General features: G+C 34.7%; 8 protein-coding genes, 2 long non-coding RNA genes, 1 other non-coding gene and 3 pseudogenes across 17 annotated transcripts; 7 read left to right on the top strand and 7 right to left on the bottom strand.

Moving 5' to 3' along the window:
* Positions 1 to 3,877: 3,877 nt before the first annotated feature.
* On the top strand, positions 3,878 to 3,984 carry LOC146900584 (small nucleolar RNA R71). Its single transcript, XR_015024379.1, has one exon. It is a non-coding gene; the product is annotated as a small nucleolar RNA R71 (small nucleolar RNA).
* Positions 3,985 to 7,180: 3,196 nt separating this feature from the next.
* On the top strand, positions 7,181 to 10,407 carry LOC146900583 (protein STRICTOSIDINE SYNTHASE-LIKE 6-like; annotated as a pseudogene).
* Positions 10,408 to 11,291: 884 nt separating this feature from the next.
* On the bottom strand, positions 11,292 to 18,209 carry LOC146900582 (isovalerate--CoA ligase CCL2-like). The gene is made up of 3 exons (XM_085739149.1): positions 17,975 to 18,209; positions 14,578 to 14,802; positions 11,292 to 12,990 (listed from the first exon to the last, which is right to left on the bottom strand). Exons 1-3 carry the CDS (start codon positions 18,182 to 18,184, stop codon positions 11,515 to 11,517), a joined length of 1,911 nt encoding a protein of 636 aa, XP_085595275.1. The 5' UTR covers positions 18,185 to 18,209; the 3' UTR covers positions 11,292 to 11,514.
* A 5,452-nt stretch (positions 18,210 to 23,661) lies between these two features.
* LOC146900581 (isovalerate--CoA ligase AAE2 pseudogene) lies at positions 23,662 to 27,062 on the bottom strand (annotated as a pseudogene). The gene is made up of 3 exons (XR_015023228.1): positions 26,847 to 27,062; positions 25,797 to 26,024; positions 23,662 to 24,843 (listed from the first exon to the last, which is right to left on the bottom strand). The product of XR_015023228.1 is annotated as an isovalerate--CoA ligase AAE2 pseudogene (transcript).
* A 6,321-nt stretch (positions 27,063 to 33,383) lies between these two features.
* LOC146900579 (protein STRICTOSIDINE SYNTHASE-LIKE 6-like) lies at positions 33,384 to 38,966 on the top strand. Its single transcript, XM_085735692.1, has 4 exons — positions 33,384 to 33,729; positions 34,170 to 34,477; positions 34,628 to 34,760; positions 37,944 to 38,966. The coding sequence occupies exons 1-4, from the start codon at positions 33,391 to 33,393 to the stop codon at positions 38,217 to 38,219; spliced, it is 1,056 nt and encodes a 351-aa protein (XP_085591818.1). The 5' UTR covers positions 33,384 to 33,390; the 3' UTR covers positions 38,220 to 38,966.
* LOC146900580 (uncharacterized) lies at positions 35,247 to 37,304 on the top strand. Its single transcript, XR_015022827.1, has 2 exons — positions 35,247 to 35,719; positions 36,772 to 37,304. It is a non-coding gene; the product is annotated as an uncharacterized LOC146900580 (long non-coding RNA).
* A 1,114-nt stretch (positions 38,967 to 40,080) lies between the features above and the next one.
* Positions 40,081 to 43,657, top strand: LOC146900578 (protein LATERAL BRANCHING OXIDOREDUCTASE 1-like). Its single transcript, XM_085737688.1, has 3 exons — positions 40,081 to 40,313; positions 40,905 to 41,235; positions 43,265 to 43,657. Exons 1-3 carry the CDS (start codon positions 40,081 to 40,083, stop codon positions 43,499 to 43,501), a joined length of 801 nt encoding a protein of 266 aa, XP_085593814.1. The 3' UTR covers positions 43,502 to 43,657.
* A 2,403-nt stretch (positions 43,658 to 46,060) lies between these two features.
* Positions 46,061 to 46,796, bottom strand: LOC146900577 (uncharacterized). Its single transcript, XR_015023477.1, has 2 exons — positions 46,409 to 46,796; positions 46,061 to 46,272 (listed from the first exon to the last, which is right to left on the bottom strand). It is a non-coding gene; the product is annotated as an uncharacterized LOC146900577 (long non-coding RNA).
* Positions 46,797 to 53,420: 6,624 nt separating this feature from the next.
* Positions 53,421 to 58,893, top strand: LOC146900576 (protein LATERAL BRANCHING OXIDOREDUCTASE 1-like; annotated as a pseudogene). Its single transcript, XR_015023476.1, has 4 exons — positions 53,421 to 53,690; positions 54,069 to 54,316; positions 54,850 to 55,177; positions 58,494 to 58,893. The product of XR_015023476.1 is annotated as a protein LATERAL BRANCHING OXIDOREDUCTASE 1-like (transcript).
* A 1,288-nt stretch (positions 58,894 to 60,181) lies between these two features.
* Positions 60,182 to 64,115, bottom strand: LOC146900575 (isovalerate--CoA ligase CCL2-like). 3 transcript variants are annotated; one of them, XR_015023475.1, is made up of 4 exons: positions 63,745 to 64,115; positions 61,226 to 62,708; positions 60,756 to 60,937; positions 60,182 to 60,572 (listed from the first exon to the last, which is right to left on the bottom strand). XR_015023475.1 is itself a non-coding variant. In XM_085737685.1 (3 exons), exons 1-3 carry the CDS (start codon positions 64,066 to 64,068, stop codon positions 60,876 to 60,878), a joined length of 1,869 nt encoding a protein of 622 aa, XP_085593811.1. In that variant the 5' UTR covers positions 64,069 to 64,115; the 3' UTR covers positions 60,182 to 60,875. The 3 variants fall into 3 exon arrangements, 2 of the variants coding, with proteins under 2 accessions (XP_085593811.1, XP_085593812.1); XM_085737685.1 differs by having other exon boundaries at positions 60,182 to 60,937; XM_085737686.1 differs by lacking the exons at positions 60,182 to 60,572; positions 60,756 to 60,937 and having other exon boundaries at positions 61,071 to 62,708.
* Positions 64,116 to 64,676: 561 nt separating this feature from the next.
* On the bottom strand, positions 64,677 to 69,943 carry LOC146900574 (isocitrate dehydrogenase [NAD] regulatory subunit 1, mitochondrial-like). Its single transcript, XM_085737687.1, has 4 exons — positions 69,278 to 69,943; positions 67,796 to 68,035; positions 66,503 to 66,581; positions 64,677 to 65,175 (listed from the first exon to the last, which is right to left on the bottom strand). The coding sequence occupies exons 1-4, from the start codon at positions 69,797 to 69,799 to the stop codon at positions 64,901 to 64,903; spliced, it is 1,116 nt and encodes a 371-aa protein (XP_085593813.1). The 5' UTR covers positions 69,800 to 69,943; the 3' UTR covers positions 64,677 to 64,900.
* A 16,930-nt stretch (positions 69,944 to 86,873) lies between these two features.
* Positions 86,874 to 88,537, bottom strand: LOC146900573 (phosphoserine aminotransferase 1, chloroplastic-like). Its single transcript, XM_085739148.1, has one exon. The coding sequence runs from the start codon at positions 88,441 to 88,443 to the stop codon at positions 87,157 to 87,159; it is 1,287 nt and encodes a 428-aa protein (XP_085595274.1). The 5' UTR covers positions 88,444 to 88,537; the 3' UTR covers positions 86,874 to 87,156.
* A 3,949-nt stretch (positions 88,538 to 92,486) lies between these two features.
* On the bottom strand, positions 92,487 to 96,586 carry LOC146900572 (G2/mitotic-specific cyclin-2). 2 transcript variants are annotated; one of them, XM_085739146.1, is made up of 11 exons: positions 96,364 to 96,586; positions 96,084 to 96,216; positions 95,893 to 95,949; positions 95,274 to 95,322; positions 95,037 to 95,177; positions 94,823 to 94,948; positions 93,986 to 94,075; positions 93,672 to 93,893; positions 93,476 to 93,574; positions 93,202 to 93,380; positions 92,487 to 93,002 (listed from the first exon to the last, which is right to left on the bottom strand). In XM_085739146.1, the coding sequence occupies exons 1-11, from the start codon at positions 96,419 to 96,421 to the stop codon at positions 92,852 to 92,854; spliced, it is 1,305 nt and encodes a 434-aa protein (XP_085595272.1). In that variant the 5' UTR covers positions 96,422 to 96,586; the 3' UTR covers positions 92,487 to 92,851. The 2 variants fall into 2 exon arrangements, with proteins under 2 accessions (XP_085595272.1, XP_085595273.1); XM_085739147.1 differs by having other exon boundaries at positions 95,277 to 95,322.
* Positions 96,587 to 125,332: 28,746 nt separating this feature from the next.
* Positions 125,333 to 127,775, top strand: LOC146900571 (isoleucine N-monooxygenase 2-like). Of its 2 annotated transcripts, XM_085735867.1 has the most exons (3): positions 125,333 to 125,859; positions 125,992 to 126,563; positions 126,906 to 127,775. In XM_085735867.1, exons 1-3 carry the CDS (start codon positions 125,601 to 125,603, stop codon positions 127,536 to 127,538), a joined length of 1,464 nt encoding a protein of 487 aa, XP_085591993.1. In that variant the 5' UTR covers positions 125,333 to 125,600; the 3' UTR covers positions 127,539 to 127,775. The 2 variants fall into 2 exon arrangements, with proteins under 2 accessions (XP_085591993.1, XP_085591992.1); XM_085735866.1 differs by having other exon boundaries at positions 125,333 to 126,563.
* The last annotated feature ends 16,404 nt before the right edge of the window (positions 127,776 to 144,179 follow it).

Here is a 144,179-nt window from a genome sequence, read left to right as displayed (position 1 = left end):
GAAAGATGCCCAAGCTCTGTAGATTGGTAACAAGTGTGCTGTGTTGATCCTTTGAGGATTGCTGGTTGGGGTATTTCTCCTCCACCCTTGTCCTTCTTTCATTATCCCGACAAGCAGATTATCCCACTCTTCATAGGTCTTGGGCCAATTTGCAGTTGCTACTCGCCGTACCACATCACAATTTGCCGGAGCCGACAATCCCAAAACAGCATTGATGATACCTGCGTCATACACCACCTTTTTCCCCCTCACAATTGCAAAAATTCTATTCTCTTCTTTCGCATAGGCATTTGCGAAGAATTCCAAAGCAATGGACTTATTGCTCGTCTTTGTCACCATACCATTCAAGCCTTCCTAACCTTTTTCCCTCAGTGTAGCTTCAAAAGTGGGATGTCCGGTGAGCTTGGTAATATCAAATGCTCTTTCTCCAACAAATTCCCTCTCCTTAATCTCTTGGTATCTTTCCTCTGCCTTTTCCGTTTTGAACCGTTGGTAAGTGGTGGGTTGTGTGGGTGGTGTTTGAGTTGGGGGTTGATTTGGTGGTGGAGGGTTTGATGAGGATGCTTTTGATTGGTTTCGGGTACGTTTTCGTGGTTGAATGTCGGTGTTTTCTGAAGTTCTAGCCATGTGTGTGGTGGTTTAGGGAAGAATTAGAGTTGTAGGAAAGGTGTTTGATGAAATGGGTAAGAGAAGTTTAGAGATTTTGTGGGTTGATGATGGTTTGTTTGGTTTAAGATTAGGGTTTGTTGATGGATTATGGAGAAAAGATGAAGAAATGGTGTAAATTGAGTTTGGTGAAGTGTTTACGAGTTTTTGGGACAAAAATTTGGCAGAGCTTCACTGGGAAAGAGAGGAATGGGATTTTTGAGGTCAGTTTCAGGTTTTATAGGCAAGGACGATCGTAGTACGATGGCACATATCGTACTGCGATATTGACTGTAACGGTCGAGGAAGTTTCAAAAACTTTAATATCGTAGTACGATTACCTCGCATCGTAGTACGATATTTCCAGAACTGACACAACTTTGGAGGGCCAAGCATCGTAGTGACATGGATTCATCGTAGTATGATATTTGGCACGTGACAATTTTTCAAGATATCGTAGTACGATTTGTGGCCATCGTACTACGATTTTTCCAGAAGGTAACACTTATGTTCGCTTATTCCATCGTACTGCGAATCTTACTATCGTAGTACGATGCTATACTTGAAAAAAAAAATTCTTAAGCCTCTTTGAAAACATTTGTAGTTGTTCCTTCTGTAACACTTTGGAAACAATTTTTTTTATTTTTTTTTTATTTTTTTTATTGTATATATACACAAAAAATGAAAAATTACCTGAAACATAAATCAGTGGGTTGCCTCCCACTTAGCGCTCGTTTTCCGTCATTAGCTTGATTGCTGACGACCTTTTAAAGGTCGGTGAGTACCAGGCCCACTCTTTCCTTGGGCAAGTCACCTCCATGATAGGGCTTCAGCCTTTGCCCGTTCACCTTAAAGCTTCTTTCACCATCCAGTGTCATCACCTCCACAGCTCCATTTTGGGACACGTTCTTCACAATAAACGGTCCGGACCACTTGGACTTCAACTTTCCTGGAAACAACTTTAACCTGGAATTGAACAACAACACTGGTTGCCCAGCATAAAACTCCCTAGAAACAAGGTTGCGATCATGATATTTTTTTGTTCTTTCTTTATAAATCGACGCATTCTCATACGCCTGCAACCTCATTTCTTCCAATGCATTTAGTTTAAGAAGTCTTTCCTTACCAGCCAATGTGTGATCAAAGTTTAAAAATTTAATCGCCCAATAGGCCTTGTGTTCCAATTCAACTGGTAAATGACAAGACTTCCCATAAACTAACTGAAATGGTGAGAAACCAATGGAAGTTTTAAACGCAGTTCTGTAAGCCCACAATGCATCATCAAGTTTCTTAGACCAATCTTTTCTAGATGATGCAACTGTTTTCTCTAGGATTTGTTTCAATTGTCTATTAGACACTTCTACCTGTCCACTAGTTTGAGGATGATAGGGAGTAGCAACTTTATGCTTCACATTATATTTCGCAAGAACACTTTCTAAGTATTTATTGCAAAAGTGCTTCCCCCCATCACTGATCAAAACTCTAGGGGTCCCAAACCTAGGAAAAATGTTTTTCTTAAGAAAATTAACGACCGTATGGGCATCATTAGCTATGCATGCCACAGCTTCTACCCACTTGGTCACATAATCCACACAAACAAGGATATAGAGATTAGAGTAGGAGGACGGGAATGGACCCATGAAATCGATGCCCCAACAGTCAAATGGTTCAATCTCAAGGATTCCCTTGAGGGGCATCTCATTCCTCCTAGAAATGTTACCTGTTCTCTGACACTTATCGCATTGCTTGACAAACTCGTGGCAATCCTTAAATAAGGTTGGCCACCAAAACCCGCTTTACAATATCTTGGCTGCAGTCCTTTCACCGCTGTGGTGGCCTGCATAAGCTGAGCTATGGCAGTGCCACATGATACTGTTCACCTCATCACCTGCAACACATCTATGCAACAAACCATCAGCATTAGTTCTAAATAATTATGGGTCATCCCACACATAAAAATTTGCCTCCTTGAAGAATTTCTTCTTCTGCTGATATGTAAAATCCTCGGGAATCAAATTCCCTGCTTTGAAATTTGCCATGTCTGCAAACCATGGCCTTTCAGCTACCACAAATAACTGTTCATCAGGAAACACGGCCTGAATGGCCTTCTCTTTCTTAGTAACCGCCTCATTTTCCAAACGGGAGAGGTGGTCAGCCACCACATTCTCCACTCCCTTCTTATCACGGATTTCCAAATCAAACTCTTGTAATAAAAGTATCCATCTCAGCAACCGGGGTTTAGAGTCCCCCTTTGTAAGCAAAAATTTCAGGGCTGCATGATCTGTGAAAATAACAACTTTGGATCCAATGAGATACGAGCGAAATTTTTCCAAAGCAAAAATTATAGCAAACAGTTCTTTTTCAGTAGTTGCATAATTGACTTGATTTTCATTCAGAACTTTACTTGCATAATAGATGGCATGGAAAAATTTCTCATGGCGTTGGCCAATCACTGCTCCAACCGCGTAATCACTTGCATCACACATGAGTTCAAATGGGAGGTCCCAATTTGGTGCAATGATTACCGGCGCAGTGACCAACTTTTTCTTAATTAATGAAAATGACTCCAAACATTCAGCATCAAAAACAAAATCATTTTCCTTAACAAGGAGGTTACAGAGGGGCTTAGCAATTTTTAAAAAGTCTTTTAATGAATTTGGTCATGGCCTCTTCCCAAGCTGCTGGGGGTCTTTGTTGTTGCTGTGGTTATTGGCGTTGAGGATTTGGAAGAAGAGGGTTAAGAGTGTTTGTGTTGGAGTAACTCAGGTTAGGATGTTTGGCATATCCAGGATTGTAAGTGTTAGAGTAGGGATTATTTTTTCGATAATTGCCCATGTAATTGGCTTCCTCACTGGATCCCTCTAAGGTACACTCACCATTTGGATGATCTCCTTGGCAAAAATCACACCTTTGTTGCACTTGTTGTACTTGGGCATGTTGGGCTTGTGTTTGTCCCAAGGTCATGGCTTGGACTTGTTTAGACAAGGTTTCAAGGTGTTTGTTCATGGCTGCTTGATTGGCCAAGATAGCAGTGTTGTCACTCACCTCAAACATTCCCCTCTTCTTTTTCTCAGCATCAGCTCGATGCTCATTTTGGGTCATGTTCTCTATCAGGTCTCGGACTTCGTGATCAGTTTTGGTTCTCATACTTCCACCTGAAGATGCATCTAAAAACATTCTATGGTTAGCGGTTAACCCTTCAGTAAAGACTTGGAGATAAGATTTTTCATCTAAGCCATGTGCAGGACATCTCTTGAGCAAAAGGTTAAAACGCTCCCAAGCATCATACAAGGTCTCACCCTCCCCTTGTTTAAAGTTGGTGATCTCATGTTTCTTCTCCCAGTATTTTGACATAGGAAAAAATCTCTTAAGGAATTTAAGCTCAAGCTCATCCCAAGTTTGAATGGTTCCACTAGGTATGGACAGCAACCAATCCTTGACTCTACCGGTTAGAGTGAAAGGGAATAGTCTATGCTTCTTTTGGCTCTCGGTGACATTAGCGGGTGGTACACAAAACTGACAGGTTTCATGAAAATGGCTAAGGTGCTCATGAGGGCTTCTGTCATCGCGCCCGTCATATTGGTTTTCCTTAAGGTTTTGTTGGACAGAACTCTTAATGTCAAAAGCTACCGGATTGGCTGGTTGGAAGACATGAGTTAGATGACCACGGTTGGCATCCAATCCATAATCCCCCATCATAGGTCTTTGTGGTGGTGGTTCTCCCATGACTGTGACTTCAGGTTCAGATTCAGTGGCCTGAATTTCTGTTGATGAAGAACCTTGGCTTATATTCTCAGCTAATCTAGCTAACCGAACTGCTTTTCGATTAGCTCTTGCGGTCTTTTCGATCTCTGGATTGAACTGCAAGTCCTCAGGTCGGACTCTACCTCGCATACACAGCAAAAGAATACCTTAGTAGCACTGCACCACAACAATAAATAGATTTTCTTTTAAAAAATACATACAAAAATTAAATAACAAAAATCTTCACAATTAACGTTGTTGCCTCGTTGAAATTAATCAACAGCCCCCGACAACGGCGCCAAAAACTTGATAATAAATTAGCAAGTGTACTAATCAATATCGAAGTAATAAATAATTCGTATCCTCAGGGACTGTTTTGATTTCCACTAAACAAGAACATCTATGTTAAGATGTGATTAAATAAGGGGGTTGCCCTAGGCAGTTGGATTTTTAAGTGCAATTTGTAATTTAAAACGAAAGAATATAAAATTGGTTCTTGAAATGTTTAAAGAGATGACTAGGTCAATCGAATCATCTATACATCACCCATTAAGTAACCTGTAATCTTTACTTTACGAATTTCACAAAGTCAACGACAAATTAACAATTTAACTTAGGTCAATCCCTTGATCATAAGTCCTCTTATCTAATTATAATTCCCTAATCCCTTAGGTGAACCTATAATCATCAAAGGCTAATCGATTCGTTAATTCAATGATCACGATCTAACAACGCTCTATCCCTAGATTGTCCGTTCGAAAGAACAACATAAATATTTCCGAGATAAACGCTATTGTCAGTAGTCATAAATTCTCTTAGATCAATTATATCTGGTCAGGATCATAAAAGCAAGGAGAACAAAATATGCTGAATAAACTAGATTGAAATTCATAAACGTAAATGTTTCAGGTTACATCAAATGAGCTAGTACAGAATCATCTCTTGACCTAATCACAATAGATCTAGCTACTCATAGCTAAAGCACAAATAACAAATGAAAAAGAAGAATTCATTACATTCAATTGATGACTGACTATGAGTTTTGATGGTTTCCCACCGTTGGCTCAATGCTTCAGAACCCTTTGCAATTGTGAATTTTCTCTGTAAAAATTCCGAACCCTTTGCAAAGAGAACATTCTGGCTTTTATAGAAAAAATTGTAACACGCCAAAATCATACTACGATGCTGGTAGATCGTAGTACGATGCCTCATTAAACCCAGATCATCAATCAACGCTCCTTGATATCGTAGTACGATGAAAACACATCACACTACGATTTTTCCAATAACTTCAGCTTTCCAAAACGCCTTCAAATCGTAGTACGATGCTACAGATCGTAGTACGATGGTTTATGTACTTGTGCACTTAAATTTTCACCTCTCTGTGGCTCATAACTCATGCAAATCACCTGAACTTAACTGAAAGTACATAGAAATCAAAGCAAAAGTGCTATATGACCTAGTGTCATCATTTCACATTCTTTTTTACAGTTAATTTGGCTAGCTTGTGTGTGGACAATTTGGAAGGAGAGGAACAACCGCATTTTTAAGCAGAAGGCTACTTCAATTAGCATTATATCTGACAGAGTGAAAGTACTTTCATTTCAGTGGCTTAAAGCTAGGTTGCATATGTTTGCTTTCAGTTACCATGACTGGTGGCAACACCCTATGTCTTGTATGGGTATTTTTATGTAATCTTCTTTGTTTTTGTTTTGAAAACATGGTCCCTGTGTTTAAGGCACCGGTGAACTGACATTTGTATCTGTTTGAAGTGATTCTCTTTTGCACATCTTGTGTGAGACGAATCACTTTTGGTTATTAATTCCATTTTGGCTTGTTCAAAAAAAAATTATATTCTTTGTCAATTACTCTTATCTTTTTCAATAAAACTAATTAATGTTATCTATTTGGAAAACTAAAGTTTGTTTTTTTTTTTTTTAAATAAAGTTTGTTTCTTGTTATCTTCAAATTTAAACAAAATTTAGTTACAAACAATGGTTTCAAGAAGAGTTAAAATTCTATAAATAAGATGAGTAACAACTATTAAAAATTTTAAGTGCAAAGTAAAAGAACAAATTTGAAGAATAGAATTGAACAAATTTGCAAAGTAAAAGAACAACTGTTAATTTTTTCATAGCTTTTGATTAATGTGAAGTTGGAATAATTTTTATATTAACTTAAAATAATTAAAAAGATGTGCCTAATATTTAGAAAAGAGAGAGAATGTGTCCTCCTGAGCTTAGCTCAGTTGATAGGGACAATGCATAATATATGCAAGGTCCGAGGTTCAAACCCGGCCACCACAAAAAAAAAAGTGTGCAAAAAAAATAAGAATTTGTTGGAGAAAAATATAATAAATGACAATTGTTTGTTACGAGAGAAGGAAAAATAACATATTAAATTTATTGAAAAGATAAAATATGTGTCAAAAAAGTATGAATTTATTGGTGGATTAAAATGAAGGTATAATAGGAAAAAAAAAAGTGCAAAAATACATGCACATCGCCAATTTAGCGTTAATTTTTTAGAAAGACACTTAAGTACTTGTGAAAAAAGGATAATGACTATAAGTATTGGTCTGATTGGTCAAAATAAGATTATGACTATTCCATATATACACAATTCTTACTAGTACATTACTTTTTTTCTTTTTTTTTTTACACAATTCAGATTCATCATATGCCCTACTAGTACACTACTTTATTACTTGTACCACATGCCATTTCTTTTCATTTGCATTGTTATCATTAACGTCAAAAAAATAATCAAACAACGTTGTAGTTATATACACTTCAACTCTATTGAAACATAACAAATCACCACCTCCACTAAACCTTAACAGTTCAAAGATGTCTCAGTCAAACACTAACACAAAAACTCAAACAAGAACATCTCTTTTCACACCGTTCATAGCTATAATTCTCCCAGTTATTATAGCCTCAACGGTTCTCTACCGGCTCGACACATTCAAACCGATTCATTTCCCTCTCGACAAACTAACCCGATCCACTATAACCGCTCCTTTACATAACAAGAACATGCGATTAGGATCTGAAAACGTTGCAAAGGGACAAGTTCTTGGCCCTGAAGATTTGCTATATGATGCTGCTTTGGGTGTGGTTTATACTGGTTGTGAAGATGGGTGGATTAAGAGAATAACGGTGAATGAATCGGTGGTCGAAGATTGGATTAACACAGGGGGAAGACCACTTGGTTTGGCTTTTGATCCCAATGGTGCACTTATTGTTGCAGACGCACGGTTTTGAAATAAATGTTGGATTTGAATGTTTTTTCTGCAAATGCAAATCAACTATTTTTTTTTTTAAGGTAAAAAAAATTAAGGGTTTCGATTTTTCTTAATAAAAACAATTATTTTTTTTTTAAGAATAGATTAAAATGAAACAAACATATTAAAATAAGAAATCAATTTCAAAGAATATAAAATATTTTTACAAATGAATCCAATTGAAACAATTTTTTTTTTTGAGAATGAATCCTATTAAAACATGTTATATAGGTATTTGTAGATATATTAACTATCTTTTTTTTGTTTGCTCAAAAAACTATCTTTTTTAACGTCTTGACTTCATTCAAAAAACAAAGTCTTGAAATAACTTTTAAGTATTTTTTTTTAAATTTATTGTGAATATTTTTACAAATGCATTCAATTAAAACATGTTATATAGGTATTTGTAGATATATTAACTATGTTTTTTTAAGTCTTGAAAGAACTTCCTTAAAAAAAAAAAGTCTTGAATTAACTTTTAAGTATTTTTAAAATTTTCTTTTATAAAAATTATTTTATAAAATTATTGTGAATATTGTAACTAAAGACAAATAGTTTTTTTCGGTTATACAAATATATATATATATATATATATATATATATATATATATATATATTAGAGTGCAATGGACATGCACAGTATAAGTTATTATTTGCACAGTATACCAATCAAATTTTGTTATTGTGTCACATAAAAAATTATATTAGTTAAATTAGAATAAAGAAACCCACATTTTCCCACATAAATTAAATTAAAATGTTAAAAATCCTTGGATTAAGGGCCCGCTTGTTTTGGATTTTTTTGAAAAAAAATATATTTTTTAACTAAAAAAAATTTTATTTTATTTTTGTAGTGTTTGTTTTAGATTTTTAAAAAATCATTTTTAACCTCAAAATGAAAAGCTATTTCAAGTAGCTTTTTCAAAATCTAATTTTTTTTTTCTTTCTAAATACAAAGAACTCAAGTGTAAGAGCTTCAAATCTTAAAAAAAAAAAATGATTTTTATGATAGTAAACAAACAGAAATGACTTTAGATTTTTTTAAAAATCAATAAAAAAAAAACTTTATCAAAAAAAAAAAATTAGATTCTTGTAACTCAAAATCTTGTAACTCAAAAAAAAAAAAATAGATTTTGAGTTTTGAGTTTAGATTCTTGTAACTCAAAATCTATTTTTTTTTTTATTTTTAAAGCTGAAACAAACGCACCTTAAATTGTGACAAGTTACGTTATCATACACTCATTTAATTAATTAATGATATGATGCAGGGACTGCTGAGCGTAACAAGAGAAAAAAAGATTGAAGTACTTGTGACAGAGATTGATGGCTTAAAATTCTAATTAACAGATGGGGTTGATGTAGCACATGATGGTACTATTTATTTCACCGTAGCCTCATTAAAATAATCGTATAAGGATTATCTGCTATGTATTTGAAGGCAACCCTAATGGTAGGTTTTTGAGTTATAATCCATCAACAAAAAAGACAACCCTACTAGTGAGTGACCTCTACTTTCCTAATGTAGTTGCAGTCTCACCAGATCAAAATTTTGTGGTCTTTTTTTTTTTAAGAAACTGTCCTGTAAGTTGTTTATTGATTTGTTTACTATATACAAGTATAAAATTCTTTAAAATTATAAATCATTGTCTTCATGAACTTCAAAAAAGAAATAAAAACATTGTAAAATCAAAGTGTCAAAATGATTTGAAAAATTAAAATAGCATATATATTCTCAAATAAATTTCCATCAAACTGAGGGGTGTGCTTTATTGAAAATTAGGCTGAAGCCTTGTTACTTGCATATTTCTAGATGTTGTTGGACTTTTTTATTTCACTACAACAAAGTTGAGATCTAGTAACATTTGAAAAATGAAACTAAATCACAAAAAATGTTACTCATTAAATTTAGTAACATTTAAACAATTGTTAGGTAAAGCTTATGTTACTAAAGAGTTTTAGTTACAATTTATAGCATTATCATTAACATAGAAAAATGTAACTGATTTAAATTTTATGGGCTAATGTTGCAGGATGAATTGCAAGAAATATTACATACATGGCCCAAAAAAAGGAAGCACAGAAAAGTTTTGTGACCTCCCTGGCATGCCTGATAACATTCATTATGATGGACATGGGCAGTACTTGATCGGAATCGCAACGGTATCATTTGAAGTCACTATTTTATTTTTATTAGATATTTATTGATGTGTTAAATCTATTGAAGCAAAGTTTTGTTGTTCCTTGTGGTTATATTCAACTCGAGAGATTAATCTCTGCAGTTGTGGACAGAAGATAAGGGATAAAGATCGATTTTAATTCAACAAAAAAAAAACATAACATCCAATTTAGGTGTTTTTGAAGGCCATAAATAGTCTCTATACAAGGAAAAGAAAAGTGCTAAATATATGTATCGGTAACTCATTAGATTAATGTTGTTGTTTGTGTATTTCTGGCAGGCCTTTTCTCTTGAACTGGACATAATGCTCAAATACCCTTTCATTAGGAAGGCTCTGGCAATGATCACAAAACAAGTTCCAAGTCTGAATTTGTACAAGAACGGAGGAGTTATCACTGTGGACTTGGAAGGAAAACCTACTACACACTACTATGATCCAAAATTATCACTGACTGGTGGGATAAAGATTGGGAATCACTTATACTGTGGTTCCATTTTATACCCTTTTGTAATACGTCTTGATATTGAGAACTATTCTGCTCTACCTACAATTTAAACAACGAAAATTCTCATAAAATTGTGATGTAGAAGCAAATTCTTAGTTTCTTCATATAGGTGGGTGGCATGAATATAGGTTCTTGTGGAACTTCAGCATCATTTACTTATACTCATTATAGTTGAAATAAAATTTTATGGAGAATATATATCTTATTTTTTATTCTTCGCTTTGACTCGAGCAATCAACTACACATGGTTAGAATTTGATATTTAAGGTGATCAAATGAGGAATTGGAGATCTAAAATTCGGCCTTGCATATATAATGTTCTACCATCCTACAAACTATCTAAAATAACGAAATATCATTTTTATTTTCTACTCAATAAATATCATCTCTCTTATCCCAACTCTCTCTCATCTCTTCTATATCTACCATCTTTCTTCCTCTCTTCCCTTTTATGTTGTATCCCACAATTTAAAGATTTATTGGTACTACTACTTATTCCTTTGCAAATAAAAAAATCTTAGGCTCAAGAAATGTTGTCCAAGGCCTTAGCTTTCTCTTTTAAAACAAACTTTTGTATCTTAATTACATGTTGAAGTTTTTGGCATGTCTAGAACAATGATTGTTTTAGGAGTCACTTCATGAGCCAAACATTCCTGCAAAAGTTGGTTATTTCTTTAGTAACCACTCTTTGAACTTCAAATATGCACAAGGAGTTTCATTTCACCCTTATTTGCCTGAGTTAAAAATGCCTCACTTACTTACTCCTAAATTGTACATAACATAATTGTTACAAAACATGTACCAAGTCTACTTTCAAACAAGAATATAAGATTCATAATCATGTATTTTGAAGATCCCAAATATGATGCAGAACTATCATTGATTAGTGGGACTAAGATTGAGAATCGAATAGATTAAGGTTCCATTATCTACCTTTTTGAAATATGACTTATTATTGAGCAGTGTTCTTTTCTCAACATAACTCGATCAACCAATAAATTCTCATAAGAATGTGATATACATCCAATTTGTTAGTTCTCGGGGGGCATAAATATAGATTCATATGAAAATTCTACTCATCATCCAAACTATATATTATAATAAAAGTGAAATTTCATGCATATTAAGTTTCAAATTGATTATTCTTCATACTGACTTCAGCACTTAAAAAAATTTCTTTTACAATCCAGGGGTCCAGAAATGCTTCCCAAGGCCTTGGCTTTCTCCCTCAAAACAAACTTTTGTATCTTACCTGTTGAAGTTTTCGGCATATCTTGAAAAATGACTGTTTTAGGAGCCATGAAATGCGGCAAATGATCTCTACAAAAGTTTATTATTTCTTGAACATCTGCATCAAACCCATCTTTCAATTTCAAATATGCACAAGGAGTTTGGCCCCATAGATCATCAGGTCTAGCAACAACCGCAGCCTCTAAGACCGCTGGATGGCTATACAAAACCGTCTCTACCTCGATTGAGCTGATGTTTTCTCCCCCGGATACTATTATGTCCTTCAACCGGTCTTTGATTTCGATGTAACCATCAGAATGTTTCACAGCAAGATCGCCACTATGAAACCAACCATCTTTGAATGCTTCTTCTGTTGCTTTGAGGTCTTGAAAATAACCACTCATCATTGTATTCCCTCTAAACATTACCTCACCAACCGTTTTTCCATCAGCCGGAACACTATCCATTGTTGAAGTATCTTTGACATCAAGTTCCTCCAACCCTACATGTGGTACACCTTGCCTAGCTTTTATCTTTGATTTTTCTTTAGGAGGTAACATGTCCCACTCAGGTCTCCAAGCACAAAAAGTCCCTGCACCACATGTTTCTGTGAGGCCATACATGTGAGTAATATTAAAACCATTTTCTTCCATCATCGAAAGTATTTGTGGCGGTGGAGGAGAACCTCCGGTTATCACTGATACCTTGTGATTGAGCAGTTTTCTATCGGCCAATGTAGAATTCGCAATCATATTCAAAACGGTAGGAGCTCCTCCCATGTATGTTACTTTATGCTTAATTATATTGTCAAATATGTTCTTTGGAGAGACTTTCCTTAGACAAATATTGGTTCCAAACTGTGCTGCCACTCCCCAAGCTAAGCACCAACCATTAGCATGAAATAATGGAACATTCCAAAGATAAACAGGAAAGAGGGTCATTTGTAAGAGTAGAACCGTTGCGAGAGAGTTTAGATAAGCACCTCTGTGACTGAAGACAACTCCTTTAGGCCTAGATGTAGTGCCAGAGGTGTAATTTATACTTATAGGATCTAATTCACTGCGTGGCCTCACAATATCAAAATCATTATGTCCAATAGCTATAAGTTTTTCATATTCATAACTAATTGAAGTAATGTCGATATTAGATGTGCAATCAGAGTCAATGATCATGACTAAAATAGGCTTTCTTTTCGCTCTTTTGGCTAGGAGGTCCAATGCTCCTCGAGCAACTTCGAGTAGTTGATAGTCTACGAATAGAATCTTTGCTTGTGAATGCTCCAATAGGACTGAAACCATATTTGCATCAAGGCGTGAATTAAGAGTACAGAGAATGGCTCCAGCCATTGGTACTGCGAAATGCAGCTCATACATTGCAGGGACATTAGGTGCTAGTGTGGCAACCTGTTTACAATCAACATGAAACAGCATCAGTGATTGTTCATTCACCTTGCTGAGCATCAAAGCCAACAAGCACAGTTCACAGTGCAGTGCAACACATTTTATAGAAACATCAATGCAAGATAGTACAAAAGAAAAATAGTGGCATCTCGAAACTGAGCGGTGATAGCCAATTTCTGAAAACTTAACACCCTAGCAAAATCAATCACCACCACCTAATTAGACAAATGACCTTAAATGATAACTTGATCAATTATGGCTACATGAGTCTCTATTTATACATAGGATTCTAAATGAAAATGAAGAAGATAACCAAGGTTATCAAAATCGGGACTTTACTTCAAGTCGAGAGGGAGTAGCAAAATCGGGACTCGTAAAATCGCAATCAAAATCGAAGGATTTTACTCAAGGACTTTTGTAGAATCGATGTAGGATAGCAAAGTCGGGACTCGTAAAATCGCAAACAAAATCGAGGATTCTACCAAAACAAAAATAATGTTAAATATATGTTATAAATTGCATATGGTCATAAATGTCTAAAGTTCAAAGTCCACAAAATACATATACATAGTGAAGGAATGAAAATTTTTGGCCTTTCGGGTATTTATAGAACGGGTCATGGATTCAAATCGGGTCAATTTACGAACCAGGTCAAAAATTGACCCTTATCAAAAAAATGAACAAAATCCTTCAAAATCCATCAAAATCCTGCGATTTTGAATGGATTTCACGATTTTGTGCGATTTTGTGCGATTTTGATAGGATTTTGCCAGTTTTTGGGACTTTGCTATGGATTTGAGTCGTTGAAGCTACGCAAAGTCGTAAAAACCAGGATTTTGAGACTTAAGTCGGGTTTTTGATAACAATGAAGATAACAAGGATAGTAGGCGACATTTACTTTGTGATAGTATTTTCTATTTTCATTTTCTAAAATTTGTGTTAATTTTACTTGCTGACAAAGAGATAACAGACTCTTGAAGTGAACAATTATGCACATATTTTTGGAAACAATGGAAATGCCAGTGAAAATCTTTTCATTATTTCATGAAAGTATCCCTAAGACCCTAACTATCATTTTATCTCTCTTCATGACAATGGTTCATTTCAATAGTCTCACATCTTCTTATTAGCAAGTTAAAATGAACTCATATTTTAACAAATGAAATTAGAAAATTCGCAAAGTAAACTTAACATAACGAACTAATAACAAGATTTATCTCTAATAAGAATCATTCCAACTTTAGGAATTGCATGAACCATGTATAGATATGATTTTAACAAAATTTCTAAGAGCACTAACTGTAGTATTGAAAAAACTAAGTCCCACATAAATTAAAGATAAAGTATGACTAGAGTTTATAAACAAACGTACCTCTCACTTACAAACTGATTTTGTAAATAATTTGACACAATAAAAAAAATTAATATGGTATCAGAGCCTATCGATTCGGACCACCAAACACAATAGTGAAAAAAGAAACAAGAAAAATGTAACATAAATAAGAAGGAAAAAAATCCTAAAACATTACTATCACCCTAAAGTGAGAACAGTGATAGATAGATAGATAGATAGATAGAGAGAAAACTGACCATATCTCCACGAGAAATCCCTAACTGGGAGAGAGAAGAAGCAAGTTTGAGACAACGTTGTTGAGTTTGACCCCAATTATACTTCAAAGAACCATAAACAAGTGATGTTCTGTCTCTACAAACCTTTGCTGCTCTCTCCAAGAAGTTGATAGGTGACAAAGGAACAGAATTTGCATGGCAATGAACTAGCCCTTCCATTGATTCCCATGATCCTGGAACAGCGTCCTGAAAAAAGTAACAAGCTTTAAATGAATAGAGAATAAGTTTAGGGCATGCTGAAAAATAAAAGAAAAACGAAACCAGTTTTAACAAAATTTGTTTTAATTGTTCATTGTTCGAAAATTTGTTTTAAACCACTTTCTTTTATAAAAAAATAAATAAATAAAAATTGAGATGGGAATTGAAATTTTAATTTCCAAGTGTATGACAATTTGGCATTTCAAATTTACAAATATTGAATTGCTCCCTGAAATTGACACCTCTTGTCAAAATAATTTTTACCATGTTAGTTTAGTTAGATGTCTTAGTGTGCCCTAGTGAGTTTAGCTTAGTTAGTAGGGACAATGCATAATATATGCACGGTTCAGGGTTCAAACCCCGACCACCAAAAACAAAAAAAAAGATGTGTTAGTGTGTCATGTTATTGTAACTTGTGCGTTGATGTTAGGTCACAACATCATAAACACAAATTTTACAGCGGTTAACAAACTTAAATTTTATGTGTGTTGGACGCCTCAACAATGTTAATTGGTTTAAGGTTTCCGACGAAAGTCCAATATGCATAAAAGATTAAATTTTCAATTAATGTGAAATTTGTATTTATGGTTACATGTGACATGACATCAACTTAGATAAACCACCATTTCACTTAATGTGATACATCGCTAGCTTTAACAATTATTTAACGGGAGGGAAGAGTATTTTGACTCATGTTAGACAATTTTTTTGGTGGTGACCGGGATTTGAACCGCGAACTTTGCATATATTATGCATTGTCCAAACCAACTGAGCTGAACTCACGAGGACTCATATTAGACAATTTGAATAAGTGATTCAAGACTTGAAATATTGGTTTACTTATAAAAAAAAAACAGCTTATTTTCTTCCATTAATTATATAAGTAGATTTAATTAAAAAAATTAATAAAAAATATATTTAGTCGGTTTAAACTTGTTTTATATCTTGACAAAAAAAAACTAGTTTTATATTAATGCTCAATAAAAGAAATACTTTCTTATTTAAAGGATATTTGTGCCTTTTGAATGTGTACTTCTAAATTTGGTGAGAGAAGTTGAACACTATTTTTTTCCTTCTAAATATAGACAACCAAAAATACTTGAAGGCTTGAATTTGAGAGCCAAAATGAAAAATGGCAGCGGGAAGTTCTTGTTTTGATGTCAATCAAGATCAAGATGGGTGTAGATATTAGAGATTTCATAGCTCATAAGACTATAAGTTTACAACCAAAAATACTTGAAGGCTTGAATTTGAGAGCCAAAATGAAAAATGGCAGCGGGAAGTTCTTGTTTTGATGTCAATCAAGATCAAGATGGGTGTAGATATTAGAGATTTCATAGCTCATAAGACTATAAGTTTAAACCCAGCTAATGATATAAAGATTTCATTTGTGGATAATATATAAGTATTGTTTTAAGCATAATTTGAGTCTTGAATCTTTCTTTTAATGCCTTCACATAAAGGTGCCAGGTGGCTCCTAACTGACCACGTCCAAACACCATTAAGCTTTTTCTTCATTTTCTGTATACGTACTAGTTCAGGACTTTAATATAAACAAAATAATGCATATGCATTTGTCTCAGACCTTACGTACTCTTTTTCAGAACTTTAATATAAGCAAAATAATGCATGCACTTGTCTCATTGAGAACAAATACGTTTACAATTTTACTGACATTTGACTCAATAAGTAATAATAACCGGACGAAGTACATTTACTTAGTTAGGGTACAATTTTTTTTTTTTTTTTGAGTAAGGTTAGGGTAAAATATTTTGCCTTGTAAGGTGAAAACAACTTGCGTTTTAAAAAAAACGGCTGTATCTTTTTTTGGTTAATCTTTCAATGTTCCCTCTTCTTAACACAAATGATAGTTAATTCACATCATTTTTAAATATTACATCTCTGTGCTGATCTTTCTTTGTTTGAAGATAGAGTTAAATAATTTTTTTTGTCCTTGAAAAGTTATAAAATTTCATTATTTTGTTCTTATAAAAAAGTGATTTTTTTTTTGTCTTTGCAAAATTTTCCTGCATACAGTTCTGATCTATATTACTTTTTTTAAAATTATTTTCTAATCCTTAAAATTTTAAATTTTAGAAGAAAAAAATTTGTGACATGTTTAGGAAAATACAAAATATTTCTTTTCAAAATTTTCGTCCGTCTGTGTTTGAAATCAAGACTTCCAATCCTTTTCTCTTAGGTCAAACCAGTTGACCTCCAATTCGAACATGTTTTCATACTCATTAATTGACGTGACAATACATTATTAGATGCATTTTAACATAATTATACATTGGTTTAAACTCTTTTGTCAAAAAAATTAAATAATTGCTCTTTTTCAAGATAATAAATAGTAGAAAAATAAAGAAATTAAATATAGTTTCACAACCGAATCCAAAAAAAAAATGTCTTGAAAATCCAATAAATTGAATAAAAAAATAATAACCAAAAAATTAAATTGTATGAGAAGAACTGAAAAATTTGTTTGAATTCTATTTAATTTGTTGTTTATAGCATAAGTGTTTATCATGATAATTGCTTATGTATAAGCTATTTTTTATGTTAACCATCAAGTTTATTGGGGAATGGGCCCTAGCATGTAACCTGAAGTTCATCGATAAGTGAAATTTTATCAAGAAACATTTCAACCAGACAATTTCTCCGAAACAAAATATAAAATAAAGTTAATTTATTTTTGTATAAACTATAAGCTATTTTTATGTATAAGATATATATCTCAGAGAGCATATGAATATGAACATGTCATAAACTTACAATGTTTTCATGAGTTCTTTCAAACGGTCTTGCAAACACTTATATCACTAGATAAACTTAAATAAATCAATTTAAATTGATTCATTATGTTTTAGGAAAAAAAAATCGCATGTGATGAACTTGAGATGTCTTTAATAGCATTGTATGATCAACTTTTTTGTTTTATAATGCATTGTAAATTTTGTATATATGATATTTTTTTTGAAGTCATTTGTATATAGTAGGGCTCCTTGGGGGAAAATTATGAACTACAAAAATAATACTTGCTAGTAATATTGATTTTCAGATTATTATTATCACCATTATTATTGTTATTATTATTATTTTTACAATAATAGTAATATAAATTCTTTCGGCAAAAAAATAGTAAGATAAAAACACTTACATTAATTTCTTGACGTCTTATTTTTCCATTTTGGGTCTGCCTATGTGAATGTGGCTCTCCCTTTTGATCTGAGTTTGTGCAAGTAATTATCTTTGTTTCCACTCTTTGTTGTCTACATGCTGAATGTTTGGATAAATTGACTTGTGCATGATATTTGTGATGAAACGGTGCATTTCCAAGAGCATTTGAGAATGGCAAAATGGATGCCATATGATTAATTTGAGTAAGAATCGGTGAGGAAGTATTTTACCTTATGGGGAAATATTGGTGTCATATGGAAGTACTTCGTGTTTTCCTTATTTGTGAACAATAAATATAGTTTACCAGCAAACAGGGAAAACTGAATTTCGTACTAAATTGTCTTTAATTACCATAAATGTCTGACCACACATATATTTGAAATATCTAACCTAACTAGCGTATCACTGTAGTATTACTATTATTTGTATTTTGTTTTACCGGAATATTGCTTGTACAATGGGGCTTAATTTCTTTCTAAGTAGAAATAAGAGAAAGTTGAATACGGCATGAGTTAGCTTAAGTAAAAACTAAACTAAACTTTCAGGTGGTATTTTGACTTTATGGAATACTTTGGAGGTCGAGGTTTGTGTTACTAGCAGTTTGGTTAATGTTCTCATAATTCAAGGTCGTTTTGTCAAAAATGGTTGTAAGTTTTCAATGCTAATGTTTATGCTCCGTATGATTTAAATGGTAACCATATACATTTGGGTGATGTTCTTAATAATAACAGGGGTCATCAAACGTGCATAAGAGTAGTGCCTCCACATTCATTTTGATTTTCTCTATACCATAATACCACATGTATATGTTTCTTCTGAGCCATAATGTTTTGGTCCTTTATTCTTGACATATATGATATTATAACTTCATAAGTATAATACAAGATATAACAATATACATAACCCATGAAAGCCATTCATTTCGTCACCAACGGAAGGAAAAAAAAAAAAAAAACATTCATTTATCACCTTTGTTTTTGTTTTATTTTAATTTTAGAGAACCAGAAAGAATATATATGTTTCCGTAGTTTATAATTCATGGTAATGTAATTTTTAAAACACTTATTTATTTTCTTAATTTTAGGGTGTCTATTCTCGTGAGCTTGGCTCAGTTGGTATGGACAATGCATAATATATGCAAGGTACCGGGTTCAAATCCCGGCCACCACCAAAAAAAAAATTTAGGGTGTCTAACATAAATTTGGGTTCAGGGTTCAAAGTGAATCTTACAGTTCTTAATGAATTTAAATAAAATATTATTTATGTTTTCTATTTTTTATTATTATAAAAATTACTTTTTACTAAAAATAGTAAAGATCCCCCCTTGATATTTGTAAATGGGTCTCAAGTTGAAGGTGTTAAGGGTGTCTGAGGCACAATTTTCAACCATTTTGCTGCTCATTTTCGAGCAGGTTCAGTGGATAGGCCTGAAGCTGATAATCTTACTTTTAAATCTCTTAATTTGGCTCAATGCAATGATTTAACCAAACCTTTGAGGAGGTAAAAGATGCGGTGTGGGATTGCGACAATTATAAAAGTTTTGGACCGGATGGTGTCAATTTCGGATTTATGGGAGGATCTTAAAGGTGATTTATATGCTATATTTCTGAATTCCATATAAATTGAAAGTTAACAAAAGGTATCAATAGTACTTTTATAGATCTTGTCCCTAAGATAGAATGCCCTCAACGTCTGACATATTTTAGGCCAATATTTTTATTTTTTTTTTGTGGGGAGTTTCTATAAGGTGTTGGCCAACAAATTGCATATCGTTATGGAATGTGTTATATCAGAACCTCAGTCCGCTTTTGTTCATGGTAGACAGATCCTTGATGGGATTCTGATAGTAAATGAGTTGGTTGACGATGCTAGGTGTCTAAAAAAAGAATTGTTATTATTTAAAGTTGATTTTGAGAAGGCTTGACCCTGTCGATTGGAGATATCTTGAAGTTGTTATGATAAAAATGAATTTCCCTTTGTGGCGTAAGTGGATTATGTAATGTGTCAATACTGCTTCAGCTCTATTGAATGGGAGCCAGACTAATGAGTTCATATTTGAAAGAGGGCTCCGTCAAGGCGACCCTCTTTTGCCTTTCATGTTTTTAATCGGTGTTGAAGGTCTTAATTTTATGATGAACGCTTTAATGGATGGTGATCTTTATTCGGGTTACAAAGTTGGTCGAACAAATGATGTTTTGATTTATTGCTTACAATTTGTTGATGATACATTGTTATTGTGAGTCAAAGGGTGGGCGAACATTAGATCTTTAAAAGCTTCATATATCCTTTTTAGGCAACATTATGTCTTAAGGTCAATCTCCATAAGAGTATATTTGTTGGTGTTAATGTTCCTAATTCATAGTTGACAGAGGTAGCCTCGATTTTGAACTGCAAAATGGGTTGTTTACCTCTCCTTTACATGGGGTTACCTATTGGGGGAGACTCCCGCAAATTGAATTTCTAGCATCCCTTGCTTGATCGAATAAAAACAAGATGGTCTGGACGAAGAGTAGAAACCTTTATTTGGGTTGCCGATTGGTTCTTCTAAAGCTTGACATATCCTATCTACCGGTCTATTTTCTTTACTTCTTCAAGTCTTCTGCAAGTATCATTTCCTCTATATACTCTATTTTAAATTGTTTTTTGGGGGGAAAAGTGAGGAAATTAGGAAAATCTCTTGAATTAATTGGGATAATGTTTGCTTTAAAAAGGAGAATGGCATGTTAGGGGTAAAGAGGATTAGGGAGTTTAATTTGGCATTACTTGGTAAATGGTACTGAAGGTTAAAGGAGGAATGTGGGAGTTTATGGGTTAGAGATTCAGTCGTGAGGTACATAAAGGAAGGAGGTTGTTTTTGTGATTGTGGAAGAGGAGATTCAGTTTGGTGAAATAATTTGAATAGTATTAGAGTTGGGGGTAGTGTGAGAGTTGGAAGATGGTTTGACGATAATTTATGGTGCAAAGTTGGGTAGAGTAGATTTAGTCGTCTTTTTGATCTTGCCAACAATAAGATGGCGACAGTGGGTAATGTGAACACTTTAGGTTGGAGTGAGGACAGTGGTGCGTTGAATTGGCGGTGTAATTTTTTTCTATTTGAGTCATGTAATTCTAGTTTTTCCCGAAACATAGCAATTCTACAGTGTTTTGATGTAATTCAAGATGAATTCACACAAATCAGCAAAGCAAAACACTTAAAGACTTGTGAATATCTTGGGAAGACCATGATTCAAGAGGCCTCAGAAGACATTACAAGAGGAGGCATTATGTTCCTAAATCTCAAGACATCTTATATGGAAGGAAACACACAAAACGAAGAAACATGTGATTATGCGCAGAAAAATGCACTGGTGCAACCCGAGCATGCTGGCATGCGCCCCGGCCATCTGCCATGCGCACTGAGCATTGCTCTCTCGACCTAGGCCTGCATTTTTTGCCTATGTGTCACGGGTATTCCGGGAGCGGGTTAGAACTGCTTTTTTCCACTTTTTAGTGAGAAAAAAACTAGTTTTTCAACCCAAATCCAATTTGAAAATTGCCTATAAATACCAAACCTCTCATTCATTATTTCTCATTCATAACGAAGCGGTTCAAGAGGATGGCAAGCATTATGAGTTTCAAGGGAGGAGTCTCTTTTCACTCTATGTCTCTAGGGTATGTTTTATTTCTTTTGTAATTTGTCTTTGGTTACCATGAGTAACTAAACCCTATTAGGGTAGAGTTCTAAGATGAACCTCTATTTTGTTTGTTGGATTATTTTGATTTAAGTTCTTTATCCATTTATTTTATGAATCCTGTTTAATTTTACTATAGCGTAAGACTTTGCTTCTCTTGAAGTGAACCAACCCTAATATAATGGTACTTAGGAAGGTGACATACCTAATATTGGTGCAAACCTAGGAAGTAACTAATAGTGGGCCACGTAATTAGTGAAACGTAGTAACTCGGGGATTTATATCAGCATAGTAACTTTATTCTTCTTACATCCTTGGTAAGGTATAGGAGATAAGGATGCCCATTTGTAGAACTACCGAGAGGGATAGTATGTTGATGTCCTTCTAAGATTCAGTTGACAAGGGAACATTTGGACATGGTGAATTTAGGAAACCTATTGTTCGTCATTGATTCAAATACCTTTGAGAGAGTAAGAACCCACACGTACATCTACGCACGAAAGTGTATCTCCCTATAGGATTGACAGGGTCGTCCCTAAGAATTCGGAGGCTCGGCTCTGGGAATGAAAAGAGGTCAGTGATAAAATCAACACGTATTTTTTTTTTAAAGAGCAATGTTCTATTTATATTTTTTAAAAGATAAATATAAGGTGCTGTATATATGCGGTACACCCAAAAGTGAAAATGACTACTGTATACATGAGGAACCCCTACCTAACACCAAAAGCAAGAGGACCTAATTCTAATAGGCCTAAAAGGCTAAAACAAGGGGACAAAAAATGGCTGGGGGTATTAAAAAAAAATTGGAGGGTAGTAGTACTAGTGGGTATTAATTTTTTTTTTTAGGCCCATGGCTGAGGGAGGCTCAGCTCTGTTGAGCTGTTTGCACCCCCTCAGGGCCGGGCCTGAGGATTGACGACCCAAAACACTAACACGTGTAGTACCTCTGGTGTAAGGTTGCAACTCGACAGCTGGAAGGGAATAAACCCAGACCTCTGAGAGAGTAAGACCCCACACGTGCAAACCTGTGTGATCAGTAGGTGCAACATGACAGATAGTAGAATAATAAAATCCCATGAACTCATCACTTAGATAGAAGACGTAAAATCTGAATAATGTTTGAATGTTAATTAAATCCAACAAATGAGTACAGGGGATTCGAAGAATCCTAACCGCAATTAACATTCTGCAATCAAAAACATGTTAACTTCGTAACTCTAGCTCTGCTCAAACAGAATAAATTGCAAAAACCCCATTTATCTCATATTTTATTGTTATTGTTCTCAAATAAGTAACGTGAATTTCCTAGTTGGAACAACAATCCATGTGGATACGATACTCTAGTTACACTTTATTACTTGGTAAACGATTTGGTACACTTGCATAAATTTGACCATTAAAATGTATCAAAGCATAGAAAGAATCAAGACATATTTTTGAACTTAGAGTACAACCACTTTTGATAACCCCTTTGAGCCAAAATTGCATAATATACATCAACTCTGTACAACCAGATTCACTAGGCATTCTTTATGTGCCTATAAAAAATGCCGTGATTTCCAAATGCAGTTGCAGAACTGAATAATCAAGTAAATTTTGATTTTTCTTGAACATAAAACCCTGAAGAGTAATGATATTTTGACATCCATTTGATGACAACTTTGTTGACAACCTTGTTTTTCTCACTTCTTATTGGTCAAAAACAATGGAGAGAGAAAAAGGAAGAGAGAGGATAACAACATCATGTGAGTATGAGAGAGAAAGTTGTTCAAAAGTTGTCAAAAAGTGGTTGTCAAAATATCATTTCTTAACCCTGAACCTTCATTATATTGTGTCCATTTATATTGTTGAGAACAGTTATGTCAACAGTTTTGTTGAGAACAGTTGTGTCCATTTAAGAACAGTTTCTACATCATGTGAGTATTGAACATCATGTGAGTATTGAACATCATGTGAGTATTTGAAAACTTCATTATATTGTTGAGAAAGTTTTTTTTTACAAAACAGTTTCTACCTCGACCGAGCTAATGTTTTCTCCCCCAGATACTATTATATCCTTCAATCTATCCTTAACTTCTATGTATCCATCAGCGTGTTTCACAGCTAGATCCCCACTATGAAACCAACCGTCTTTGAAAGCTTCTTCTGTTGCTTTCAAATCTCTAAAATATCCACTCATCACTGTATTCCCTCTAAACATTATCCCGCCAACTGTTTTTCCATCAGCTGGAACACTTTCCATAGTAGCAGAATCTTTAACATCAATTTCCTCCAATGCCACATGTGGAACACCTTGCCTAGCTTTCATCTTCGATCTATCTTCAGGAGGCAATGTGTCCCATTCAGGTCTCCACGCACAAAAACTCCCTGGACCGTACGTTTCTGTCAAGCCGTAGAGGTGTGAAACACTAAAACCGATGTCTTCCATCTTGGAAAGAATCTGCGGCGGTGGAGGTGAACCACCTGTCATCACTAAAACCTTCTGATTGAGTGGCTTTCTATGAGTCGAGGCAGAATTCAGAATCATGTTAAGCACTGTAGGAGCTCCTCCCATGTGTGTCACCTTATGCTGAATTATATTGTCAAATATGTTCTGTGGAGACACTTTCCTTAGACAAATATTTGTTCCAAATTGTGCTGCCACTCCCCAAGGGAGACACCAACCGTTGCAATGGAACAACGGAACATTCCAAAGATAAACAGGAAAGATGTCCATTTGAAAGAGTAAAACTGTTGCTAAAGAGTTTAGATAAGCACCTCTATGGCTGTAGACAACTCCTTTAGGTCTAGATGTGGTTCCTGAGGTGTAATTTATACTTATAGGATCCCATTCACTTTGCGGTTTTACAATATTGAAACCATTATGACCAACTTCCATTAGCTTCTCATACTCGTAGCTCGTTGACATAATGCGGATCGGAGATGAGAAATCGGAATCATTTACTAAGACTATAATTGGCAATTTTGTTCCTCTTTCGCGAAGCAAGTCTAATGCTCCTTGAGCAATCTCAAGTAGTTGATAGTCTGCAAAAAGGATCTTTGCTTGTGAATGCTCAAGCTGGACTGAAACCATAGCTGCATCTAAACGCGAATTAAGGGTACAAAGAATGGCTCCAGCCATAGGTACTGCGAAATGCAGCTCATACATTGCAGGGACATTAGGTGCTAGTGTGGCAACCTGTTTGCAAACAGCATGCAATAGCATCAATGAAACATCTATGCTGTAAGTGCAGGAGAAAACTAAACTAAATTCAGTAATCTAAGAAACTGAATCACTTGCAACCTTAGAATGTAATAGTAGCAGTCCCAAGAAGCTATCCCTTCACCTAAAGTTCATAAGCAATATTTTCTGTTTCATACATTTGTTTTTCTGTTATGGAACATTTTTTTTTTCTCTGCACAATAGGTAAATTACAATACATAGAAACTGTATGTTGTGACAACAAATTTACCTCTCTTCGATAGGGTTAAAAGTGCAGCACATTTTATAGAAACATCCTATAATCCTAATTACAATACATGTACTACGATTTGGATTTCCTGCTGTTATAGCAGGATGTTGTAACAGATCTTGACCGTCGGATCTCAAATTGATGGCTGAGATTGTTTTTAATTACTTTTACTAATTTATATTATAATCTGAATTGTCCGATCTCAAATCAACGGCCAAGATCCCCTATTGCGTCAAACTGTGAACCTAATACTGCAAGCAATCCGGACCCCATGGTCGGACCATTTAATAAGTTTACATTACCAAAACTTTAAAACATGCACCAATGTCCTGTTTGGATTAAATGTTAATTATGTGATGAACACTTATAGTTTAAACGTTTATCATAAAGTGTTTGTGTATAAACTATTTTTATAATAAAAGATAAAATAAAGTCAAACTATTTTTATGTAAGTGCCATAAGGTGTTAATAATAAGCTATTATGGCGAGAGCTTATGGTAACAAGTTGAAAACATGCAAACACGTCATAAATTATTTCTATAAGCTCTCTCAAACAGTTCACAAGTGCTTATATAGTAGATAAACTCAAAGAAGTCAATTCAAAAACGCCACAAATCCGAAACATTGTCAAAGTAAAATTAAAATAGAGACATGCATGTAGCAAAGTAACACAGCTCACCACATCTCCACGGGAAATCCCTAACTGGGTAAGAGAAGAAGCAAGTTTGAGACAACGTTGATGAGTTTGACCCCAATTATTATGCTTCAAAGAACCATATACAAGTGATGTTCTGTCTCTACAAACCTTTGCTGCTCTCTCCAAGAAGTTGATAGGTGACAAAGGAACAGAATTTGCATGGCAATGAACTAGCCCTTCCATTGATTCCCATGATCCTGGAACAACGTCCTGTAAATGTAACAAGTTTTAAATAAATAGAGAATAAGTTTAGAGCATGCTGAAAAACAAAAGAAAAACGAAACCTGTTTTTAGGTCTCAACCAATTAAATTCCAGAAAAAATTCCAGAAGAAAATCTAATGTTTTTGAATTAAAACTAATGGAAAGGACTAAAATATGTAACGGAGAGAAGTTAAGGGACCAAAATAAATCAAATTTTAATTAAAGGACCAAAGTGATACTACCTAAATAGTTAAGAGACCAAATATGCAATTTAGCCTTGTTTAAATATATACGTGTCTATATTTTCTGACTTGGGTGATAATTTGATCAAGAATTTGTAGTATGGGGCATTGAACTTGAAAGCTAACTTTGTCATATAAGTTTTATTTTATAGAAACTGCTAAGTTGTATAGCATTGGCAATTTTTTATTCTTATGCCCTTAGAACAAGTATACCTCTATAAAACATGTGTACCAGTGGAAACATTGAGGCTTCAATTTTGTTACTGAGAATATTCATAATTTTAAACAAGTATTTCTTCCAAAAAATTTAATGATTTGAAAGAGATCGCGAAAAGGGCATTTACCTCGTAATTTTATTTAGCACGCTATTGGCAGATTATATTTCATCTCTCTTAATTAAAATTGTATTTCTGGCTCGCCACTAATTATCACCATTATTATTGTTATTATTATTATTATTATTATTATTATTATTATTATTATTATTATTATTATTATTATTATTATTATTATTATTATTATTATTATTACTATAATAATAGTATATAAATTCTTTCAGCAAATAAATAGTAAGATAAAAACACTTACATTAATCTCTTGACGTCTTCTTTTTCCATTTTGGCTCTGCCTATGTGAATGTGGCTCTCCCTTTTGATCTGAGTTTATGCAAGTAATTATCTTTGTTTCCACTCTTTGTTGTCTACATGCTGAATGTTTGCATAAATTGACTTGTGCATGATATTTGTGATGAAACGGTGCATTTCCAAGTGCATTTGAGAATGGCAAAATGGATGCCATATGATTTTGAGTAAGAAAGTATTTTAGCTTATGGAAGTACTTGGCGTTTTTCTCGTTTGTGACTAATAAATAAATATTCCATCTGTTCTTATTAGATGATCTAATTGACTCTGCATACATATTTTTTATCTTTAATATCTTTAATTGTCTATTTTAAAAAATTACTACCTCCGTTCCTTTTTAATTGTCACTTTTTGACATTTTACATAAACCAAGACAATCAATAATTGTTACTACTTTTGATGCAATAAGTTATACTTTTACTATAATGACCTTATTAATTTAACATCTCATTGCATATATTTCTCTCTCCGCAATAAATAACCAAGGATAATATCCGTAAAACAACATTTAATGTTGCATTGAACTTTGAAAGTGACAGTTAAATAGGAACAAAAAATTTCTCCAAAAGAGACACTTAAAAAGGAACGGAGGAAGTATGAAAATTTAATATTTTGAAAATATTCATCGAGACGAATCCAACATCTTATATGATATTATTTATCTTTGTATATTAGTATAAAAATACGGTCAAAACACGTCAGATCAAAAGTATATATTATCAAACAGTTCTTATAATAAAGGACGGATGGAGCATAGTTTACCAACAAACAGGGTAAACTTAATTTCGTATTAAATTGACATTAATTATCATAAATGTCTGACCACACCTATACTTGAAATATCGAACCTAACTAGTATTACTGTAGGCAAGTGCACTTCCATTTTGATTTTCTTTCTACCACAATACCACATGTAAATGTTTCTTAGCTATAAAGTTTCTTTCGATGAATTACTTTTTTTTTTATTATTTTTTATGATTAAAGACATATTGTTTCGGTCATTTATTTTTGACATATATAATATTGTAACTTTATAAGTATAATACACATGGTCGTTCTGAGCGTTTTATGAGCATTATGCATAGCATGAAAATAGTGTCCCTTATATAATATATATTATAATTTTTTTTCTTTTTTTATAAATGATATATGCATTAGTTATGGTGGTTGACATCGTGGCTATGTTGGCACTCCATAAGTAGAAGAATGAAACAATTTACAACAAAAACAATATACTTTGTCATCATATTTGCAATAAACTAGCCATTTTTTCATCTCTAATCACACCATTGCTTAATTTTTTTGAATAATTTGCATATGAGAAATGCGTAAAATATTTGTCATTAGAAAATAAAGATTCATTTCTTTAGTAGCTCCTTTTCAACTAAAATATCCCTTGAAGCGTTATGAAGGCTTTCCCAATTTCTTGGATCGTAAATATCAAAATGAAGAATTTCTTGTTTACAATCATTACCAAAACTTTCAACATTAATTAGATGCATTTTACAGATCATTAGGAACGTTTGAATTATCATCAATTTTCTCATTATCATTTTCAAGATCCAAATTTTCATTGCCGTTGTTTTCCAAATTTGGCACATCATTAGAACATTTTTTGGGTATCTACCTTTTTGAAAATAAATTTATCAAGAGCTCTTTGTTGTGATTTTATCATATCTTCATTTCGTTTTTTTTTTTTTTTTTGCTTTTAACTACCAGATAAATGGTTTTTAATATTAGAAAACATCTTAATGATTTCCTTGCAATTTTCTGGGTTTTGGACTTTTTATTTTTCTTTCTGGGTTTTTATCATATGTCTTTCCAATTGCACAAAAAGGAGTTTTTTTCTTTCTTTTTTGAGAGTTGGACCTTTCAAATGCTCAAAAGGCTTACTTTTCCCACTCTATGACCTTCTCCCGCGCCCTGTAAAATTTTCAAAAATGGTCTTGTGCATTCCGGATTTTAAAATACGGATTCATGTTTACTATTTCGGATTTTATAATCCGGACAATTCTTATGTATAATCAGCCATCAGACTCTCTCACATTTCAGCAGTTTTGAGTTTTGCTTTTAAAAACAACAAAAAAACTAAGTAAAAAATGCTAAAAACCTATCAAATAAAATCATAAAAATATAAAAATAGCACCAAAAATTTCTAAAAATCAAATAAAACTAATGCAAATTTTTTCCGATTTTTCTGAGAATATGAAAAATTAAAAAAAATGAAAAATGGGTCTAAACGATGGAATTTTGGATTTTGAGGGGCGGAGTCCCGTACTCTACGGGAGTCATGGTCCTTGAATTTTTTCTGATTTTCTGGGAAAGTTTCGGAGCAATCCAATCAAGTAGCCCGAAAATCCAATTTTTGACTAAGAACGGGTAACAATGACCCAAAAATAGAAGAATGAGAGTTGAGAAGATCAATATTGTCCCTAAAATGACTATCCATTTTACAAACATGTTTAGAATTTGTGCTGATACAGTTCGGATTATATAATCCGAACTGTTTTACCTTGAAAAATGGTGTTTAGGGGGTTTCCGGATTATGTAATCCGGAAACATCATGTAACGCGCCCTATTTTTTGAAGTTTCCGGATTACAAAATCCGGAAAAATCCGTTACTCATTTTTTCACCCTTTAACAAAAGAAAACACCATTCTGGATTATAAAATCCAGAAACTCAAGGGCATTTTTGGAAAAAATAGGGCGTGCGAGGAAACCCACAGGGTGGGAAACGTAAATCCCATATTTTTTTTTCTGGTTTTAAGAGATGGGCCAAGATAAGGATTTTGATTTCGGCCCTCTAATATGATTTGCTATATACACCCCACCTATAACCTTAACTTTTCTATATACACCCCCAGAGATAATAAAAATCAAGGCCCCCTATGTGTAGGGCCGGCTCTGATAGTACAAGATATAATAATATGAATTCTGGTCTCCCCCAGCACAAAACACTCGCGCCCTGCAGTGTTGCCAAAAATGCCTCTGCGTTAGTTAACTAACGCAAGTGTAAAACTATGTGTTAGTTAACTAACGTTGCGTTACTTAATTAACGCATGTGTAAAACACTGCGTGAGTTAACTCACGCGGCCATTAACACATGTGTGAGTTAACTCACGCTGGAATTAACACATGCGTGAGTCAACTCACGCTGGTTACAAAGTTTCAAAAGTTTATAAGTGTTTTCATAGAACATTGAACAGTGCGTGTATGCATCAACCATGTCCATAATATGCATTTCAAGGGAATCTTAATTTTCCCTGATAAGTGTGCCCGTCACATTAATTCTATTCGACATTTCCTCCACGTCCTTATCCACCACGTGAAAGGAAATCATTTCATAATTTCATGTAACAAATTCACCATTGGATTAAGGCTTAAAGGCTCTCAAATATAATTAAATACTAGTAATTCAAATGTGTGACCAATGTATGTATGATGTTGTAGTAGTTAACTATCCACTTTTGAATTTTGAAAATGAGCGTGAGTTAACTCACGTAGATGTTAATTTCAGCATGAGTTAACTCACGCAGCGTGACTGTCACGCAAGTGTAAAAACTAAGTCACGTTTTTTTACACTTGCGTCAGTTAAGTAATGCAGAGGTATTTTCGGAAATTCGGCTGGGCGCGAGCGAAAAGTGTAAGGGGTAGAGCAGTAATCTAACAATATATATAACCCATGAAAGCCATTCATTTCATTCACCGACAAAAAAAACCATTCATTTCTCACCATTGTTTTGGTTTTATTTTAATTTTAGAGAAAACATACCAGAAAGATTATATATGTTTTCCTAGTTAATATAGAATTCCAAGTAATGTAATTTATAAAACACTTATTTTATTTTATTTTAATTTTGGTAGTTAATATAGAATTCCAAGTATGTTTTCCCATAGGATCTTTCAATTCTATTTTGGTAACAAAATAATTAGGAAGGAGTTGTAAATTATACCTTAACCAAACTCAAGCTTTTAGTAGTAAGTAGGAGTGGGAGGAATTGGTAATTAAGTTGGTAAAAATCTAATTCGGCTGATGTAGAGTTATCAGAGCAAAGACTATTGGTTGGTATCTTAAGAGTTGTCATTGATAAGGTAATGGAAAGGGCGTTCCATATTTTTCATTTTATATATGTATGCACTTGTTAAAATAATAATGCTTTGAACATGTTTATGTGTTGTACTATATGTATGTATCATATGTCCTTTGATTTTGTATGGCTTGTTGTGAGTATAATTTCACATGCTTCAATTACTACATTGCATATTTTTGAGTGCTCATAATTGGTTGAGACTCGTTGTTTTCTTTTTATGCCCATAATTGGTTGGGACCCGGAGGTATGCGATGTCCATAATTGGTTATGTTATGTTGGAGTTTCGGTGGAGTGCTCATTATTGGTTGAAGCACACAAATATCTACAAAGAACTTTATGTTGCCCTAAAAGGGAGGTGATATCGGGATCTTTTGTAGTCACATATAGGTCAATCTTTAAGGGGTCACACATGTGTTGAATTGACTTTGTATTTTGGGTGTCGACATTTTGTGTACTTCATTTTAATATTTGTACTATTCACGTGCCTTCAAATACATGTTAAATATATGTGTAAGCTATATATTTGTTGTTGTTTGGGACTAGACCCTTTTTCCGTATTTTGGAATCAGATAATGATCACGACTTATAGATGGAGGCTCTGAGATATTCAGACTTTCGGTGTGCCTTGGCAATAGTTCTCACAAGTGTCCAAAGTTATGACCAGCTAGGGTGTGTTCTTGGGTAATGAAATGTCAAGAGCCGTGTCATTAGGAATTTTATATTTTGATGTAAAATAAATATTATTTATTATTTTGAAAAATTCATAGAGAAACTTATTTATTTGTTCATTTCAAAGTCTATGAGTTTTAAGTTAATGTTATTATTTAAAAAGGAAAAAAAATATTCACCATTTCCCTAAAAATTTCATAAGTTAATGTCTCAAATAAATCTGGGTGATGATGATGATGACGACGACGACGATGATGATGTTGATGATGATGATGACGACGACGACGACGACAATGACGACAACGAAGATATGATGAATAAATGCTTGAATTGGACATTTTCCTTAATGTATAAAGCATAAAAAAAAAAAAAAAAAGAGTAAGAAAAGCCCGCATTTTGTTTGAAGAGGTGGACCTTATTCTTGTTGGATTGCTTCATCTTCTTTCGTTCAAGGCTCATAACTTGTCTTTCTTTCCTTCTCAGTACATATGAAGCTTTGCATGGATGGTTTAGGTGAGCGGGAAGGAAAATTTTGAAGTTATAAGGGGTTATAGGGGTATTACAAATGTAGCATGGGGTTATGGTTGGCCGTAATCCCCTCTGAATTTTGTATGGTGCTAACCTTTTGAGAAAATATGGTGTGTTGGGGGCGTTAAGGTCGTAGCTTAGGGTCACAAGTTCACAATTTGCTGTAATGTTTCCTATTGTATTGGTCATGACTCATGATCCTCTTGTGGTTTTGGTGTTTTGGCCTCTATTTCTCCGGCTTCCCTTTTGAGTTCGTCTTTATGACAACTTGAAAAAGCTACAAAAATAGATTTATTAGCATACAAACATTGAGGTTTGCCTCCCAAAATTTAGTACACTTGCTAAATAATCATCAAGTTTTTGACGTTGTTGTCAGAAATTGTTGATAATTTTAACAAGACAATGTCAGAATTGAATTATAATTCCTTTTTACCAATTTTATTTCTTTTTACGCTAGAACATCTCAAATCTATAATCTTTGTATGTATTGCTACTAAGGCATTGACTGCTCATTGTGCAGGGTGAAGGTGTTGTCTAATTGGGAGAACGTCCAGATAGAAAGTTGGGAGTTTTTGGGAAGCAACATCAACAAGGATAGGCCACACAATAACAACAATTGTTTACAGCACAAGCAATCTAGTTAGAGAGCTTTTAGGACATTTTACTTTTCTATTTTCAGTTCGTTTATGCTAGTTGATTCACTCTTGTATAAATACCCAATGTATACATTGAATCAATAATGAGAATTTACCCTCTTTTATTCACTTCATATAACATGGGTTTCAACTTTCACCCAATAAACCATGTTGCATTTAAAATAAAAATATTCGTGTGACAAACCCTAAGGAAGATTCATTGCGACGTATACTCACAGGACCCCACAACCATTTGAGCAGGTTTTTTTGAAACTTGTCTGTCAGTTATGTAAATCTGATCATTTTTTGAAACTTGGTCGGTGTGATGCATAATAATAATAGCAGTTTCACGTTCTTTCGAAAAAATAATAGTAAATATAGCTATTTCACCAGTAAAACTTGTCATAAAAAATCCACTACCTTACTAAAACATTATCATCAAAATCCACAGCAGCTAAAACCTTATCATCAATAGGACAATAATGTTACAATGATTATGTTTTACTTATAAAGCAACGTCTTAGTCCATGAATCATGAAACAACCATCACTAAAACCTTACCAGTAACATGTTAAAGTCAAACTCAAACACAAGAACTCAAACATGCACATGGCTTTTTACAATGTTCTTAGCTTTAATTCACTCGGTTATTGTAACATCAGCAGTTCCTCTCCAGGTTCCTTCCGAGTTCGTTGGAGAGGGACAAGTTTTAGGACCTGAAGAGTTGTTATACGATGCTGCTGCGGGTATCCTTTATACAGGAACTGTAGATGGGTGGATCAAACGAGTTACGGCGAATGAATCGGTTGCTGACTCGGTAGTTGAAGATTGGGTCTACACCGGTGGAAGACCACTTGGTCTGGCTTTTGACTCCAATGGTGAACTCATAGTTGCAGATGCTGATTTGGTAACTACTTTCGATATAAATGTTAGATTTCAATATAGTATTTCTTTATGAGAAAGGAAAGAAACTAAATTATTTCATTTTTAAAGGGATAAAGTTAATTAATAGGGTAGCGCTAACTTGTGCCCTTAGGGCACGTGTTAATAAACCTAAAATAATAAATATTCTCTAAAATTCTGTTAATTCAATTCATTAAAAAGTTAAAGATTAAATATAATGTACACATTTCAATAAATTATTTTTATATTTGACTCATTAACTTGTGTCTTAAGGGCACAAATTAGCATTTCCTTAATATATTGTTTAATAAAAATAATAGGACTTGATGTTTCTCTTAAAAAGAGTCTATATGGAGCTTCAGATGATCGATTACTTCAAACATTAAAGTTTTTAGTGGGAAAATCATGGCTTCTAAGCACTTGCTCATCTAACTAATGATACAGGGACTGCTAAAAATAACAAGGGAAAAGGAGATTGAAGTGCTTGTTAATGAGGTTGATGGCTTAAAATTCAAATTAACAGATGGTGTTGATGTAGCACATGATGGCACTATTTATTTCACCGACGCTTCATACAAATACTCATACAAAGATTATAGCAAAGATATATTAGAAGGAAACCCTAATGGTAGGTTTTTGAGTTATAATCCATCAACAAAAAAGACAACCCTACTAGTCAGTGACCTCTACTTTCCTAATGGAGTTGAAGTCTCACCAGATCAACATTTCGTCGTCTTTTGTGAAACTCCCATGTAAGTTGTTTATTAGCTTTTTTTTTCTAGAATTTTTATTTTCCTTGTCAAAAGTCTAAGAAATATTTTAGAGAGGCTAAAATTAAATATTGGTATATTTAAGGGGATCATTTACTTATCTAACTTTTTATTGTATGGCTTATGTTGTAGAATGAACTGCAAGAAATATTACATACACAGTTCAAAGAAAGGAAGCATAGAAATGTTTTGTGATGACCTCCCTGGCAGCCCTGATAACATTCATTATGTTGGAAATGGGCAATATTTGATTGCAATAGCCTCGGTATCATTCAAGTCATTATTTATTTTTATTACTAAAAATTCATTTATTTTTTAAGGACTGAATATTCATATTAAATTACTCTTAAAAAAAAACGTGACACCTAATTTAGGCTTTTAAAAATTTATTCAAAAGTACATGTTGATTCAACAAACGAGGTTAAAATTATGTGCAGAAAATTCTTGTGGAGATTAAAAAAAACTATAAAAATAAATCGGAGTTAAGCGTCACTTAGAAGGTCTCCTATTTATAGAAATTAAAAACATATTTAATCTTCTTTTTTTTTTGTATATAGTATCCAATCAAATCAATATATATACATGCTCCCATATATTTGTGAAAATATTTAAAAAACTAACCTATAAAAGCGATACCATGCGTGATTTGATTGCATAGAAATTAATTTCTACAACCAAACCATAAATTGCAAGATTTCTAATGAAACAACCATAATTCTAAACAAAATAAATCACGTATATATACGTTCGTATATAGTTGTTAACACCAAAAATGAAATATTTGGTCGAACTCATGATTATGTTTTCGATAAGGCAAATGGGTTATTTCGACATGCTGCAAAGTGCAAAGGGATTTCGACCAATAACAGACAGACTTCGACACACCGCAATTTCGACCAAAGACAATGAGAAATAATTCGAAGTTTCAATTGGAGCGCATGGCGGGAAACAAGGCTGAAGTGCATTGAAGATTATTTCCTAGTGTCTTAGTGCATGAAAGTTATTTTCTAGTGTCTTGTAATTATGCCAAGTGTAGGGCTCTAAGTATAGGAAGTTATTGGTAGTTTTTCATGCAAGGTCTATATATATCAGTTTGTAATAATAACAAAGGGTTGGTTTCTTGATTTCTAAAAACTCTGCAACACCCACGCCATGGGAGCAAACGAGTTCAGGAGTGTATGGATTGATAGATTCCAACCACCCTCTACATTCCTGCAATTTAATGTAATTGTTCTTGTTTTACTTTCCTTTTTCTTTTGCATTTCTTTTCATCTTTATTCTATTTCCTTTTCTTTTTAACATGCTCACTTGAGCAATTTTCTATAATGTTGTCATGAGACAACTTGTTATTACAATATGTTGGAAGCAATTCTGACATTAATGTTCTTAAAAGAATGTATGAAGTGTTGATTGTCTTAAACTGCGAGGCTTGAACGATCCCCCTTTAAAAATACATTTGTTGCCATCGATGGCAAATGAAGTTTACGTTACCAAAAATCGGTGTAAACAAATTGGCACGCTCAGTGGGACCATTTCAAGTTTTGCGCGACCCGACACTTTATATGCATAAACAAATGGTTTTTTAGCCATATTAAAAAAAAAACAATTTGAAGCCATTAAAGGAGGACACCAATTGAATTGGAGAATCTTATTAAAATGGTTTTGAAATGTTTTACAAAGATTGAAACTGAAAAGTTTATGACCATAAAGACGGTTTTGAAACCGTAAATAAAATAGTTTGTGAAAACCATAATCACGTTAAAATGGTCTGAATTTTCTAAAAGGCAAGTATATATGCTCAAATAAAAAATATGGTACTTGGCCATCATTCCAAATTTAATTGAGTGGATATAAAAGATTGTCCTCTGTTACGTGATATTGTTCCATAAAATGGTACTTTTTATGCCCATTAATTGTTAAAATGGTATTGTTACGTGATATTGCCATTAATTGCTAAAAAACTTTCGACCCATTTCATTTGTGTTGGTTATGATTATAAACAATCGAAAGTCTTTTGATTGGTCTAGATACAATTAAAGTCACGTATCCATGAATGTTATATGCACATACTGCCAATTGATCTTTGAATGATTTATTCAAAGTTCATTAAAGCCAATATATATTTTTGAGATCGATTCACATGATAAATCCATTTTGGATTTGTTCGAAGGATTACTAAATTCGAATTTGGCTTGAAGAGATGAAAAATAACTTCTTATGAAGTGGTCGAAGAGGACCATACACATACAATGCTCATTTTTGGTATTATGTTTCAGAATGTTATTCCTCTCATGTCTTTCGAGAAACAACATTCTGGGGGGCCTCTGTTAACACCAAAAATGAAATATTTGGTCGAACTCATGATTATGTTTTCGATAAGGCAAATGGGTTATTTCGACATGCTGCAAAGTGCAAAGGGATTTCGACCAATAACAGACAGACTTCGACACACCGCAATTTCGACCAAAGACAATGAGAAATAATTCGAAGTTTCAATTGGAGCGCATGGCGGGAAACAAGGCTGAAGTGCATTGAAGATTATTTCCTAGTGTCTTAGTGCATGAAAGTTATTTTCTAGTGTCTTGTAATTATGCCAAGTGTAGGGCTCTAAGTATAGGAAGTTATTGGTAGTTTTTCATGCAAGGTCTATATATATCAGTTTGTAATAATAACAAAGGGTTGGTTTCTTGATTTCTAAAAACTCTGCAACACCCACGCCATGGGAGCAAACGGGTTCAGGAGTGTATGGATTGATAGATTCCAACCACCCTCTACATTCCTGCAATTTAATGTAATTGTTCTTGTTTTACTTTCCTTTTTCTTTTGCATTTCTTTTCATCTTTATTCTATTTCCTTTTCTTTTTAACATGCTCACTTGAGCAATTTTCTATAATGTTGTCATGAGACAACTTGTTATTACAATATGTTGGAAGCAATTCTGACATTAATGTTCTTAAAAGAATGTATGAAGTGTTGATTGTCTTAAATTGCGAGGCTTGAACGATCCCCCTTTAAAAATACATTTGTTGCCATCGATGGCAAATGAAGTTTACGTTACCAAAAATCGGTGTAAACAATAGTATACAAAATTTAGCTGATCATATAAATAAGGATAAAGCTACATATAGCGAAAATATTGTCCCGAAACTATCCCGATACCGTACATGTGTACTGTGGCAAGTCTTGCATTTAAATCCAATCACCCATGGATTGTGTGCCATGAAGATCCAATGGTAATGCAACTTTCGCTATGCAGTCGTGAGCATTGTGTTCGCTATATATAGCAACACTCTATAAATAATAACAGTGGAAGATAATATGTTTTATAAATTGATGCTGATGACCAAACATCAATTCTCCTAAGTAAATTCGCAAAACAAAATGCGAGAGTTTTATGTCTTGCTTTCTGATTTTTTTTCTTTTTTGAGTGTGTATATTTTAATGGCAGCTGATAACTCAACGGGATTTATCACTTGGATATCCTTTCCTTCGAAAAAAAGCAACAATGGTTACAAAGTATTTGAGAAGACCAAATAAAGAGACGAATGGAGGAGTTCTTGTTGTGGATTTGGAAGGGAAGTTGACAAATCACTATTATGATCCCCAATTTTTATTGATTACAAGTGCGATCAAAGTGGATAATTATATATACGGTGGGTCCCTTCATTATCCCTTTATATTACGTCTTGATGTGAAGCAGTATCCTGCACTTTCCTCAGCATGAACAACATGGAACATCTCCCCTCCCAATAAGGTTTTGGGTGGTTTTTTTTTAATCCCAAAATCACCCCCTACATGCATCTTTTATTTTTCTCTTTCAATCTAAATAAATGGTTTTTACATGTATCGGTTTTTTCTTTCGTGTTCTTTTGATAATATCTTCGTTTCAATGCGGCGGTGTTTTGTTCGTCGTCTTGGTGCAACATTGTTTGATTTTCCATCTTGGTACAATGTTTGTTTGGTTTTGATTGTGTTTACATCTAAAAATAATTATTATGTTAGTCAACATTGGTAGATAAATGATTAAGATTGAGGCGCGGAACATGGAAGGTTAGGTGAAAGCTAGGACAACCAAGTTAGGAAAAGTTGATTCATTCCCAAGTCTGCTAACTAAGTACGTTTATCTTGAAGATCTTAGACTGATTAAAAACTTAGTAAAACTAGACAATGATGTTTAAAGGCCACGCTCCATGTTTATAGCGTCGCTAACCGCAAAGGGAGGTGAGGAAGGAAGCACGTTCGTGGGAGAACTGCGCACCAAGGTCCTTGTCAACAAATCATGTCACAAAATAGGAAGATGATAGCCGGACGTGGGGTGCCATGAACCCCCCTCAATGGAGGAAAACTAACAGACTACACACAAATTTAGTCATGCAAAGCCTATACATTGTAGGTTACGTCATCTGGCTATAGTAGAAATAGTTTTTTTTATAAATATTTGTTATGTACATTGTAAAAGAGACATACAATCAAACACAAAGCTATCTTTAATGTTTTTATCAATATGCCTTTATCTTGCATTTTTAAGTATTTCATAGCAGCAATGATAGGTTGACACCTTTAATGTGTACACCCCTTTGTACCGTTATGGAAAATTTAAGTTAACCAAATATATGGTCTGTGTGACCACATTTTTTTTAGTTGCGTGACCACTATTTATTTGGTTAACTAAGTGGAAAAATAGTGGTCATGCGCATTTTAGTTGCGTGACCACATTTTTTAACTTCTAAATTCTGCAAAAATAGTGGTCACGCAACTGAAAAAATGTGGTCACACATACCATATATTTGGTTAACTGAAATTTTTCAGAGTGGTACAAAAGGGTGTACACGTCAAGGGTGTCAACCTATCTTTATTCGTATAGAAGCAACAAACCCAAACAATCATACTTAAGGCTATACTAGAGCAGTTAAGGAACTCACAATTGAGAAACAAAGTTTTCTTTCTAAGCGTTGATTGCTTGAAGAAAAAGGAATCGCAGTTGATTACTTCAGCCGACACGTCATCTAAATTCTTGCTCCATCAACAAATTCTTAAATAAACTTTAACGAATTACAGATTCAAACAATAATTGTAGACATTAATATTATGTTCACTTAGATTTTTTTCATTATATGCTATTAACTTGGTGAGTTTATTCGCATAATCATCCATTTCGTTTTAGTGATATTTAAATTTATGTTTGTTTCTTTTTGGTGTAAACCGTGTATCCTCCGCGCGTGCAACTGCGGAGACTAATCACTTGAGCACTGTGGGACCCAAATGGACGTCAAGTTCTCCCTAAGAGTTTTAACACTGCTGCATGCCTAAGGCTGGATTCGAACTCTGGACATTGGTTAAGCTAAAAGAGACATGTGTCATCTCATCTAAGCGCTCGTGGGTAAATTTGTGTTTGTTTCTGATATCCTCTCCCAATTTGAGTCAATAAAGTAAAAAAATATATACATATATGAATTAATGCATTTGAAGCTCTTAATCGATCTCTCTCATTAATCTTCAAAATATATACTTTTATTTTAGTTATGTATTCCTCCTTAGCTCCAAAATTATTCGCAACTGTTTTCCGCTATTCAGGTTATAAAGGGATGACAAGCGCGCTTCTTGACAAAGTGAGGGAAGTTTCAAAGCAATTCTTTGAACTACCAAATGAAGAAAAGCAAAAATATGAAAGGGAACCAAACAATGTTGAAGGATATGGTAATGATATAACATTTTCAGAAAATCAAAGGCTTGATTGGTGTGACAGATTATATTTAAAGGTACATCCTGAAGATCAAAGGAATTTTAAACTTTGGCCCCAAAACCCCAATGATTTCAGGTATAAATTCTTATCCCCACTAAGTTCTCAATTGATAAAATTGTTTTCCTTGAATTTTTCATTATGCTGTAATGTGTATTTATACAATGATATCGTTTTGATCCTTAAGTATCTCTTGGCATGAAGTAACTAATACTTGTTTTTTTGGTACATGAAGTAATTAATACTTTAATATAGATCCACATTTTGTGGTATGGGGGGTATTTTTATACTTTAAGCGTAAACTATTTAGATTTAAATATATTTTTAGTCTCTATAGAACTTTACCTTGTAGCTGTAAAGTATAGAATTCAAATCTCATTGTGTATGTTGTAAAATGGCCGTGTCATTTTAATTAATAAAAAAATTCTTCCCCCATATTTTTTGAAGTATGTACTATTTTTTGTTTTTAGTCTAAATAAAAAATATTTTATTTTTAGTCTTTTGTAAATATACAACTTCTTATTTATGATTTTTTACCTTTTTCTAATTCTACGTTCAAACTCAAAGAAATTTAAAAGGAGATTGTAAACCATCACAATGACACAATTATTTGCTCTATTAATATGTAAATGGACAATATATGTTATGTCGGCGGATTTTTAAATGCAGGAATACTATACAACAATATAGTGAATGTGTATGGCAGTTATATGAAGAAATTTTAAGGGCCATGGCGAAGTCACTGAACTTGGAAGAGGATTGTTTCTTGAAGGAATGTGGAGAGAGAGCTGCAATGTTTATGAGAACCAATTACTACCCTCCATGTCCTATGGCTGATCATGTTATGGGTGTGAAGCCACATTCTGATGGATCTTCTATAACTTTTTTACTGCAAGATAAAAAGGTAGAAGGCCTCCAAGTCCTCAAAGATAATCACTGGTTTAAAGTTCCAATAATCCATGATGCCCTTGTGATGATTAATGTTGGTGATCAAATAGAGGTACTTAATAACTTTCGTTATGTTTTGAAGTATTATTCCGGTCTTAAATATAAATAAAAAAATTAGTTTTTTTTTTCGACAGAAAAAAAAAATTAGTTAAAATTGTATGCGTCTTGTTAACAAGCATCCACATGACATTTTTTAGGCATTTTAAAATAAACAATGAGTTAGATGTTTCAATTATCAATCAATTGAATACACGCATTTTTAGAAATGATTCAAGAGCGCTCCGGGACACTTAGAGCATCTCCATTCATGTCATTCTATTTGGTTGCTTAAATAGACCTTATATAATTTTTTATATTATTTTGCAATTTTTAACTCTAAACAACTCATCTACTTTTTTTAAATATCAATATCACCCATCAAAAAAATTTAAATTACGTTTCACTAACCATATGATATATTATTTTAAAGAGTAAATTACACTCCCCTCCCCTCAAAGATGCTTGAATTACACTCCCCTCCCCTCAAAGATGCTTGAATTACACTCTCCTCCCCTCTTATGTTAAAATATACACTCCCCTCCCCTCATATTCAAAACATATTTATTAAAAAACATTTCACTCCCCTCCCCTAAGAGAAGTTTGAATTACATTCCCCTCCCCTCTTATGTTAAAATATACAATTTACTCCCTTAATTTTTTTTATTTCTAATAATCTAGCAAAAAAAATAAAATTTAACACACTTCGAAAAAAATAGTATTACGGATCTATTTTAATATAATAAAATATTGAATACATATTTTTCATTATTTTTTATTCACAATTTCATTAACATGTAGTTTTAGACCCTATTATAAAATATGAAACAATCCAAAATAAAATTAAAATATATGAAAAATTATTAAAGACTATAAAACATGGTTATTTAAAAGTTAATTTTATACTCATAAATATAAAATCAATAGAAAATATTTAAATTTAATTATCATTAAAATTTAAATTATAAAAGAATGAATTAATTTTTCTTAAATGGTGGTTCAAAATTAATATATATCATAAAAATATTTATTTATGTTAAAATATATTAAAGCGTAGTGCATATTTGATTATCAACGGAGAGGGTTGCAATTCAAGCATCTTATAAGGGAGGGGAGTATAAATTTTACTTTTCAAGGGCAGTGTATGTTTTAACATAAAAGGGAGTGTAGTGTAATTCAAGCATCTTGGGGGGGGGGGGGGGCGTAATTTACTCTATTTTAAATCTAAGTTTTTTTTTTTTTGTCAAGCAGCCTAGCGGCTAGAATTCACCTTTTCCAAGGAGAATAAGTGGCGTGTTCGGGGTTCTAACCCCGACCCCTGCATATAATAATGCATGTCCCTGCCAAGAGACTCAATCCTAAGAGTGTTTCCCAAGGTGAATCAACCCTCAAACCCTAGTGTTTGTTCCAAAGAGACAAACTCTATACAAACCCTAGCTTTGTTGTTGCCTTTCTAAACCCTTGTTTCAGCCCCCTCTATCTCAAGGTTTACACTGATACAATGCCTATATTTATAGTAAAATTAACTCCCATAAAATTGGAACAAATCTGGCCCATAAAAATACGTTTCTGAAAAATACTGCACGCAAAATCGGGCGCCGATTTTTCCAGAACAGGAAGCCTCCCAAAGGCAGCCAAAATCGGGCCTCGAACTCCACAAATCAAGCACCGATTTTGGGTCTTCCAGCAAACATGATTTTGCACTCCAAACTCTAATTTTGAGTCACTTCTACAACATTATTCTTACACCCACTAATTAAACTTTTTGGGTCCATCCTTAATTATATACGTAAGAGTTGGAGTTTTTACCTTGAATTTTTCATTTATTCATCTAAAAAGTGAAATTCTAACCATTAAACTTCTTAATAAAATAAATAAATAATAATGTAAGTATGTTCCTTTTTTTTTGGAAATGATATAAGCATGTTACTTGTACATAGCAAATAGAGAGCTTGAATATAGATTTACCAGTTACTACAGCACCAAAGTCTCTCCATAGAGAAAGAGGACTAACACAACCTGTTTAAATTGAATGTGATACACAGATAATGAGCAATGGAATTTTTCAGAGTCCAATACACAGAGCAGTGGTAAATCCAGAAAAGGAAAGGCTCACGGTAGCTATGTTCTGCCGCCCAGATTTAGAGAAAGAGATTAAACCGGTTGACAAATTAGTGAACGAGTCAAAACCAATATTATACAAACCGGTAAAAGATTATTCTAAGAAGTTTTTCCAGTACTACCAACAAGGGAAAAGGCCAATTGAAGCTTTCAAAATCTAATCAAATGCTTCTTGGAATTTTGTGGGAAGAGAATGCAAACAAAATAAAATGTGTGTTGTGAAAATTCTAAGTTGTGGCTGGCTGCAATTATAATGAAATAGATGATTATTTGTACTTGATTATTTCCTTTCAATTACACACTTTAGTTAATAACAATTTCATCACCCTCAATTTTATATCTTATAGTTAGCATTTATAATATTGATAAATACACCAATACTTTTTTTGAGGAAAAATACACCAATACTTGACAATGACATTTAAATTCATTTTTCTTTCTCTTTCACTTATACAATTTTATTAATATATGTGAAATGATCAAATTACTCAATTATTTTGTGAATGAGAGAATACCTTTTGGTTTCCTTTATTTTCCTAAAACTAAAATAAAAATTCCTTTATTTATTTTTAAGAAAATGCTAATGAGTGCCCTAAGGGCACTATTTAAGGGTCTAAAACAGTAAGTTAATGATTTTATAACTTTAGAACTAGTGTATTGAATGCATTGAAAATTAACGTGACTTTTTAGTAAATAATTTCCTTAATTGGGAATCCTTAAATAGTGCCCTTAGAGCATTCATTAGCTAGACCCTGAAGGCGAGAAAAACACAAGAATGGGGGTGTGGGGGGAATTGTGTTGACTTTTTCTAAAAAAATTCAAGGGTTTCACTAGTCAAAGTCTGAGGAGAGTTCAATTCAAAATCTGAGTGCAGCGGATAGAATCAAACACAAAGATGAGAGAGAGAGAGAGAGAGAGATCAGAGGGAGAGAGAGAGAGAGAGAGAGAGAGAGAGAGAGAGAGAGAACAATTATACTTGTTCCTCCTACAATCCAGGAGTAGTCCAGTCCCGTTGCACTTCCAAGGGATTTTCTATGCTCATGCACACAAGCAAGAGACTTACAAACGTTCAATCACAACTAAAAGAGACTTCTAAGAGTTTTCTTACACTTGATATACAATCAAAGGTGTCAACAATTACAAAACAGTTCAGAGTCTGGTCTTCACTAACTTTTGAGTGACTTCCATTCTCCTGATCCAAAGTGTTGACTTCTGGTTGGCCTTACTTCAGATCTTCTATCAAGTCTTTTAGATTCTCTTGTGCTTCTGATGCTCTTATACATGTTCGGATCTTGTTAAATTTTAGTTTATGATCCTACATACTTGAACATATATTAGCATATCCAATTGTTCTTTTAGTACTTTGTTATCATCAAAACTTTAAAAGCATTGTACAAAACCAATTTTTTTCCAACATACCCATAGTTTTATTATTATATTTTGAAAAATAATCATGTAAAATTCAAAATGAACATCTTACGTAAGACAGACCTCTAAAAAATTGTTTTTTTATGATTTGGAAATCAAAAAAACAAACAAACAGAAAATCAAACTAATAATAATAATAATTTAGAACTTTAAAAAGGGGAGTGTGTGTTGACTATTTTTCTACTCAAACCCCAAAGGTGAACTTCTCAGGATTCAACCGCATGTTGAACTTTCATAAATCATAAAACAAAGAAACATTACAAGAAAACTATAAAATCTCCAACACAAATAATAGATCTCAACCCAATCGGTGATGGAGTGACATAAACACAAAGCTTCCATTATGACTTTCTAGGAGGGAGTTTGGAGATCCTTTCTCTAATTTTGGTTGAAATAAAATCTTATCAATCAAATAATTGTTTATAATCGTGGAAAAGGTAAATCATTTAAAGTAAAACTAGAAGCCCAATTGTGTGTCCTCGTGAGCTTAGCTCACTTGTTATGGACAATGCATAAAAATATGCAAGGTCTGGGGTTCAAACCCTGACCACCACAAAAAAAGAAGTCCGATTGTAAATTTGCATTGTATGTTTACAATGTAAAAAGACCTTTGAAAAAGCTTAGCAAGAGTTTAGAATTTTACAGCATATAATTATAAAATTCTAAGCCTTAGACTCTTGACACGATCTGATCCTGACTCGACACATTGAATGGATGACAAGTAGCTTACTCCGCAGTCATCTAGTGTAGATTGACACCTAAAAGAAAAATTAATAACATAGGATAGGATGAGGTTTACTATCTCCCTAGTCGAGATACCCGTGCTACTGCACGGGTAGCGCGGCTTCGCGCGTCGTAGCGCGGGTGCTCTGGGAATAGTGATTTTTTTATCCATAGTGAAAATATCTGAAGTATTTTAAGCATAATATATATATATATATATATATATATATATATATATATATATATATATATATACTTACTCCCTCCGTTTTTAAATATAAGCAAAAATCACTTTTTAGATTCATTCATTTAATGATGTTTGTGGTTCATAATATGGACCACATACAAAAAAATCAACTTTCCAATAATCATTTAAGCATAAAGAAAATAAAAAAAATCAACTTTCCAATCACACTTCCTAAAAATCAAACTCTAAAAGCATCTTAGACTCGTAGCTTGTTGTAATCCTATTTGTTTTAGTTAAGAATAAAATCAAACACCTAGCATGCATTATTTGTTACAACAAAAAACAAAAAACAAAAAAATTGTTGATAAACATACAATGCAAATCATCCAAAAATCACTTAATTTCATATCCTTCAAGCAAAAAAAAAACATAAAAAAACCAGCAGTCCAATATGTATTGTTTAATTTTTATACACAAAACTCATCAATAACAACTTACTAAATTGTAGCAAAATAACAATTTCTCCTTGATCTTCTTCATCTATACCTTAACATGGACTCACAACTGTCCAACACCTCCAATGCAAGCTTTTCCCTATCAAAATAAAATTAAATAACTAATTTTCACAAAAAAAAAAGATCCCATCTTTGAATCAAAAACAAAGGTCAGACGAAATCCAAATATACAATGAAAAATGTAACACACAACAACAGCAGCAAAAACAACATACCATCTTTGAATCATGAAGTTACGATTTTTGTTTCCACTTTAAAGTTTGTCATTTTTCCAAAGAAAAGCTCTGATCTTGTGACTCTGTCACCATTTCTGAAAAAGTTAAAAAAAAAAAGTAAAAAGGCAAGATAAAATAAAGTTGTAAAGATTTTTTTTTGGTTGATACACAACTTTTTTGGGATAGAGATGAAGAAGATGTGAAAAAAAAAAAAAAAAAAGAAGAAGATCAGTGAAATGAAAAGTTAGGAAAGAAAGAGTATGAATAGAGAGAGAAGGAGAAAAAGTAGGAGAAAAGAGAGAAAATAGGAGAGTGATAGAGAGAGAATCTATGAGTGAGAAAAAGAGAATCTTGAAGTTCAATACATTTAGATTTGAATTTTGAAAGTGTAGGAAATCTTTAGATCTTAAAAAATCTAAAAAGTGAATAAAGTAAAAATATAATATAATAAGTTAAAGTTATTAAGAAGTTGCCATGTGTTCAAATTCTGTACAAAATTATCAAAATAGCCTTGAGTTGTGAGTAATAAAAAAAGTTGGGATAGGGGCAGTTAGATAATTTTGGTAGCAATTTGTTTTCTTATTATGTTAGGAGATAGATTAAGTTTCTAAACAGAAAACATCATCCTTGCCTTTGGGTGAGGATATCGATAAAACCTTATTTGATCCAAACTTACCATACTCATGGGAGAATAGTGTAATATTTGAATGGAAAATGCTAGTTATCCCGATAGAATACATAGAGACAATTCCACGAATGGTTTTTTACACTAAATATAATTATCTTAATTGCATCAAGGAAAATGCTAGATATCAAGAATGGATTTTCTTGATGGATTCAAGAATGACATGGCAGAATAATCACCCTTAGATTTCAATCTTATTTATTAAAGTTTCATAAAAAAAAAATACATAACACCCACCACCCCATGATTTCCGACCAGACTGAGATTTTATTGGCTAACATTAATTTCGGGACAATTTCTTGATAAAATCTTTCTTGATATCTAGCATTGCTCTTGCATCAACACCCTCCCATGTTTCCGCCAAAACATCATTACCTGGCTATAAGCATGTTGTCGTGTTGCTTTCGGGAAAATTCTCTCGCTATCAACAATAGTACGTAATATAACTCCAGTCTTGTAAACATTAGTCTTATTTATATCGGATAAGTCATAATAGTCTTAATTCAACTAAGTCTTTATCCGTGGATAGATTAAGAACTTAGGTGTAACAAACAATCGATCATAAATACCCTAACGGATATCGTGTTAGCCTTCCATGTCGATAAACAACCATTTGGTCATAAAAACCTAACAGATATCGTCGGCATCCTACCATGATGATATTGAAGTGTGGATATTATGGGCATAATTAAGTCCAAAAATTGGTACCCCACTTCCATGTGTCATACCAGTTTCTTCCTGACAATTCACGTAGCTAAGATGAATTTCAAGTTATCTCACTATTATTATATCAATTCCTTAGTCAAGAATTTAACATTACAGTTTCATAACAATCGAGTAAGATTCAATATAAAATAGGATCTAATTCACTTGATTAAGTATTCTATAAAGTATTCATGAACTACCAGGTTAATCTTGGTAATAAATCATGATTTAATTAGGTCTAAGTACTAGGACTTTGGGGTGATTTAGATTGAAAGAATTGACTAATTAATAAATCATTATGCAGTTTATGTGAACCTATTTTGCTTGTTAACAATCTAAGTTAGGTCATTGTTCCTCCCAAAAAAAAATATATAGGTCATTGTTCCCTCAAAAGAGAATATTAACAAATGTATTAAACAGAAGATTGGATGGAATCAAGAGAAAGAAGGAGTAGGAATAGGGATTTGAAATTGATAGAGGATAATTTAGATTCGGATTCTAGGGATTTAGAAAGAACTCACATACGTGTTTCTATCGTTTTAGTCCTTGGCTAACTGATTTTGGAGTCGGTTTGGTTTTTTTTTAAGTTAGGGACAAAGTTTCACAGCGAGTTAACAAGTATTCTAAAGACATTTGTTTAGAAGTTTAAATGGGGAATTTTATATTGAAAATGATGTATTCAACACATTAAAACTTTAAAAAGTATCCTTCAAAAAAAACTTTAAAAAGTAAATTTTTTTTAGGGAAAATTACCCTGACCTCCCCAGAGGTTTTGTTAAATGTCACATACCTCCCATGTAGTTTCAAAAAATACATAATCTCCCCTCAACTTAACCCTGTTAACCATCTGTTGAGTTGAGGAAAAAACTTATCAAAATAGGGATACTATGAATTACCAATTAACCCTGTACAACCATTTAATTTTAACAACATCAATCTAAATTCTTTAGCGAATCGATACAAGCAGTTTTGCTGTGGCAGTGTGTTCATGTAGATAAATTTCTCTTGGGAGAGTCGCTCACTCTTGGGTTCTGATCCGAAAGTTGATTTCAGAAAAATCTAACATGAGCTAATTTTGTGTGTATGTTAAGGAAAACTTAAAAGAGAAAAGGTTAAACTACAGTTTTGGCCCCCTAAGTTTGTCAATGTTGCGATTTTGGCCCCCTAATAAAAAAATGACAATTTTGGTCCCCTAAGATTTAGCCCCTTTGCAATATTGACCTTTTGATCAATTTTGACCAAGTCAACGCCTAAGTGGCATGCCATGTGTGTAATTACTAAATTAAAAAAATAAAAAAATCTACATAATCATTTTTGAAATAAAATAAATTAAAAAAAATAGAAAAGGAAAAAGAAAAAGAAAAAAAACGTGAATTATCCAATTAACAGTAACAGTAGCTTTACTTGAATTTCCTATATCCAATTCAACATTCTTTTCCTTAATTCCTTCTTTGTTTCCGGTGTACGAATTTCTAAGCATATCTTTCATCAAATCAAAAGCAGGTTCAACTTTCATCTTCTTCAGAGGATGATTCAACCCTCGTGTTCATCCTCTTTTCAATGTGACGAGCTTCCAATCTTTGCAATTTTTCTTCAGATTCATCGATCATAGCATCCTTACGTCTCTTCCGAGAAGAATTACGAACCTGATCGTCGGAGTCGGAATCGCCGTCATCCACGACGGTGTTTTTAGGATTAGGTTTCCGTGTGGAAGATTGAAGAGCGTCGTGAACGAATCGAATGAGTTGTTGGTGTTTGGTTCATTGATAATCAAGGTAATTTGAACGAAGATGGTCGACGATTTCTTCGGCGGTAGTGTCCTTGCTTGTTGCCGTTAAGCGTGAATTTTCGCAGGTTTATGATTTGAAGAAATCGAATCCGGCAGTTGTAGGTGGGACTAGGAAACAGCAGGTGACATGGAAGGGAGATGGATCTGATGGGAAGAAGAATGACAGTGGTGGTGGCGGTGGTTTGAAGAATGATGGTGATGGGAAAAACGGGAAGAAGAATTTTGAAAAGAAATTTTTAGTTTTGATGATTTTTCTGGGTTTGGATGAATTTTTTGGGTTTTGTGGATGAATTCTGGATTTTGTGGGTGTTGGAGATGAACTCACGTTTTTATTTTTCTTTCCTTTTTTTTATTTTTTTATTTTTCAATTTATTTTTTAATTTATTTTATTTCGAAAATGATTATGTAGATTTTTTTATTTTTTTAATTTAGTAATTACACACGTGGCATGCCACTTAGGCGTTGACTCAGTCAAAATTGACCAAAAGGTCAATATTGCAAAGGGGCTAAATCTTAGGGGACCAAAATTGTCATTTTTTTTATTAGGGGGCCAAAATCGCAACATTGACAAACTTAGGGGGTCAAAACTGTAGTTTAGCCAAGAGAAAATGATACTATTAGCAAAAAATAGAAGAGAAAATGACACTTTAAAACTAATAAATTGATGGTTTATTCAAATGTTAAACAAAGCATTTTCACATGCCCAACTGTTTTCAGCTATTCAGGTGATAAACCATATGCGATGACAAGCTCGTTTCTTGACAAAGTGAGGGAAGTTTCAAAGCAATTTTTTGAACTTCCAAAGGAAGAAAAGCAAAAATATGCAAGGGAACAAAACAATATTGAAGGATATGGAAATGATACAATATATTTAGAAAATCAAATGCTTGATTGGTGTGACAGAATATTTTTGAATGTACATCCTGAAGATCAAAGAAATTTCAAACTTTGGCCCCAAAAACCCATTGATTACAGGTATAAATTCTTATCGTCACTAACATTTAATAGTATTGTGGATCAACTTTAATATAATCTAGAATCAACACAAATTTTAGGGTTAACGGCCAAATCTAATTCTAGAGACCAAAGTGGCTAACTAATTTTGGAGTCGGTTTGTGTTTTTTTCTAAGTTATGGATAAGTTTGACAACCATGCGCACATCCAGAGACCAAATAGTTATTTGCCCAAAAAAAAAAACTTCGAAAATCCACTACCATAGTTGGAGGGTTATATATTAAAAGAAATGCTAACACATGTTCTAAAAACATTTGTTTATAAGTTTAAAAAGGGAATTTTATTTATCAGAGTCTGACTCAGATACTCTAATGAAAGCTCTATCGTCTCCGGGCCATGGTGATTCAGAGTTTTATGCTATTGTTTCTAGTATTATTTATCAGTTATCATTACATTCCAACTTCGAGGTGAAGCTTGTTAGGAAACAAGCGAACATGGTTGCTCATACTTTAGCTAGGGCGACATGCTTTTGGGCTAGTCACCGTATTTTTGATTCTCATCCTTCTTGTATTGAACATTGGTTGATTAATGATAATAATTAACTTTGTTTTGGTCAAAAAAAAGGGAATTTTATATTGAAAATGATTGCATTCAACACATTGAAACTTTAAAAAGTATTTTTTTTTTTTACAAAACGTATCAATTATTTTTTCTTTTAAATCATCAATAATTTTTTCAAAAAATAAAAAATAAACTAGCCTACCAAAATTGACAAAATAAGAATCGAATATAAGACTTTTAAGATTAGTAAATTTTAAGGTCTCAAGCAAACGTCACAAGTGAGACTCAATTGCTTTAAGACCTATGAAGCCTCGATACGCCAAAACGGAAACGCACCCGTATCGGATACCGATACTCCACAAATACTCATGGATACGTACCCATGAAGTATCGGAATTAATTATTTTAGTTTTTTAAAATATTTACTAGATACATATAGGATAGTCCACATATACACAAAGATAGTTATAAGATACTTCACAGATACGTATCCTAAAAATTTAGTAGAAATAGTTATAAGATAGTTACAAGTGAGACAATGTTGTAAAAATTTAGTAGAGATGTGTATGGTTCAATTTTAGATATGCGTCATTAGAATTGTTTCTCAATGAACCACTTAATGAGAGAGAGGTGATTTTTTTATAGTCATAAAGGAAGCAAATGGAAGACCATTTGCTAACCCATAGATAGATTAAACATAAAAAGTTACAAGCAACTGGGGGAATGAAAACTGACCCACTAAACAAACAAAAAAAACATAACAACAACCTCAAAGATATTACAGTCCAGCCCAAACAGGGTTCCAAAAACAGCAAGTGCACAAACACGCAACATTGGTACAATCTAGCGAGTCCGCGTACGGACCCGAAACCAAATTGCAAAAAAATAGTGATGCACAAATGTACACGAGCATAAATAACGAAATCAAGCAAACTTGAACTTGTTACTTATGGTGGTGAACCTTATCGCAAACACGATAACGAATTCACAACCAACAACCCATTATGATCAAGGACAACAAGTTAACAATGCCATTTCTGGCCAAACCATCTGTATTCTTCGACACGTGAACAATGCTTGAAACAAACATATACCACATGCTTATACACCCTACTCCAACACGAAAGAGGCCAAGAGAGACAGCGAAGGACAAAACGAATCTGCAAACGAAACTGAAATCGGATCTGAACAAACCGAACTTTGATGAACCTACCTGAAAGGGTTTGAGAAGGTAGCGACGAACTCAAAGAACACCGTTTTAGCATTCGACGGTGACGGTGACCATTAAAATAAAATCATACAGCTTCAAACAAAACAGAATCCACGGCCACCGGAGAGATCACCACGGAGCCATGAAGTAGAAGCTCAAAAGGACGGACCTGTAGATCAGAGAAACAAAACCATCTTCAATCTAAATGACGAGCAAGAACTCAACAAGCAGATCGATCTAAAATGAACCAAACCCCTCTTCGCGACAGAGGTGAAAGGAGTCTTCAACAATAGAACGACGGCAACGCCGCCGGACTAACCACCCCCACGAGGGCGTGTTGATGGTGCGGACGTGAGGTCCCAAAGCACCACCATGAACCTGAAGGCTACATCTTTTGGGAAATGTTTGGATTCAAGGGATAAGGAAGGCGGTTATTGTATCTGTTTTGTCTCAAGAGAGAAAGAGAGAGTATTTTTTTCCTATTATTAGCTTATCTTTTTCAAAAGTGAGGTGATTCAATTAATCAACATTAGATAAAATTTGTGTTGAGTTCTTTTAATGATGTTTCTCTCCATAACATATAAAAAAATAATATGGTTTATAAGAAAACTTTACATTTGTTAATTTTGATCACATATATAATTTTTTTTAAATTGTGACTTTTATAATATTATATAATAATAAATAGTAATTAAGGCTTATTTTCTTCAATTATTTTATGCACATATGAGTTTTTTGTTATTAAATTATGTTGATGTATTTTAACTGTATCGTATCCTAAATTTTAAAAATTTGCGTATCTGCATGCCCAAATCGTATTGTACCCGCGTACTTGTATCGTATCGTACCTACACTCATATCTGTATCCTGTATCCTGACTTCTTAGTTTAACTTAAGACATTGTTTAGCACGTGGGTTTTCATCACAAGTGAGACTCACGAGATTTTAAAACAACACTTAAAAGGATTGGTATATGGATCGTGTAGATAAGATGAGGGTAAGATATATGTGAAATTTCCAAAGGACCACATAAGATGAGTATCTGCATTCAAACACGTGGGTTTTTGTCTAGTTTGATTATTATTGCTTCTTGTGTAGTAGTTTCATCACAATAACAATAACAAAAATGGAAGTGTCGGCAGAGGTAGAGATTGTCAGTAGTAGGTCGGTTCAAGAACTTGCATTGAATTCTGAAAATCTGCTACCAAATAATTATATATACGATGAAGGTGGTGTTGGATTTCGTGATGCTCTTCTTCCTTCAGAATCTGATTTTCATATTCCAATCATTGACATTGCCAACCTCACTTCTCCATCTACATCACAACATGAGCTTCTTAAACTCCAAGCTGCACTTCATTCATGTGGCTTCTTTCTGGTCTCATTTTCATTATTTATTTATTTGTACCTGCTGCAAACATTTTATTTATACTTACTTTTATTTTAGTTATGTATTCCTCTTTAAAATTCAAGCTTTAATTTAGAATTTCATAAATCAAACAAAATTAGAAAAACAAAATGAAAATAACTACTCCTTCTCACTCAAAATAATACTAGTTTAAGAATTGTGCACGATTTTTAAAGAAATAATTAATTGTGTTGATTTTAATTATAAAATTAGTACTCCTTCCGATCACATTTATAAGTAAAAATTTACTTTTTAGGTTCATTGAATATAATATCTCTCTTTCTATTGCATCACTAATATACCGTATCAGACACTATTTTTTTCACTCAACTGTTTTCCGCTATTCAGGTGATAAACCATGGGATGACAAGCTCGTTTCTTGACAAAGTGAGGGAAGTTTCAAAGGAATTTTTTGAACTTCCAAAGGAAGAAAAGCAAAAATATGCAAGGGAACAAAACAATGTTGAAGGATATGGAAATGATACAATATATTCAGAAAATCAAAGGCTTGATTGGTGTGACAGATTATTTTTGAAGGTACATCCTCAAGATCAAAGGAATTTCAAACTTTGGCCCCAAAACCCCATTGATTTCAGGTATAAATTCTTATCGCCACTAAGTTCTTAAACTTTTTTTTTGGTACAAGAAGTTACTGATACTTTACTAGCTTTACATTTTGCTGTAGGGGATATTTTTATACTTTAAGCATAAACTATTTAGATTTAAACGTATTTTCGATCTCTGTAGAGCATAATCTTGTAACTGTAAGTATAGTTCAAATCTCATAGAAGACGTTGTAAAATGATTGTCACTTTAATTAACAAACAATTTCCTTCCAAACCCACTTATATTGATTTGGGGGTGTTGGTTTGGGTTTTTTGAAATGTGCTCATTCTCAAGTTTGATTCTCTCCTGTACCAATTTCCGTGGGATAGTTTAGTTTATTAAAAAATATTTTTTTTCCTTTTTTTTAATGTACTATTTTTTGTTTTTAGCCTCAGTAAAAAAAATAGTCTTTATAAATATACAACTTTCTTTTTATGATTTTTACCTTTTTCTGATTCTAAGTTCGAGCTCAAAGATATTTAAATGGAGATTGTAAATCGTAACAATGAATATGTCAATGCAGGAATACTATACAGCAATATACCGAATGTGTATGGCAGTTATATGAAGAAATTTTTAGGGCCATGGCGAAGTTACTGAACTTGGAAGAGGATTGTTTCCTAAAGGAATGTGGAGAGAGAGCTGCAATGTTTATGAGAACCAATTACTATCCTCCATGTCCTATGGCTGATCATGCTCTGGGCCTGAAGCCACATTCTGATTCATCATCTATAACTTTTTTGCTGCAAGATAAAAAGGTAGAAGGCCTCCAAGTTCTCAAAGATAACCAGTGGTTTAAAGTTCCAATAATCCATGATGCTCTTGTGATTAATGTTGGTGATCTAATGGAGGTAGGTACTAACTTTCGTTGTTAAAATTATGTTTTGATGGAGTTAAGATCCTCTTCATTTTTTGCCAAATGGAGAGGATGTTGTTTTGAAGTACTACTCTCTTCTTTAATATAAATAAAAATAAAGTCAAACATTATATGTCTGGTTAAACATTTGAACGTACATCAATTTTGTTTGACTTTTTTTTCTTCTTATATTTAAAATTTAAACTAGATACATCAACTTTGTTTGAGTGTTTATATTGTTTTTGTACTAATAATAAACTAATTGCTCAATATAATGTCAACCACGTCGATGATTTAAAAATTAAGAGAAAGATTGATTATTTGAAACAGATAGAAATGAGTAAAATTAATTACAATAAGTATAAGATACTGATATGATCATATCGACATCTGGTGTGGTGAGCTTGTTGTTCTTGAGTGCTTGAAACGGCTGGAGGTGGTGTACCTGTAGACACTCTAATGCTCAAGTCAATATATTGAGCTGGGGGGATATTGAAATCAATTGTACCTTGAGGAGATTCTTTAAGTCTCCTTGTACAGGGAGGTGCAGGTTACCAGTATTTCGACGTGCGTTGCCATTGTTCGATGATTATGGATGACAGGCTCCGTAATTGTAAAGCAGTACTCATTGGCAGTGATGGATACAGTTACGAATCATTGTTTTGAATTGTTGCCCCAAATTTCTGCGAGCACCCCCCTCGTGGAGAGGGGGTGTGAGAATGGTTATGTGTCTAATGCATAATTAAGCCTATTTATTGGGCCTTAGACTGTGAGCATATGTTTTTCAGTCGTCTAGAACAATAGCCCCCCAAGTTGTCATTCTTGGATTAAAGAGTGATGACTTCGAGCAGTTTGATATTCCATGCTAAGGAAAAGATCATGCCCGTGGGAAGCTTTAAGTTGTAACCAAATATGAGGAATCTTTAGTTCACATGGAAGTAAGTTATATGCTCGTAATGAGCTTATGGTTCACAAGAAACCTTGAGCATTTAAGGATGCGTGAGAGCATAATGCTTGTATGACGATTGTATTTTGTATGAAAACCTGGCGTTAGTGATGGATAAATTGCAGTTTGCAAGGTGCTTTGAGGATATGTTGCTCAGAGAGGATTTTTAATTCGTAAAGAACTTCGCTGGCGAAGGGACTCTTAGTCTATGAAGGACTTGTTAGTTTGGGAGAAACTTTTCTCGCGGGGAGCTAATGAAATTACTTTGAGAATGGTGCTCACGAAGATCTTTCTTTTTTGTTTGTCAACTTATCATGTTCATATGATAGAATGACTGGGTGATATCCTTGCAAGTGACTTGGTCATCGATCAAACTCAGCATTAAATGCAACTATTTCAAAGATGAGATTGAGGAGACATGACATTTGGTTAATGGATACCATGTGTAAATGCTAGTAATGTACTTGACTACATAGACCCATAAGTGAATTTTTAGCGTTGTTTTTCAAGGGAATGCCTCACATGTTGGATTGATCTCAATGTTTGGGTATATGATGGATCCCTCCTTGAACCGTTAGAATGGTCAAATGCCATGATCTTGATTGTTGCTTTGTTTTGAGATTGTAGTATCTCTATGCGAACGGTTACACCGAATGAATTGGGTGTTCAAACATTTTAGAGGGAGTATAAAGGTTTTTGTAATTCTTCCATCTTTCAAACTTCTTCTTCTCAACAGGTTGGTACTCTACTGCATTGATTTGTTTCTTTCTTGTTCTTATGCCATAAGTTCATAATTGTTTAAGCATAATTTAGAATTGTGGGTAGTGGTTAGTGACCGCCCCTTTTTGGTTGTTGTTTACACCATGGGTTGTGTTTCTGAATGGGTAAATAAACTTAGTTTTTAATGTTTCTTATGTTTTCTTCGCTTTTGTCGATGTTAGGCGATGGTTTGTGTTTTAGACTTAAACCAGGTGCCACCGTAAGAGGTGGTCACCGTCATAACCATTCATATTTCTTGGTTTTGGGGTTTATCTCTGATGTGGTGGTTTTATCCCTTTAGAAAGGTTCCATTGTTACATCATTGTTTGCGAGGAACGTTTAGAACTCTTCCTCTCCATGTCGATATGGTCAATGAAGGAAAGGTGGGTTTTATTTGGATGTCGAATTCATTTTTTTCCCTCTATCACTTTCATGTTTGACATGGCTAGATGACAACAAACACTAATCTCGGGTGAACAGCCCTCTAATGATTGGATAGGGGACAAGCCGTTAACATTTCCACTGATGACCAAGTTTGGCAAGTGCACCAAACATTTTCAAGTAATAAAGTGGTAAGTAAAATCGTATCCACAGAGATTGTTGTTTCAACTAACTAAACTTATTAAAAATATTAAATAAAAAGCAAATTAAATGGGGGAGTTGCAAGTTTAATTTGATAGCGCAAAGCAGTTGAGTTTGATTGCAAAAAAGTAAAAGGTTTAGATTGTCGAATTTAGCGGTGGTTAGCATTCCTTGAATTCCCCCTATTTTCTTGTTGGATTTAAGACAAATATTTATCAGTTATGAAATAAGGGTTCTATTTAAGTTATGTGTTTGTGGGATTGTTATGTCCCTCGAGCTGTTAATTTGCACCTGCTGATCAGAGTAAGGTTATACACCACATACCATCTTTCATAAGGTTATACACACTATACGGGTATAGGATTGTCAATCCTACAGGGTCCGTACACTTTCATAAGGTTGTTATAGTGGGGCCTTACTCTCTCGGAGGTAATTGAAACATCAAAGAAATGGTATTTCTAAATTTTCATATAAAGCTCCACCTCAGTTTATGAATTTTAGAAGTACACCACATACCATCTTTTACCTTAATAGTTCTACATACGGATACTCCCAAGTCTATCTTACCAAGGGAAAAGAATAAAGTGTATAATGCAACGTTTGGAAAAGTTGACCAGAAATATCTTCTGTAGGCCCCAGAAATATCTTTATATATTGTTATAAATTTATAATTTAAATAGTATTATAAAATGACAAAATAATAAAATAATTAAAATGAACGAATAAAATTTAAAAGAAAATATCCAAACCAAAATAGTATATTTTCTTTATGGAAAATGCTAACAAGTGTCTAAGAACATTGTTTAAGTAATCAAAAGTTATAAGTTTTGCATAGAAAGATGAGTATTCATTACTTTTACATATTTTTACTTGTGTTTTCAAAAAAATATTTCTTTTTATAGATTACTTATATAATGTGCTTAATCTTTTTATATATATATATATATATATATATATATATATATATATATTTTATAGATATAGAGGATTGACACAACCTGTTGAAATTGAATGTAATACACAGATAATGAGTAATGGGATTTTCAAGAGTCCAATACACAGAGTAGTGGTAAATGCAGAAAAGGAAAGGCTCTCAGTAGCTATGTTATGCCGCCCAAATTCGGCGAAAGAGATTCAACCGGTTGACAAGCTAGTGAACGAGTCAAGGCCAGTATCATACAGACCAGTAAAAGATTATTGTAAGGCATATCTCCAGTACTACCAACAAGGAAAAAGGCCAATTGATGCTTTCAAAATCTAATCAAATGCTTTCTGGAAAAGTTTGTGAGATGGATGAGAATGAAAAAGAAATAAAATGTGTGTTGTGAATGTTCTAAGCTTTAATCTATGAATTTGGTGCTTGCAAGAGGAATGGTATTGTACGTATTATGCTATCTAATTAGGTAATTTTTCTATTCTTGATACTAGACAAGTTTTTGTGATAAACAGAGGGTTCCCCTCCACAAGTTTTACTAAAAATAACGGGAGTAAGATGGACCCTGAAAAAGTAAAAAGTAAGTTTGTATCAAAACAATAAAAACTTCTTTCGCCTGTGAAGTTATTGACACACTAACTCTAATTAATTAGGAATGAGAAGAAAAAAAATGTGAACCATATGGTGACATCCTATTTAGAGGTGCAATCAAGAAGAATATAGCATGCCACCTACCCTACTTGGCCTCCTTTATCATCCTATTTTGATCGAGAGAGTAAATATATATGTTGCTTAGTCTAATTTATAGAGTTAAATGGGGAAAGTGTGTATGAATAAAAAATCTATGTTGCTTCTTTCTTGTAAATTTATGAGTCTTGGTTTTTCTTTTTTTTACAAAATTTATGAGTCTTGTTAATGAGTGTCTTCAGAATATTGTTTAAAGAATACATTAAATAAAATTGTCTTAAAAAAATATAAGCTATTACTTTTTTTAAAAAATAATAAGTTGTTATTTTTGTTAATGTAGTAATTACACCATTTTTTTTATAAAACTTCTTTTAGTACTTTTTGTTACAAAAAGCTTCTTTAGTATTTTAATCAAAACACCCGTTAACATTCCCCTAAATTTATTACCTGAATTCATATTCCTCTCGTAGATTTCAGACAAAATTTATCATTATATGTGAATGTCTATAAATATCCAAGGACATTCAACAAAATTACACTTAATTTTTTACTCAAGCACCTATTTCTTGGAATCAATCAAATTAAACACTGTTTTCCTTTCATGAGAAAACTATGTATGATGTAGTGTAACAACAGAAACACTGGCCAAATAACACAACAAACTGTAACATAAAAACAGCTCTTGGCCAAAAATAGAGATAGAAATAATCACAACTCTCATAATGGTCAAGGGAGTTCCTGTTGGCACCATCTTAACTTGCTAAGTACCCTATAACAACATTTTAATTCATTTTCCCAAAATATCTCTTTCTAAAAGTTTATTTTTTTAAAGAAATATTTTGTATGATTTTTTTTTCCAGTAACTCCAATTTTTCACCTCTCTCACAAACATCAATTGAAGTATCCTATAACAGCTAACTAGGTAATTCATTTTCCCAAAAAATATCCCTTTCTAAAAGTTAATTTTTGAATTTCCATATATATATTTTTTTTTAAATCTATTACTTCTAAAAGGTAACATCCACAATTTATATATATAAGACTTGTTACACAAAGAGGAAATACTTTCTACTATGAAGCAGGAACATCACTTACCATCACTTGTGTTTTGTGTCAAAATCCGATTTTATATTTTCAATATTAAAAAAATTGTGATAGTCACGTTTTCAACCGTGACTTTCGTTATTTTGTCCCTCGTACTAAGTAGTATTACTTCCAAAAGTTAACTTTCATGAAGTACTAAAATACCACGAAGTTAACTTTTGGAAGGTAAAAACATGACATACACACCTCCCCTTTTCCTCTCTTAGCCTTTTTGACATTTTCATTAAGTTCATTTTTCCTCTTCTCTGCACCTTATTCCAGTCTGCCTCCTCCGTCCTCCCTGTTTTGCTCCTCCCATCGCTTTGGCAAAGTGAGATCGTAAATTCATGGAACCTCTGTATAACATATTTTCATTTTGAAGGGAACTATTGTTCCAGACTAGTCATCACATACAGCAATACAGGAATTTGTTAGTATTTTGATTTGCTTGTGCATTCTCATTCTCCAATTGGAAAATAAAAATTCTGCAACTTTCTGTCTTGTTTGCTTATAAGTATATTATATAGTTTTGTGCATTGTTTACTGCAACTGCAAGTATAGCAAATGATACAAAGCAGGTACCTGGTCTAGCTTTGTCTAAGAAGTAAAAGTCAATGATTTGGATGAAAAACTCTCATAAGCACTGCATTCCAGAACCGGACCGGTCTGTTCACACGGGACCCGATCAGTCCGCCAGTTGATTCAACCATGGTCGGTTCTTAGTTTGTTAGAACTGAATTGAACCAAGATTGGTTCAGCCGGTTCTAATTTTTCAAAATAAAAATTATTAGTCATCCAATCTAACCATAATACAACCTAATGAAGCAACTGAACCATGCAAGTCGTACTGATTCGACCACTGATCCAGTTTTTAAAACATTACTTATAAGACTGTGATGACAAGTAAACTTAGTTTCTTTTTAGGGTCATAGAGGTGACATAGTTATGGATGGATTCATGTGATTTTTTCTTTCATCATTCACCTATTTGTTAAAATAAAATGGAATTCCATGTGGATCACCGTTCTTATTCATGCTATTCCCTAAACTTACTTGAGCAATCAACAACAGATTTTTCACAATTCAAGGGGCTGGATGTAGATATACTTCCCAAAGCCTTAGCTTTCTCCCTTAGAATATACTTTTGTATCTTACCTGTTGAAGTCTTTGGCATATCTAGAAAAATGACTGTTTTAGGAGCCATGTAGTGAGGCAAACGTTCCCTACAAAAGGCGATTATTTCTTGAGCATTTTGATCAAACCCCTCTTTCAGCTTCAAAAAAGCACAAGGAGTTTGACCCCAATGATCATCCGGCCGGGCAACTACTGCGGCCTCAAGAACAGCCGGATGACTATACAAAACAGTTTCTACCTCGACCGAGCTAATGTTTTCTCCCCCAGATATTATTATATCCTTCAATCTATCCTTAACTTCAATGTAGCCATCAGCGTGTTTCACAGCTAGATCCCCACTATGAAACCAACCGTCTTTGAAAGCTTCTTCTGTTGCTTTCAAATCTCTAAAATATCCACTCATCACTGTATTCCCTCTAAACATTATCTCGCCAACTGTTTTTCCGTCAGCTGGAACACTTTCCATAGTAGCAGAATCTTTAACATCAATTTCCTCCAATGCCACATGTGGAACACCTTGCCTAGCTTTCATCTTCGATCTATCTTCAGGAGGCAATGTGTCCCATTCAGGTCTCCACGCACAAAAACTCCCCGGACCGTACGTTTCTGTCAAGCCGTAGAGGTGTGAAACACTAAAACCAATTTCTTCCATCTTGGAAAGAATCTGCGGCGGTGGAGGTGAACCACCTGTCATCACTAAAACCTTGTGGTTGAGTGGCTTTCTATGAGTCGACGCAGAATTCAGAATCATGTTAAGCACTGTAGGAGCTCCTCCCATGTGTGTCACCTTATGCTGAATTATGTTGTCAAATATGTTCTGTGGAGAGACTTTCCTTACACAAATATTTGTTCCAAATTGTGCTGCTACTCCCCAAGGGAGACACCAACCGTTACAATGGAACAACGGAACATTCCAAAGATAAACAGGAAAGATGTCCATTTGAAAGAGTAGAACTGTTGCTAAAGAGTTTAGATAAGCACCTCTATGGCTGTAGACAACTCCTTTAGGTCTAGATGTGGTTCCTGAGGTGTAATTTATACTTATAGGATCCCATTCACTTTGTGGCTTCACTATATTGAACCCGTTATGCCCAACTTCTATTAGCTTCTCATATTCGTAACTCGTTGATGTGATGGCGATAGTAGATGAGCAATCAGAATCAGTAACTAAGACTATAATTGGCATTTCCTTTCGTTTTTCACGAAGCAAGTCCAATGCTCCTTGAACAATTTCAAGTAGTTGATAGTCTGCAAAAAGGATCTTTGCTTGTGAATGCTCGAGCAGGACTGAAACCATAGCTGCGTCTAAACGTGAATTAAGGGTACAAAGAATGGCTCCAGCCATTGGTACTGCAAAATGCAGCTCATACATTGCAGGGACATTAGGTGCTAATGTGGCAACCTGTTTGCAAACGACATGGAATAGCATCAGTGAAAAATCTATGCTGGAGTGCAGGAAAAAACTAAACTAAATTCGGTAATCTAAGTAATTGAATCTCTTGCAACCTTAGAATTTAATAGTAGCAGACCCAAGAAACTATCCCTTCACCTAAAGTTCATAAGCAATTTTTCTGTTTCATTCATTTGTTTTTCTGTTACTGGAATCCGAAATTTAAACTCAAAATAGTAGCTCAAATTAAAATCCCACATCCACTTTACTCTATGGAACATTTCTTTCTTCTCTGCACAATTGGTAAATTACAATACATAGAAACTGTATGCTGCGACAGCAAATTAACCTCTCTTCAATAGGGTTAAAAGTGCAGCACATTTTATAGAAACATCCTATAATCCTAATTATAGCACATGTACTACGATTTGGATTTCCTGCTGTTATAGCAGGATGTTGTCACAGATCTTGACTGTCCGATCTCAAATCGATGGCTGACATTGTTTTTAATTACTTGTACCAATGTATAATCTAAATTTTCCGATCTCTAATCAACGGCCAAGATCCCTTATTGCGTCAAACTATGTGAACCTAATCAACGGCCAAGATCCTCTATTGCGTCACTGTGTGAACCTAATACCGCAAGCAATCCGGGCCCGTGACGGACCATATAATAAGTTTACATTACCAAAACTTTAAAACATGCGCCAATGTCCTGTTTGGATCAAAGGTTAATTATGCGATGAACGTTTATCATAGTGTTTGTGTATAATCTATTTTTATAATAAAAGATAAAATAAAGTCAAACGATATTTATGTAAGCGCTATAAGGTGTTAATAATAAGCGCTATTATGGCGAGAGCTTATGGTAACAAGTTGAAAACATGCAAACACATCATAAATTATTTCTATAAGCTCTCAAACAGTTCACAAGTGCTTATATAGTAGATAAACTCAAAGAAGTTGAATCAAAAACGCCACAAATCCGAAACATTGTCAAAGTAAAATTAAAAGAGAGACATGCATGTAGCAAAGTAACACAGCTCACCACATCTCCACGGGAAATCCCTAACTGGGTAAGAGAAGAAGCAAGTTTGAGACAACGTTGATGAGTTTGGCCCCAATTATACTTCAAAGAACCATAAACAAGTGATGTTCTGTCTCTACAAACCTTTGCTGCTCTCTCCAAGAAATTGATAGGTGACAAAGGAACAGAGTTTGCATGGCAATGAACTAGCCCTTCCATTGATTCCCATGATCCTCGATCAGGGTCCTTAGAAAAATTTGAGAATTTACGTGAGAAGGTGTGGAGGGTTGATCTGAAGTGGGTCAGAGAACGAGTCCAAAGCATGATCTTGAAGATGTTGTTCATGGTGAGAGGGTAAAGTATCCACACACACAGAGTTAGTTTTTCAATGTAAGAGAGCTTCAACTGAGAAGAGTTTATCATTTTAACACTGAAGTGGGGTACAATTCAGACAATGACATGTATGTTTTGTTTCTCCTAGAAGTCAAATCAAACAATATTGGTATTTTGTGCAACTAATGATAACGTTAACTATGATGAAGTGTGGATAAGGTCATTGATATTCAATTTATTCTGGTACTTTTTTTTTGGGCACATCTATTGTAGTACTTTTATATAGTACGTAATTAAAGAATTAAAATAATAATCTGTCAAAAAAAAATTGAAGTAATATTAATATGATCATCAACATGACGATGACAAGTACGCATATTAAACTAAATTTAAGTTTGACATAGTAAATAACTGAAATACAATGCATGGTAAATTGTTTTTTTCAAATGTTGTGTGGAGTGTCACTATGGTGTGGCTAATTGTAATGAGATTATCTCACATTAAAACTTTCTCATTGTTATGTCGTAACGAGTTGGCTATCCCTTGTACTCTAATATTATATAAAAAAAAAAAAAATAGAGTTCTAAACTATTTAATTCATAAACTACAAAGTGTAGAAATTAAGTAGAAAATCAAATGTTTCGATAGAAGTGAGAACCACTTATCACTCTGAATTTTTCAGGAGAAAAAATATTACATCATTTTGTGTGTTGCATAAACATTATTCAGGACAAAAAAATGCTATTTCCAATTTGATTGATGGGTGCACAACAATGTTGATAAAATTGACTATAAAAGATTGTTCGAGGCTGACTTGCATTTGAGAAATCAGCAACTAAATGAATCAATCTAAAGCATCTATTACTGCATCGACAACTTCTTGGGTGGTACTTGTCCCTCCAAGATCCTTTGTCCGATACTTGCCCTCTAGAATGACTTTTTCAACAGCATTTTCCAAACGGTCAGCAAATGCAGGAAACTGGAGATGCCTAAGCATCATAGCTGATGAGAGAAGAAGCGCCACTGGGTTAGCTGTCTTTTGTGCAGCTACTTTCTCATTACCAACATTTCCTGCTGAAGCACCCTGCTCAAACACAGCATGCTCAGCACCAACATTACCTGCAAAAAAGGCACAAATGGTTTGTGTTTGTGATTATCAGGCTATAATGTGACAACAGAGAATCATGTTTCTGAATAATATAACTTCTACCCAGAAGCCCTAAACCCAACAACCAGCTCCAACCTACCATCAGTACTTTCACCACCACCACCATCATATTCATATTTCACATAGCCACTAATACCTCCATTTAAGGGTAGAAATATGTCGGGTTGTCTGACAGAGGCCTATGGCCTAGTCTAGTTTGCCCAAGACAATCAGACATTTTATTATGTAGACAGAGTTGAGGCTTTTTGGTAGTGTATTTAGGTAAATAGGTCATGCTTCATGCCACAACAACAAAATTTAGGTCTAACATATCAACATAGTTAAGTAAGTATAAATAATAACTTTTTATTTCTATTATTGTTATTATTATATTGAAATTTGTACAACGTGTTAGATTATATGTTTGTAACATTTTCAATAATTGATCCATACTACTACCTTCACAAATTTTTGGCATATTTAAATGTCTTACTGTAAAATAAAATTTAAACAGGTTATCATATTAGCTCAAATTCTTTAAAATGCCATGAAAGACCTCAAAAAAAATTATACAAACAAACAAATCAGAACCTGACTTATAAAACTCAGTTTGTCCCATTTATTTCTACTTCTGTCTATTTCTACTTCTGTATCATGTTCACGTCTCAGCACGACTGGTTTTAATTTTATCTTCTTATTATAAAGAGAACCTAACCCATTGCATATTAGTCTGTTAGACTAATTAAATATAGGTTGGATAATTTATTTAAAGACATTAATATGAAATAGGTCTTTAAGTAGACTAAACAATTTATACCAGGTTTTCAAAAAGGTTAGGGCCAACCTAAAAGAAAGCCTATGACAGACAACAGGTCAGATTTAAACCTTGAATTTTTTGAATTGTTTGGGTCCATTTGCACACATTTCACTAATATGAATACAGAAACATTTGTTTTCACTAACATCGTTAATTGCTGCATTACCTAGACAGTGAGTCAACAGAGGCAGTCATCTATGATACTTCCAGATGTTAATGTAGTTAATGATATTCTAGCTTGATGATATGATCAAACAGACAAATTTAATGTAGTGTTTATTTGCAAAGTTTTTCGATAAATAAAAGTGTTCTCCAAAACAATCATCTAGACAAGCACATAACATATGTGCCTAGTCCATCAAGTTTAGAACATTATTCACACATCAGATAACGTGGTAAAAGTAGGCAAGAAGGTATTTAAAAGGAAACATAATCAGATCAAAGCTCTAAGGTTGCAAAACAGTAGTAACTAAAAACTATACCTCCTGGCATGACTCCAGTGCCTCCAGCAATGCCTGCCGCAGTATTTGCAACTAGATTTCCATACAGATTTGGGGTAACCTAGCACAAGGTAAAAGTATGCATGAATATCAAAGCTACTTTTATTCAACTAAAAATCAGAAACAAATTGTGAAGACCAGTGAGTTGCAAGACAAAATCATCTGGACCTAAGGTTGATAACCAACCCACAGCAATGATTCTTGCTTAGATCAATAGAAAAGAAAAGAAAAATTTACTTGTCCCTTCAATATTCCACAAAGTACATCTACATCCTCCAGGGTTGTTCTTTGGATGGATAAGTTAGGGGAGAAAGGGATTGAAGGTTAATGTTTAAAAACTTTGGAGTGATATAATGTTTTTAAAAATGAAAGTGAATTTATAAAGTTAAGTGGTGATCGATCATTTTATTCCTCTCCTTTTCAAACAGAAAGAAAGGGAAAATTCCCCTCCCTTCCCTCTAAACTTCTACATCCTAAGATACGTTAAAGGTTGAAGACTACTACACTATTCTGAATCACAAATCATAACTTTATCTATCTACACATGAATGAACAAGGGAAATAAGTAAATATATTTCCTAGACATTCAAACCTTGTTTATCCATGTCACAGAAGGGTTTGACTTTGATCTCAACTTACATGGTTTGGGCATGTGTAAAGGAGAATGTGGATGTCATAGTATAGAGAGTAGAAAAGATTCAGGGTAGGTCAAATGGAGGCAGAGAAAGGCTGAGAAGAACTGTTATTTGGTCCATGTTAACAATTATCAGATGCTGTTGGAACATAACATTCAGACTCTCAATTTTATAAATGTTTCTGGTGATGTTTATGCGTAGTTTCTTTGTCATAAATTCTAATAGTTCTTAATTTCCAGGATAATGTGCTTAGGAGATAATCTTTTTTTCCTTTTTCCCATGTTCCCAACCTTTGACTGAACCAGCAGTGAAAAACCAATAGCAAAAAATGAATCATGATCTATATGAGCAACTCAGCTCTTGTTTCTCTTAGTCTTGCTGTCAGCCATGACTCGTTTCTAAGTTGATATTGATAGTAGAAGTCATTAATTGTCAGTAAGAAAAGTGTTTTCTCAAGCACCACAAACAGTTCATGAAAAAACGGAAATGCAAATGGACTCATAATACGAGTGAGGAGTTGTTTTTATCACGAATAATATAATAGTACAAAGTTAAAACCTTGCCAAACAAAAGAGATGGTTTAATATGTGTTTACTTTACTCCATCATAGATTAAAGAAAAATGGATAAATTTTACATACCATGACATCAAACTGCTCGGGCTTTGAAACAAGCTGCATGCAACAATTGTCCACAATAATTTCGTTGTATTTAATTCCAGGATACTTGGTGGCAACCTCTCGACAAGATTCCAAGAACAAACCATCCGCAAGCTTCATTATATTTGCTTTGTGGACAGCAGTCACTTGCTTTCTGTTGTTCAGGTAAGCATACTCGAACGCGTATTTAGCAATACGCTCAGAACAGAACTTTGTTATCACCTACCAAAAATATCAAGTCAAACCGCAAACACAACCCAATACTGCATCAGTACAACAACAAAAAAATCTAGATAGATATTCCAAAGGAAAAGAACCTATATAATTTGTGAGAATGTTTTCTACTTTCATTCCTTATTTTTCAAATATTTATATATAAGTATGTCCTAAAATGGTAGACGACAGCTCAGTCAATAAAATTAACGAAAACAAAAAAAAAGTACTGAATTTGGTAATTGTGACTCGTTTTAATCCAAATATTACCCTGGCCTTGACACCATTTCAACTTAGTTTCCAATGTTGAATACTTAACCAAGGTTTTAAATTGAAGTTGTGTCACCGTCATTGATGTGAGATACTGGGTTTTGGGACTGAGCCCAACCAAACGTGCTGATTAGCGAAATGGTTACAATTGCATATGTGGCCAGGTTTTAGAGGAAGAAACGTACATGTAAGGAGAAGGCATGGCAAGACGGAGCCATTCAAGGTTAATTTAAGTTCGAACCTAAGAGGTTTGGAAAGAGAAAGAGAAATGCCTCTTCCCTCAAGAGCTTTTGCTCTGGGGTTACGGGGAGCTTCTTAGTTCCTTCTGTAATACATCTATTTTCAATCAATAACCTAGTTTATTGGCTACAAGATTGAAAGCCATCAAAAGCCTCTTCCCTCGGGAGATTTTGCTCTGGGGTTACAAGCAACCTCGTTCATGATTGCTTCGCTTACAGTCGCAAAGACATCAAAAGTCGTGATGTTGTGGCCCATATTGCAATCACAAACCTTTTTAAGAAACCACAAAATTAAGAAATAAACTAATCCCTACACATTTATGAAATTTCAAATTAATATTCATTCCTTAAAATATTCAAAATCCTACTCAAACCTAAAATTATTACAAAAATGACTATAATTGGATTTCCCTTGCAAACATACGTGTCTAAAGAACATTATGGATTCTCTATTAGGTTCTAAGATTAAGTCTAACTCATCCTTACAAAATCGGATTGTAGAGTTAGAAGTAACTCTTTATAAACTCATTTCAGGTCTTATCTTTATACACAAGAATTTAATGATTTTAATTTTGAATTTTTCTTATTCCACACTACAAACAACTTCAAATCGAAATCATAGCAACAACAACAACAACAATCAAGTCTTATCCCACTAAGTGGTGTCGGCTACAAATGCTCTATCAAAAACCATGTTTTTCTCCTCGATCAATATAAAACAAAGAAATGATAGAAATTATACCTTAAGACTTTCGACGACACCGGGAACAACCTCATGTTCAAGACCAGCATACTCCCCTTCAGTATTCTCCCTAATAACTACAATATCAACGTTATCATGTCGTGTAGGTAACCCAGGAAGATTAAAACAATTAACAAGCGAAGCATAAAGATCAAGCTCTTTCCTCAACTGAACATTAAGCGAACTAACACCACCACCCATAGGAGTAACCAATCCACCTTTAAGACAAACCTTATTCTTACGGATCGATTCAAGAACTTCCGTAGGTACAGCTTTCATGTCACCATGTACGTCGAATTTCTCAAAGTAAACTGGCGCGTGCATCGCTTCCATTAGTTGCTCAACGGCGCCGGTTACGAGTGGTCCGATCCCGTCGCCGGGAATTAGGGTTACGGGACGGGGGGTTCCGTCGCCGGGACGGTGCATGTAGGTTACGCATCGCTTTGAGATGGTGAATGGTTCGGATTGGGATCGGGTTGAGAGGAGGTGTTTGAGGAGGGGTATGGATCTTCTTGTTGCCATTGGTGATGGATGAAGGTTGGGGGTTTTTGAGAAAAAAAGGGGGTGTGAGATTTGGTTACTGTGTTGTGATGGTTGAAGCTACCATGGAATTGGAATGGAAGAATAATTGAGAGAATAGTGAAATGGGAAAGTCGACGGAAACATGGGGAGTGATTGGAATGACCCGGAATTGTAGTGGCCAGTGAGAATTTTAGAATATTTTTTATTTTTTATTAATTAATTAATATTCTCCCAACCTTTCAAAAGGAATAATATGGCCTTTGGAACTCCTCCATTTCACATTAAAAAAAAAAAAAATACAAACAAAGTTGGAATAGGAATATAGATTTTTTTTTTTGGTCAAGAGGAATATAGATATTTATAAAGATGTTTTAGGAATTGTATTGTAAAAGTGGTACTTTAAAATGATTTGATTGCATATGTAAAAAAGTTTACATTCGATGCATATAAATTAAATTTATAGTTTATAGGAATGTTTATATTCACTTATGTTAGTGTAAAACACATAAAATATTATATGAATATAAGGGATCACATGGGGTCAGCGGTGTGATTTTCATATCTTTTGTATCCTCTAAAATATGGGGATGCACACGCAAAGACATTTTAATGTCAAAGTAAGGCAGGGTGTAAATACGGTGTATAAATGTGATTCTATATGGGGTGTGGTCTCTATTTATGATGATTGTAAGTTTCACACCCTCTTTGCTTATCCTTATCTTTATTAAGGTGATCGTTGCAATCAAGTTGAGATGAACATTAGACACAAGTTATTTTGCTTTTATAACTTGAAAATTGGTGACAAGGTCAATTTATTTTCCTTTAGTGGTGCCCCTAATAGAGATTTTCTTTGCTTCTGTACTTCTTTGTACAATACTTTTAAGAACATTTAAGTTAGATCATTATCGTTTACTTTACGCACATTTGTGGAGAAGACCATGAACATATCAATTGTGGAGAAGATCATTATCATAGGATTATTTATTGATTAAAGATCTTCAAATGACAATGGCTAAGTCCCTCCTTCCAAGTAATTTCATGTTATGGAAAAAAGTGGGTTTGTCCTCGACCTCCCTCTAGATCTCCATCGTCAACCTCCTCCCTTCCAATCCAACCTATATCCGTCGCGATGTAGATTCAATCGTTGGTGGTGCGATGATTGGCTTGGGCTGTCCACATCACTCGGCCACCGATTTCTCTCAGCGGTTGTTTTCTCCATCGCTAGCGTTCATGGTGGTGTTAGTTTGCTGCGTTTTTGTGGTGGTTTGTGATGGTTTTCGGAGGGGTTTTATGGTGGTGGTGTTGCTTGTTTTATGTGGTGGTTCTCGGCGTAGTTCGTGGTGGGTTTTTATCTGGCAGGATAGTTTGTGGTAGTAGATCTAGATCTGGATTCGGATCTCGCAGTGGCAATTTTCTTGTGGAGAGTTTCCTAGTTATGGGGATTTTGTGTTTGTGCATAGTTGGTTGAACGATTAGGGACGAGTGTTGCTTCTGGGTGTGTCATGCTTGTTTTGTAAGTGTTTGTACTAATTCTATCACGAAGCACTGTTGTTACTGCCATTAAGCACGCTAGCCACCAATTGGAAAATATTGCAAAAGGGAGGTTAATTCATACATCTTTGACTAATTTTTATTTTATTTTTATGTGGCGGTGAGTTTTGTTTGTAGTGATGATGTTGAGGAGCTCGTAGGTTGTTTTTTGGTTGTGTTGGTTTGTGGTGTTTCGTGGTGGTTTCCATGGTGGTGCTGATACTAGGTCTTTTGTTGTGGTGCTCGTGGTGGTTTTTGGTGGTGATGCTCGTGGTGGCTGGTGTTGGCTTTTGGTGGTGATGCTCGTGGTGGCTGGTGTTGGCTTTTGGTGGTGATTCTCGTGGTGGCTGGTGCTGGTTTTTGGTGAGGATTAATGGTGGTTTTGTGGTGGTTAATAGTAGTTTTGGTGGTTGTGGTGGTGCTTGTGGTGGCTTGTGGTGGTTATGCTTTTTGTGGGTTTTCTTCTATGAGTTTGTTGTTGATGGGGTTTTCAAATACATGGATGTTAGACGGTGTGGCTTGTTTAAGACGCGATTACATGGGTTTTTGGTAGGTTTGATGGTTATTTTGGAGAGGTTTTTCTACGGTTTGGCACAAGATTTATTTTTGCTATTGCGCAGACGTTTAAACTTGGTTTTCGGAGATGACTTCTTGGTTTGGTGTTTAGTTTTTATTGGTTTCGAGGGCCCTCAGTGGAGGGTGTTTTTGGTTTCTTTGTAAAAGTTTGTATGTGATACATGGGGGTTTGTTTGGGTGTTCCACATATATATAACACGCTTTTCCTTTGTATGTTGTTTTTTAAGTCTCCTAGCCTAGCATTCCTTGTGCTTGCTAGGATTCGTGTTTTAAATAAATTCCATTTTTTCAAGAACATTTTTTTTTTTTTAGGGATTTTTGTTGGAACAAAATGTGTTTAACAATGAACCTCAAAGAGTTTTGATGATAACAAGGTATTAAAAATTGTAAATTGGACTAGCTAATATTTGTTCAAGTGTACAGGACCACAGTTAAAAAGTTACTTCATTAATTGGTTCTGAATGAGCAAATAAAGAGCAAGAGAAAATGAAGCTTAGATGATTCTGAAGGCAATACGCTCCTGAAAGTAAAAGCGCTCCTGAAGTCAAGCTGCTCCTGAAGAAATAGTGCTCCTGAAGAATAGTGCTCCTGAAGACAAGAGGTTCAGAAGCCACATTATCAGAAGCTGCATCATCAGAAGCTGCCTCATCAGAAGTCATTTCACCAGAAGCTAAAGATCAACTGAATTTGCAAAAGATTCAAAGATTGAAGAATCTACATTGCAAAAGCTGTCTATTGGATTCGAAAACACAGCAGAAAATTAGTGGAACATTGCAACGGTCATTTCAAAGGTGTTTGAAGGCATGTGCTTGCAATTTGGACGAAAGCGTTGACATTGTACTACTGTACGAACTGTACAACCACCTTCTCCACTACTCTGTTTTGTGTCCACGCTACAAGACAAGAAAACAGCTTCAGAATACGGCTTCGCCTGCAAAGATGTTCCTTTGGATAAGGAATGGATTTCAAATTTGTTCTTCATAGGACAACAACCAAATCAGGCAAAATATCATTGGTGAAAGATCAAGCTTCAACAACGACTCTTTGGTGTGCTGGAAATTTCACAACGTCTCTTTCACACCTCTATTTAAAGGAGTGAAGACTTAGAGTTTTGGTAATGCAAGAACGCTGAACGAAAGACTCACAACATTTTTACAAGTGCCAAACCTCTGCTGAAATTGTTCTGCGTTCACTTAGAATTTCTGTGTCTCAAAGTCATATCTTAGAAATTCTTAAGTCCATTGAGTCTGTATCTGATTTATATTGTGAGCACCTCTGATTGTATATCAAGTGTTCAACCTTAAACAATTTTCTGTGTAATTTTGTTTAGTTAGGAAGTCTCTTGCAGTTGTGCTTGAGCAGGAAGTCTCTTGATTGTGTTCTTGAGCAAAGGAAGTCACTAGCTTGTGTGCTTGAGCAAAGGAAGTCTCTTGCTTGTGTGCTTGAGCAATTGTAATCAGATATTACTCTTAGTGAAATCTCCTTGGAAGTGCAAGGGGGACTGGACTACTTCCGGATTGTGGAAGGAACCAATATAATTGCTTTGTGTCGTTCTTCTTCTCTCTCTCTATTTTATTCCGCTACATTTAGATTCTGATCATCACTTCAGAAGCTGTCTCACTTAGCTTCTGATCAGTGTGTTCAGTTTTTAGGAGAAACGAAGAATTTTTCAAAACACAATTCAACCCCCTTCTTGTGTTTTTCTCACCTTCAATTGGTATCTAGAGCCCTGGTCTGTTGTGTAACACTTAACCGTGCAACAGTCAAAGATCTGAGAAAAACATGTCTACTCCTCCTCCTACTGGTTCTAGTGATACTAGCTATAAAAATGTCTCACATGATTATAGTGATAGTAAGAAATCCAGTGTTGGAAAGATTCCAAAATTCAATGGAGATGCTGAAGAATTCTTTTGGTGGAAGACCAACTTTTACAGTTACATCATGAGCCTAGATGAAGAATTATGGGATATTCTGGAAGATGGTGTTGGTGATTTAGTCCTTGATGAAGAAGGAGCTGCTGTGGATAGAAAGAAACATACTCCAGAACTGAGGAAACTCTACAAGAAGCATCATATTATCAGAGGAGCCCTTGTCACTGCCATACCCAAAGCAGAATACATGAAGATGAGTGACAAATCCACTGCTAAAGCTATGTTTGTTTCTCTCTGTTCAAACTATGAAGGGAGCAAGAAGGTCAAAGAAGCAAAAGCTCTCCTGCTTGTACATCAGTATGAGTTATTCAAGATGAAGGATGATGAAACTATTGAGGAGATGTACTCAAGGTTTCAAACCTTAGTTTTTGGGCTACAGATTCTAAAGAAGAGCTATGTTGCTTCTGATCATGTAAGCAAGATACTCAGAAGCTTACCTGCCAGATGGAGACCAAAGGTGACTGCCATTGAGGAAGCTAAAGATTTAAACACTTTAAGTGTCGAAGATCTTGTTAGTTCTCTCAAAGTTCATGAGTTAAGTCTTAATGAACATGAGTTTACTAAGAAGAGTAAATCAATAGCTCTTCCATCCAAAGGCAAGTCATCAAAAGCTCTCAAAGTGGTTGAATCTGAAGAGGAAGAACAGTCAAGTTCAGATTCTGAACCAGATGCTGCTGAAATGGCCATGCTCTCAAACAGACTTCAGTATCTGGCCAAGAAGAACAGAAAGTTTCTCGCCAGAAGGGGTAACTCCAGAAGCTCAAGGAAAGAAGATCAGAAGGGATGCTTCAACTGTAAGAAGCCTGGACACTTCATTGCTGAATGCCCTGATCTTCAAAGAGAAAAGTCAAAGGACAAGTCAAAGAGGTCTACATTCAAACCAAGAAAATTCAAGAAGCAGATTAAGCAGAGTTTAATGGCAACCTGGGATGATTTGGGAAGTGAATCTGGATCTGATAAAGAGGAAGCTGATGATGATGCAAAGGTAGCTATTGGGTTGGTAGCAACAGCAACTTCAGAAGCTGGATCAGATTCAGACTCAGAAGATGAAAACGAGGTATATTCCAAAATTCCCAGAGATGAACTTGTTAAGTCACTTAAAGAACTTCTTACACATTTTGAAGTAAGAACCAATGAGTTGAAGGATTTAAAAGAAAAATATGCTGATTTGGTACAACAGCAAAATTAACTCTATTGGATCTGAAAGCTTCTGAACAAGGACTTAGGGGCTTTGACTTCATGTGTAAAACATATGAAGATCAGCTCAGGTTCTTATGTCAAAAGCTACAAGAAAAGTGTAATGAAAAACCTTTAAGTAACCATGAAATTGCTCTTGAAGATTTTATTATATCTGGCATTGACAGAAGCAAAGTAGCTTCTATGATTTATAGCATTTACAAGAACAATGACAGAGGAATTGGTTTTCAAGAAGTGAAACTTGAGAAAACCAACCTAAAATCTTGTTGTGAATGCATCAATGAAGGTCTGAAAACCTTCTTTGTACCAGAAGGGGCTGAGTTGGAAACTGTTGTTCAATCAGAACCTGAAGCTTCTAGTTCTAAGGCTAAGATTACTTCAAAGCCAACGAACTCTAAGTCAAAGGCTATGATCAAATCTGATTCCAAGACTTCAAAGGTTAGGATCCTGAAAAGATCAGAACCTATTCCTCAGAGTCTGGTGAAACCAAAATCTGAGGCTCTGAAATCTAAGTTTCAGAAGAAGACAGTTACTGCTTCTGAAGTACAAAAACCTAAGCTAATGGTTAATCAGAAGCAACCCAACTCACAGCACAAGGTACAAGAAGTGAAAAGTAAAGCCTTAAGTACTAACCTTCCAGGACCCATAGGACAATGGGTACCTAAATCTAAAAATGTCAATGATGCAGGTATGTCTAAGAGCAGTGCCAAAGCAAAGATCATGGTACCTAGACAGCGGTTGCTCAAGACACATGACAGGAGACAAGTCCATGTTCCTCAGCCTAACAATGAAAGAGGGATGAAATGTGAAATTTGGAGGCAACCAGTCAGGCAAGATCATAGGTACAGGAACTATTGGTAATTCCTCTACCTCAATTAATAATGTATGGTTGGTAGATGGTCTTGAACATAACCTTTTGAGCATTAGTCAATTTTGTGATAATGGTTATGATGTGCTTTTTGAAAAACCCAACTGTACAGTAATCAACAAGGAAGACAAATCCATTGTGTTCAAAGGAAAAAGAGTTGATAATGTCTATAAAATCAATTTTTCTGAACTGGCTGATCAGAAGGTGATTTGCCTACTATCAGTGAATGATAAGAAATGGATGTGGCACAGAAGGTTGGGACATGCTAACTGGAGGTTAATCTCTAAGCTTAGTAAGTTACAACTTGTGAAAGGGCTACCAGACATTGACTATCATTCAGATGCACTCTGTGGTGCATGTCAGAGAGGGAAAATTGTAAAATCTTCTTTTAAAACCAAAGACATTGTTTCAACCTCAAGACCTTTAGAATTACTCCATATTGATTTATTTGGACCAGTGAGTACTGCATTCTTATATGGAAGTAAATATGGATTAGTCATTGTTGATGATTACAGCAGATGGACTTGGGTGAAATTCCTGAAAAGTAAGGATTATGCATATGAGGTATTCAGTAACTTCTGCACACAAATTCAAACTGAAAAAGAGTCAAAAATTTTGAAAATCAGAAGTGATCATGGTGGAGAATTTGAAAATGAGCCATTTGAAGCTTTTTGTGAAAAACATGGAATCATCCATGAATTCTCTTCTCCTAGAACTCCACAACAAAATGGGGTTGTAGAGAGAAAGAATATAACTTTACAAGAAATGGCCAGAACCATGATCGATGAAAATAATTTGGCTAAACATTTTTGGGCAGAAGCAGTGAATACAACATGTTATGTTCAAAACAGGATTTATATTAGACCTATTTTGGAGAAAACAGCATATGAACTCTTTAAAGGAAGAAAACCTAATATCTCTTACTTTCATCAATTTGGATGTACATGTTACATTCTGAACAACAAGCTCTACCTAAAGAAATTTGATGCCAAGGCCCAAAGAGGAATCTTTTTAGGTTACTCTGAAAGGTCAAAGACATACAGAGTGTATAATTCAGAAACACTCTGTGTTGAAGAATCTATGCACATTAAATTTGATGACAAGGAGCTTGAAGATAAAACTTCAAAGCAAGATGAAAGTTTTGCAGAGATACAGGTTCCTGAAGTTACTCCAGAACCTGATCAGATAGCTGAATCTGAAGATAGTCCAGAAGCTGAATCCACATCAGAAGCGCAAGATGAAGCTGCTTCTGATGAAGCACAAGATGGCTCACATCAAGCAGATCCTCCCAGAAACACATTCAAACACAAGTCTTCACATCCTGAGGAGCTAATCATTGGAAACAAAGATAGTCCAAGAAGAACAAGATCACATTTCAGACAATTAGAGTCAATGATTGGACTAATCTCAATGATTGAACCTACAACAGTTGATGAAGCACTTTCAGATGATGGATGAATCCTAGCTATGCAAGAAGAGTTGAATCAATTCCAAAGAAATGATGTGTGGGATCTGGTACCCAAACCTCAGCACAAGAACATTATTGGAACAAAATGGGTATTCAGAAACAAGCTGAATGAGCAAGGTGAAGTAACAAGAAACAAAGCCAGGCTTGTTGCACAAGGGTATAGTCAACAAGAAGGCATTGATTACACTGAAACGTTTGCTCCAGTTGCAAGATTGGAAACAATCAGGTTACTTCTTTCCTATGCAGTTAATCATGGCATAATATTATATCAAATGGATGTCAAGAGTGCATTTCTAAATGGTGTCATAGAAGAAGAAGTGTATGTCAAGCAACCTCATGGATTTGAGGATATTAAATATCCTGACCATGTTTTTAAACTGAAGAAATCACTATATGGCTTGAAACAAGCTCCCAGAGCTTGGTATGATAGACTAAGTAATTTCTTAATCAAGAATGATTTCAAAAGAGGACAGGTTGATACAACACTCTTCAGAACGACCCTTGGGAAAGATATTCTTGTTGTGCAAATATATGTTGATGATATAATATTTGGTTCTACTAATGCATCTCTTTACAAGGAATTTTCTGAGTTAATGCAGGATGAATTTGAAATGAGCATGATGGGAGAGCTGAAGTTCTTCCTGGGCATTCAAATTAATCAATGCAAAGATGGAGTCTATGTTCATCAGTCTAAGTATACAAAGGAGCTTCTGAAGAAGTTCAAGTTGAAGATTGTAAAGTGATGAACACTCCAATGCACCCTACGTGCACCTTAAGCAAAGAAGATGAAGGAGCTAAAGTTGACCAGAAGCTGTATAGAGGTATGATTGGTTCTTTGTTATACCTCACTGCATCTAGGCCAGATATTTTATTCAGTGTATGCTTGTGTGCAAGATTCCAATTAGATCCTAGAGAATCTCATATGACAGTTGTCAAGAGAATCTTCAGGTATTTGAAAGGAACAACTAATCTTGGACTCCTTTATAGGAAATCCTTAGATTATAAGCTAATTGGATTCTGTGATGCTGATTATGCTGGTGATAGGATTGAAAGAAAGTCAACCAGTGGCAATTGTCAATTTCTGGGTGATAATCTTATATCCTGGGCTAGCAAAAGACAAACAACTATTGCAATGTCTACGGCAGAAGCAGAATACATTTCAGCTGCAAGTTGTTGTACATAACTACTTTGGATGAAACATCAGTTGGAAGACTATCAGATAATTGCTAACAGTATTCCCATTTATTGTGATAATACTGCTGCTATTTGTTTGTCTAAAAATCCAATTTTGCATTCAAGAGCCAAGCACATTGAAATCAAACACCATTTTATCAGAGATTATGTTCAAAAAGGAATTTTAGATATACAATTCATTGATACTGAAAATCAATGGGCTGATATATTTACTAAGCCTTTAACTGTTGAAAGATTTGATTTTATAAAGAAAAATTTGAACATGAACTACGTGTCTGATTAAAGTTTGCTTGCTCCTGAATAGGATTTTAGGTTCTGAAGTTAGTTCAGAAGCAGTAGTCCATCAGAAGCTCTCTATTGAGGTTCTGAGGAAAACTCGCTTCTGATGATGACGTCAGCATCTGAAGACCAGAAGCTGGATTTATTGCTTCTGAATAGTTGAATTAGTGGAAACGTTGGAAGTTACTTTTTAAAAGTAACTTCTGGCCCACTAACTTGGTAGTTACTCTGTGAACTTCTTACGTGGCCTGTATGTGTTGGTGTATAACTAAAAGGGCAATGATGATTTAATAGCTTTGAAAGTACTTTTCACGCGCCCCCAATTTTGTCATTAATGTTATGTTTGTTTGTCTCTTTTGAATTGCAATCGTTTTACTTTTAACACTTTGTCAATTCACACACTACTCACTCACAACAAACACATTTTGCTTTCAAACCTCTTGCGAAGTAAGCGCAAAAACCTTAGAACCCTATATTCTCTAAATTTTCTTCAATCATCATCAAATGGCATCATCAAGCTCGCAACAGGAAGTTTCAGACTCTTCTGCACGAATGGTTCCTGAATATGACTACAGAGGAAGAAGCATGAAACTAGAAGAATGGGAACTGCTGGTTCAAATAGAAAATCCAGTAGATTTTGCATCTCTAGCATTTCATACATGTTGGATCAGAAACTACTACGAAGTGCAAGGTCTTTTGCCATACTTCAAAATGTTGAATGGACCAACATACGAAGCCATGGTTAGGCACTTCTGGGTGAGAGCTAAGGTATTCGACAAAGAAGCATCTATAGCTGAAGAAAGGCAAATGGTTTTGCTTTATCCAGAACTGGAAGGGAAGACGAGAGAAGAAATGGGACTTGAGCCATTTACTGGTGTTGAAATCAGGTCAAGTATCTGTGGAATTCCAGTAAGGATTGCTGAATGGCAAATAGAAGCTGTACTTGGTGTAGAAGCTTCTGGAAAATACTCTGGAATTGATCTTTCAAGTGCTGCTGAAGAACGCATTTGGAAAGAAAAAGCTAATTTGGTTATATACAATTCCACGAAGGAAGGAAAATATGCTGACTTGAACATGGAAAAGAAGATGCTTCTGAAGATTCAGAATGAGAATTTGCTTCCATGTGGTGGAAGTGAGAAACCAAATTTGGCTCAGAAGGTCTTTCTCCAGCACTTCATCAAACAGGAAAAGGTGAATGTGCCAAAATACATGTTCAAGTATCTGATAGAATGTCTGAAAAAGAGCCAGCTGCAGGACAGACCCTGGGTTCCTTATAGAAGGCTCTTATCAGAAATATTCTATCAAGGAGGAGTTTTGGACATATTAAGCAGAGTTGAAGCCAGCACAGATAAGATACTTGACACTAAGACTGGGAAGTTCATCAATGCTCATACACTCAAAAATATAAAGCTAATCAGTGAGGTCACCAAGCTTGAAACTGATTTGAATGAATCCAATGCAAAGTCTGATCTCAAAAAGACTTTCCTCCTATCTGCAAGAAGGATCCTCTTGATGTGCAGATGTACTACATCAAGGAGCACTTTGAGGCAACCAATGAAAGAATCAGGTTGGAAGATGTACCTGAGGAGATGTATGGTGGTGCACTGCCACGAGCCAGAGGTAGAAAATCAAAGAGGAAGATGACTGCAGAAGAGTATCTGGAGGTTGAAAAGTCTGTTAAGAAAGCAAAAGTTGCTTCTGACAAGCTCAAGATTGGTGGTTCCTCAGTACCATCAATTGAAGAAGCTATTGAAGACATGGATTCAAGGTTGATCCTAGATGTTGGTATTGCTCTTGATCAACCTGCAATACCAAAGAAGAAGAGGAAGCCAACAGTAAGGAGGACCAAGGACTTTCCTCATGTTACCAAGAAGGCTGAAGCTGCTACTAATGTGTCAGAAGCTATTGGAAAAGCTATGGAGATTGCCTCTGAACTTCAAGAGAGGGTAATAACAGAAGCATCACAACTTCTTAAAATTCCTGACACTGCTGAAGATGATCAATTAAAGTCAGCTGATTGCTCAGAACCCTCTACAACAGGTAATATCTTCACGCACTCAGAACAAATAGTACATGAGATATCCAGTGACTCTCCTTCACCCTCTTCAAAATCCTCATCATCATCTTCTGATTCTGATGATGATAAACCTATAAGTCTTCTGTTTCGTAAGCCAATAAAAAGCCATTCAACATCAACCAAGACCAACAAAAAGTCCTCTCAGTCAAGCACTTTTAAGCCAGTTGGTCATATAATCAATCAGAAGATAGAAAAAATGGCTGAGCAGAGAGACAGAGTCATTGATACTATCCTCTGCCATCACCCTCAACCTCTTAACATTCAACCCCTCAACATGATTGTACCAGAAAATGTTGAGTCAACCTCAGAGAAAGCCTCTGAGACAACTCCAGAAGCAGCTGCTTCTGATAAAGTTGTTTCAGAAGACCCCCCTCAACAAAAAACTTCACCAGAAAAAGCCTTTTCACCCCCTCAATCTGAACCTACAACTTCATCACCCCCACAACAACAACCAATTGTTCCTGAACCATCTGTTCCTGAACAACCAATTCCTCAAAAGACCGTTCCTGAACATATTGTTCCTGAACAACCAGTTACTAAACCCATTCCTGAACCTGCACCTGAAACTGCCGCTCCTGAACACATTGTTCCTGAGCTAACCTCTGCTTCCATAACTCCTTCACCAGTACAAGTTATCAAGATCACCCATCATACTGGTGTATGTGATATGGACACAGACTCTGAGGATGATCAAAATGATCATGCCTCTGATATGGTAGTTGACCCCACTCCTGACCAACCATCAACTAGCCAATCCTTAACTATAAATGACCAATCATCATAAAACCTACCCATTGTACACTTAGCCCCTCCAAAACCCTCTAAACAACCTTCACCTCCCACCAATTACCTGGATTCTCAAGTACTAAAAGATGTGTGGGAAGATATTGCTTCTGAAGTTCTCAGACTGATAGCAGGAAGAAATGACTTGGGTCATCAAGTTAGCTATCAGAAGCAATGGAGAAGGATAAAAGAAAGGGTCGTCAACCTGAGTTCAGCTTTGCATGATTCCTGCATTGAGGCTCAAGAGCAAGCCAAGCAGAAGCTGGAAGATTGGTTGAATGGAATAGAAGAGAATGCTGGAGATGTTGAAATTCTTGGTACTTGGGTGAAGAATCCACTCAGTATCAGAGGCAAAGAACCTGATGAATTCCTGCCTAAGGAGCTGCATCTGATTATTCCTTCTGAGATCCTGGAGAAGATTGATGCACCTAACCTGGCTCTAGCTCAGGAGAACAAGGTGCTCAAAGAAGAAAATGACAAGCTTGAAACAGAGCTACTAGAGCAGAAGCTGAAGATATCAAAATTGGAAGCTGATATGCAAGAAGCCAAGATCAGAGAAGACAACTACAGAAAAGATATGGACAAGAAGTATGCTGATGTTCAAGAGCTTCTGAAGAAGATTTTAGAGAAATAAGCCAAACCCATAGTTGCACACTTTTAGCTTATTTTTTTCTCTTTAGGCTTTTAATATTCTTTGATCATCTCTGCTTCTGATTTAGTTCTTTTCGCTTCTGATATTATAAGCTTCTGAATTCTTCCTGCTTCTGAAAATCTTTAACTGTTTATACCTTGTGTGTTATTATTTGCTTTGCTATGCTTGATAATAATCTTTGAAGATGGTTAATATGCTTTAAAATAATTTGAATTATGCTCTGAACCTTTAATCTTATGTTTTTCTCATCTCTTCTTTTTGTTTATGTCTTTTTGCTAATGACAAAAGGGGAAGTATATGTGATAGTATTTAAAGGCTCTGAGCCCCATTAATAATATTTGAAAATTTTGAAAAATTTCTATCTTTTTGTTTTACCTTTAAAAGGGTGTATCAAAAAGGGTGAAGTATCAAATTTCAAATAAAATTAATTGAACCATTCTTCTTATCTATAAGTCAATTCTTTCAATTTTTTTAAGCTCTGATATTATTGTGCGAAAAATGAATTTAATTAACCTGGGTAGAACTTAGGGGGAGCTTACAAACCTCACCTTAAAAAAACTATCAGACTCAGGGGGAGTTAGAGCTTACAAACCTCAGACTCTGAGCTTACAAACCTCAGAAACCCCAAAGTCAACTCGTTAATTAGATTAACAACAATTGACCAATTTTAAATACTATTGTTTGTCATCATCAAAAAGGGGGAGATTGTTGGAACAAAATGTGTTTAACAATGAACCTCAAAGAGTTTTGATGATAACAAGGTATTAAAAATTGTAAATTGGACTAGCTAATATTTGTTCAAGTGTACAGGACCACAGTTAAAAATTTACTTCATTAATTGGTTCTGAATGAGCAAATAAAGAGCAAGAGAAAATGAAGCTTAGATGATTCTGAAGGCAATACGCTCCTGAAAGTAAAAGCGCTCCTGAAGTCAAGCTGCTCCTGAAGAAATAGTGCTCCTGAAGAATAGTGCTCCTGAAGACAAGAGGTTCAGAAGCCACATTATCAGAAGCTGCATCATCAGAAGCTGCATCATCAGAAGCTGCACCTGCAGAAGCTGCATCATCAGAAGCTGCCTCATCAGAAGTCATTTCACCAGAAGCTAAAGATCAACTGAATTTGCAAAAGATTCAAAGATTGAAGAATCTACATTGCAAAAGCTGTCTATTGGATTCGAAAACACAGCAGAAAATTAGTGGAACATTGCAACGGTCATTTCAAAGGTGTTTGAAGGCATGTGCTTGCAATTTGGACGAAAGCGTTGACATTGTACTACTGTACGAACTGTACAACCACCTTCTCCACTACTCTGTTTTGTGTCCACGCTACAAGACAAGAAAACAGCTTCAGAATACGGCTTCGCCTGCAAAGATGTTCCTTTGGATAAGGAATGGATTTCAAATTTGTTCTTCATAGGACAACAACCAAATCAGGCAAAATATCATTGGTGAAAGATCAAGCTTCAACAACGACTCTTTGGTGTGCTGGAAATTTCACAACGTCTCTTTCACACCTCTATTTAAAGGAGTGAAGACTTAGAGTTTTGGTAATGCAAGAACGCTGAACGAAAGACTCACAACATTTTTACAAGTGCCAAACCTCTGCTGAAATTGTTCTGCATTCATTTAGAATTTCTGTGTCTCAAAGTCATATCTTAGAAATTCTTAAGTCCATTGAGTCTGTATCTGATTTATATTGTGAGCACCTCTGATTGTATATCAAGTGTTCAACCTTAAACAATTTTCTGTGTAATTTTGTTTAGTTAGGAAGTCTCTTGCAGTTGTGCTTGAGCAGGAAGTCTCTTGATTGTGTTCTTGAGCAAAGGAAGTCTCTAGCTTGTGTGCTTGAGTAAAGGAAGTCTCTTGCTTGTGTGCTTGAGCAATTGTAATCAGATATTACTCTTAGTGAAATCTCCTTGGAAGTGCAAGGGGGACTGGACTACTTCCGGATTGTGGAAGGAACCAATATAATTGCTTTGTGTCGTTCTTCTTCTCTCTCTCTATTTTATTCCGCTACATTTAGATTCTGATCATCACTTCAGAAGCTGTCTCACTTAGCTTCTGATCAGTGTGTTCAGTTTTTAGGAGAAACGAAGAATTTTTCAAAACACAATTCAACCCCCCGTTCTTGTGTTTTTCTCACCTTCAATTTTAAGAACAGATTTTTAAAACCTATTGCGAAAAGAAGTTTGTAAAATATTGTAGACTGTTTTTTTAGGGATTTTAAGAACAGTTTTTGAAAACCTATTGCGAAAAGAAGTTTGTAAAATATTGTAGACCTTTTTTTTTATTTTTTTTAAAGAATATTGTAGACCTTTAATTTCCTTAACAAGTTGTTAGGATAACCCTATGTTAAAACAAGTTCCTCCCCAACGGTAAATATTACTCCCTTCGTTCCTTTTTAAGTGTCTTTTTAGGATGAATTTTTCGTTCCTATTTAACTGTCTTTTTGGTATTTTAAGGGTATGATTTGTCAATTAAACCCTTTGTCAATTACTTTTATCTTTTTCAATAAAATTAATTAATGCTATCTATTTGGAAAACTAAAGTTTATTTTTTTTTAAAACAAAATTTGTTTATTGTTATCTTCAAATTTAAACAAATTTTTGTTCCAGACAAGGGTTCCAAGAAGAGTTAAGATTCTATAATTAAGATGAATAGCAATAGTTAAAAAATTTAAATGTGACTCTAGCATTGGTTGAAGTCATAGTTGAAGCCTTAACTTTAATTAAAGGAGTTGGAAGAAAGTTAATTTTTTCTTCAACTTTTCATTAATGTGAAGTTGGAATAATTTTTATATTGATTTAAAATAACTAAAAAGATGTGCACAATATTTAGAAAATTGACAATTGTTTGTTTTGAGAGAGAGAGTGCACAAAAAAAAAAAGAGGAATTTGTTGGAGAAAAAGATAATAACTGACCATTGTTTGTTACGAGAGAAAGATAACATATTAAATTTATTAAAAAGATAAAGTGTGTGCAAAAAAATAGGAATTTATTAGTGAATTTAAATGAGGGTATAATAGGAAGAAAATGTGCAAAAATACACATCGTTATTTTAGTGTTAATTTTCTAAAAAGACACTTAAAAAGGAACAGATGAAGTACTACTAGTTAATATTCTGACAATGTTTCCTTCAAAAAAATATTCTGACAATGTTAACCGCTCGTGCCACTTGCATCTTCTACCTGGTTTGTACTCTTTTGTAGATTCTATGATAAATTGTATTGATTTGCTGAAGTTTTCAAAATTACAGCGATTCATCTGCTTTTGACAATTTTACCATGCATTCGAACTTAGAAGTGTCAACGATACCCTACTATTTATTGAAATGAGTTCATATTTTATATCGGTGCCACTTAAATTTGATGAAATATATGTACCAAAAAAAAAAAAATTTGATGAAATATATGAATTTCGACCTGTTAAAAAAGTGTTATCGAAAGAGTGTGTTAGAAAGATATTACTAGCATAATTTTTTTTTAATATAGAGATGGAAGGGTAGCTTCAATAGTTAAACTAATTGAAAACTAATATAACAATTAACTTACTAACATTTGTCATTAAAAAAAGACGTTGAAAGTGCATTTCATGCGGTAAAATGAAACATAGACATTTGAAATATTAGGTATGCTATTTGAACACAAATTTTGGGACATCGTATGCATCAACAAAGCGGTGTGGATCTTGCATGAAAACTAAGACGCGAAAAAATTATTTAAAAGCTAAATTGAAGGATAGATCGTATAGGAATACAGTGTAAGTGATACATTTCCTTTCCGAGTTTGAATGAGATGGGAGAGGTTTGGGTAAAAGGAAGGAGGAAAGGGAAATAGAAGAAATGATTGTCCTCCGACTTGAATAAATGAGTTAGTTTTTCTGGATAATGCAGAATCCCTCCAAAACGGGGGAAGTACAAAATTGAATTGAAGGAGAATTTTAAAATATTTAAATAAATTCTTTAAATTCAATCTATGTTGTTATAATCCTCTCAAAATTAAAAATATATTGATAATATACATTCATTTATGATTCTTTATAAAAACATTTTTTTTCAAAAAATGTTAAAAGATTTCAATATAATTCTCTCTACTCCCTTCCCCAAAAGTCCTACTTTCGCCTCCACTCCAAACTCGCAAAAGAGTCGTGGTAGTATATGTTTTGCGACTCCTTTCGCCTCCACTCCAAACTCGCAAAAAGAGTCATGGTAGTATACGTTTTGCAGCTCCTTTCGCCTCCACTCCAAACTCGCAAAAAGAGCCATGGTAGTATATGTTTTGCGGCTCCACTTTCATATTTAAAAAAAATACTAATAAAAAATGCTGCTTCGGCTTTTTGCTTTGTTTAAAAGCATTGTGGCAGGGTTGCCAGACTGCCAGCAAAGGTTATTGGACGTCTCATAGGAGCAAGTGGTTCTTCTCTCACCGCTGTTTTCCATCCAAACAACAAAGCATGAAAGATCACAAGATTAATACATGTCGATGAATGTTAGTAGAAGAAATTTAAAACATACACATTCATTGTTCAATGTTTCATCTTCATTGACTTTATTGAGGTTTGAAACTACAATTTTCATCTTACATTCACTAATATCACATGGGACTTCACCATACAACAAACTTGCAAATTATTAATAAATTCCAAAACCTTACTCCTAAACCCTTAGCCATCCCTTTTGACCAGAATCAAAATGATATCCCCAATTCAAAATAAGTACTAACTAAACAACAAAACAGAAATTGAAACAACAAAACAAACACAATAAGCCAAAACTTCTAGAGACAAGTGCATACTCAACACAATCTAAGCATGCTTTGCTTGAAAATTCTTCATGAAAGCCACCAACTTCTCAACACCAGCTAAAGGCATAGCATTGTAAATTGAAGCTCTCATACCACCAACAGACCTATGACCCTTAAGCTGAACCATATTCTCCTTAGCAGCGTCCTTAATAAACTCACCTTCCAACTCAGATTTCTCCAAAGTAAAAGGAACATTCATCAAAGACCTAACAGATTTCTCAACAGGACACTTAAAAAACCCATTACTCTCATCAATAGCATTGTACAAAATCTCAGCTTTCTTCTTATTCTTCTTCTCAACCTCAACCAAACCACCTTGTTCCAACAAATCCTCAAAAACCAAACCACACATGTAAATCCCATAACAAGGTGGTGTATTGTAAAGTGAATTGTTCTCAGCATGAATCTTGTAATCAAGCATCACAGGTGTCAAATCTTGAGCATTTCCAATCAAATCATTTCTCACAATCACAATAGTTACACCAGATGGACCCACATTCTTCTGAGCACCAGCATAGATCAAACCAAATTTCGAAACATCAACAGGTTTGGAACAGAAATTTGAAGACATATCAGCCACCAAAATCCCATTTTTATTACTGGGTGTTGGATAATTCTTATACTCAACACCATGAATTGTTTCATTGGCACAAATATGCAAAAACCTAGCTTCTGGATTCTGTTTCAATTCATCAAAAGACGGAATCTTTGTATACTTTTCAGATTTCCCAGACCAAATCACGTTTGGTTTACAATATTTCTGACCTTCTTTCACAGCTTTATCACTCCACGAACCCGTAACGACGTAATCAACGGCGTCGTCGGGTTTGCAGATATTCAACGGCACGGCGGCGAACTGAGTGGTGGCGCCGCCTTGAAGAAAAAGAACGGAATATTCCGAGGAGATATTCAAAAGGGTACGCAGATCTGATTCAGCTTTTTGGATAATGGAGAGAAATTCTTTACCTCTGTGACTCATCTCCATGACGCTCATACCGGATCCACGCCAGTTGTAGAGCTCTGATTGGGCTTTGAGGAGGACGTTTTCAGGGAGGGTGGCGGGTCCAGCGGCGAAGTTGAAGACGCGATCTGAGGAATGGGTTTGGGTTTGGGGCTGGGCTTGGGCTTGGTGGGTGGTGGCGGAGCATTTGATTGAAATGGGTTTGAAGGTGGGGTTGGTGCGGAGGGAGATTGTTGAGGTGAGTGGGGTGATGGGTTTTTTGAGGAAAGGGTTGTTGGTTTGGGGCAGGAGATGGGTTTGTGGTGAGGTTGTCATTGATGTTGCCATGGTGGGGAGAGGGAGAGAGAGAGAGAGAGAGAGAGAGAGAGAGAGAAGGGAGAGTGAAGTTTTTTCGCGCAAAGTTTCCTTTCAGGTGTTTGGTGAAGAGATCTGAATCAAAGGTAGGGAGATATGTAGAGACTAGGGAGGGAGGGAGGGAGGGATTTAAGGGTTAATTATTCTAAAAATATTTTTGTAAAAAAAATGAAATAAGAAATAATAATTTTATTATATGAATTTGGACAATTTTCTAATAAATTATTTCTAAAAAGAATATAATACTATTATAGTTCTCTTTTGTACAATGAACTAATGAATTAGACTATATTTGGGTGGCATTTAACATGGGAAAGGGTAAAACTTTCCCACCATGGGAAAGTCAATTTTAACCACTAGATCAAGTAAAGAACACTGTCTTATGGTAGACTCTCAACACTGAATTTTTTTTCCACACCACCAACCATTCTCCCTCTTCCATGTCTCTTTCACCCACACCACCACTACCAGCAACTCTTCCTCGTTCCTATTCTACTCACCACTGCTATCCCACAAAATAAACTCAAAGAAGAAGAACCCCATTAGCCCATTCACAGCTACAACCCCTCCCACGAATTAAGCAACACTCGTTTCTATTCTCATATGGAAAACATGTGATTGCTGCAATTAAGGTTTGTGCTCTTGCTGAGAAGGTTGATGGGGTTATTGATATGAGCTTGGTTATGGGTTCTTTTGTTGATAATCTTACTTTTAAGGAGATGATTGTTGTTCTTAAGGATAAAGAAGGTAGAGAACAAGTTCGACATTTAATTCTTTGCTTGGATAAAATTACAGGTCTCTCTTTTCATGTTTTCACTGCCATTTGGATTATCTCTTTGTTCTGTTTGAAGTGAATGCTAGAAATTGTGTGTGTGGCTTCACAAATCGGATTTGTTGACATGAGAGTTGCTGGTAGTGGTGGTGGGTGAGAGAGACATGGAGGAGGGAGAATGGTTGGTGGTGTGGAAAATAATTCAGTGTTGAGAGTCTACCATAAGACAGTGTTCTTTACTAGATCTAGTGGTTAAAATTGACTTTCCCATGGTGGGAAAGTTTTACCCTTTCCCATGTTAAATGCCACCCTATATTTGGTATCACGGTGGATATGTGAAAGTCACATACTTACGTTATACTCCATCCGTTTCAAAATATAAGCAAAATTTATTTTTTAGGTTCATTCATTTAATGATGTATGTGATCCATAATATGTACCACATACATCATTAAATGAATGAATCTAAAAAGTAAATTTTGCTTATATTTTAAAACGAAGGGAGTATATACTAAGATGTAACTTACGTGAAATCACGATAAATATGTGGATCATTGTGATTCTGATATATCTATTGTGAATTGTGATGTCAAACATACACTTATAGTGTTTAAAGGTTTAGATTGTATGACTTTAAGATGAGAAATGATATTTGAACATTCATTTTTCAACAACTTTTGTGACAACTTTCTCTCTCATACTCTCATTATACTTTTATTCTCTCTCTTCCTTTTTCTCTCTCTATTGTTATTGTCCAATAGAAAGAGAGGAAAAAGGTTGTCACCAAAAGTTGTTGGAAATTGGTTGTCAAAATATCATTCCTCCTTTAAGATACAAAGTCATATGATCTAAATCAAATAAAATATAATCAATGCTAATATATATAATCAAAAAACAATAATTATATAAATAATTAAAAATATAATAACTTTTTTTCAAAAGAGCAAAATAATTATAATAAATAATGTTTCTAAAGAGTAATAATATATCAAAATAGGTTGGTGCTTATGGAAATAAGATTATAAAATTTAATAAAGTAAATTTCAAAATGCGGGGCAGGTATAAGCATCCCCCGCCCCCCGTACTAAAAACTTAAATTTCCCCCACACCCGCACTCGCACCCAGTTAAATCGGCTTTTCCCCGTTAAATTCGGAGCGGGGGTGGCCGAGTCTGGGTAGGGGTGGATTTTGTTGTCATGTCTATAGCCAGCTACCTATTTAGGTTAACTTACATGAGTCACAGGTAGTCCGTTTAGTAACAAAAATATCTTAAAATTTCGGACCTTGAATAATAAAGATTTTAGATCTTACATAATGGAGTTTCTGATACTTGGGTCAGCCGAGGACAAGATCTTTTACATGTTTATACAATGTTGTTGTAATTTTATTTTTTTTATCAAGGAGTTTGGTTAGAAATTCACTTTTAAGATGAATAAGTGTGGTGTTTTAACTTAAATTTTGCATATGTTGTACAATATTCTTACCAACTGAATTAAACTTACGGGACACATTATTGGAGTAATCTAATCACAACATCACTTGTAGAATGTTTATTTTATATTACTCCTAATAATTATCATTTTTTAAAATTCAACACAGCACCTCTTAAAAAAAAATCAACGTACTGTAGTACAATTTTCAAACAAATTAAACAATTGAAAATACGTCTAGTCGTCACGTCAAACAACAAAACGGGGGTTGGTGGCGCACAATTTTTTCCCCTTATGACAATGTGGCCACAACTAAGTTACTTGATACGATAGTGTAAAAAAAAAAAAATATTGGAACACAGTTTTGATACACAAATACAGGAAACCTCATAGTAAGACTAAGAACTATATTCTTTTGGTCAAAAACTTTTTCTATATTTTTAAACTTCTTTATATTATAGAACCGAGTGCATAAGCATACCACGAAAATTGAGTCTGCGTCATTAAAACAATTTCACAACTGTGTTAACCATAAAAATATATATGTCACTAACTAATTTTATAACATAAATTTCATTAACACTTCAACTATTTTATTAACTACGAAATTGCTAGTCATTAGCCACTTATTGTAGGTGGTTTAAAATCATGATTAGAGTACATAAATTTATGTGAAATAAGAGCATCCACAATGGAAGAGTCTTAAACATTTAAGACCTCGTACCTAATAGGTACCCCTATTGTGGAAAAAAAAGTGAGGGTCTTAAAAGATACAAGGTCTAAATTAAGACCTCATTCTTAAATGTGCCCACATCACCTTTTTATTAAAATAATAATTAAAAAGTGTATTAAAATAGATAGTGTATTAAATAAATAATATTGGTGGGACCCAATTAGACCTTTTGTTAGAGGGTCTCCATTGGAGTGGTTGAGTACCTATTAGGTACTATTATTAAAAAATTATTAAAAAATGATGTGTCAATGTGAGACCCATTTAAGACCTCAAAGATGAGAGTCTCCATTGTGGATGCTCTAAGTCATTAGCTTGTTCAATGGTAAAACTATTAAAGTCTTTGCCATTTCAAAAAAAAAAAAAACTATTAAAGTTTTTGCCCCACCAACAAAATATTATTTTTCGTTAGATTTATAAACAAAAATATCTCATGTAGATAAAAAAAAAAGGCTCCATGGCTAAAATTTGCTTTAAGAGTTATATGCTATATTAAAGATTATTGAGCCAGCCTAAGAACATCTAGAGCCATGTGGTGAGCAGCCTTGGGCGGAGTTTTGGAGAAGAACCAAACTCCTTAAAGTGAATAAGTGTAAATCCGGAGTTAAAACTCCGACCCTTGCATATGTGCTTGGGTGTTTTTATCTTTTAGTCGCTTTGAAAATATAGCAATGGACACTTTCATGTAAACATGTATTTTGAAACTAAAAAATAATTTTTATTAACAAACAAATTTCAAATATATTTTCACCTTGTTGTGGACACTGAACTCAAGGACTAAATTCAAAAATGTACTCAACCTATAAACTATAAAGCACAAATCATTATGGTGTGACCGTTGGGGTAGATGCCATTGCAACGTTCCAAATGCGGCAAAAGTCACTAAAAAAAGGGTTCAAATCATCAAATGTAAAGGGAAAATCACTACAGGTTAAAAATTTAAAATTAACCACCAATGGACCAACCTACAAAAATTACACCTAGCACCTAGCACAAGTCAGATAGTAATTTACTCCAGAAGGTGTAAACACAATCAAATGAGTCTACATCACCAAGCAGCTAAGAAAAGTATAGGCATATCAAATTCAAAATGAAAGGTAAAATTGAATTGAAGTTGCATAATCACAACTTAAAAGTTATAAAAGCATCAAATAAAGGGGGGGCATAGACATAAATTGTGTCTATATCCCATTATTTTGTTCAAAGAGAAAATAAAGACATAAAAAAGTTCTGAAATTATTATGTTCACCTATGGAACATGAACAACAAAAATAAAAATGACCAAAGAATAAAAGTAACTTAACATAAGATCTTGAGAAATGAATTCCATTTCCCTAGAACAAGCAACCAAAGTTGCTCTTTATGTTTTGTTCTTCTTAAACCCCCCAAAATCAGCAGCACACGTATGGTATTGTTTGTAAGAAAAGCTATACATGGCTGGCTCTCTTCCTATGGCTGGTTCTTGTTCTCCAGAAGAAAACATGCTGGTTCACATTTAGCAGTGAAGCTAAACTTTGCTGAGCCATACTTCCTATGCACTCCTGTCAGTTTCCCGGCTCCGGCTTTCTGGTGGAATCCAACCATCAGCATAGAGCACTCTCTACAAGTCAAAAAAAGATAATCACATCAGTGGCATGTTAAAGCTAGGGTCTACATATGGATCAGTAGCATAAACCAACTTACGACTTCGTGTTCATAAGCTGTTTTCAGTTTATTTACATAAGTACTTACATGATAACCACTTATACTATAAGAATGCCCTAATGGCTAATTGAAAAGAGAGGACTAAGAATGCTTACAACAGCTGATCTTCTGAGTAGTTTGTGTGCCACTCGCATGTCTTGTTCCAGTGTTTGAAACCACTGACAGTGCATTGAGCTGTGTAGACTGCAGCAGCAGCAACCAAGGATGGTGGAAACTTCAGCATTTCATATTCCACCAGAGATAGCTCAACCAAGAAAAAAGCCACCAGCTCAAGCTGTTTCAAAATAGAGAGTAAAGAAAATGAGTATTATAGTATAGTTAATGAAGTATGACTAATGAAACTCATTTGGAAGAAATATTTGTACTCACTTTTTTGTCAGCTTGAGCAGCCTTCAGAAACCTTCTCATGAAAACATAAGCAGTTGGAAGAGACATGTTATACTGCAGAGTGTTGAGCATCGACTTCTCCTACGGTGTTTGGAAAGAAATCTCAACTATTAGTTACATTGAATTGAACGGACGCAACAAATGTGAAAAATTATTACAAGATGGAAAAATATGTTACCATTTCGAGAATGTCTTTCCTTGTGTAAGCTCTGTCAGCTATATGGATCAGATCCGAAACGACAGGCACAGAAACTTCCTCATACTTGCATGCCAAAAGCATGGCAACAAGACCAACCAGCTGAAGTTTCTTTCTTACAACATTCTGCTTAGCCAAGAATCTGTCTATGAGATTAACTGTAAGAAACAGTGTCTCTTGCATGAGGTCGAATTTGTCATGAACCTGATATCAATCAAGCAAGCATATCAATATTTAAGCCGGTTATTAAATGACAAAGATATCAATAATTTGTGGCAGGAATATTTATTTAGTACCTCAATCAGCCAGTCAACTAGTATGGCCCTCATCCTCTCATTGAGGTCAAGTTGTTCATCCATGTAGGTTGGTGAAACACAGCCAAGATACTGCAGGAAGGTAATGTTGTTAGTCATCAAAGTAAGATTGTCGCAACTTAGTAAAATATTATACTATAGATTCGATTGGAAAAAATTTATTCTATGTTTCCAAAACCAACTTAAAAATATGATTTTAGCGTCGATTATACATTTTCACCTATCTCGGAATCATTGGATAGCAGTAAAGTATGAGATACAAGGAACAATAAATGGTAAATATCCAACATAACAGTGTTAGATATTAAATTTGAACACTATCTATCAAGTGTGGTCACATGATCTACTTGACATGCAAAAGCAGACGACATATATTGCAGATTTGGCTGAACCAACTTGTAAGATCATTGATATTCGAATCAGGGTTGGAATTTGCCTAAGCTTAATAATAATTCCATTGTAAAGATAATCAACCTCAAATCTACAATAAAATTGCATTAGTTTCACATCAAAATTTCCATAATAAATATCAAAATTTGTCAGAACTAATCGATACACCAAGTTTTACAACTTGCAAGTTAAAATCTAATGTGACAATGTTAAATATTCTTAAGTGCAAATTCAATCACTGTCAAGTGTGGCTACATGTTCCGCTTTACATGCAAAAGCGCAAAACTTAGATTTGCAAATTAGTTGAACAAAACTCCATACAAAAAAGCAGACTAATGTTTTAATAGAAAACAAAACTAAGCTCAATTCACAAAACTAACTTCTATCAGGTTCCAATATGAAGTTTAAAATTCCAATATAATCCGGTACCTCAATCTTTCTGTAGTAAGCATGGAGATCTTCAATATACTCCACAACAGCAAGAGAATTGTTTGCATCACAGCTATCAATGTCCAAAATCATCTCTCCCTCTATATCCTCCATCTCAACCTCTTCCTAAAAAGTAGTACAAGGCGAAAAATTAATCATCGAAATAAATTTAACAAAAAAATAAAATAAGAGACTTTAAAACATAAAATAATACCATCTCAAGTGGATCACTATGCATTGGTTCAGTATGCTCCAAAGTCATAGGCTCTGGTTGGTCTTCTGGTAACTTGAGTTCATCATCAATGGCGATGGAGTTTCCAAACTCATTCGAATTCAATGGATTTGAATTCTTTTTCTATTCAAAATCAAAACCATGATTCAGAATTTAGTTTAATAATGAATAATATATGAATCAATATCACTAAATACAAAAGATGAAACAAAGAGAAACTACCTCAGCATAGGATTGCTGTGAGCCAGCAATTTGTGCAGCAAACCTCCTAATTAACAATACATCAACATAAAGTTTCATTAATTCCTCATTTCATTACATAAATCATGGGGACAAGAAATGAAAACACCCCAAAAATCAGCATCAATCAACAAGTATGAAATTGAAAACAGCATAATTTCATTTGACATTTCAGTACCATGGTCTATGGCATTAAATTTCAAAATTATGCAACAATTTTGATAACATAATTCCTAACAACAACAAAAGAAAACATAAACAAAAATCACTAAAAAGTCTCATCCTTAATCTGCACCAATCTACAATTGAAAACACCATAATTTCATTCAACAATAAGGTACCATTCCATGCCATTCAATTTCAAAATTTAACACCAATTTTGATTACATAATTCTTAACAAGAACAAAAACAAAGCAAAAAAAATGCATCATCCTCAACCAGCACCAATCTACATGTTTGAAATTGAAAACCCTATAATTTCACTTGACAATAAAGTAACATGGTCCATGACATTAAATTTCAAAATTGACACCAATTTTCGATCAAATGTTTCCCAACAACAACAAAAACAAAACAAGAAAATTGCATCATCCTCACCTTGTGATGGGTCTATGTCCCAGATCAGCCTGTTTCTTTTCACAAATCTCATGTTTTCTGATAAAACACAAAAAAGAAAACCAGACAAAACAATTAACCTTAAAGAAACCAAACTAATAATCATAAAAAAATAATCAAAACAAAAGAATCATAAAATTCAATATTCTGAATAAGAAAAAGAGAATAATTACTCAGACAACACCCTCTTGTGTACAACACAAGGGTAAGGTCGACCATGCACAAAATTCTGATTGATCCCTCCTAAAGCTCTTCTGTTCTGCCCAACAATTCTTCCACCACCATGACCCACTTGATTCATTCCTCCTAAAATTCAAAAAAGATTCAAACTTTCAATAACCCAATTCAAATCTTTAAATTTAAAACCATAAAAAACTAATTTTGAATCTTAAATCTTAAAAACAAAAATTGTTCCTTTTCCTTTATGTTCCAATCAAAATTTCAACAATGTACCTTGAAATTTTCTTGGCATAACTGCGTTGGAATTGTTCTCTTCAGAAGTATTCACCATGTTGTTGTTCTTTCCCTTAAAATTTTAATATGATTATTAAAAAAAAAAAAAATAACAAACCCAAGATTCAACCCAAGAATCCAAAACCCAGAAGAAGAAAAAAAAGAGAATTTTTTTTTTTCTGTAACCACTAGCATTCACTGACACTAGTAGCTACCAAGATATGAAGAAGAAGAAAACGAGAATAACGGGTATTTGTCTTCTGCGGAAACAAAAAAAGATGAAGATAGAAAAATAAAAAAGTTAACGGCTAGTATTTGCTGACCGTTGGATCATTGACTCTAGTTAGAAAAAAAATAACTTTTATTTTTCTTCTGTTTTTGTCTTAACAACGGTAACATGGTTGGCAAGTGTGAAACAAAGGAAAAAAAAGAAAAAGAAAAAGAAAAAATAAATCTGAATTTTAAATTATAAATTATTAGTTATTATTTTAATTTGTCTTTTTTTTTTTTGTAATAATTTTTAAGAGTTTACTATGATTGGAAAAATTAATAAATTATTTTGGATTCTATTTTTTTCTACGTTTGACAATTCCTATAGTTTTTCCTTATAATTCTTTTACCTGTTGAATCATTTCCTATGATTGGATTTTTTTTTGGGTTATTGGTATGTGCTTTATTTTATTACCTAAGGTTGCATCTTTCTATATATTTTTTTGTGAAAAGACATGTTTGCACATTGCATTACGCTCCTATAGTCTTATTTCCGCTCTACCGCACTTCACATTTCTTTTTGAAAAAAACTTCTTATTTTTTTAAAAGTTTAATTTTTTTTAATGCAATTTTTATTTTTACTTTTGATGAAATAAAGTTTAATTTATTTACATGATAAGTTTACAAAGTTTTATATAGGTATGACAAATTGGTCAAAGGTTCGTTGCTTGACTTTTTGTGTATAGAAGTTTTTTTTATTGAGCGTGGAAAATTTACTGTGTACATTCTTTGATGAAAATTAATCGTTGTTGACTCTGTTAAAACTTTCATACATAAAATTAATCGTGATTGAAAATATGTACTCCCTCCGTTTCAAAATGAATGTCGCTTTAGCTAATTGCACGCATATTAAAGAATGAAATAATGTTGTCCAAAGATATGATACTTTTACTAAAATAGCCTCGCTAGTTATTGGTGCATTTGTCATCATTATAAATTAAAGTACAAAATGATACTTTGGAAGTTGTGTGGATAATAATAATTAAGGGTACTATTGGAAAAAAAGTAATTAATAGTACATTGAAAACTGAGAATGACATTCATTTTGAAACAAATTATTTTTGCTAAAGCGATACTCATTTTAAAACGGATAGAGTAAAAAACTTTTTTACATTGATATTGTAAATAAATTTGATTTTAATACATTGTCCAGAAAAGTTTCTGTTGTATGTCGATCATAATCAAGTGTGCTTGTGATTTTGAAGATAACTATAATTAAACATGAATTTTTCTAAGGATAAGAACATTTATAGTCGATTAACCGTCTAAAAAATATTTAATAATCAAGTATGCATGTGATTTTGAAGATAACTATAATTAAAAATGAAATTTTCTAACGATATGAACATTAATAATTGATTAACCGTGTAAAAATAAATTTAAAGTGAAAGTAAAAATAAATTATTTAAATTATGTAATGTAACATGTTAAGATGCATCTATTTTTGTTGGTCAATGAATGCATTTTTTTTGTCAAAAAAACGTATGTATTGACCAAAAATAACTAAAATTGCATGCATTGAATTTTTATTTTTATTATGATTTTTTTATTTATTTTTTATATATTTTGTCTAAAAGGCATGCATTGATTTTTCATTTTGACTAAAAGAAATATATTTTGCCTAAAAGACATGCATTAATTTTTCATTTTGCCTAAATGCATACATTGAATGATATCGTTCAAGGAAATCTTTACATAAAAAATAAAAATAAAAAATCGTTCAGGGAAAGGTATGTAAAAAAAGAGGTGTAACGTTCAGTGGTTCAATCAATATGAATGTAAATAATAAATCTAACAAAAACTAAATCAGATTTTGAAGGCTTGTAATAATAAATATGGAATGGATACAATAAGATAAGTATGGAGTACCACTTAGGAAGATGCTATTAAAAGTTAATTAAATAAAGTACGTTGTGCTACGTTTCAAAATCTATGCTTACTTTTTATAAAATTAAAAATAATGAATGTTGGATCATCTCAAGATCCTAGTACTAGTATTTATCAAAGTGTTTTGATATTTATTATTCAGATTTGCAGGATATATGGATTGCCAAAAAAATTTCGGTACTACATTTGTTATATTGAGGAAGAAGAAATTTCAACAATAACTTTGCCAAAAATAATAATAATAATAATTTCATCAATAATAATGACACGACACTATATTGTCACTACTACATTGCGAGAGTTAGAATAACATACCCTCATTGGATGTGTATGTGTAACCAATTACACTCATCTTATTTTATTTGTTAGCAAAAATATGAGTTAATCTTTTTTTAAAAAAATATGAATCAATCTGTTAATTTAATAATTTTTTTTTTCAATTAACATAAATTTTTGTCCATGTTTAAAATAGGGTTAATTATGTTTCTAGTCCCTATAAAATAGCGACCTTGTAAGTTTAGTCCCTACTTAATTTTAATAGCATTTTTAGTCCCTAATTTTGTTTTTCTGCACTGAGTATTAGTCCCTACTTAATTCAAATTTGTTTAATTTATGCTTAAACTCTTAAATTTTTGAACAATTTTTTGCAGACATGTTTAGAACATTACTAAAAGTTCGTCCGCAAAAAATTATCGCAAAATTTGATTTCTACATCCAGATTTTATTACTTTTTATCTTTAACTTTTGTCGTTTTAAAAAATTCATATTTAATTCATTTCATGTCAGAAAATTCTAAATTTTAGTAAACGAACCTTTCATAGTGTTCTAATCTTGTCTCAAAAAAATCGTTCAAAAATTTAAGAGTTTAAGGATAATTAATCAAACTTTGTTTTAGCAGGGACTAAAATTATAAGTAAATTTTTTTTATAGGGACTAAAAATGCTATTAAAATTAAGTAGGGACTAAACTTACAAGGTCGCTATTTTATAGGGACTAGAAACATAATTAACCCTTTAAAATATTATGAGTGAAGACTCATTTTGATCTTTGAAAAAGAAAAAACAAATCAACTTTTAGCTCGATAAAAATAAACTGGGATCATTTAGCCCCTACTTTTATTTTACATTTTTGTTTGATTGATAAAAAAATATAGAGGAAAGAAAGTTAAAAAAAAAGATAAAAATGAAAATAAAATAAAATGAAAGTAGGCTCATCAAACTACAAAATGTTTGATAAAAAAATATAAGAGGAAAGAAAGTTAAAAAAAAAATAAAAAGATAAAAACTGAAAGTAGGGGCACTAAATACTTGATATACATACTTCTTGAGGACTCAAAAGACATTACAGAGGAGAAATTTTGTTCCCAGGTCCCAAGACATCTTATATGGAAGCAAACACCCAAAAAGACGAAGAAACATGCATTTCTGCACCGGACAACACTCACATGCTCCACGAGCATGAAACCATGCGCCCCGAGCATGGTCATGTGCCTGGTGCATGGTCTAGGTGCTTGACACCTGGTTTCATGCACTCACATGCGCCTAGCGCATGGAGTTGTGCTTCCGAGCATGGCAGAAACGGGCCAGGACTGAATTTTGCTACTTTTAAGTGGAAAAAGCTTGATTTTTGAGCCCAACTTTAGGTGGAAACTCTCCTTATAAATATCACTCCTCTCATTCATACTTTCTCATTCATAACAAAGCGGTTCAAGAGGAAGGCAATCACCAGGAGATTCCAAGGGAGGAGTTTCTCTCCTCACTCGAAGTCTTTAGGATATGTTTTATTTCTTTTGTAATTTGTTATTAGTTACATGTGTAACTAAATCTTTTTAGGCTATGGTTCTAAGATGAACCTATATTCTGGTTGTTGGATATTTTATTTAAGTCTTTATTCGGTTATTTTTCAAATGCTATATAATTTTACTGTCGTGCGTAAAATTTGTCTCCTCTTAAGTATAACCCTGATCTATAGGCACTTAGGGAGGTGACATACCTAATACTAGTGTATATCTGTCTTAATCATGAATTAACTAACTAGTAACTAGAGGAACATGAACCCCTGAGATAAAGGTACTTAGGGAGGCGGCATACCTAATATTGGTGCAAACCTGCTCAAATCAGGAAGTAAATAGTTAGTAATTAGGGAAACATGTGACTTCACGACTTAAATCAGTCCAGTAACTTCATTCTCCTCGAACCTTGGTAAGGTAGACACTGATAGGGATGCCCGTTTGTAGAACTACCGAGAGGGAGAGTGTGTTATGTCATTCTAAGATTCAATACGAGGGAACCTTTAGGATACTTTGAACTTAGGAACCCTATTATCCGTCATTGTTTCAAATACCTCTGAGAAAGTAAGAACCTACACGTAAACCTTCGAGCGTAAGTGTATCTCTCTATAGAACGACTGACAACCTTAAACACTGACACCCGTAGGAACTCCGCTGTAATGGTTGCAACTGACAGCTGGAGGGGAATGAACTCATATCTCCGAGTGAGTAAGACCCCACGCATACCTACCTGTGTGATCAGCAGGTGCAATTCGACAGTTGATAGGTAGTAAAACCCCATGAACTCATCACTTAAATAGGAAACATTAAAAGCTGAATAAGACTTGACTGTTACGTAATTCCAACAATTAAATAGAGGGGATTCGAAGAATCTTAACCGCCGCTAACATTTTACAATCAAAACAGGCAAACATATTAAATTGCAAAAGTTTAAACCCTTATTTTTATTTTATTTTACTGTTTCCAAATAAGTAACGCGAATTGTTTGGTTGAAATAAAAATCCCCATGGATACGATACTCTACTTACACTTTATTACTTGGTAAACGATTTGGTACACTGTCCTAAATTCGACCATCATCCATCCAAACTCCCATACAAAGTCTAAGGTGCACACATTGTCTACTTTAAAAACATTTTGCAGTTATTTGGCATCCTTCCAAATCTTTAAGATTATCAAATTGATTGGATTATCCCTCCATGCTTAAGGTTAAGAAGAGTGTTATGAATGTTGAACCAAAGTGGTTTTTAGAACAATTTCCTAGGGTTTTGATGATAACAATGTATGAAACACAAAAGAAAGCATTTTGGTATTCAAGAAAAGCATGGGAAACTTCTGAAGACTTAAAAGATGATATGAAGAAAGGTCAACATAAAGTCAAAGCTCTCATCATAAGATTTCTTGAAGACTCTGAATGAAACAAGTTTTGATGATGTCAGCAATCTGGGTGACTCTGACCAGTTTTGTCTTCTTCTAAAAGAATGTCGCTTTCAACCTTTGAGAATACAATTTGTCTACTTCTAACCACGTAAAGAAATAAACAAAGACATTCAAAAGCAAATAAAAGGTAACCGGTCATACTATAAGAAACAAAGGATTTCTCTAGTACTATTCAATGACATTATCCTATTGAGACAAAAAATTCAAATCTAATTAAGCTTCTCAAAGACGAACTTGACGAGTTGGCAATTTTCAAACAACAGCTGTATTATTTCTTTCCTATTTAAGGACTTGAGCAGTTTTAAGAAATAAAAAGACTTCACATATTTTACAAGAGACAAAACTCTGTCAAGTTCAAAAGCATTCAATCACTTAGAAAAATTCTTACAAACTTAGATTGTGATTTGACCTTTGATTGCACTTTTAAAAAATGGCTTATACCTGAAAAAATGGAAATCAACATGGGGTGAAATATGAATTATCTCAAATAGCTTCACTACATGGGAAAAATACAATCTTGCCATTGAACATGATTTTTCATAAGATGTAAATATAACCAGGAAATTAAATATACTTTGTTAAAAGACATTAGTTAATTATTCACAATTAAGATTACTATCCAGTCACTTATTCTTAAAAATATCACTTATAAATAATAGGGTTAATAGGCTTTTACCCCCCTGTCGTTTGGGGGTCTTTTGGTTTACCCCCCTGTGGAAGAAAAAAAACTTGGAGATCCCCCCCTGTAAAATAAAGATTCTTTGGTTTACCCCCCGCAGCCAACAGTCAGCATCTGACTGGATAAATTTGATGACATGGCGTGATGACTAGGATCTGACTGTGTCAAACTGATGACATGACACATTGAGTTGCCTTTTTATTTCTTTTCCATTTATTTTTTTCACCAACTCTTTTTATTAATTAATAATTATTTTTGAAAAACTAACATATTAAAAACAAATTAGAAAACGTAAACAAGAGAACAACAACAATTTTTCCAACACTTTTTTCAAACCAAGAATTTTTTACAACACTCTAACAACATAAACCTTATGCATCATCACCAACAACACTACCCATACTTGAACTAGCAGGCATCCCACCACAGAATCACCACCGTCGTTAAACTTGTCATCGTCACCACCGTCGTTAAACCCTTCACCATGTAGTATCCACAACAACAACGCCATCACAATCTCAACCGTCGCCACCACGTGAGCCTCCAACCATGAAATATCCATCACCGTCAAACTTTGGCACCATCTTCATTCTCTCTCACGCACCTTCTTTTCTCGCTGCTTGTTTGGGGACAGAAGTGAAGAAATAATTATGGATTTGGGAAGTGAAGAGAAGAAAAGAGAGAATAAGATAAGATTGGAGAAGAGGAAGAGAGAGAGAGAGAGAGAGAGAGAGAGAGAGAGAGAGAGAGAGGGAGGGAGGGAGGGAGGAAGAAGACACGATTGAAGTTTTTTTTTAAAATAAAAAGACTTTTTGTTGATATTTTTTTTAAAGAATAATGATGGATGGGAGAAGAGAGAGAGGGGAGTTGAAGAAATTTTTTAAAAAAATTCTTGTTTTTTTTAATTGTCTTTAAAAAGAAGTTTTTTTAATTGTAAATAAAAAAAAGATATAAAAGGAGATATTTAAAAGTTTTTTTCAAGAAATTAAAAGTTTTTTAATTGTAAATTCGGATTTTTTTAAATTAAAAAGATATTTAAAAGTTCTGAAATTTAATTATTAAAATAAAAAAAATAAAAAATTGAAATAAAAAAGTTCAAATTTTTTCAAAATAAAAATATTTTTTGGGTTTATAAAAAAGATTTTTTGTTTTTATTTTTTTTAAAATTATGCCACGTGGAAATTAAATAAATAAAAAATATCATCTCAGCATGCCACGTAATCAAATTTATCCAGTGATTAAGCACTAGTATGGTGAGGGGGCTAGTGATTAAACTTGTGAGTAACAGTGCAGTGCGTGGGGTGCAGTGCCTTGCCTTGCGAGGGGCCCACCGGGCTGTTACAAGCACTGCAGGGCAAACCTGGATTCCAGTAAGACTCCAATTGAAAGGCAAATCCTGAGTGTTTAGTTAATGAAAGGTTACTCATACGAATGGTTTATGTAAGCGGATAAGATAAGAATCGGAGACAATAAGTCTATGTGCAGTAAGGCAAGTTCCAAATCATGATGTACTATGATAACTCAAAATTTTGAGAGAGATATTAAGAATCAAGAAGAGACACATGCTTAGATGAGAAAATTATATGATAAACTCCTTGAGAATGTAGGATTAGAATGTGTTTGGCACAGACCAAAGATGGTAGAGTTTTGTCATGATGATTGGTAGATGATCTCTAAATTTCGAGGACGAAATTTCTTTAAGGGGGTAGAATGTAATATCCCGCCTGTCAGTATCGGAATATTACCTGTCGATCGTGTCAGAGGATTAATATCATGGAAAGTAAGTTAATGGAAATATTTATTATGTTATGTCAGCTTAAAACAAGTTAAGTATCAGTGTCAGAATTAATACACTTGAGGCAAGGGTAAAATAGTAATTGCTTGCAAAAGGATATTTAAATGATGTTGGGCACAAAATATCTCATTTCCCTTATCCTTCTCTCTCTCTCTCTCTCTCTCTCTATATGTTGGAAAGAATTCTCTTCCTTCTCTCTTTTCTTCTCTCACGCCCTCTTCCTCTCTTCTCTCCACCAAGCCTTCCAATTCTTTCTCTTATTCATGGCAAGCTTCTAAGTTATATTCTCTCATGATCTTTCAAGTTAAGGGAAGCTTGCACCTTGTTGATTTCTTTATTCCACCTCTCAAGAAGAGATCCATAAATCTAGGGTTTGGATTGGAACAAGAAGCTAGGGTTTATGTTTGTTGTTTTGGAACTCTTGTTGATCTTACTACATGGAATTGGAAGGTTAAGCAAGAATCAACTTGAGTTGAGTTCATCTTGAAGTCAAGAGTTAGGGTTTGGTTCATGGTAAGATGAGAGATGATTCAAGCTAGGTTTTCTTCATGGTCAAGAATCATAGTGCTTAGATTGCAAGAAAGAGCAACAAGATGTATTGGTTTAAGTCAAGGAAGCAAGTGATCAAGAACTAGGGTTTTGGCTTGATTGAGCTTGAGGCTTGGAGCAGTCACAAGAATCATGATTAGGTGAGTTCCATAGTTAGTATTCCTCCTCCTTGGGATTATGTCATGACTTGTGAGTATAAGATGATAATTCTAGGGTTTTTAAGTATTATGTTAGTTGCCCTTTTGAGCCATGCTTGCTATGCTTGCAAATACTTGTCATGTAAATGTTTTACAAGTTTTCCATGACCTCTAGAGTCATAACATGCATAGGGGAACTTGGTTTTGAGGTTTTTGGGTCAAAAATACCAATTATGCAGGTGCTGGACTGTCAATACTCACCGCATTGAGCAAGGAGCTCGCGAGGCGAGCAGAATGGCAGAATTGGGGTGTTACTCGCCCCCAACTCACCACAGCAAGCAATCAACTCGCCACGGCGAGTAGGATCACTCGCGAGGCAAGTGAACAGTACCCAGGGTAGTGTTTGCACGCTTCTCGCAATGTTGGCATGTTCCGGCTCGAGTTTTCTTCAAGCAGTCTTCTTATAAGGTAAACTCCTCAAACCAAGGTCCTAAATGATAATCTTTTGCAAGGCTTACATGTGAATGAAACAAGTATTTGGTATAGCTAGTAAAGCATGGCAAACGAGAGAACTTACGATACGAATTGGGGTAGCAAGTTGATCTTTAAGCAAGGGAGAACTAGAGCCTCGGCATAGCTGTCGAGAACTAGAAGTTAAGCAAAAATCCCTAGAATGATAAATCGCAAAGTGTAATCTCTTCGCACATGAACTAGAGTGATTTAGCAAGTATGTAAGCTGTGGATTGATAAGTTATTTCTCTCCACCATGATTAAGTATATACAAGCATGAACAAGTATGAGTTTACCACTAATCGGATCGATCAAGGTTCCGAGGTAAACAAGCAAACATGATTAAGTGTAACTTTCATAAACAACAAGACCATGACTAATGTAAAGTAGGTGGCATATCTCTTGCTATCCACGCCAGGGGGATACAAGGGGTTCTCATGATGGGAACGGTTCAAGCCGCAAGGGACCCGCATGTCACTAAGTAATCAAGATGTAGGTGTTCGTGTCTCTTGTTATCCACATCAGGGGGATACGAGAGGTTCTCGATCCAAGGGGAACGATTCAAGCCGTAAGGGACCAGCACGACACCGAGGGAGTCTGATGTACCCTTGCTAGGTTTCATCGGTCATGTTTGGGATTGTTCTTGGGGTTACTCCACCCAGGGCTCTCCGTAAAATGAATCAAGATAATGACTGTTTGTTCAACGCTAACATAATGAATGAACTTATATGCGACCATGTATGTTATGATTATTATTCCATGCACGACTATGATTACGGTCACAATTGAACTCATGAACGATTATGTTAAGAACAAGAGCATGAGATGCTACTAGACAAGTGCAAGTTATGTATAGAACAAGTAAAGAATGTAATACCGATTACAATCTTAGGTTTCCCCTAATCGTCCGGTTTAGATACGTGTCATGATTATGTTATGATTAGGCCTCGATGCGTAGAGCATATTCTTGGCAATGCGGTTTTAGTTTCCCCTTAACCGCCGTGACATGTATAGGAAGTGAAGCCTATAACAAGTAAGATGAACCTATGACGGGTTAGCATGCACTACCGTCTAGGAATACATGAACACACACGTATAATCAACCGTCAGGTTGTATTGTAGACACGTGGTGACCGTAGGTTTCCCCTGAGTTTACCTATAGCCTAGGATTTAGGGGAACTCACTGAGACATTATGTCTCATCCCAATCCTTATTTGTTTCAGATTAACAGGTTGGATGGCAAGCTAGTAGCCGAATAGATGATTCAACAAGTGATTGTTCGTACCGCAGCGGGATGTTATGGATATTCAAGGATGTATTTATAATACTTTAGAAAAGATGAGTTGTATTATCATTATACGAACGCATGAAGTTGTATAAATTATTCATTCGAAGTATTATTGTTGTAAATTTTTAATGTATCCAGTACTAAACTAATACACATGCTAGACTTTCTAGATACGTCTAGTATGGATGTTACAGGTGCAAGTTAACAAGCTACACCTACTAGTTCTTTACCAAATAACCTAAATATCACTATTCTAAATGACTTTAAATGGAAGGATAGTATTGTAATTTAGTTAATTACATGATTGTTTTTTGTTTTTGTTAATAGTCATGGCTTAAGAACATGTACAAAACATCCTTAAAAAAAATCATGTACAGTGAGGTAGCAATATTTTGTTTGTTTAAGAAATAAAATAAAAGCAAATTTACAAGTTTGTCCTTTACTTAAAACATATTTTAAAAGGATAGTAGTGGGTTTTTTGGTAAAGAACTAGTAGATGTAACTTGTTAACTTGCACCTTAGTGTTTATATATATATATATATATATATATATATATATATATATATATATATATATATATTACAAGATAATTTTCTGTAAAACCATTAGTCAATCAAAGCCATGAACGACATATAAATTGAAGTTAAAATTTTTTGTAATTTTTTCTGCAGATAACCAACACACATACGAAGACAATGCATTTGGTCCCATATTCAAAATCAAAGTAATCAATTTCAGAAAAATCTAACACTAAAGCTGATATGCAAAATCAATTATAGAATTAAAGTTCATGAAACCTATGATTGAACAATTCATATGAAGTCAAACATTTTTTATTATTTTACTGAATGTAGCCAGTTTATAAATGCACCTTATGCAATTGGTCCCAACTAAAAATTCAAAATCAATAAATTATTAAAAATCCTGCACTATATCTATTTTATGCAGTAATTTTCAGAAAATCCTATCTCAATTTTATAATTTAATTTTTCAATCATACTATCATTCATACATGATCAATTTAGTAAAAATACGCAAACAAATCAATGCAACAACTTCAATTCTTAAAATTAAACATGCATAATGAACATTTTACTTTTTATCAATCAATTTCATGTCTCATAACCACTAAATTAGTTAATTTAGATTATGCATGAGGGATAAGGGGAAGGGAAACCCACCTTAACTCTTAGATGATGATGATGATGCTATAAATCCTCAAGTCTCTCCTTTAATTCATAGCTTTTCCCCAAATTCATCTCCTTACTTCCTTGAAACCCTGAATTTCATTAGTCACTTTGCTTCTAATCTTCAGTCTTCCTTATTTTATGCTCTTGTTTAACAATATAATCAATTACACAACTGACTTCCTACTTGCATGTGGTTTTATTTGGTTATTTTTGAGGAATTTGTAAGAAGGGTGAAGTTTAGGAGAAATTATTAGGAATTTTTTGCTCTCGCTAAACATGGAAATTCCCCTCATGTCGTTTTTTTTTCTTTGTAGGATTGGGCCTAAAAAATGAATTATTTAGCTAATTAAATTTGTGGGTTGTTACAACGCCCTGAAGAGAAATTGGGAACATAAGATGATAGAGCAGGAGAAGATGGAAATTGATTTGAAGCATTTACAATCCCATATTCAAACCGGTCTGAAATACAAGTTTTTGAGGGACATCCCACTTTAACCATTGATTCTAACCACTGAACTACTACTATGAAGGTCTCTATCGACCTTGTGCATGAAAGGCTAACCCTGCCCCTAAAAAAAGTAAGAAACAAAACGAGAGAATGTGAGTTGGAATGAAAAATTGTGAAGAATGAGTGGGCATTTATAGGCCAAATGGAAACATGGACTGTAACGACAATCATTGGAGGGTTGAGACATGTGGTTAACAAGTCAAATATGGTAAAACAAAAATAAAAAGGCATGAAACATGCATGGAACCGGTCAATCTTGCTGGCAAAGACAACATCCATATTCTGAATTGTTTCGAATTATATACTTTGAAACCTTCCTAGTATTGGTTCAGATTATACAATTTGAAACAAGCTCAAATTGTGTAAAAACTCGTGCATTGGAGGCTTTAGCACATTTCAGATTATATAATTTGAACCAGTCAAATACATAATTTTTCTGTGGTCCACATTGCACCGACAAATTCTTTGGTTTGCGACGCACATTTTTTTATTTTATAAATTGGTGTGCTTGGTTTATTTTCAAACCACACCACAATACGATGAACACTTATTCAATAGATATGAACACTAAGATACCTGCAGTTTACTACAACAGGGAGAAACCTAATTTATTAAGGGTCTATGTTGATGTCACATTGTATGGCTTAAAAGATCAACTGGACCAGATTAAGTCGCCACAAAGAAATAAGAAAGGTGGACATTGTTGAGTATCATCATTCGTCGATAGACTCAAACATATGAATCTTTGAAACTACGGTGACGACGTGAGAACCATGTTCTCTATATTTTGGTCAGCAAAGTTCAAAGGGACCGATCAAGATAGATGCTACCTTAGTAAAAAAAAACTCATGATGCTAGGGAAAGTTTGATTCTACCCAGGACCTATGAGGTAATCATGGCTTGCATGGATAGACTCGATGAAGGATTTAGTTTGGATGATCCGAGATTTTGTTTGAGTTTAGTTTTGTTATTTTACGTTGTTGAAATTGTTATGTATAATTTATGTTGTTGTTGTAGATTTTTATTTAATGACAGTTTTTTCAATATTCTATGTTCTAAACACGGTTCAAATTATCTAATATTAAAGGTGGCAAACCCTACAAACAGTGGCAGATCTCTTCAGGACAGGAAGGGGCCATGGCATCCCCCAAATTTACTTTATATATAGTAATATGCCTATATATACAACAATTCTTAGTGGTTGCAGTGGAAAGGGGGGGCCTCAAAATGTTAAAGGTTGTGTGTTCAACCCTTCGTGCTCTGGTGGTTTGATTTGTTGTAAACATGCGTGGTTGGTGCAGGTTTGAGATCCCAAGGGGAGTTTTTTTCGATAAAATATTAAAAATACATAAAAAATATATATAAAAAAAAAGACACTTTGTTCGACCCTTCGTAAGTGTCTTTTTTTTTTATATATATATATTTCTTATGTATTTTTAATATTTTATCGAAAAAAACGCCCCTTGAGATCTCAAACCTGCACCAACCACGCATGTTTACAACAAATCAAACCACCAGAGCACTTAACTTCTTTTGCTATTACTTGAATCATTGCGTGGTTGGTGCAGGTTTGAGATCCCAAGGGGCGTTTTTTTCGATAAAAGATTAAAAATACATAAGAAATATATATAAAAAAAAGACACTTTGTTCGACCCTTCGTAAGTGTCTTTTTTTTTTTATATATATATATATATATTTCTTATGTATTTTTAATATTTTATCGAAAAAAACGCCCCTTGAGATCTCAAACCTGCACCAACCACGCATGTTTACAACAAATCAAACCACCAGAGCACTTAACTTCTTTTGCTATTACTTGAATCATTTTAATATGTATTCCATAATAGTTTGGTACCCCTAAGAAAATAAGTTAAGATCTGCCACTGCCTACAAAGCAAAAATTTTAACAAATTCTCAGATTATATAATTTGAACCAATCTATAATGATTATTATGGATTATAAAATCCGAAATATGCCAGAATGTAGAAATTGGTGTTGCAAGCAATGTTTGGATGTTTTGTTGCGTGTTTAATGCATTTTTCTTACATGTTTGGTTCATTTTACACGTTTTCTTTGATTGTATTAATAGTTTAGGATGGCGTTGTGGCTATAGATAGCCCTGCGTTCTTCTCCATTTTCATTGCAAATCCCCTCTTTATTCCTTCTTCTCTTTTCTTTCTTGCTTATTCTTTGAGAGTGAGTTATGATACCATGGCCAATGCTGACTATTCATACTATCCCCAATCATGTGTTTGCGTTTTTTTTTAGGGACGTTAAGATGGTCAACAAAGACCTTCGATCAATTATAATATGTTTTATGAGTTTTACATGATTCAAATTATATAATCCAAAATTCTGCAAAAAAAAAAAAAAAGAGTTTGGATTATACAATCTAAACGGGGGCAAAATTGGAATTTTGAAAGGTGCGCGAGAAGCTCGGAAATGAAAAAAGAAAATCTCAAATAAATATGGGTTAGCCCCCAGGTCAACTCTCTTTTGCAATTTGACCTCATGAATTAAGTCAAACGTCCAAATTATACATATCTACTTTCTTGTGTATGAATTTCTTTTCGGTTGTCTATTTTTTTTTTTTTTTTTTTAATATTCTTCATTTTGATTTCTTTCGAATTAGGACTTTTAGGACAAAACCAATTGGTGTCCATCCCTATATTGAGGGTGGAAGCATTTTTTTTCTGGGTTATGTATGTTTTTAGTACCTATAAATATGTCAACTTTTCGTTTTAGTCCCTCTAAAAAAATTCTTCAACTTTTAGTCCATAAAAAAATTTCCATCTTCACTTTTGGTCCCTCTTTTAAAGTAAACTCATATGTAGAATTCATATTTTTGAATAAAATTTTGCAGAAAATTCATAATATTGTAAGAATCTCTCCTAAAAAAAATTAAAATTTTTCAAACAAAACATTAATTTAATATGAATTTTTATATTTTTGACAGTTAAAAATTCATATTTAATTTATGTTTTGTTAAAAAATTCTAATTTTTTTTTGGGAATTTTTTTTACAATATTCTACACATTTCTGCACAATTTTATTAAAAAAAAAAAATACAAAAATGAACTTAAAAATAGGGACCAAAGGTTGTGATTGAAAATTTTATAGGAACTAAAAGTTGAAGGAAAATTTTAGAAGGACTAAAACAAAAAGTTCATATATTTACAGGGATCAATAACATATTTAACCTTTTTTTCCTAATGCGGGGGTTTGATATGACTATTTCTACCACATGTCCATCCATATCATTGATAATAATAATATTTTAGGTCCAATTGATAGAAGAATGGGAGAGATCAGGGCCGACCCATAGCCCGTCTAGGCTGGGCTATGCCACTTGTCCTCGATTTTTTATATGGGGGCCCAAAACATATATTTTTTGTTTATATGTAAGGTACTTAATTAATAGTTATATATCGTTAATGCGCAAATATTTTAAACAACGTCCTCGTGAGCTTAGCTCAGTTGGTATGGACAATGCATAAAATATGCAAGGACCGAGGTTCAAACCCCGGCCACCAAAAAAAAATATTTTAAACAACACAATGTGCTTTAGTGGAGCGCCTACCTTTAATTGGGTGTTTGTATGTTATGTTGGTTCAACTCCCACAGGAGTGATTTTTATTTGGTTCAACTCCCGCAGGAGTGATTTTTATTAATAATTTTCATTTTAGTGTCTTATTTAGTCTTTTGGGGACCAAAATTTAATTTTTTTTACCATCCTTAAAAACCAGAACAGGGCCGACAAATTTGTTAAGACGGTCCTTGGAGAGAGTGATATTCATATCATGTCTCAATTATTTGTGTTAGCAAAATAAGACACGTTAATCTTATCATCTTATGATCTACCATGTCTCTTCAGTTAAATTTTTATAATGAGTTGGAGACTAAATTGGAAATTAATAGGATAGGATAGGATAAAATAATAGTTTTCACGCTAAGAATGTAAATTATAATATATTTTTTTATCAATCAAATTTATTAAAACAAAAAACAAAAAGGTTACAACTTACAACATTGGGGGGAATCCACGGAACCCAATCAATCAAGAAATAAACCTAAAATTAAAATTAGACAACCCTGCATATCCCCTATCGAAAAAAATAACTAACAAAAGAGGTAATTCATCTTACGAAGTAAAAATATTTACATTATGGCCAGGGATTGGAATAGGTCAGACCGGTCTACAGAGGTCTATGACCTAGCCTACGACAGGTGATAACTGCTCAAAAGTATTATAATTCATATGTTAAAATAGGCATTTTAGTGACTTGTTCTGCAAGTTATCTAAGGAAAAGCAATCAATTGTTGTAATTTCATCATTTATGCTTTATATGCCTAATTTCGTCCCTCTTATGCAGAAAATGACAAGCAAGGAACAAGAAAGAAGCTCATGAACTAAAGTCAGCACGCTTAAGCGACCTCAGCACGCTTAAGCGTGCAAGTTCCAGTAGCCATAACCCTTCCACGCTTTCAGGACACTTTCCACACGCTTCCAAGATCCAAGATGCACGCTTAAGTGACCTCAGCACGCTTAAGCGTACAAGTTCCAGAGAGCACCTCATCAGCACGCTTACAGGACGCTTGCTGCACGCTCCCCCAAAGTTCAAGCAGCACGCGTATGCGACCTCAGCACGCTTAAGCATGCAAGTTCCAGAGAGCAACTCTTTTGCACGCTTCTTGCACGCTTCCAGAACGCTTAAGCGAAGTCCCTTCATCTGCAGTAGATAAGGCACACGTGGCAGCTCATCAATGGCCAACGGAAGATATTCTGCTGGCACGCTTAAGCGACCACTGCACGCTTAAGCGTGCAGACACGAATTCTGCCCATATAAATAGTTTTCTTCTCTCTTTCCACATTATCCATTACTGTTTTATTGCATTTTTCTGGTTTTTAGAGAAAGAACTAGGGCTTTTCTAGAGAGAGAAACACAAAGCAAGGTAGTTAAGAGTAGATTCAACCCATGATTTGTTCAGACATCATGAGTCTAGGCATGGAATCTTCATCTTTTCTTCATCCTTTGCAAAGCTATCATAGACATATGTAGCTACATATACCCTTGTGGGTTTTGAGGTATTCAAACAAGCTATTATGTAAACTCTTGATCTTTTAACATATGGTGCTAGCTTATTTATTCAATATTGTTATTATTCTTGTATTTAATGCTTTATTGAGATTCAAAATGATATTGACAAATACTTTTGGATATAAGAAATAGAATAACAATCTATCTTAAGTTATCACTCTAGACATAGATTTTAATATTTGATAATCACTTTTAATCTAGAACTTAATGCTTTTGGGTCGTTTAATAGATTGGGAAATCATCGATTAAACGATCCAATCGACTTTGTGATCGTTTAAATAGTTTGGGAAATCGACTTTTAAACAATCCCTTAGAAATAACGATATCATTTGGACACAAATGATATTGTCGAGTGATTGTGATAAAATCGTTTAAAAAGCTAGAATCCGTTATTTGATCGAGAGATTACAGCTGTTACGCTTGGTTGAGTGTCTCTGACCCCAAGCGAAATAGCCCTATCTCTTCTCTATTTTATTTTATGTCAAATAGCTTATAGGTTTACACAAACAAACATTTTAAACCCAAACACTTAATACAATAAATTATGTTGAAATGCTTAAGATATACGCAACTCCCTGTGGAAACAATTCTATATTATACTCACGTATAAATAGTTCTATGAGATGTAAAAATCCTACATCAATAGGTCAAGTCAGACCACTTAGGCTTAGGCTTTTTAGAAGATGGCTTAGGCTTTCTTAAATAGAGATGGCTTAGGCTTTTTAGAAGCTTACTTAGCTTAAAAGGTCAGACCACAGACCATTCAAAAAACCTCTTAAGCCTATTAGACCGGCCTATTTAAGTAAACATGAATAATATTATTTATTATTATACTATATTTTGTACTTTGAATTAAAATATAAATTTGTTAACTTTTTCAGTAATTTAAGCTTATTAATATACATTTATTTTTTGCATATAGAAATGTATTATTATAAACTAGAATTGAAATATGATACGATATATTGTCAAATTCCCTAAAACCACATGTTGATTATCAAAATAGAGTTTAATCTAATTGATCTATTAGTTCGCTAGTCTATTTAAACTTAAATCACATTGCTTATTTAAAGATGTTCATAAGATATAGGCTTTTAAACAGGCTAGCAGGTCGTAGAAGACTTTCAAAAGGCCAAGCTCAGGCCTAAAAGGTAGGTCTATGACAGGCCGTAGGCCAAGCTTAGGCTTTAAAAAAAAATTGGCAGGCAAGACTTAGGCCTTGCCCCTAGCTCGGCCTAACCTATTCCCACCCCTAATTATGGCCATATTTCGCCAATGCATCGGCACAATAGTTTCATTCTCTCCAAATATGCACGAAAATCACTCATGTGTCCATCTTTTGGCTTTTTTTTATTGCGTTAATGTTTGAAAATTATGAACGGTGTTTTTTATGAAATTTTAATTTTGATTAAAAGTATAAATATAAATGGATGTTATTTTCAAATTATAACAAACCAAACTAATCATGTTTATCTTTAAGAATGACAACGGGTAATATAAAAAAATATAATATAAATTCTTATCTTTTTAATGACACCAACAACAAATATTATTACATGAAAAGTTGTTTAAGAGTATAATTGGGATAATGAAAAAGTCAGCCCAAAATCTCCTATTTTCTTTATATATAGTATAGTATAAATATGCTTGATTTAGTTTGTTACACTTTTTTTTAAGGATAAAGGGAAAAAACTGGACATAAACTTATATCATGTTTGTTATACAATATATTTTGTGTGGTAACAAAAAAATAAATATTGTGTTTATTTTTTAATATTTAAATTCACTCTCATCCATTATATTTTTTAAATGATAAGGAAAAAAAAATCAGATATATACAGTTTGTTACATTTTGTTTTAATATTTGAATTTATTCTTATTTATTTGTTATATATGCTATTTGTATTGAAATTTGAGGGTATTTTTGAAATGAGAAAAAGCCAGCCGAAAAGATCCAATAGAGACTTAAAAAATTTGATACCCTTAAAAAAATGAAACAATTTGATATATGTAGTAAACTAAAATTTATTTTAAATAATGATTAGGAATTTATATTAAAAATTATAAATTTAAATTAATATAGTTAATTTTTAAAATTTATTTTCATTACAATTTATTTTTTTAGATAATTTAATAGTTTAAAATCTATTCAAATATATACATTTAAGATAAAGACTAAAAATAAATAGAAATATTAATTTAAAATTGATATGTTTAATAAGTTAAATGAAAAGAAATTTTTGCTCAATGTTAATTTTTTTTTTTTTGGATAAGCTAAGAGTGAATTTAAATGAAGAGACTTTGTTGGATATTTAACAGATGTGATTTCCTGAGGAAGTGCTAACAACTTAGGAAAGTTTTGAAGGTGATCATAATGTTCCTAAAGATTTGCCTATATTTTAGGAGTTTCCTTAACCGGTCCTGTTGACTGAGTAATGGATCACCAGTTTGATCTGAAGCCCGAAAAAGTATCTGACCCGTATTGCTTCAGTATTTAAACAAGGCTGCAAGACCTGGAGAATTATTCAACCCGTCATTCAAAAAAATCTAGTTTTAGGGTTTTGAGTCTTTTGTGTGTCTACTCTTGTATCGTGTTGATGCAAGTTTAGTACTGTTTTATTGTGAGCCTTTCTTGTATCATCTTGATACATGTTAAGGACTGTGTTACATTGAGTTGTAATTTGTGACTTCATCTCTTTTGTTGTGTTGATAATCTGATAATCACAGGGGCTGTGATTGACTGTAGGAAGTGAGATGGGATCTCAGATCTAGGAGTTCCTAGGTTGAAGTCAATACGGGTAGGTCCTAGGTCTTTAGTGCAAACGTGGTTTGCTGAGAGCTAGAGAATAAGGACTACACTAGTGGATTTCCTTCCTGGCTTGGTAGCCCCCAGATTAGGTGACGTTTCACCGAACTGGGTTAACAATTCTCTTGTGCCTTTTATTTTCTGTTCTTTATTTTGCTTGTTATTTATGTCCACTGCTAGCACGATGTTCTAAACATCTCATTCAACATCCATAATCTGTGCCTGGTGTTGGAACATCGCATAGAACATTCTGTTGCTAGCCAGCCAGAATTTCAGACTTAGACAAAAAGTGTTGCTCAACCACCCTTGGGATCACCCATGTAGCGAGTGTTGTAGGAATTGATTTTGTTTAGTGGTTTTTTCTGCTTCTTCGTCAGATAAGGAGTGAAAGGTTCTGCTTATTTATTGTTCTCCAAAGTCATCACACGACGAAGCAATTCAAGGTCTTTTTGAATCACATGACAACAATGAGAGAGATTCCTCCTAGAGCCGCTAAGGTTGGCCTTTCCAATGTGAAATTGTAGACCGATTTGCATGGGACTACCAAGAACAAAACGTTAATGTTGCCGAAAGAAACCTTTAATTCTATGACTCCCTAAGGGCGTGTTATAGTTCCGTTGAAGCCTTGGAGGTCGATACTGTCGTATGACAACAAATCTTCTTTCTTTAACCACAAGTTTTCGAAGGCATCCTAGTACGTGATGTCGTATGAACTTCTTCTTGTTGACCAGGCATCTTCATACGTTGTGATTACGCATAGCAGCCACCACAACTAGTGGTTATATTTCATTTGAAATTTTGTTCCTCTTTTCTTCATCGTTGAAGACGAGGTTGGGTCTTTTGTTGGTGGTGCTGCGTACGGTTTGGTGACGTTGACAACCAATATTTCAACATCTTCCTCTTCATCGTTCCTTTGGACGGATTCCGGAGCACAAGAAATCCTCCCATGATGGTGCCGAGGAAGGTATTCTTTCTCTCATGTTTATCTTCATCATCATTCTCATGTTGTTTTACACCCCCACCAACGACATTGAGTGCTGATGACAGTCCGTCATATCACATTTTTAGAGTCTTTTTAATCAAATTTTAATTCTATTTTTATTAGTTTAGTATTTAATTTAGAGTCATTTTAAATAAAGTTTTGTTTTTAATTTATTGAGTCAAACGGTGAAATATTACTATTAGTATTATTATTTGGTTATCTGTTGTGTGTGGTCATAAGCTATGATTAAAAAGAAGAAAACATTAGCAACTTAAATGTTACGATGGCCAATAATAAAAGGACTTTTGAGTGAATTGGCTTTAAGTTGGAAAGAAGGAGGTGCAACAAAAGAAAAAAGGATGGAAATGAACAAGTGGAAACATGCTGAAACATAAAGGGACGTGGGCTTTTATTCCTAGGGGGTTGACCAACGTGCAGCACAAGTGAAAGGAGATAAATACCAAGGAGGCACACGAACCAAATGAGGTTGGAGGAACAGGAACACGCACAAAAGCATCACGCACAACAGTATGTGCGATTGAAGAGAGCAGCTACGGTATGCACAACAACAACATCAATTGAGAAGAAATTCAGGAGCAAGGTCGGCAACTACGAAACTCTCGGTTTTATTTTCTTTTTATGTTGTTTATTTCGAACATGAGTAGCTAATTTCCTTTGATTAAGCCAAGATGAATCTATTGCATCTGTGAATCCATGTAGCTTTTGACTCTATTGTTATCAATATAATTCAGTCTTTATTCAGAATTATTTATGTTCATTGTTTTTCATATGATTGTTTGTATGATTATTAACCCTAGCTTCTTGCAATCACATAAATTGATTTTAGGAATTGAATGACTACTAGCCCTAGCTTTTGATCCTGAAATAGTAATTTTGTTTAACTCAACACTAGGAACCTAGAGATAGGAAATTGAGGGTTATGACATATAAATTAACGTTCTGACATCGCTTCCGCGGTTATTCAATCTGTTTAAGAGATTAAAAGGTTATAACCTAGGAAAGGGCTTTGAGTCAAGAGATTGATCAAAGTTAATAAGTTAATTTGTCGTAAAGGCTGAATTTACATTGAGAACTTAGAGAATTTAGCTACCACAGAGACCCAATAGAGGATTCGAAAGCTTAATCATCTGTTTTCCATATAATCTTCCAACCAGTTTATTTACTTGCAATTTATTATTTTTATGCAATCAACTCAACTCCCTATGGCAACCCTATAAATTTAATACATCCTTAATTTTAACGTTTTTGCCGAGTAGAAATTGAAACAGTCCATAAGGATACGAACTTATAAATTTTATTACTTAGATAGTTTTGGTACACTTGCCAAATATCTATCAAGTGCCTTTCTTGGTGGTGTATCATCCCGATTAGTAAATCGTTTCCTCTTTAGGGATTCACTATGGCATGAAGACTTCTGTGGGGGAATCTTTGTCCTTTTTATTATCACATTTGCGGTAATCATCTTTGGCAAGGCGTTTGAATTTCCCGTTCTTTATTAATTCTTCAATTTTGTCCTTCAGTTGAAAGCAATCATTGGTGTCGTGACCGACACACTTATGAAATTTGCAATACTTGAATTTGTTTGTTCGAGAAATCCCCTTCGGGGGGGGTTAAGTCTCTAATGCTTGGATCCTTAAACTCTTTGCTCGTGCACTCCTGCAGGATTTGTTCTCGTGAGGTTTTCAATGGAGTGTATTCAGAGAAGCGAGAGCGATATACCTTGCATTTTTCCTTGTCTCCATCATCACGGCGTTTGTTGTCACTCCCTCTGTAGAGTTGTTTGTTCTTCACAACTTCTTCCGTTTTGTTCATAGTTGATAAAAGGCACAAAGAAGTTTGAAAAAAGTATAAAATAATCAATGATGGTGGGACCCAGGGCTGTTCCTACGAATCCGGAGGCTAGAGCTGTCAAAATGGGTCGGGCCCAACGGGCCGGCCCGAAAGCCCGAATAAAATGCAGGGCCTGGGCCGAATAATTGCAGCCCGAATTTTTTCAGGGCTTTTTAGCCCGGCCCGAAAAAGCCCGTCGCCCGTTAGGGCTCCGGGCGGCCCGCCAGCCCGCCAAAAAATACAATTTTTTTTTTGCCAAAAAACCTTGTCAAATTTTACCACTGGCTTCATGTCTTTCAGGTGGTTTGTCAAATTCTCTCCATAGTGACGATGATTTTCCTTGGCAATGGAAAGAGCAAGTAATTGTTGTTGCCAACATCTACTAGTGAATCTCCAAAAACATAAACAGCAGGAACCATTTGAGCTATTGAGAAACCATAGCTATAGAAAAATTCAAAGGAACACACAAGTAAAGCTTTGAAACCCATCTTGTATATTACTATGTGATTGCTTAATTGAACTTTGTTTTTGGATTTAAAGCAATTCCCAAACTTTATCAATGAGTGGTACACGTCAATTTGCGGTTCCTCTGTTTTGGTTTCCTCTATTTTTTGTTCTTCCTCTCCCATGGCTTCAAGTTTCACAAAAGGACTCTGCCTCTCAGCATAAGGAACATAACAGAAAGCATAAGAATGAAAAAAAAAAACCCTGCGGGCCGGGTTGGCACGTTAGCCCGTGCAGGGCCGAGCTCGGGCCCCAATTTTCCAGCCCATATTCGAACCGGGCTCTTTAGCCCGGCCCTAAAAAGCCCGTTGCCCGACTGGGCCGGGCCTAAATGGGCCGGGCCGCCCGTTTTGACAGCTTTACCGGAGGCTCGACTCTGTAAATGAAAAGAGGCCCGTAATAAAATAAAAACTTATTTTTTTTAAATGAACAGTGTTCTATTTAATTTTTAAAAAAATAAATACAAGGTGCCGTATATATGCGATACACCCAAAGGTGAAAATCATTACCGTATACATGAGGAACCTCATACCACCCTCCCAATAAAACACCCACCTAACACCAAAAGCAAGAGGACCAAATTCTAATAGGCCTAAAACTAGACAATATAAGAGGAAAAGGAAATCAGATCGGAGAAGAAGAAAAGGAAAGTCCGATGGAGTGATGGAACATGTGGTATCAGAGAGAAAGAGAATGAGGAATTTTTTTAGTGGGGTAGTACTTAATAGTACTACTGGGCTATAATTTTTTTTCTAAGGCCCATACCTTGGGGAGGCCCAGCTCCATTGAGCTCTTTGCACACCCCAAGGTCCGCCCCTGGTGGGACCCACTTAGTGGTATGATTCACTGTATATTTTTGTGTGTCTATCTCTCTCAAAATTGCATACTCTATTTATTTTGACAATTGGAGAGGATCTTTACTCTTCTCGAAAGAGTGTGGAATGGAGAAATCTATGATCTTTCTCGTGAACAAACCTCGTCTATGATGGGAACAATGTCGTGCAGGAGAGTATTCTTCATACCTTCTATGGCTACGATGAGGAGGTAGAGAGTCTCTACGGTTGTGATGAGGTGGTGGAGAGTCTCCACCACTCCTTCGATGTTGCAAACAACTGCTGTTGTCTTCATCGGAGTGACGTTTCGCTGCTTACGTTGTGAAACTCCGTGCTGTGTTGCGATTTCTGTTGGAATCTTCTCTTGATTTTGGTCCACTCTTCAAAGCCTCTCGTTCTATTGCTGAATCATGTTCATGGTATTTACCAAGAGTTCGTTAGTGTTGGTAACATCAATAGTTGAAGACGGTGGAGGAGTCACCAATAGTTGGAAACAAAAGGTGGTGGAGCTGGTGGCGGAACCATCGTCGTTGGGATTGGAATCGTGCGTTACACCGCGGAAGGAATCACGTTGTTCGTGATTGTTGGAAAAGTCACGACGTTGTTCGCATCTTGAACTACTGGTGTGAGAATCAGCTGTGAGCGATTCTCAAACGTTTGGATTGCGGATTAAACTTCGACGATGGTGGCAAAAGTTCTTTTGCCAGTGTTTCTTGCTCTAGTTCCGGCCATTACCTTGTATTTGAAGTGTTGTTGGAACCGTTACGGTGGAGGAACACTTAAACGAAATCTGTTACGATGGAGGAACACATAACTGGAAACAGTTACAACGAAGTAATCGTAAAAGTCGATGGGAATCAATGGACGATCCCCTCCTTCTAGTGCCAAATGTCATGTCCGGTGCAGAACAAAGAAGTGTTGATGATGGTTCTTCGGTAGAAATGGCTCCAACGCGGTAGAGAGAGAGGTTCCGATGTGGAGTAGAGCAAGCATCTACGACAGAGAATAATGGTGTCTGCAAGGACCTTAGCACTCCGATGCTCAATTCAGTAAGAGAAAGAGGTGGATTTTGTGCTAAAAAGTGGTGAATGAATTGTACCTTGAGCGTGACGTAATGTCACACTTATATAGGCGAAGAGGTTTATAACCGTCTCCGTGATATGCAACGTTATTTACGGAACCTGTTCGTGAGGGCTCCAATGGTGGAGATTGCTTCAAGGCGTAGTTCTGTGCGGTAATTAAGCGGCACAGAGCTTCTGGTGCACTTCTTGTGGACTCGCCTCTTGGATCGTTGGGCCTTATAGGCTTTATGCTTGCTGGGCTGTTTTTGTGGGCGAAGGCCCAATGGGCTGTCTTTGTGGGCGAAGGCCCAATCTAGAACATATTCTAAGAACGACATTTCTTGAGTGTCAAGGTTGAATGAGTCACTACAAAAAAACGAGATATATCACACGGACCAAACCCTTGGCAAATGCACAAATACCCCTGAGAACTATATTTTTTTTTTTTTGACAAAGAATACCCCTGAGAACTACGTTGACTGCCTTGTGTAATGTTTCATTTTATCATATCAAAAGATCTTTGGCTAAAAATGGATCTTGTATGGAAGGTAAATGGATAAGAGTGCAGTGAATTGTAAATCTATAGATTGGATTGGTTTTGCTTTCGTTTGTTGTTTGAGGAAGGTACAATGTGATTAATTAAATGCGCAGGAGGGTCATTTCTTGTGTTGTTGTGATGATCGGATTATCATGTATTTTTAGGACCGTTATTCTTCTGATCTTGAATCTTAGAGGCTGCACTCAAGTTACTTCTATTGAAGATTTAATGAAGATGGATCCAATAATGGGTATGTTTGTTTTGGTTTATAAAAAGATTTTGTTTTTAAAAAAAATATAGATATATATTTTTATTTTTTTGAGATTTTTAAGAAAAAGCTAAAATTAATTTATGCTTGTATTATAAAAACAATCTTTTTTTTTGTAAGATTTGAAACTTTTACACTTGAACTCTTTGTTTTTATGTAACCAACAACAAAAAACTCCTTGTTTTTAAAAAAATAAAAAACTATTTTGGAAAAGCTATTGAATTTAGAAGTTGAAAGTGATTTTTTTAACAAAATAAATTTTTGAAAAATAAAACACAAACACTATTAAAATAATAAACGTAATTTTTTTCTTAAAAAATCCTAAACAATCGAGCCCAATATATACTCGATTGGTGATTTGGTAGGTGACTCATGGAGGGTGGGTTCAAGTATAACAACTTTAATTAATCACTACTAAAAAAACAAAAATTAGTGAGGGAAATTTAGTGAGGGAAAACATAAAATCCCTTTCAAATTCCGTCACTAAATTTTGCGACCAAGAAATTTATGAGGGATTTTATTTTTTCCGTCACTAATTTCCCTCTCTAATTTTGCTTTTTCTAGTAGTGAATTTGTTGTATGTCTTACTTTGTGGGAGGTAATGGTTTGTTCATTTAGCCATTAAGGGTGAGTGTAACATATCACGAAATGCTGATTATTGGAAAATAGAACCAATTTTTAATTGAATAGAGATTTGTAATGATATAGACTTGCACTGGAGCACAATTGTAAGGATATGGACTTGCAATGATTGGTTGTGTTGATGTGCAGGTTATGACGAGATTATTTAAATTGCTTGCGACTAAAAGATAGAATGCAAATGCTAATTGGATCTGGTTTATGCAGGTTGGATAGTGTTTAAGATTTTTTGTGTGTGTCTTACGATGGTTTGGAGGATAGGTGGGTTTGACAATTACATCCGTCAAACCCCTTCATCGTAAGTGGGGCATATCAATTTTCGGCAATAGGGAATAACGACAATGTACCGGTTACTACTAACATTTTTAGGTTTAAAGAGGTTCCTCTAAAAGTTTAAGTCTACGTCTTCTCAACCATATTTTGACTAAAGATATTTTGTACAAGAGTGAGGTGCTTTAGGATAACAATCAAATTTGTATGGGAGGTTGTGAAATGAATGTTTATGTGGATCAATTATTTATCATATGTGCATTTTTCGACATAATTTGATCATTGGTTACAAATTGGTTAGGTTTTGTTATAGTAAAATTGGGTTCTATTATGGGCCATATTGCTTATTTATGTTGTTTAGGTGGTTTCTCAAAGCAGACTCATTTAGCTTTGAAGATTTTCTGACTTAATTGTGCATAGATCATTTGGAAAGAAAGAAATATGCACATTTTCAGCAAGAGGATGATAATTTGCAATCATTATGTGAAAAAATTAAGTTTCAATCGTATTGATAGTTGAAAGCGAAATATATTACTTTTGTTTTTGAATACTATTATTGGTGTCTTAATCCCATTCCGTGTTTAACTGTTGTTTCATAGTTGTTTTTCTTTGTTGTCCCGTCATTGTTTAGTTTTGTGATGTAACATTGTAAACTCTTGGCATGTCTTCTTCTGACACTTCTTGTGCTCGGAAGGACTTGTTTGGTTAACGTATTTCATTTCATTTTGTTTTTTTTTTAAATAAAGTTGTGCCATTTTTATTATTCAAATATCTTTCTTCTTGAATTTTTAGGTGCAAAAGATTCATTTATAATCAAGGTTCTCTAAAAGAAATATTTTCAATAGAATTAATCAAAGTGAGTTAAAAAAAATATATGCATGTACTAACTACTAAATAAAAATAATTCCGCCAAAAAAACTAAATAAAAATAATAATTTTAGTGCCTAAAAAAAAACTAAATGAAAATAACAATTTTGATGTCTATAAACAATGATGCCCTAGACGTTCACCCCTTCCGCCTATGCTCAGGACCAATGGTGCTATATATTAGGTTTATGTCATGTGTTTAGCCTGAAATGTGTTTTTTTCTTGGTTGTTTTAATTAAGTAGATTACGCTCATATCTTTGTTGTTTAGCTCTACGGGGTGTTAGTTCACTAGGAGTTTTTTTCTTTTTAAGGAAGTTCACTTGTACTTTTATCTCGAAATGGGTTAGGAGTTGTAATGTTGTACTTTTATCTCGATATGGGAGTGTGTATGATCATGAACCTTCGTAATTTTTTTTTGGTCTTGTTTTTTTTTTTTTTTTGGGTTAAATGATATTTAACCCATTGTCATTTGAGTGTGTTTTGATTTAACCCCGTAAGATAAAAACTTTGGATTCCAATCTTGCCATTACAAGATTCTTTGATTTTCAAAGTTGATGTTATCTGACCGTACAAAATTGATGAGTTGGCGCGCATTACAAGATTCTTTGATTTTCAAAGTTGATGTTATCTGACTGTACAAAATTGATGAGTTGGCGCGCTGACTTGCATATGACTTGACTTTGTATAAGATAAATGTATTTTGATAATGATATGATGATAAAGATCTTTCTCTACAACATTATCCACCAGAAGGTCTCTTAAATCTTCCAAAGACGGACAATAGTTTTTTTTTTCTTTCTTAATTTATATATTTATTCAAAACTAGTTTATCTACTTTTGTCAAAAAAAAAACTAGTTTATCTACTTTTTTAAAAATAAAAGCTCATCTTTTTTTTCTTCTATTTAGATAACTCTAACCCAATACAATGTATACAATCCAAACAATTAAGCTTACCACTAAAACAAAAAGTTATTTTTGTAACTTTCTATTCTACCAGTCTTATACAACGTAGAAATCTTATCAATTTGTCCAACAATTATACAAATTTATTTTTTCTATTTTTATAATTAACCAAATGGTGCGTATACAGATCTATACGATGAATCAAACCTATTGCAATATAAACATAATCTTATCTAAATACATGTGTCAAAAAAACTAATACAGTGTGTACGATTTCAATCTTATCTTATTAATTAATCAGTCAAAACGATTTTCCAAATTAAATTCAATAATTTTATTTTATTACAAGATTAGTTCATTCCCAAATTTATTTATTTGACTAATATTACATCTTAACAAAATTGCCTTAAAAATAACATCACAAATTCAAAGCACATTAGAAATCTACTGTGTATATAAAGCGAAGAATGCATCTAAATTAACTCAACATTTACCCATTCCCCCTCTTTCAAAAAAAAAAAAAAGGTATCCATTCCCCCATCAGCTTGAACAAAATAATTTCAAAGTCTCATGGAATATTTTGTTGTTTCTGACCAATTGTCAACAACATTATGGTATCTCATACTCATGTTACTTGTCTATAAACTCCTCATCAAACACCAACGTAGTACCCAAAAATCTGAAAAACCAAAACCAAAACTCCCTCCTGGTCCAACACCTTGGCCTATAGTAGGCAACCTCCCTGAAATGCTTGCAAATAGGCCAACATTTAGATGGATACAAAAAATGATGAATGATCTCAACACAGAAATCGCTTGCATCCGTTTAGGTAACGTTCATGTGATTACAATTAGCAATCCTGAAATTGCACGTGAATTATGTATAAAACAAGATGCAATTTTTGCATCAAGACCAAGTAGTTGGTCAAATGAGTATGTTACTAATGGTTATCTAACCACAGCACTCACTCCCTTTGGAGAACAATGGAAGAAAGTGAAGAAAGTTATTAGCAATGAGCTTGTTTCCCCTCTTAGACATAAATGGCTTCATGATAAGAGAGTGGAAGAAGCCGATAACATTGTACGTTATGTCTATAACAAATGCACCAAAATTGGTGGTGATGGAACTGTGAATGTGAGTGTTGCTGCTCAATATTATTCAGGGAATGTTATTAGGAGGTTGCTTTTGAATAAAAGGTACTTTGGTAATGGTAGTGAAGATTATGGACCTGGCTTAGAGGAAATAGAATATGTGGAAGCAATTTTTACTGTTTTGAAATACCTCTTTGCTTTTTCTGTTTCTGATTTCATGCCATGTTTGAGGGGTCTTGACTTGGATGGTCATGAAAGGATAATTAAGAAGGCTTGTAAGATCATGAAGAAATATCATGACCCTATCATTGAGGATAGAATTCAACAATGGAAGAATGGAAAAAGGATAGAAAAAGAAGATTTGCTTGATGTTCTCATCTCACTCAAAGATGGTGAAAACAATTCCATTTTGACTGAGCAGGAAATCAAGTCCAATATTTTGGTATATATCTTAAACTCTTCTTTTCATCTCCTTTTACCTAGCTGGTCATTTATTATTTATTTTCTAAAATGTGAGAATCTGTAGAAAAAAATTTAAAACTGTTTGAAATGAGATTATTTTTTTGAATCTAGTAACTTATTCTACAAAAAAAAAAAATATTTTTTCTCATAATAGTTGTTTTTGAAAAAAAAAATGATTTTGATTGTGGTAAACAGACACAAAAACACTCACAATATCTTAAACAGAAACAATCCCTTATTTCTAATGGACTAAATAAATTATTAAAAATTTAATATTGTATTATTGTCTTGAAAATAATATTAATGGGGATAAATTTCACAGGAATTGACACTTGCAGCCGTTGATAATCCATCGAATGCAGTTGAATGGGGACTTGCTGAATTGATAAATCAACCCGAGCTACTTAAAAAAGCGACTGAAGAATTAGACAGTGTAGTTGGAAAAGGAAGGCTAGTGCAAGAATACGATTTTCCCAAACTAAACTATGTGAAGGCATGTGCAAAAGAAGCTTTTCGTCGTCACCCAATTTGCGATTTCAACCTTCCCCATGTTGCAATGAAAGACACAACTCTTGCTAATTACTTTATCCCAAAAGGTAGCCATGTTTATTTAAGGAGACAAGGACTTGGCATAAACCCTAGAGTTTGGAAAGAACCACTTAAGTTCAATCCAGAACGACATCTTAAGATCGATGGGTCTAATTTGAGTTTGGCAGATCCCAGTTTGGACTTAATTACATTTGGTACGGGAAGGCGTGGATGTTCAGGGGTCATGCTTGGAACTTCAATGACTATTATGTTATTTGCAAGGTTGATCCATGGTTTCACTTGGAGTTTGCCACCAAACCAGTCTAGTATTGACCTCTCTGAATCTCATGGAGGAACCACAAAAGCTAAACCACTTGTGGCAGTGGCAGAGCCAAGATTAGAACCAAAGGTTTATGGTTTATATTAAGTTAGTGCATGTTAGGTATCATGACGGCATCGTGATATTGCCAAGTTCACCGCGATACCAAACAATCACACAATGACCTCGCAAGGTCATGTTTAAAAGAGTACACTAAGTTTTGACATGTGTCTAGGATACAATGTTTAGAAGTTAAGTAGTTCTCTTTCAATAATACAATCTTGGATAATGTTAAAACAAAAATGTTTACAGATAATGCAATAATATTGGTTTACATTCAATTCATTTGATTTGATTTTTTTAATAATATGTTTGATGGGAAATTATTTATCAGATGGTATTAAAATAATAAGGTTTAAACACACTTTTGACACCTTAACTTTTAAAAAGTTACGATTTTGACCTCATAACAAAAAAAAAAATTGGCCCCTTTCGTTCCAAAATTGCTAAGAAGACGCCACATGACCCAAAAAAAGGGGATCATAATCGCAACTTTTTATAAAGATAAAGAATCTAAAGAGCATATTTCCCTTATGTTAGGGGGAAAGGATTCCCTACAGTGACTTTTCCGTCCAGTGAAATCACAGCCATACAAAAAGATAGAGAGAGAATGAAAAGAAAAGAGAGATGGAGTTTTAGTAGTCTAGATTTAAACTGGAGAGTGTCCAGTGAAATCTCCACTGGAGTAGATCTGTTCCCTATGTTAGGGGGTCAAAAGAGTATATTTCCTTAAATATGAGGAGTCACTTTTTGCCATTAGGATGAAGAAAGTTTTACCTCATGTTATTTCTGAACACCAAAGTGCCTTTTTGCCTAATAGGCTCATAACTGACAACATTTTAGTAGCTTTTGAGGTTTTCAATAAAATTTATAAGACTAATAACACTAAAAAAGGTCTTGTGGGTATTAAACTAGATATGGCTAAAGCCTATGATAGAATTGAGTGGAGTTTCCTCAATAAAACTCTTTTAACCATGGGCTTCCCTCCTAATCTAGTTAAAGCTATTATGAACTGTGTTACTACTGTCTCTTTTTCTGTCCTCATTAATGGTCATCCTAGTAATAATTTTTGCCCCCAACGTGGTTTAAGACAAGGGGACCCTTTGTCTCCCTATCTGTTCATTCTTTGTGCAGAAGTCCTCTCTGGTCTTTTGACCAAAGGACTGGCTGAGGGCAAGTTTCATGGCATTCAGGTTGCACCTACTACCCCACCAATATCTCACTTTTTTTTTGCTGATGATAGCTTATTTTTCTGTAGGTCTGATCCCAAGGAAGCAAATTTTCTCAAGAAAACTCTTCTCCTCTATCAAGACATGTCAGGTCAGAAAGTAAACTTAGGCAAATCAGAAATGGTGTTCAACCCTAGGCTTAAAGAAGATATCAAAAAGGAATTCCAAGCCCAATTACCTATCAATATTTCCAACAAAATCACCAAGTACTTGGGTTTGCCTACTCAATTTGGAAGGTCTAAAGTTCAGGACTTCAATTATATCATGGATAAAGTTATCAAAAAGATGAAGGGCTGGAAGGAGAAAAACTTATCCTTTGCAGGAAGGGGTGTTTTGATTAAGGCTGTTGTTCAAGCCATACCTGTCTTTGTAATGAGCTGTTTCCTTATCCCTCAAGAAACATGTGACAGAATTGAAAGGGCAGTCTGTCGGTTTTGGTGGGGAAGTAATGGAGACAACAAGAAAATTCATTGGGTCAGAAAGGATAAAGTTCTTAAACCAACTATTGATGGAGGGCTTGGCTTTAGAAACCTTAGAGACTTTAATCTGGCTATGCTGGCCAAACAAGTCTGGAGGCTCCACACAAACCATCAGTCTCTAATCTCTAAAGTTTTTAAAGCCAAATATTACCTAACAACGGATGTTTACAGGCTACAATTGGTTATGCCCCTAGTTATGCCTGGAGAAGCTTACAACAAGCAACTTGGATTTTGAACAAGGGTTGCTGTTGGAAGGTGGGCAATGGGGCCTCTATTAACATTTGGGAACACCAATGGTTGCATCAACAGAATGGCTACAAGGTTTTAACTCATAACCCTGGTATTCACAATGTCAACATGGTTCAGGATCTTATGCTTGACAACCCCCCCAGATGGAACAAAGATCTTATTGAGCACATATTCATTCCTTTTGAGGGATCTCTTATCCAACAAATCCCTCTTACCTATAGCTCAAGCCATGACAACCTCATGTGGATGCACAATGATACTAGTGAATACACTGTCAAAACGGGTTACTTTGCCCAGCAAGTGTGGAAGACTCAACAGGATCAAGGAGCATCTAACAGATCTGATATGGACACTATTTGGAAGAAGCTATGGGGGCTGGACACTATACCTCGTCATAGGGTTCTGCTTTGGAGGATTATCAACAAAGCTCTACCTGTTAGAGATGAATTGCATAAAAGAGGACTAACTTCTCTCTGCTTTGTTTTAGATGTGAGGAAGGAATTGAAACCATTGACCATATTTTTCTTAAGTGTGACTACTCTCGGCATGAGCTCTTTGGATCTAATCTAGGGATAAACTTTCAAGCTAACTCCACCTCAGATTTCATTAATTGGCTCAAATCATTCATCTACAATAATGAGAAGCCTATAATCATAGATTTAGCTGCGCTGTTATACAACATCTGGCATGTGCGAAATCAGAAGATTTTTGAAGATAAAGCCATACCCGGGGATATTGTCATTCAGCGCGCTTGTAATAGCTACACTAAGTTTTGACATGTGTCTAGGATACAATGTTTAGAAGTTAAGTAGTTCTCTTTCAATAATACAATCTTGGATAATGCTAAAAAAAATGTCAACCGCTTATAAATAATGCAATTATATTGGTTTACATTCATTTGATTTGATTTTTTTTTTTTTAATAATATGTTTGCTGGGAAATTATTTATCGGATTCTATTAAAATAACAATAATTACAGCTTCTATTTTTGATAATGAAAAACAAGTGTTTTGTGTACCTTTTGGTCAAAGTTTTTTTTTTTTTTTGACAGAATGAAACTTATTACATTTCATCTATACTATATATATATATATATATATATATATATATATATATATATATATATATATATATATATATATATATATATATATATATATATATATATAAAGAAATAGCCTCTTTTAGGTTCGCTTTTTTTTTTCCTTCCAAAATTTTCCTCAAATTTCAATACAAATAGCACATATAAGAAATAGATAAAAGTAATAAATTCAAATATTAAAATAAAATGTAACAAATTGCATATATATAATTTTTTTCCTTATCATTTAAAAAAGATAATGGAAGAGAGTGAATTCAAATATTAAAAAAAGTGTAAGAAACACAAATTTTTTTTGTTACCATGCAAAATATATTGTGTAACAAATAAGATATGAGTATATGTCTAATTTTTTTTCCTTTATCTTAAAAAAAGTGTAACAAACTAGATCAAGTATTTTGTAGGGGTCTGTTTCGTACGTAAACTAGATCAAGTATATGTCACTATAAATATAATCAATAAGAAAAGGAAAATTATCGTCGATACACTAAGATAAAATATTTTCAAAGAAGCAAGTAGAGAGTAAAATAGTGACTCTTATCATATCCATCATCTCAAAGGTAAGTCCTCTTAAACATACGTGAGATAAAATAGAATATATTACGAATAATGGAGACTCCTTATAACACAAGGTGTGCCAAAATGGACTTCGAAAGTATACAATCGAACAAGTCACAAAGAAATCAAAACCAAAACAAATTAGCGGATGCTCATACAAACAAACGGGATCGACCACCACATATGAGAATTTAGACGAACATTAAAGTTAGTAATCTTCATCCACCAAAAGGAATGTAACCTGAATTTATCTAACAGTTGGTGAATGAAGCTTTCTTATTCTTGAAAATTATATTGTTTCTTTTATTCCACAATAACCAAACGCAACATAACCAAACAAGCTGCAACATAGAACGCTGAACTAGCGAACCTCCTGATGAATAAACAAACTGAATAACATGCTCATGTAAATGATACAGATCATCCGATGAGATAAATTATTATGTTGTGGTTTGTTTATGAAAATTTTGGATGTGGAAACCCTATTAGGAAACAACGCTGGAAAAAAAAAAGCATTCTTGCCCATAATTAAATTAAAAACAAATGTGAGTTTAGGACTTCCTTTTGTGCTTAGTAGAAAACAGTTTTCTATTAGATTAAGTGTTGGATTTTTATATTGTGTTTGATTAAAGATTTTATTCACGTGACTTGTGCTCCAAGAGGTGTGTGTTTCTAGACATTCAAGGAAATAATATATTTGCTCCTAGAATATTGTGAAGACCATATATTCGGTTTAGTGTTCTGATTGTTTAGCCCGTGAAGAAAATGCCCAAGCTGCTGAATGTCTATATAAGGAAGACTCAGACCCTAGTTTCATTCACGAAATCAATATTATTGAATCGAGTCTCTTAGGGTTTCGCTGTTAAGCCTTGTGCTTTATTTTGTATACCTTTCTGCGAGCTGCCATTGATTATCTAAGCACATAGATGGTTTGTTTTAGTTGAGTTGTATTTGGACTGAAGTCATCGTTCTGACAAGAGTCAATTTAGGGTTTCGTCTATGCCCTTGTTAATTGCGAGCCTCTCTTTGTATCACCTTGATGCATTGAGCTGGACTGATTAAGTGATTTTTAATTTGTAAACCGCTCTAGTGCATCTTGCAGTAGTAGGTTTTTTTTATTGGAGTGTTTCTCCTATTTGATTATAATCATTGTTGAAATCACAGGGGCTGTGATTAAATGAAGAAAGTGAGAGGGGATCTCATATCCAGGGGGAGTCCTAGGTAGAAATTCACGGGTAGTGATAAAGTGAGAAGATCATGAACCAGAGGTTGTTCACATAGGACTTTGAATTGATACTATTATAGTGGATTTCCCTTCTTGGCATGGATGCCTCCAGACGTAGGTGACGTTGCACTGAATTGGGTTACCAAATATATTGTGTTCTTCCTTCCCTGCACTTTACTTTATTACTGTTTATTGTGTTACGTTGTCTTAACTAAGTGTTCAGGACATCGAATAAGACATTATTGGTGTCCCGGACATCTTATACAACATATGTCTACTGCAAGCCAGAATTTCACTAACTTTTGCTTTTACCGTAAATAAGTCACAAGAGTATACCATTCTCAATGTTGGAATTTATATTCCACAACATGTTTTCAGCCATGGCCAATTATATGTAGCTTTATCAAGAGGAGTTTCTCAAGATTCAACAAAAGTTATCATTAAAGTAAGACAAATATATGGAGAAGATGGAGAATTTAGAAAACATGTAGTATTTAAAGATATCACTTTATCGTAATCATATGATTTTTCCTTTACATTTTTTTTGAAAGAAAGAAAGATGCTTATAGCATTTCATTATCAATAATTTGTTCAATACATCGAGGTACATCAGTATAGATAATGGTGTTATACCCTAATTTTGGACCTAAAAATACTAGCTCCATTCCTCTTTTCTTGCATTTCAAGTCATTTGAATATGTCTCTGATCAATTACAGCCTTCTCTGCATCTTATTTCAATATTACTTGCAAAATTCACATAAAAGGGTATTTTGGTCGTTTTTGGTGTCCAAGCTCATTTTAGTCCTTTAGAAACTGCCCGAGTCTTTTCAACTGGTTTGAATAAGTCTTTATCTCAGTTCTATGTCAAAATCCATTTTAAAATTGCATTTGAAGTCATTCTGAGTCAGTTAAGCCCCTAGGGGCATTTTAGTCTTTTCATGTGTTAAAACTCTGTTTAAATTCTAAAAATTGTCTCTGAGTCTTTTCATTTGGTTTAAATAAACTCTTGCTTCAATTCCCTTGTTAAAAATCCATTTTTAAATTGCATCTGAGTCGTTTTAAGTCAGTTTAGCCCCAGGGGTATTTTGGTCATTTCACCCAAAATTTTGGCAGAGAGAGGTTACTTTAAAGTACCTCATTTAAGTAATTGGTTCGTTTTAGTCCATTTTGTGTTTTTATTGGTTTCACTTTACGTTTATTTCCAAATTACGTTTTTTAATTCAGTTTTATTAATTTTTTCATTTTAGTCCTAAAAGTTCCCAAAAATTGCATTTCAGTCCTTTAAACTTTTAAAATTGCACTTTAGTCCCTTTTCATTTTTTTTTAGGTCAAACTTTTATTTTAGGTCAATTACAACTAAGTCCTTTTTGTCCAGTTTATTTTTGGTCCTTTTTTAGTTATCTGCAGTCTAGTCCTTTTTCAACTTGCAGAATAGTCCATGAATTTTCAACAATTGCAGAAAGGCCCTCAAGTCCTGAACTCAGCAGAGGCCGAATTAGTTACAAGTCCAGACAGGTGGCAAGCACACATTGGCTATCATGAACACATGTCACCTATATAAAGAGGCCCAATCATCACAGTCCCAAACAGAACGCAACAACTCAGCAAAATTCAGTGCCACATCACAAACAGATTTCACATTCTCTCTCCATTCAGTTACGATCCAAAATCAGGATCAATCAAGAACACAGAAGAACAATCACAAACCCTAGGTCCTCAGAACCAAAATTCAATACAATTCCAATGAATTGGTGAGAGTTCTCAGAGATTCGAAGCTGAATCATCATCACTGAACTCAAACCACTGCAATTCAAGCACAAGTTCGGAGAACTTGTACGATCACAGTGGAGAAGAAGAGGAATTGAAGAAAGATTCGAATCAGAGAAGAAGAAGAGAAAGTTTACCAGTTCATTTTCCAGTTCATAGCAACAAATCATATACCAGGAACATCAGAGAGGATTCACGAAGATCTTCTTCGTCTTCTCACTTGAATCTCCAGGTAAAACCACAAAACCTTCTCGTTTTTCGTTTTAAATCATCATTGAAGGCTGGTAAGCATAAATAAACGGTGAATCGAAGCAAAAACTTCGAAAAGATTCAAGGAAGAATTGAAACCGAAACCCTAAAATGTAATTTCTCCAAGATTCACCGTTTATTTCATGAATCCAAGTTCATAATTATCATCAGCGAAGAAAATAGGTTAGATTAGGGTTTAGTTTCAAGAAAATTAGAAAAAGTTTTGAAACCCTAGGAACGTAAGATTCAAGCATAGATCTGTTCAAATCTAAGCCTCATTTCCAAAAACAAGTTTCGAAACCATGGAGAGGAGTTCAAGACGAACACGACGACATGTTTTTTTTTTCAGAAAAGGTGTTCAGGTACGGCGGCGCCACCGGCAGCCACCGTACCTCCGTCGTAGTGTTCGTCGGAGAAGACGACGAGAGAGAAGAGTGAAGTGAGAGCTTCTCTCACTAGGTTAAGAGAAGAGAGAGAAATGAAAGAGAAGAATGAATTGAACCGGTCCATAGCCTTTTATATAGGCAGTTGGACCGGTCTGGTTCAGCCTTGGCTTTCTGGTTTTGTGTTCTGGCCGTTAAATCTAGGGTTTGATCCAATTGGATCAATCCAACGGCCTTCTTTGATTCCTGGTAAATCCAGGATCCGTTTCCCTTGGGCCTGGGCTTTGGGTTAGGTTTCCTGCGTCCTTTCTTTGATTTTCTTGCTATTTCCACATTGTGTTTTGATAATTGCACCCCCTGTCTCATTAAAAATCTTGTTAAAATTCCTAAAAATTTCCTATGTGTTTTAGTATGTTTCTTGGTGTTTTTGAATGTTTTTGCACAACAAAAATTGATAAAAATGTGCATGATATTACTTGTGATTAGTTTGTTTTTCTTGAGAATTTTTGTTAAGGTTTTGATGTGATATTTTGTTAAAATGATACATGTACTTGTTATGTAGTTTTGTGATGTGCTTGCCTCTGATTTGTATCTCCTTTCTACTGTTTGTGAATGTGATTTGTCAATTTCTTGTGTTGCAAGTTATGTGGAAAAATTAAATGCCAAATATGCCTAGATATATCATGGATTTTGACTTGAATGTGTTCTTATAATTCTCATATCATTAATTGTAATAAAACCTTTAGAAAATTGTCATGATGTGAGGATTATAAGTCATGTACTTGTCTTGATATTATGGTAGATTTTAGGTGAATTTAGTTACTTTTAGGTTAGGAATTTCATTAATTTCTGACAAGTTTTAGCATTTCTTTTGCTTATAATTTTCAATTCCTATTATTCCTTATGCCACTAACTATCTCATTTCATTCATTCCTAAGCATTCCATACTTCATCTCCTCCTCCATCTTATTTCTTGCACTTTAATTTTCACCAAAAATTAGAATGTAAAACTTAGGAATTTTGTAATATTTTTCCTATGCTTTTAAATTCTTGCAAGACCATAGAATGTATCTAGGCCAATGATGTAACGGACAATGGACTCTAATGATGTACACCGACACATGCACACACCTCACTTTAGATGCATGGCTAGGATATGCATGTTTAGATGTATGTTTAGGATTGTATGTTTAGATGAATGCCTAGGATTTATACTTAGGAAAATCAATTTTCCAAACAAAAATATGAACCATATCACTCAAACCATTTTCTTAATAAACCTTGGGATCCAAAATCCCATTGTATTCTCTTTTATTTTCTTAATCAAATTTTAATGAATTTTAATCATACTTTGACTTTCATTTTGCAAAATAACTAATCCCACCTCACTTTTTTTCCAATCTTATGCCCTTGAGGCCTCTTTCCCTCATTCTTCAAATTCCAATTTTCAAACTTAAAATCAACCAACAAAAAACAAAAACATTTTTTGGAAGAGAACTACGGTGGATTTGATCCCTTAAAAGGGTACGTAGGCAAGGAATCAAAATTCCTTCAATTCAAATAAAATAAAAATTCAAACACTTTCTTCTCCCTCCAATTCTTCACTTAGTAAATTCTTAGGTGTAAATATCACTTTCAAATAACATTTAAAAATAAAGCGCGCGCGTAGAAAGTAAAGACGGTTCCTATAGGATACTATAGTCGTTTTGGGTGCCTAACACCTTCCCGTAGCGAAAACAACTCCCGGACCTCGATTCTCAAGGGTTTTGCTTACTTTTTCCCTTCCCAAGAAAAAATGAGATATCACCGGTTAAAAAGGTTCAAACGTAATCAATGTTTGACACCCGAAAACCAAGATAAAACAGCTGGCGACTTCACTGGGGACTTCGAGAGTTACGCCTAGTCTTTATTTCCACGCTTGCGCTCTTTTTACTTGCTTTCCTATGTGAATAAATGTTTAAATTCTTGCAAATGTGTGGGGTAAGAATATCAAAAGTCCTCCACCCGGGCTGAGTGAACTTAGGATTTAGGAGGGATATAATCGACAATTCATTCCGGGGGTTGCCTCGTGTTTTGGATTATGCGATCAATCCCACATAGCTGAGGCATTTTGGGGGTGATGTTGTCGGCGCGTGTTGTCGCGTTTAGGCACTTTACTTCTAATTGTTCTATGACGCTATGAACCGTAGATAACCAAACCCATCCATGGCCATTTTCTAGGATGTAGTGCGGATGCTAAACCGAGTGTTATCTCGAGTTTTAGTCGTCACGCGATGCTACACTCAAGTTAGACCTTCTTACGGATAATCATGGAGCGAGTGTTCGTCTCGTGGCACCATGATATACGCAAGAGAGGTTGCAACTTGGGAACCTTTTTAGAACCCTGTTACTATTATCCAAAACCCTAGTTTCACCGGACACCGTGTCCACCCGTGACTCCTTGACTTTGAACTTCAACCCACCATGTTTTCTCCGAACTTGAACATAATCATGCATTCATGCATACATGCATACATGCATAAACCTTTTTCCATGCATTGTTATCGAAGGGCTTAGACAAATTGAATTTGTAAACATTGTAGGAATGGGGAAGACTAAGTCCTACAAGTTCAAGGAAGTGGATTTGGCTAGTTTGAGAGATTTGGCACTCAAAATCGAGGATCCGACTGGTTTCCGACATCGTTACGGGGTTTTACTTACTATTCTCCAGACTAATGTGGATGAGAAGCTTGTGCACACTCTAGTGCAATTCTATGATCGGGACTATCGGTGCTTCACTTTTCCCGACTTTCAGTTGGTGCCTACTCTAGAGGCTTATTCTTCCTTGACAGGGTTATCTATTGCTAAGGGGGTGCCCTTTGCGGGACTTGAGAATCCTCCTACTCCATTGGTTATTGCTAAAGATCTTTATCTCAAGACCACCGATGTCTCCAAGAATCTTGTCACTAAGGCTCACATCCGAGGGTTCACTTCGAAGTATCTATTTGAGAAAGCCAACCTCAAAACCACTTGTCAAGACACTCTTGAGGCTATTCTTGCACTTCTCATCTATGGGCTTATTCTCTTTCCAAATCTTGATGACTTCGTGGACATGAATGCTATCATGATCTTCCACTCCAAGAATCCGGTTCCTACTTTGCTAGCTGACACATACCATGCTATTCACGATCGATCCGGCAAGGGTCGTGGATACATTCTCTGTTGTGTGCCCCTCCTCTATAGGTGGTTTATTTCGCACCTTCCGAAGTCTTTCCACGACAATCCAGAGAATTGGTCTATTTCACAGAGGATTATGGCTCTCACTCCTAATGAAGTGGTTTGGCTCACTCCAGCTTCTAGAGTCAAGGAAATCATCTTCGGGGGTGGGAAGTTTCTTAATGTACCTCTTCTTGGTACCCGGGGTGGAATCAACTATAACCCAGAGCTCGCATTGCGACAATTTGGTTTCCCGATGAAAGAAAAGCCCATCAATCTTGCTACATCTCCCTACTTCTTCCACTATTCCAATGCTCCCACAGGAATAAGAGAAGATTTCATGGAAGCTTGGTCTAAACTTCGAAATAAAGAGGTGAAGCATATGGGTGTAAGGTCCGGTGTTGCTCATGAGGCCTATACACAATGGGTGATAAACCAAGCTGAGGAGATTGGTATGCCTTACCCCTCTATGAGATATGTGTCTGCTATTCCTACCATGCCTTTGCCTCTACTACCACCTACTCAGGAGATGTATCAGGAGCATCTAGCTATGGAGAGTCGGGAGAAGCATCAGTGGAGGACTAGATACTATGAGGCTGAGAACTTGATCATGACTTTGGATGGAAAGGATGAGCAGAAGACTCATGAGGTGATGACACTGAAGAAAGAGTTGGCTAAAGCTAGGAAGGAGATTGAAGAAAAAGATAGGTTGCTTATGAGGAATTCCAAGAGGGCTAGGGGTGCCCGTGACTTCTATGCACGATACTGCAGCTATGAGTCTGAGTCTGAGGATGACGCTTCCACTTCCTATGCTTGAGGACCTACATTTCCTGTTGTTATTTCCATTTGTTTATGTTGTTTTACATTTCAAAGTCTATCCCTTGGCTTAGCATTTCAAAGGGAATCGTCTTGTAAAACTATATGTTGGTTGTTTGTTTCCCGTTTATGTTAATTGTTGTTTAGTAATGTTTACAAGAGCTCTAATTTGTCTAAAAACCCTTCGATAACACAAAAAAGAGTCTTTTTGCATATGCATTAACACATTTCATGCATCATATGCATTCATTGGTCACAAAAGACTTCTCTCGTGCTCATTGCCTCCTGGTTTTGTCCGCCGCAGTCTGAAAAGTGGCTCGTGTTCGCAAGGTTTACCAACCAGATAGAATTCATCAAACAAGATTTTACAAGAGAAGAATCATGGCTAACTTTGAAGAAGAAAATGCTCAGCTCCGTGCCGAATTGGCTGCTATGAAAGAAGACTTGGCTAAGGCTCATGACACTATGTCCACTATGATGGCTGCACAAGAACAACCAGCCACATCTGCCACATCTTCTACTGAAACGATTCCATCTATTCCACTGTCCACTGTGATGTCTGATGCTCGGTTTGTTATGCCCAATGGACGTCCTTATGGACTCTCAGCTTTCTATTCTCCTAATACTGCTGCTGGTGTCTCTGGTTTTGCTGGTCAAGGACAGATTCCTATGACAACTTTTGCTGGTGCAGGTACTTCTATGCCTCAAGTGACTACTGTTGTTACCGACCCTGTTGTACACACTGTGCAACATGTGATTGATGTTGACACTCCGCATGGACAAGACCCTATAATGGAAGCTATGAGAAGACAGTTAAGAGAATTAGCTGGAGAACTCCGTGAGGTCAAAGCTAGCCGTGGGAACAATGTCTCTGCTAAGGCTCGTGATCTATGCTTGGTATCCCGATTTGAGGTTCCTAAGAAGTTCAAAGTGCCAGACTTTGACAAATACAATGGATCTTCTTGTCCACATAGCCATGTCATTTGGTACGTCCGGAAGATGGCCAATTATGCAGATAATGATGCATTAATGATACACTGCTTCCAAGACAGCCTAGCAGAAGATGCGGCAGACTGGTACACTGGTTTGAGCAAAGACAATATCCATACTTTTGAGGAACTTGCTGCTGCTTTTGAAAGTCATTATGAGTTCAATACCCGCTTGAAGCCAAATAGGGACTCTCTTAAGTCTTTGTCTCAGAAATCAGATGAAACCTTCCGTGAATATGCTTAGAGGTGGAGAGGGGCAGCTGCCCGTGTTTCTCCTCGGCTTGATGAGGAAGAATTAACACAGAGATTCTTGAAAACTCTGAAGAAGGAATATAAGGAAAGAATGATAGTCTCTGCTCCAAACAACTTCTCTGACATGGTTACCATGGGAACTCGTCTAGAAGAGGCTGTCAGAGAGGGTATCATTGTTCTTGAAAAGGGTGAATCTTCAGCCAGTGCACCAAAAAAGTATGGTAATGGCCACCATAAGAGGAAAGAATCCGAAGTAGGGATGGTGTCCGGTAACCAATCTTCAGCTACTGTCGCTCCTATTAATGCTGCTCAGTTACCTTTGCCTTACCAATACATGCAGTACTCTCAACATCCTTTCTTCCCGCCATTCTATCAGCAATATCCTCTGCCACCGGGTCAACCACCAGTGCCCGTTAATGCCATTGCTCAGCAAGTACCACACCAGCCTCCTGTTCAACAACAGCAGCAGCAACAACAGGGTCCTCGGCCCAAGACTTATTTTCCACCAATACCTATGCGGTATGCTGAGCTGCCCCCAACTTTACTTGCTAAGGGACATTGTGTCACCAGACCAGGCAAGCCTCCGCCTACACCATTGCCTCCCAGGTTCCTACAAGATCTCACATGTGAATTCCATCAGGGCGCTCAAGGCCACGATGTTGAAGGTTGCTATGCTCTGAAATATATTGTGAAAGACTTGATACAAAAAGGACGGTTGACTTTTGAAAATAGTGTTCCTCATGTTCTTGACAATCCACTTCCAAACCATGCTGCTGTTAACATGATCGAGGCTTTCGAAAGAGTTCCTGTTCCTCAAGAGGATCCCATGTTGGATGTCCGCAATGTTGTTACTCCTTTGGTGCCGCTACATGTCAAACTTTGCCAGGCTTCTTTGTTCAATCACGATCATGCTTCTTGTTCAGAATGTCTTCAAAATCCTATGGGTTGTTGTGTGGTGCAAGATGATATACAGAGCCCAATGGATGACAAACACTTGATTGTCAGTGATGTATGTGTGATTGTGCCAGTATTTCATGATTCTCCTGCTGGAGGTGCATCCCAGACAAGGAATGTTGAACCCTTAGTGATCAGATTACCTGGTCATGTATCTTATGCCTCTACAAAAGCAATTCCTTACAAGTACAATGCAACCATGATTGAGAATGGAGTGGAAGTGCCTCTGGTATCCCCGGCAACGGTTGATAACGTTGCTAGTGAAATTACAGCTCTGAGAAGCGGGAAAGTCCGTCCACCCTTTTTCCAAAAGAAGGTGGTTACACCTATTGCCACAATAACTCCACCAGTTGCTCCTCCTATTGACAAGAACCCCGGTCCATCAGGCTAATCTATTGAAGAGTCTAATCTGGACGAAATTCTGAGGCTTATTAAAAAGAGTGACTGTAAGATTGTTGACCAGCTGCTGCAAACTCCATCAAAAATCTCCATCTTGTCTCTGCTCTTGAGCTCAGAAGCTCACAGGAAAGTGTTGATGAAAGTACTGGAGCAAGCATATGTGGATCATGAAGTCTCTGTGGATCAGTTCGATGGAATAGTGGGTAACATTACTGCTTGCAATAACTTGGGGTTTGGTGACGATGAGCTCCCGGAAGCCGGGAAACATCACAACTTGGCTCTGCATATCTCGGTACACTGCAAGTCTGATGTGATATCCAATGTGTTGGTGGACGCTGGATCATCCTTAAATGTAATGCCTGAATCTACACGAAGGCAGTTGAGTCATCATGGAATTTCTCTGAGGGGAAGCAGCTATTTGGTTAAAGCTTTCGACGGATCTCGCAAGGATGTTCTTGGGGAAGTAGACTTGCCAATTACCATTGGTCCTGAGACATTTCAGATTACTTTCCAGGTCATGGACATCAATGCTTCTTACAGTTGTCTCCTCGGAAGACCGTGGATTCACGACGCTGGGGCAGTAACTTCTACTTTGCATCAGAAACTCAAGTTCGTGAGGAATGGTAAGCTTGTCACTGTATATGGCGAAGAAGCATATCTGGTTAGCCAAGTGTCATCTTTCTCTTGTGTTGAAGCAGGGTCCGATGAAGGGACGTCATTTCAAGGCTTGACTGTTGAGGGTGCAGAACCCCGGAGAGCTGGTGCTGTTATGGTTTCGTTGAAAGACGCCCAGAAAGCTGTTCAAAAAGGGCAAGCTGCTGGCTGGGGCAAAGTGATACATATTTTGGAAAACAAGCGTAAAGAGGGCCTTGGATTCTCCCCGACCTCAGGCGTTTCAACAGGAACCTTCTACAGTGCTGGGTTTATCAATGCTATTGCTGAAGATGCTGCTGAAAGTAGTTACGTGCCTACATTTGTTGTACCAGGAGGCACTGTGAGAAATTGGGAGGCTATTGATGTTCCTTTAGTCATGCATGCTTCCATGTAATGTGTCTTGTTGCTCATGTTTTTCTTTGTTTTCAAAATAACAATCCTTTCGCTCTGCCCAAGGCGAAAGTGATATCATTGTAAGGGCGTGTTTGTTTCGGTATTGCCGTTATCAATAAAAGTTGTCGTCTTTTCCGCGACTCTTTGTTTTTTTTACCCTTTAGTGCCTTTTTTCTTGGAAATAATGGTAATGCCAGAAAAAACCAAAACATCTGTATTTTCTTATCAATTTCAAAAATCTGCATGAAAAACAATTTTCTAAAATCATCCCAATCATATTATGCAGATTGAACCACAATAAACCCGTTGAACACAGTGACCCTATGGTTCCTCCAAATTTTGAATTCCCTGTATATGAAGCTGAAGGTGAGGAAGATAATGAAGAGATACCGTATGAGATCACTAGACTGCTTGAGCAAGAAAGAAGAGCCATTCAGCCTCACCAGGAAGAGATTGAGCTTATCAACCTGGGTACTGAAGAAAACAAGCGAGAGATCAAGATTGGTGCCGCACTTGAGCCAGAGGTGAAAAAGAAGATTACTCAGCTGCTCCATGATTATACAGATGTATTTGCATGGTCCTATGAAGATATGCCGGGTCTAGATCCCAAGATTGTGGAACATCGGATACCGACAAGACCTGAATGTCCTCCTGTCAAACAGAAATTGAGAAGGTCCCGTCCAGACATGGCTCTTAAGATCAAGGCTGAGGTGCAGAAGCAGATTGATGCGGGTTTCCTCATGACAGCTGAATATCCTGAGTGGATTGCCAACATCGTACCAGTACCAAAGAAAGATGGGAAAGTTCGAATGTGTGTTGATTACATAGATTTGAATAAAGCCAGCCCAAAAGATAACTTCCCATTGCCTCATATTGATGTGCTTGTTGACAGTACTGCTCAGTCTAAAGTGTTCTCTTTTATGGATGGTTTCTCTGGCTATAACCAGATACGAATGTCTCCTGAAGATAGGGAAAAGACGTCCTTCATCACTCCGTGGGGAGCGTTCTGTTATAAGGTGATGCCGTTTGGCTTGATAAATGCTGGTGCTACCTATCAAAGAGGTATGACAACTCTATTTCATGATATGATTCACAAAGAGATTGAAGTATATGTTGATGACATGATTGTGAAATCAAGTGATGAGGAGCAGCATGTTGCATATTTGAAAAAGATGTTTGAAAGATTAAGAAAGTACAAGCTGCGGTTGAATCCTAACAAATGTACATTTGGTGTAAGATCGGGAAAGTTACTAGGCTTCGTTGTCAGTCAAAGAGGCATTGAAGTTGATCTTGATAAAGTCCGAGCCATCAGAGAGATGCCAGCTCCTCAAACTGAAAAGCAAGTCAGAGGTTTCCTCGGACGTCTGAATTATATTTCAAGATTTATATCTCACATGACTACTACCTGTGGACCATTTTTTAAATTGCTCAGAAAGAATCAGCCTGTTTTATGGAATGATGAATGTCAGGAAGCTTTCGATAGCATTAAAGAATACTTGTTGGAACCACCTATCCTTGTCCCGCCAGTGGAAGGAAGGCCTTTGATTATGTATCTGTCAGTATTAGAGGATTCAGTGGGTTGTGTCCTCGGTCAACAAGACGAGACCGAAAAGAAGGAACATGCTATCTACTATCTGAGCAAAAAGTTCACCGACTGTGAGACTCGGTATACAATGCTTGAAAAGACTTGTTGTGCTTTAGCTTGGGCTGCCAAACGCCTGCGTCATTATATGGTGAATCATACAACTTGGTTGATATCCCGAATGGATCCAATCAAGTACATCTTCGAGAAGCCTGC

This window comes from Medicago sativa, chromosome 8 (assembly GCF_051527215.1).
Source record: "Medicago sativa cultivar Bolivia chromosome 8, Bolivia_mono, whole genome shotgun sequence".
NCBI classification, from domain to species: Eukaryota; Viridiplantae; Streptophyta; class Magnoliopsida; order Fabales; family Fabaceae; genus Medicago; species Medicago sativa.
Note: the sequence above shows the minus strand (reverse complement) of the source record. Positions and strands in the feature narration are given on the sequence as shown.

Coding starts and splice junctions, on each gene's coding strand:
- LOC146900575 (XM_085737685.1), bottom strand. CDS start 64,068: ATGAACAACATCTTCAAGATCATGCTTTGGACTCGTTCTCTGACCCAC. Junction 62,709..63,744: donor GGATTTCCCGTGGAGATGTG/GTGAGCTGTGTT, acceptor GTTTGCAAACAG/GTTGCCACATTAGCACCTAA. Junction 60,938..61,225: donor ATCTGTTGTTGATTGCTCAA/GTAAGTTTAGGG, acceptor TTGAAAAATTAG/AACCGGCTGAACCAATCTTG.
- LOC146900573 (XM_085739148.1), bottom strand. CDS start 88,443: ATGGCAACATCAATGACAACCTCACCACAAACCCATCTCCTGCCCCAA.
- LOC146900572 (XM_085739146.1), bottom strand. CDS start 96,421: ATGGTGAATACTTCTGAAGAGAACAATTCCAACGCAGTTATGCCAAGA. Junction 95,950..96,083: donor CACAAGAGGGTGTTGTCTGA/GTAATTATTCTC, acceptor GTGTTTTATCAG/AAAACATGAGATTTGTGAAA. Junction 95,178..95,273: donor AGCAATCCTATGCTGAGGTA/GTTTCTCTTTGT, acceptor GATTTTGAATAG/AAAAAGAATTCAAATCCATT.
- LOC146900574 (XM_085737687.1), bottom strand. CDS start 69,799: ATGGCAACAAGAAGATCCATACCCCTCCTCAAACACCTCCTCTCAACC. Junction 66,582..67,795: donor CCGAGCAGTTTGATGTCATG/GTATGTAAAATT, acceptor ACCTTGTGCTAG/GTTACCCCAAATCTGTATGG. Junction 65,176..66,502: donor CACTGGAGTCATGCCAGGAG/GTATAGTTTTTA, acceptor CCTTTTTTGCAG/GTAATGTTGGTGCTGAGCAT.
- LOC146900571 (XM_085735866.1), top strand. CDS start 125,601: ATGGAATATTTTGTTGTTTCTGACCAATTGTCAACAACATTATGGTAT. Junction 126,564..126,905: donor AAATCAAGTCCAATATTTTG/GTATATATCTTA, acceptor TAAATTTCACAG/GAATTGACACTTGCAGCCGT.
- LOC146900582 (XM_085739149.1), bottom strand. CDS start 18,184: ATGGCATCCATTTTGCCATTCTCAAATGCTCTTGGAAATGCACCGTTT. Junction 14,803..17,974: donor TAAGACGTCAAGAAATTAAT/GTAAGTGTTTTT, acceptor TACTTTTTTCAG/GACGCTGTTCCAGGATCATG. Junction 12,991..14,577: donor GGATTTCTCGTGGAGATATG/GTCAGTTTTCTC, acceptor GATTGTAAACAG/GTTGCCACACTAGCACCTAA.
- LOC146900579 (XM_085735692.1), top strand. CDS start 33,391: ATGTTAAAGTCAAACTCAAACACAAGAACTCAAACATGCACATGGCTT. Junction 34,478..34,627: donor GTCTTTTGTGAAACTCCCAT/GTAAGTTGTTTA, acceptor CTTATGTTGTAG/AATGAACTGCAAGAAATATT. Junction 34,761..37,943: donor ATTTGATTGCAATAGCCTCG/GTATCATTCAAG, acceptor TTTTAATGGCAG/CTGATAACTCAACGGGATTT.
- LOC146900578 (XM_085737688.1), top strand. CDS start 40,081: ATGACAAGCGCGCTTCTTGACAAAGTGAGGGAAGTTTCAAAGCAATTC. Junction 40,314..40,904: donor CAAAACCCCAATGATTTCAG/GTATAAATTCTT, acceptor TTTTAAATGCAG/GAATACTATACAACAATATA. Junction 41,236..43,264: donor ATGTTGGTGATCAAATAGAG/GTACTTAATAAC, acceptor TGTGATACACAG/ATAATGAGCAATGGAATTTT.